This window comes from Lutra lutra, chromosome 3 (assembly GCF_902655055.1).
Source record: "Lutra lutra chromosome 3, mLutLut1.2, whole genome shotgun sequence".
NCBI classification, from domain to species: Eukaryota; Metazoa; Chordata; class Mammalia; order Carnivora; family Mustelidae; genus Lutra; species Lutra lutra.
In genome coordinates this window covers 172,328,332-172,470,217 of record NC_062280.1, presented here as the reverse complement: position 1 = coordinate 172,470,217, position 141,886 = coordinate 172,328,332, and the positions used below count along the sequence as shown (strand labels likewise).

General features: G+C 36.2%; 1 protein-coding gene across 13 annotated transcripts; it reads left to right on the top strand.

Annotated features, from left to right (window-relative positions):
* The first annotated feature begins 20,773 nt into the window (after positions 1-20,773).
* On the top strand, positions 20,774-109,141 carry RBM26 (RNA binding motif protein 26). Of its 13 annotated transcripts, none has more exons than XM_047720208.1 (22): positions 20,774-21,272; positions 51,848-51,966; positions 52,593-52,729; positions 55,620-55,708; positions 56,580-56,797; positions 58,731-58,991; positions 59,760-59,999; positions 60,420-60,590; positions 61,026-61,181; positions 67,438-67,549; positions 68,655-68,814; positions 70,852-71,016; positions 71,661-71,792; positions 73,012-73,083; positions 80,131-80,256; positions 80,581-80,655; positions 82,087-82,254; positions 83,905-84,009; positions 87,690-87,890; positions 90,590-90,676; positions 98,976-99,089; positions 106,359-109,141. In XM_047720208.1, the coding sequence occupies exons 1-22, from the start codon at positions 21,202-21,204 to the stop codon at positions 106,377-106,379; spliced, it is 3,000 nt and encodes a 999-aa protein (XP_047576164.1). In that variant the 5' UTR covers positions 20,774-21,201; the 3' UTR covers positions 106,380-109,141. The 13 variants fall into 13 exon arrangements, with proteins under 13 accessions (XP_047576164.1, XP_047576163.1, XP_047576158.1 ...); XM_047720207.1 differs by having other exon boundaries at positions 106,356-109,141; XM_047720202.1 differs by lacking the exon at positions 106,359-109,141 and adding an exon at positions 100,742-101,520 and having other exon boundaries at positions 71,670-71,792.
* Positions 109,142-141,886: the final 32,745 nt, after the last annotated feature.

Below are 141,886 nucleotides of genomic sequence, written 5' to 3'. Positions count from 1 at the left end.
CAAAAAGTGCTGCTGTATGGGCTCTCAGCCTCCCAGTTTGGAGCTGGCTAAGTCCAGTCCTCTGACTGGTGAAGCTATATAACCTCATAATAGAAATTTAACTACCACAGCTTCCAAGAATTTTGGCATTCTTTGAGGGAACCTATCCATTTCTTGTGAAGCAAGGTATGGAAACTTTAATTAAATTTATGATAATATATTTTTTGGCAATCCAAATTGTCAATACTTGTAACCAACAAACCCCCAAACTGGACATCAACAGGATACCTTACATGACAGACGCATTCCCTTGTCAAAGGTGATCGTTTTTATTCCTATTCAGTAACAATGACCTTCACACAGATAAGTGTTCTAAAAATAAAACTTAACTTTGACTTGAAATTAACAGATTTGAAATCTATTGTAATTTAGTGTATTTTTAAAAGCTCATATGTTGTTACATTACAATAATAATATTTTGTAATGTTTTCAGTTGAATTACTTATTTTTGGTAATCCTATATATTTTATGTATTCAAAACCTTATTCTTGGTAGGAATCCATAGGCTTGATCACACTGCCAAAAGGGCCCATGATATAAAAAAAAGTTAAGAACCCTGGAATTAGGAGGTATTTATTACTTATATCAATTATGTCACTAAATAGTCACTTTCACTGGCCTTTGTTTCTGTGTTCTGACTCAGATTAGTTAATTATTTCCTTAACTCATATTATCTCCTATTTTTATACCTTTAGTGAGATGTATTTTACATATTATAAAATGTATCCACTTCAGTTATACAATTCAGTGATTCAATTAGTAACCTTATTTTTTTTAAAGATGTGTTTACTTATTTTAGAGAGAGAGAGAGAGCGCGCACAAGCAGGAGGGGCAGAGGGAGGAGTGAGAATCTCAAGCGGTCTCCACGCTGAGGTTGGAGCCTCACATGGGGCTTCATCTTATGACCCTGAGATCGTGACCAGAGCCAAAACCAAAAGTTGAACACTTAACTAATTGCACCACCAAAGCACTCCTCAATTAGTAACATTACTGAGTGCTGCAATTATCACCATAAGTCAGTTTTAGAACACTTGCTACCCCAAATAAAATCAGTCTTTAATTTTTATTGGGCATATTAAAATTGTATCCTACCCTCATCATTGATTATGTTTTTTAGAGTTTAGGAATTCATCTATAATAAAAGTCCTATGATTATGCTAACGCTTAACACAGCATGAGTGGTGTGCATTTTAAAAACAAGTTTAATTTAAAAATACTCATTCTAATTGATTCAGGTAGTAGTCATCAATGGATGCTCAAACTAGTGTGTAAATGTTTGAGAAGCAACAGGATGGTTACACAATCTCAAAGTACCTTTCCAAAAGTCTTCTACTAATTCTAAGAGGTAACGTAACAATGTTATAGTGGAGAACCGTGACAGACACCACCTTCGCCAAATGATCACGGTTAAGCACAAATAGTGAGACAAGTCAGCAGCATATGCCTCCTAATGTGGTACACTGAGAACCCAGCATCCTTTCTGTGATATTCCTCTATAACTTGAATCTAACAATGAGAAAACATCAGACAAAACCCAATTTGAAGGACCATCTACAAAATAATTGTCCCGCACAATTCAAAGAGGCCAGCTTCATGGAATACAAAGAAAGTCGCAGGGCTTCCATATTGAAGGAAAGTAAAGAGTTATGACAACTGAATGTTATGCATGATCCCAAATTTCTTTTTCTGTAATTGCCTTTACTGGTCTATTAGTAAAATCCGAGTAAAGGCTGTGTAGTATATAATAGCATATCAGCAGTAATTTCCCCATTTTGAAAATTGTGCTCTTGTTACATACAAAAATGTTTCTGATTTTAGAAAATGCACACTGAAATGTAATAGCAGGAAAGAACTTATTCTTAAATGATTCAGTGTATGTGTGTGTGTGTGTGTGTGTGTGTGTGCAAGTGTGTGCGTGCACACTCATATGTAGAGAGGGAAAAAATGAAGAAGATTATGAGACAATAAAAGTTAACATTTGCGGAATCTGGGTAGAGGTTATTCTAGAATTCATTGTACTATTTTTGAAACTTCTCTGTAAGGATGACACTATGTTAAAGGAAAACAAAATAAAAAATAAGTGTACTCACTGTCCTACCAAATGCCTGAAGTTCTGACACCTCAATTTACATCACTATTGGTTGTATTTAGCTGCTGGCTAATTTTCTCCATAGATTTTTTTGGCTGTGCCCCATTTGCTTCTTTCATTTGAGTATTTGTGCTCTCTTCTTTTGTTTATTATTTCCTTAGGGCACATGTTGCTGAGTTTCAAACATATGGCCATTTTCATTTTCTGCCATTCACCTACAAAAAAAAAAAAAAAAAAGGCGAAAAAGGACCAACCATTGTGATAAACTAAAATAAACTATAGAAATGTGGAGCAGAATGAGTCATATATTTTGGGAATCTGCAACTTTGGTTAGCTACGAACTCCATTTATGACCTTGGAAAAAAGCACATCACTGCTTTGAACCCTATTCTCCCCATAATCTTTTTCAAAACAGCACTGAAAGGATTAACTGATGAATGTGCATCACGTTGACTCTTCTTGGTTTAGCTCTTAAAAGAGTTACCACAAATAAATACCACTATAAATAGCAAACTTATGAAAATCTTTTTCTTGGTATTTTGGTAGTTGTTTTAGAACTCTAAAAGCTTTTCATAATGTTCAAAGTATTACCAGCACTGGCTGGAAGTTGATTTTCTCCCTGTGGACATTGTATTATTGAATAATATTGATGAGAATAGGAATCATGCCAGGGTTTCATAGATCACGAGTATTTTGCCATTTTTGTCTTTTCATTTCTAGACTGAAAGTATCTAATTATTTTTTCTTCCAAGTTTTTACCCTCTCTACCAGGCCTGTTAATTTGCCTGCCTGGCGTCCATCCACCCTTCTTCCAGATCAAGTTTAATTTGGAGACAAAGGGCGCCTGGGTGGCTCGGTGGGTAAAGCCTCTGCCTTCGAACAGGTCATGATCTCAGGGTCCTGGGATTGAGCCCCGCATCGGGATCTCTGCTCAGCAGGGAGCCTCCTTTGCCCTCTCTCTCTGCCTGCCTCTCTACTTGTGATCTCTCTCTCTGTCAAATAGAAAAAAAAAAAACCAAACCAAAATCTTAAATAAAATGATTTGGAGACCATCCTGCTCCAACTCGGTTCATATGGTTTAGTTGGTACTGACCCAGGAGGATGAAGTCGATGGCACAGATGGGACCAATCAGAGCAGCACATACCCTGTCTACAACAATTGTAGGAATAGGCACATGATACCAAGAACCATGAGTTCTCTTAATGACGCTAAAATGAAGAAACAGGTGATCTCTTTCCACTGAGATTGCTAAACTGGGAGAATGTAAGCCCATTATTTCTAGTAGCTCTCTTGCCTCCAGGAGGGGAAAATAGGTCTAAGCCTGTTTCCAATACAGGTAAAAAGCACAGGTGAGAGATAAAGGAAATAATTTTCTAATGCTTATTTGAATGCCTAGATTGGTATGCCTGCATAGAGATAACTTAAAGTTCGCTAATGGGGGTCAATATATTCCCTGGTTTTTGTTGTCGCTGTTGTTTGGCTTAAGTTGTTGGGAGAGCTCCAACAAAATCATTTGGTACCTGTGGCGGAGACAGCTGGTTGCTTATTCAACATCCATTTTCTCCTTTATCCTTAGCAACATAATCTCAATTTTATTTAAGTTTCCAAATGCCCCAGCTTTAAAAAAAAAAAAAAAAAGTACTTTCCAACCTCCTTTGTAGACAGGTATGACTATGTAACTAAGTACTAGTCAAGATATATAGGTGAAAGTGATAGGTTGGGATTTATTAGAAGGCTCTTATTAACAGAAGGCTTGGATGAGTCCTTTCATTCCTTGCCCTTCTATTTATTCCTGCCTAAAATGGACATAGGATGGCTGCAATTCCTGTTGCCATCTTGTGACCTTGAGGATGGAAGCTATGTGTCAAGAAAAGCACTGTCAAACTATAGAAAGGCCTGGATTCCTATTGTCTTTGTGGAACTCCATGCTAGTGCGGAGAGTCAACACTCGAACTTCTTTTATGTAAAACAATAAACTCTTAGGTGTTTAAGCCATAGCAGTCAGGTTTCTATTGCTAGCAGCTGATAAAATCCCTATGTAATATAATACATCTGCAGTCAAATACTAGTGGTACTTCATGAAATGCTTAAATTGTTTTTTTGTGAATGGAAACTGAAGAGAAACAGAACATTTTTGCTTCAAGCTATCATTAATTTACCTCGTTTATGAACTTCAGGTGACAAGCAATAATTCTGGTTGCTACTACCTCAATCCTTTTTCTGATCATCTCTACACACTAAAGAAAATTCTAGATGGGTCAAATGTGGCAGTTCAGAGTCACACGAGCTTGCAGATGTTCCTAATTGTTTGCCTTGGGCTCATTTGTTCTTGGGCTCATTATTCCATTTTAAGTCATTGTCAGCTTATTACTTGGATTTCTTACATCCAACCTTTGTTACTAAACCCAATTCTCTGTACTGGCATTACAGTAATCATTCAAATATAAATCATGATCTTAAAAAAATTCCTCACAGAACAACTAAATGAACTGGAGAGTAAGCAAAATTAGGCAGAAGCTGGAGGGAGGTCAACACTTGAAGGAAAAGGCAACAGGTGAAAATATTATATGTGATTTCTATCCTGAGGGCAGGCTCCAGTAAAGGAGCTAAAATTTGAAGAGAAACCCATGGCCATTCCGGTTTCAAGAAATAAGAAACAAAGCATAGAGTTTGGGGTGACCACTATAGTCAGAATTAAAAAGGGGAAATATACAAGAGAGGTTCAGAGAGGAGAGTTCCAAATACTCTGCTCAAATTTTAGTTAAAGTCTGAACTCTAACTTGCTCAGGGCAGATTTAAAGTAACCCAGAGAACTCAAAAGATCTGAACAGAGATTTCAGCTGCTGCCTTCCGTGGGTAAGACAGTGTGAGTCCAGTGATGTTAATCACCTTTAAACAACAAGAACAAAACAAGATACCACTCTTAGTCAAGTAGGAATAGAAAGAGAACTTCAATTTGTTAAAGAACATCTACAAAAACCCTGCAACTAATGTCATACTTAATACTGAGAAAGTTGAGGTTTTCCAGATAAGATTAGGTACTGGGCAAGGATGTCTCCTGCACCACTGCTTTTTAATATCATACTGTTAAGTCCAGCTAATGCAATAAGACAAGAAAAGGAAATAAAAGTTATAAAGATTGGGAAAGAAGAAATAAAACTGTCTTTGTTCTTGATGACATGATCACCTATGTAGAAAAGCCTCCAAAATTGAAACAAACAAACAAAAAAAAACCAACAAAAACTATGGGAGAATTCTTTATAACCTGCGAGTGGGGATAGATTTTCTATAAATCAAAATCTAAAAGGCTGTAAAGAAGATTGATAAATTTGATTATGTAGATATGAAAATTTCTACGTGCTAAATATATACCATAAATCAAAAGACAACGAAGTGGCAACACAGAGCACAAAGGGCTAGTCACCCTAACAAGGAGAGACAGCAATTTAATAAGGACCAACAACCCAACAGAAAAATGAGCAAATGATTATGAACAGTAACTTCCTGAAAAAGAAATAAAAATGGCTTTGTCACTGCTGTTCAATTAACTCACTCATAGTAAGAGAAATGGTACATGTCACCTACCAGACTGGTAAAATTCTTAAGTTTGATAACATTTAGTTGACAATATTGTGATGAAACAGCTACACTGTTCCTGAAGGAATGTAAATTGGTAAAATCTTCATATATGGTAATGTGGCAACATCCATTAATATTATAAATTCATATGTCTTTTTACCTAGCATTCCCACTTTTGGGGACTTCATCCTTTAGATACACTCTTTACAAATACAACATGGTCCATGTATATAAGGTTATTATTAAAAAATTATTTGCTGGGTGCCTGGGTGGCTCAGTGGGTTAAAGCCTCTGCCTTCGGCTCAGGTCATGATCCCAGGGTCCTGGGTTCGAGCCCCACATCAGGCTCTCTGCTCAGCTGGGAGCCTGCTTCCTCCCCCCCACCCCCCGCCTGCCTCTCTGTCTACATGGGATCTCTGTCAAATAAATAAATCTTAAAAAAAAAGTACTCCTTTAAAAAAATTATTTGCAAGAGAAAAAGATCAGAAACAACTCAACAGTTAAACAAATGGGAACATGTAAATAAATTACGATATGTTCTTAAAATGTACTTGCTATTCACTATACAAATGTTTATTTTTATAAAAAGATTTTATTTATTTATTAGAGAGATGGAGAGAGAGAGCACAAGCAGGCAGAGCAGCAGTCAGAGTGAGAGGGAGAAGCAGGCTCCCTGCTGAGCAGGGAGCTCGATGCAGGGCTCGATCCCAGGACCCCAGGGATCATGACCTGAGCCGAAGGCAGCTGCTTAACTGACTGAGCCACCCAGGCGGTTCCTCCACTATACAAATGTTTAAGAAAAATGAGTAAGTTTTCCATAATAGACTTAATGGAAAGATTTCCAAGATACATTAGTGGTAAAACTAAAATACAGAATAGGATATATGATATGCTACTTATTGCATAGGAAAAGGTGGATTAGAAGGAGATTTTACATTCATGTATGCCTGTGTATTCATAAGTAAATCCTGGAAGGATACTTAAGAAAATAATGAATGGTGTTTATGTATGTGGAGGGGCTGAGAACTGAGTGAATGGGAATGTGTTTATATTTTATTACATATATAAGAATTAAACTTAAAATGTGTAATATTTTACCTATTATGTTAAATGTTTACAACCAGCAAGTTTTCATTATAGTTTGGTCCACTTTACCAGAACCAAAAATCTTGGTAAAAAAACAATTTTGGAAGCACAGGCTATGGAAAAAATAAATGGAAAGAATGAAATTTCAATTGTCTGCCATTTCTAAATAAAATTAGTGATATTGATATCTTATTTGTGAATATATTTTTAACTGAAGAACTTTTTACTAATACATTCTATTATTTATTTATTTATTTTTTTTTTTTAAAGATTATTTATTTATTTATTTGACAGAGAGAGAGATCACAAGTAGATGGAGAGGCAGGCAGAGAGAGAGAGAGAGGGAAGCAGGCTTCCCGCTGAGCAGAGAGCCCGATGTGGGACTCGATCCCAGGACCCTGAGATCATGACCTGAGCCGAAGGCAGCGGCTTAACCCACTGAGCCACCCAGGCGCCCTACATTCTATTATTTAAATAGTAACTACATATTTTTCAGAATCCAGCACCTTTTATTTATTTTTTATTGTTACGTTAGTTGTCATACAGTATGTCATTATTTTTGATGTAGTGTGCCAAGATTCATTGTTTACATATAAACAAACACCCAGTGCTCCAATACTTGCCCTCCTTAATACCCTCATGGGGCCAACCAATTCCCCCACCCCTCTCCCCTCTAAAACCCTCAGTTTGTGGGGCAAATTGGAGGGGGAGAGAATGCACGAGAGACTGTGGACTCTGAGAAACAAACTGAGAACAAAGCACCTTTTCAAAGAAAATAATCTTTAGTAGTGATTTAAAGAACAAAGCAAAAAATGTTTGAGCTCCCTCTGCCGGCTCTGTAGTAGCAAATCAGCATGTAGTTTGGTTTTATTTAGAAACAAACTGGCACACAGTTAATGCCATTAATTCATTTGCCAATATTAAAGAGAATTGTTTTAAACTATGTGTTTTCCATGCTCTTACAGATGTTAAGTTCTGCTAATGTACTACTACAATTAGCAAGTAAGATGAACATTCAATATTAATGTTGAAGTTTTATATAGTATGTGCCTGTTCCATTTAATACATCCCTTAATATTGGGTTAAGCCTCTGCCTTCGGCTCAGGTCATGATCCCAGGTCCTGGGATCGAGCACGCATCGGGCTTTCCGCTCAACAGGCAGCCTGCTACCCCCTCTCTCTCTGCCTGCCTCTCTGCCTACTTGTGATCTCTCTCTCTCTGTCAAATGAATAAATCTTAAAAAAAAAAAATCCCTAAATATGGTACCACATTAGTGGGTTGTATAGGAAAAAATTTCTACATGCACAATATGTATAGGGGTATTTTAGCTTTTTAATTCATTATGGCTTTCACATTTCAGTAATCATAAATGTTACCGTTGTGTTAGTATATTCATATTTAATTAGTTAAAAATATATGCATATTTTGAAGCTAGGGAGGAATGTAAAATATTTGCAGAGTTAAGCAATAATTCACATGACAATTTTGAGTATCTATAGTTTTTTGTCACAACAGCACAATTTATGATGTGCTTTGCAAAATTCAAGATACCTCTTCCTTTTATGTTTTCTATTTTTATTTTCCAGAACACTTATTAGTGTCTCAGTGGTGACCATCTGATCCTTCTCTTTAGCCACTAAATTCTTCAAATTTTTTTGTGTTGAACTTAATTAAACCTCTCAAAGGATGACTTTTAAAGAAGCAATTCAGGTTTTCACCTCTCTTTTATTTTTTATCAGTTCCATTTTCCTCTTGCTTGTTCTGACTGCTATTCCTCTCTCAAACTATTGGTGCTTCTCGTTTCATATGTTGCTGAATTCTGGTTGCTGAAATATTGGGAATTCCCCATGTGGTGGAAGGTCAAAGTGCTTCTAGTCAATGGTGTGCTGGAGCCCTCTGTTAGCAGCCTGTAAGAGCTCATTTACAAGAATTCTGCAAGCTGGTTGTTTGGACAACTTTTATTAAAAACTATCTAAACTTAAAATTACCTCAATTATACCTTAAAAGGCAATAAGTACTAAAAACTTATTACTTCCTAATTATTCTACCCTATTTTATTATTATTTGGGCCCCTCGGGTTATTTACATCTATTGTATCTGCATGGTGGAAATAGTGTGCAAAGATATGTTACTGTGACTCTCTTTCCAACTCTGCAATCGGCGATATGTTGATAACCTGAAATAGGCTAGTTTGGGAGCATTTATACCATGGAAATTGGCAACTGCCACAGAGTAGGACTCGATTTATTGTTTTGTTGATTATCTAGACATAAAAAAGTAATCCAGAAAGTGTTACAGATACAAGCATTTTGTAAAAATCATCTAAAACATTTTGTCAGGGGCGCCTGGGTGGCTCAGTGTTTAAGTCGCTGCCTTCGGCTCAGGTCATGATCTCAGGGTCCTGGGATCGAGCCCCACATCAGGCTCTCTGCTCTGCGGGGAGCCTGCTTCCTCCCCTCTCTCTGCCTGCCTCTCTGCCTGCTTGTGATCTCTCTCTCTCTGTCAAATAAATAAATAAAATCTTAAAAAAAAAATAAAACATTTTGTCAGAATCACTTTGTTATAGGGAATTTGTAATAAAGAGTATTGTATATTTTATTATTTGTTAAGTTGTGTTTTACATATCCTTTGTATCAGTAAAACTTAGTACATACATATGTATCCATACATTTTATTTTCTAGAAAGGCAGTTGCTAAACATTAACCAGCAGAGCCCCAGTCTCTATCCCCGAAGGTAGGATAGAAAGGCAAGCAGTCAATTCTCTGCTGATGCTCCTGGAGGAATCACTGATGTTCTACTCATGCAGCCTCAATGGTAGTGCTGTGGTTTTAAAGTAAGTCCACAAATTCTTTGAGGACTTTTTATATAAAAAGTCCACAGCACCCCCCCCACCCGGTCCCACTGGAATGTGAGCTATACTGTAACTCTTAAGAACAGAATGTGAAAGAAGTGAAAGAAGTATTAGATTTCCCCGTGATGTAGGCAAACATGGTGGGGAAGGTCTGATACCGGAAGGGGCAGGGATGGATGAAGCTCCAAGTTTCCTCCTGTTGGCCCCTCTATCTCCTGACTACTTATTCTCCAGACATGTGACTACCTGCTCTGTTTGGGATGTTCTGTAATTCCACAAGCTAAAAGGCCTCAGACTCCTTGAGGGTATGGCACAACGGGCTCTGAAATCAGGCAAATTGGCTTGAAATGTTGGCTCCCCCACCTCCCACTGTGCGATGTGCCCAAATCCCCTGAGTCCTTCCTATTAGCCTCAATCTCCTCATCTCTACATGGGGACATGAATAGTATTTACCTTATGGGATTCATGTGATGAGTAAATGCATGTCAGCTCTGAGACTTCCATGAACAAAATAGGCTATTCAAGACCCTGGATTGATGGAAAATGATGACATATTTTTTCTTTAATTTACAAGGACATAGACAATCAAATGCACCTTATGCTCCACAAAGCAATTGCCTTAAAAATATCTCTAAGCAGCATTTTTCCCCTAAAGGTCTCTGCTTAACACATTCCTGGAACTTTTCTTTTGAAGTTGCCTCCAGCATGAGTATCTTTAGTAGTGACAAATCTCTTTCCTTTGGGGATGCATTAGGACCAGAACAGCCAATCGGAGACAAGTGCAGCATTAAGGGGCATCCTTTCAGTTAAATGTGAGGGGCAATTCTGAAGTTCTAATCTGGTCCCAATACATGTGTCCCGCTCTATCAGCTGCCACAACTCCCTGTGCAAGGCACTCAGAATTCCTCAAACCTTACCATTTCCTGAACAAGCCTTTCCCTGCTCTCAGGACTCTGGAGGACTACTCCCCCTGAATAGAATGGCACAGCTTTATCTCGCTGATCCATCCAGAAATATCCTACTTAACTGGCATGCCCCAGCTCACATTCAACTCCTTTGTAAAGCTTCTTCTCTGTCAATAGGGCACATCAGCACAGTGAGAGCCCAAAAATAGGGCTCAAGGGAAGCAGCAGACAAGGTTGTGGACCAGGGGGCCAAGGGGCAAAGGTCTGAATCCTGCCTCTACAATGTGGTTACAAGCTCTGTGATTTTAGATGAGTTATTTTACTTCCCCATGAATCCGTCTCCTCCACAGTGAAATAAGATAGAGTGGTAGCTACGTCAAAAGTCTGTTTTGGAGATTAGATAAAGCACCTAGAATAGTACCCAGCAAATATTTGCCTAATAAAGTCCTAGATCTATCATTTCTTGGCAAGGTGACCCTCTGTGGGTTATTTAACCATTTTGCATCTCAATTTCTTGACTTTAAAACAAGAAAAATAATATCAATTTCATAGGATTTTTGAGGATTAAATAATGTATGTAATTTGCCTAGTACTTTATCATATGTAGAGCCTCACATATGGCAGAATATCAACAAAATGGTAGTTTAAAAAAAAGTTTGTTGCTTCTTCTGAACTCATAATGCTTTATTTATATCTTATTATATCAAATTATAATAGCCTAGATTGGGAACTCCTTGAGAGGACAGGAGATTTGTCATTATTCTTTGGATAAAGGGAAAACTGGTTCACCTGGCAACTAGGATGTGAAAAGGGAACTGAAAGTTGAAACAGAAACTACCACTAGCAAAACCATATCATCACTCACAAAATAGAAAAACTGTACAAAACCATGACACGCAAGACAAATTGTCTTCAGACTCTGCATAGCAACTCATCAGACCCATGGTAGTCTGAATAAGACCACACAGACAGACCAACCGAACAGTAACTCCACAAAAAGTCATGTGTCCTAAAGAAGTATCTTTACCGATCGTTTCTAGTTTACAAATTCAGAGCAATCTCTGCCAAGGCCATCCTATGACTACTTCCGGTTCTACAAACTCTATATAGGTATTCTTTTGTAAGTGCCACCTGTTGAAATGTTGAACTCCCCACAGTGTACATTCTCCCTCATAGCAGCCAGCTGATAAACCTGATTTGAAGAAAGGAAAGAGAAAAGAACTATCTATTATATGTTAGGCACTGGGAATAAAACAGCGAATGGAGAAAAGCTTTTGCTTTCAAGAAATGTGATCTTTTAATGTGGTGGACAACTATTAACAATACAGGGTGATATAATTATAGTAGGGATGCACACTGTGAACACTCAACCCAGTCAGAAAAGACTTCCTAGAGGAAGTGATTTTTTTAAGATAAATTCTGAAGTGTGATTAAGAGTGAAGTACAGAATAAGGCTGGGCATGGTAAATGTTCTTAACATCAGGGGTTCTTTGTGCAAAGAAGAGAATAAAGGGCAGGGTGTTTTGGAATAGAATAAAGGACAGTTAGGAATAGACTGAGGATTTTATAGGCCTAAGGCATCAAAAATATTATAATGCTTTTCCATTTTAAAGTCAAATTCAAAATAATGTTAATAACAAAATACATGCAGGAAATTCCTTCTGTCTGGTTTTTATCATGTTTGGTTGGATACTTTAAGAGAAATTCCCAAATTCTCTAAAAAATATATTTATGTTCCTGTTTTGATTTTTCTTTTTAAGATCTTATTTATTTGTCAGAGAGAGTGCATGAGAGCACAAGCAGGGGGAGTGGCAGGCAGAGGGAGAAGCAGGCTCTCTGCTGAGCAAGGAGCCCAACACGGAATTACATGAGCTGAAGGCACTTAACCAACTGAGCCACCCAGGCATCCCCTATTTTGATGTTTTCTTCAGCATATACTAGTTTGCTTATTGCTCAATACAGTACTGTTTATTTGGGGAACTACACAAATACTTCGGTAGAGTGTGCAAGGTGAGGAAGTGAGATGAATTTGGAGAGCCACACAGATACAAGTAAACCACAAGTAAAATGTGGTTAAAGAAACAGTCACTGTTGTTTAGTGATCTGAGTTCAAGTTCTACCATGCTTGAGTACTCCCTGAATGTACTTAGGCCACTCAAGGTTTTAATTTTCTCAGCTATAAAATGGGAATGGTAAATTGTGAGGATTAACATAATATCTATAAAGCACTTAGCACGGTGCTTAATACCATAAAACACACTACATTTCAATTAGATGTTATTATGAATAAATTTGTACTTCAGTCTGGTAATCGGGGAGTCAATAAAAGATTTTAAATTGTGACATGATTAGCATGGGCTTTTATGGATTTCTTTGGCTGCAGTGTGTAGCCTGGGCTAAATGATAATGAGTAGATTGTAGATGTACTTATGAGGAAGACTCAATAAGTATTAATGATTAATTGGATGGTGGTTGAAGAGATATATGCATATTATATATATATATACACATGTATACACACACACATTACATATTCATATTCGCATATGCACACACAAAGCCCCTTATATAAACTGCCGTAGATGATGACAGATAGGTATAATTCTCAGTATCCAGAGGAAAAAAATTGTGAAAACCATCTGTCAGAAACCGTAAGAGACTCTTAATCTCACAAAACAAACTGAGGGTTGTGGCGGGGGTGGAGGGAGTAGGGAGAGGGTGGTTGGGTTATGGGCACTGGGGAGGGTGTGTGTTATGGTGAGTGCTGTGAAGTGTGTAAACCTGGCGATTCATAGACCTGTACCCCTGGGGCTAATAATACATTATATGTTAATAAAAAAATAAAAATAAAATAAAACACCCATCTGTCAGGTAAATGATGTGATGTTTATGTTGTCAAAATAATTTGAAATGGAGTAAGATGAGAGTATAGAATATCAATGAAATAAGACTGATCATGAGTCGATAGTTGTTGAAACTAGATGATAGGGAAGATTATACTTTTCTGTGTTTGTGTATGTTTAAATTTTTCCAAAATAAAGAACATTTAAGAAATTATTAAGGAAGGAAGCTTGCCTGTCTTGTTTACATCTATATTTTCAGGACCTAGAGAAGTTCATAGCACACAGTAGGCTCTCAGTATATTATTTGTTGAATGAAGGAACACTGGGGAACAAGGCTTATACCCTGGGTGAGAGTCTCACAGCTTAGGCTCAGAGTAAAGGGTCTTGGGCTTCTCTTCATCTTTCATGATACAAGTAACATTCCATCAGCTACTGTAAAGATGAGTGCCTCAAAACAAAAACAAAAACATACCCAAAGAGAAAGCAAAGAAGATTGACAAACTTCACTTTGGAATTCCATGAGAAGTAGGTATTTACAGGCTTATATGCATATGATCTCTAGAGAGCCTCTGTGGGGATTCTGCCGTATTATTTCACTTCATTGCTTTTTCCCAACACGTATTTATTATGGAGCAATCTCTGTCCTTCAAGCCAAGGATCAGAAGAAAACCAGGTATACCCTTTTGTTCCTCCCCCTCTCATTGCCTGGCTAGTAAGAAGTGAGGGAGGAATGAACCATCTTTTGAAGAAAGTTCAACTCTACATTTCGTTCTTGTTTCCTTAGTAGCCTCAGGACAAAAAATATCTATTACAAAAGTAATGATGTAGAACCTTAATTAGGGTCTTTGAAATTCAAGCCCAATTTTATTGAAGGCCAGTACCTCAGCAGAGGAAAATAACCAATGACACTGAAACAACAGACATCAGCCATAATTAAATACCCACATGAGACACTCTCTAGTTTTAAAGCTGTGCTGTCCAAGAGCATAGCCATTAGCAAGGTGTAGCTACTGGGCACTTGTGATGTGGCATGCTTAAATTGAGAGAGCTACAAGGGTAAGATACACACTGGATATCAAAGACTTAGTAACCAGAAAAAAGTAAAATATCTCAATAAGTCTTATATTACACACTGAAATGACAGTATTTTAGTTACCATGGGCAAAATAAAAAATATTAAAAGTAATTTCACCTTTAACTTTGTTAAAAATATGGCCACTAGAAAATGTAAAATTACATATGTGGCTCCTATTATATTTTTATTGGACAGTGCTTTCCTCAAATGGAAGAACTTTACTCTCCTTATGTAGAATAAAAAGCTCAGTGTATTAATAGCACAACTCCTAGTCCTCTTACTCTGTACTGTTCTGCTAGGTTTTAGATCCCTTCCATTAAAGTACTGCTATAGGGAGTCATTATAATCAATTATGGGTATAAATGGAGTGCCCACTAAAGAATTGGTGATTGTCCTTCAAAATTCTTTTATTGCAACCAGAAGTACTCTGATCTTATTAAGGGGGAAATCATATGTCCTCTGATCCTAGTTTACACTACTAGCAATTGCTGAAGGGTTTTCTCTCGAATTACCTAAGGACATACCTCACCACAGCAAAGCCTTATTTCTCTTTCCAAGTTATTGGCCTCTAGTCTCAGATGAGAAAACTATATTCCCTTTATTAACATGATCTTGATTCTTCTTCTAGGGAGACAAAAATCCTCGCATTTTTATGTTAAAGGTGATTTGCCTGCTTTTTGTTTTTATTTAAAAACTCCCAAATTTAATTAAGCTTTCTAAGAAGTGTATACATTCATGTTTTTAATTCAACCTGCCACACTGAAAACCCCTCACTTGATGCACATTGTATTTTATTTTTATTATTTTTAAAAGATTTAATTTGTTTGACAGATAGTGCGTGTGAGTGCACAAGCAGGGGGAGTGGCAGAGGGAGAGGGAGAAGCTGGCTCAATCCCAGAACTCCAGGATCATGACCTGAGTCCAAGGCAGATACTTAACCAACCAGGCCATGCAGGTACCTCTGCACATTAGATTTTAAATAAAATCTTGTTTAAAAATCTTAACATGGCCCTTGTTTACCTAATTTGGCCTATAGCTATGTTTCCTCCTGACTTGACACACTCTCACCTCTCTGACTTTTAAGATCCTGGCCCTTCCTTACCTCAGGAACATCCCACAAGCTATTATGTAGGCCAGAAATGTTCTTGTCTCTATTTTGCTTCACATGGCTAACTTGTACTCGTTATTCCATTTTCTTAACCATTTAAATATCATATCCTTAGAGAAACCATGCTTTAGCATTCTAAACTGTTAAAATGGTTCATTTCCCCCTCTTTAGAATATCTAATATATTTTGTAAGTTTTTTTCCTATATGATTATTTGTTAGAAGTCTGCCTTCTTTATGAGCCTATAAGCTCCTTAGGGCAGATACCGTGTCTTTTTTGTCTACCACTGTATTCTCAGCAAGCAGTGGAGAAGAGACCTTTAGGAAACATTTGTTGAACAATGCATTGGAAAGGCCTAGTAGAATACAAGGGTTGAAAACAGGAGATAAAGAAGTAACTGAAGAAAAAAAGTACTCAAGGAGGTCACAGGGAATTCAATTCAATGAGAGGTACTAAATCAATGACAGCCAGAGAAAGTCATAGGCTTGCCAAGAAGGTATGTGTTGGGATGAGATTATATTAAATTGAGTTGGATAGGGATGGTTTCAAAGAAGCAATTGGGCCAGAAGGTATGGCTAGATTTTGTTATTAATTATGACTTTAATTTATAAAAATAGAATGAATCAGATAACTTGTGTCATTAGTTGGATTCTCTGGGGGAGATGCTGAGTTAGAAGTGCAAAAGGTTTACTGCAGACTTGCAGTAAAGCACTTGTGAAAGTGAAAGAGAGAAAGCAGGACTGGGCAGGGGGAGCTGTCAGACTGCCATGCAAGATCTCACAGAGCCTCTATCATCAACGTTGAGTATGTCCTTATACAATGCCTGACACTGTCTTTGGCTGAGGATGGGCTTGGGGAAAAGGGGCTGCCCTGAAAATAGTGTAACTTCAGCTTGAAAGCTCAGGTGAACCTAGGAGTTAACAGCTGGAGGCTGTCAGCTAACTATATGCCTTCAGTTGGGCAGCAAGCCCTTTCTTGAAGGAAGATCTGAGAAGTGCACCTGTGACTACCACGCAACCAATTAATCTATAAATTCAATAAGGGATTTTTATTTTACAAGCTCAACAATCTTGTTCTAGGAAGTATTTGGAAGAACAAAGGTTTACATTAAGTAAAATTTGAAAAAAAAAAAAAAAAAGCAAAAAGGGGGGATTTGCCCTTATAGGTATTAAGATAGACTATAAGATGTTGGTAAATAAAAACAACAGGTTTTTTTGTTTTGGTAAGTAAAAACAACAGGTTTTATTAATGACAGTTGTAGTCATAAACAGAGAGACCAACTGAAGAGTTCAGATCCAGAGACATATATAAATGGAAATAAGATATACAATAAAAGTGCCATCAAAAACCAATGAGAAAGGGATATACTGCTGTGTAGAATTTCAGAGAAAAATTGGCTTGCCATCTGGAGAAAAAATAGGCTAGCTCCCCACCTTACACCAAATAAAGGAATGTATTCCAGAGAGAATAAGGATCTAAATGTGATTCTCTGGAGAGTAATGAACTATAAAGGAAATAGAACATATAGAGTATCTTTGTGATGTAAAAATGCAGGCTGAGTTTTTAAACCAGAGCCCAAAGACACCACTGAGAGTAAGATTACAACCATCAGCTAGGAGAGAGAACTGGAAGAACCTATGAAGGAGTTAACTACACTATGGAGAATCTTCCTAGGATCAGGGCAGCTAAATAAACCATGAGGAGATACAAGTCTATTAGGAAGTATCATTATGGCTTGTCTGTCCAAAATATTTTCCCTTGCCTCTACTTCTTTCCTATTTAAAATTAAGCACATATCCTTCAGTAAACATGTCTGAGTTCCAGACACTGTGCTAAGCGTGGGAAGTACAATGATGAATAAGCTTGAGTCCTAGTCCTTAAAGAGTTCATAACCTAGTTAAGGAGACAGAGGAGAAAACTAAACAAGATGTTTTAACTCATATCCTACAGGTAGCAACCAAGAGGCAACTATCCTTGCCTAGGGCATCAGTGAGAAGCTGGTTTTTGAGCAATGAGGAAAGTCATTCCAGGCAAAAGGAACATCACTAACAAAGTCAACCGGCTTTCAAAGAGCACGGTGTATTGGAAAATGTTAACTAGGTAACCTAATACTGACATACATTCTGAAATGTTTGTTATTGAATGCAGAAAGTATTCAACAGAGGTTGTTTTAGTCATTTCTTAGCAGCAGTGATAATAACACTAGCTAATTATTACTTAAAAAAAAGATTTTATTTATTTATTTGACAGAGAGAGAGATCACAAGGAGGCATAGAGGCAGGCAGAGAGAGAGGGGGAAGCAGGCTCCCCACTGAGCAGAGAGCCTGATGCAGGGCTCAATCCCAGGATCCTGAAGCCATGACCTGAGCCGAAGGCAGAGGCTTAACTCACTGAGCTACCCAGGTGCCCCTAATTATCACTTTTGAAGGCAAAGCCAAAGATGAAGTACTGAAGTGATAAGGGATAGATGTTAATGGTTAAGAAAGAGAAGCACGCTACAAAGCACTGATTACTAAATATGGAATAATAACAAGCACTGTACAATGGATTCAGAGGAGGAAGAGGTCACTGTCAGCTTTGTTGGTCAGGGAAGATTTCATGGAAATGGCAGAGCTTCACTGAATCATTCAAAAAACTGAGAACTGATTGAATATATTGGGGCTGTGCTTGGAGCAGGAGCTTCAAAACTATAGTTACTAAGGGAGAGATAATCAGATACTTGGAAAAATAAAGCAAGAATGCTATAACAGACGCAAGCACAGGAGAAAATCTCAGAGTGACTCTTGGTTTAGAGCAGGGAGGTTAGGGATGCCTTTCTAAAGGTGAGGTTGTATACACTCAATTATGATGGATGGGTAGGATTTCATCAAGTGAAAGGGAAGAAAAAACATTCGCAATAGCCCCATTTAGTGTGGGAACACACCTCCTTCCAAGGAACATGGAATAGCTCAAGATGGCTGAAGCAAAGCTTGAAAGAGAGTGAAAGAACTTTCTAAGGCAAATAGGTAGGGGTTTGATTATGAAAGCCCTTTTATAGAATGTTGGAAAATTTTGATTTTTATCCTAAAGACAATGTGGGAGTTGATGAAAATTGTAAGCAGGGAAGTTACATGATTACATGCAAGTTTTACAATGATTGCTATTAAAGTCAATGATGATAAAGGCAACTAAAGATGAACTGATAATGGGGACAGCCAAAGAGGCAGAGATTAAAAGGCTGTTGCTATTGTTTAGGAAAAGTCAAAGAAGACTTCAAACATACAGTACCCATGGTATTAGGAGAGAGTGGGTAAGGTTTGAGCAACCAGAGAAAGAAGTGGAGGTGTTCCTTGTGGAAATGATGTAGATAAGTGTTTGGAGAAGTGGAGGATGAGTAAATCGGTTTACCTAGAGTATACAGTATTGGTAGAACGGTGGTTAGCTTTGGAAGGCAGGAGCAGAGGGACCTACATTTAAGGAACAGTTGGTGATGAAGTTGAAAACCCTCCTGGAGTCAGCCCGAGACAAGTCTCTTAAATAAACAAGCTAAACAATTAGGATTTTACTTTTCCCACAGCAACATTAAAATTAAAAAATCAGGCGTGCCTGAGTGGCTCAGTGGGTTAAAGCCTCTGCTTTCAGCTCAGGTCATGATCCCAGGGTCCTGGGATTGAGCCGGGCATCAGGCTCTCTGCTCAGTGGTGAGCCTGCTTCCCACCATCCCCCCCATTCCACACAGCCTGCCTCTCTGCTTACTTGTGACCTCTGTCAAATAAATAAATAAAATCTTAAAAAGATTAAAAAATCACTTTTATTGTCCTAAAATATACATAAAATTTACTGTTTTAATCATTTTAAGTGTACAATTGGATCGCATTAACCATGCAACCATCAACCCTGTTCCTCTCCAGAAACTTTTCAGCATCCCAAATAACTCTTTCCCCATCCTACCCCTCCTCTCCCACCACTGACACCCAACCATTCTACTTTCTGTCTCTGAGTGTGGCTACTCTAGGTACCTCATAAGTAGAATCATATGATATTTGTCCTCTTGCTTCTAACTTATTTCACTTGGCTAAATCACTTTAACCAACATCTGGGTTATTCGGTGACTGAATTCTAATTTCATTCTACTCTACATGCTGTATTTTAAAACAAATGTCTAGCTTTTTTTATTTGATAATCTTTCCCACTTATTGCTTCAGGACACTTCAATCTAGCAAATTACAAACGCAGAGTTCTTAAGGACAATTTCGTCTACCACCGCCTGCCACGAGAGCTTTTTATTGTTCTACTTATTCTAAATGTCTTTATGTTGCTATTTTCATTTCATTATAGTTTACAGGCACTAGACCTTTCGCAAAATCCCACCTAGTACCTTAACCATAGTAAATAATAGCAAATAAATTAATACAGACAGGATTCAAACTTCCCCAGAAGGGAAGTTAATTTATTTAGAACGCTGATATGAAGGGTCTTTTGACACTATTTAATTTCCTATCTGTGGCTGAATCGGCTCTAAAGGAAGAGAATTAAAAACACACTGTTCTTATTTTAGCTGGGGGAAAAGTCCGAAGTTTCAGATGGTTCGAAAACTATTTCGGAACCGTCGAGGTTATCTCACCTTTCTTTTGGGGCAGCCCTAGATCATTACCTCTCTGCGATCAAGGCGAGTAATTTTGGACAAGACACCAATCCTCTAGAAGTCTCCCAAGGGTTAGATTACACCAGCCTGTGCTTCCCAATCCTGGCCACACTACAGCGCACAGTACGGTACTGCAGGACACTGAGATAAACGGAGGAGGCAGTACAGCACACCTGGAGACCACGGGCCGCCCTTCGTCCCCAGCACAACGTGCAGACGCTCTCAAGGAGCGCTCCCGTCGGGAGGTTCGTTCCACTCATGCGCCACAGCCATCTATTACATAGGACGAACTGGGACTCCCACTGTTTCTGAAGTCAGCGGCCTCTCCCTTCTCGTAAGAAAGGAAATCTCTATTCCGTACGCGGGCCAAGGCGTAAAATAAAAACACAAAGGCCGCGAACCACGTAAATAACAAAAAAAAAAAAAAAAAAAAAAAAAAAAAAATCGAAGTACCACACTCAACCAGCGCGCTCCCCGCCGATCTTACGTCTCTTCCCAGCAGGCACCGGGAGTCACCGCGAGACTTCATCAATTCTCGCGAGATTTATCGGCAGCCATCTTCTTGGGGGTGCTAGGAGCCGGGAAGACCCCCCGAATCGTTTCCATTTAGCTGCCCTTCGTCTTCGCTTTCTTCACTTTTGCCTGTTCTGCGTTGCCAACACCACCTGAGCCCAAGGCTGAGTGAAAGCCCGGATCTAGGCGCGTGTCGCGCTCCGGGTTCAAGATTTGCTCGGGTGGAGGGAAGGGGGAGGGCCCGGGCAAACCGTTGCTGCCTCAGTCGGGGTCCGGGGACGGGGAGCTCCTGGCACCCCGTGGATTCGCGGCCTGCGACGGTACCCGCAGAGCTGTTCGCTGATCGGGGCTCGCGGGAACCTGCCACCGGCGCCTCCCACCGCGGCCCACGCGGGAGGCGCGCGGAGGAGGGGGCGGGGGCAGCGGCGGCTGTAGCGGCCGCGACCTGGGCGGGCAGAGGAGTGTGACGGGCCTCGGGGCCGCTGTGGATGGTTTCTAAAATGATCATTGAAAACTTCGAGGCACTCAAGTCCTGGCTCAGCAAGACTCTCGAGCCCATGTGAGTATCCGGGGGCTATCTCCTTGCAGGGATGAAAGTGGGAGATAGGCGGACACAGAGATATGTGCAGTTGCCCGAAGTGCCTGTGATGGAGGCCGAAGCGGTGAACATAGATCCCCGGGTTTTGTGTTTTCTCCATTTCCACCCTCGCTTACAGGTTCAGGATTCCCCAGAGAGCCTGAGCTGACCTTTATTATACCGCTGAGTTGGTCCTCCAACTGATACCTCCTTCTCTTGTTTTCCCGTTATATGTAGACCGATCCCAATCTACACACACATTTGGTGAGGGCCCCCAAATCGGTTTCTTTTCTTTTAGTGAATCCGAGCATAACCTCTTGCCCACAGACTGTTTTACCTTGTTTCTTTAAATGAAGTGAATGGCCCTTGTTAGGGACTAGGACAGTTCTAATGTAAGCCATTCACGTTTTACCTAAATATAGTCCCCGAAAGAAAGGCCACGTTTCCCATGTGCTATCTGGCTCACCCGCACCTCTCTTAACTGATTGAAGATGTAACAGGTGCTAAGCTGCCCAGTAAGATTCCCTTTTCCCACTAGAAGATTTGTTAGCTTGGGGAGGAGGAAGAAAATGTTATTTATCCATATGGTATATTTGGCACGTTTAAGTGGGATGCTGTAGATGGACTCAGTGTGTGTGTGGGGGGGGGGGGGGTTGTTCAGAATGCTGGAATGTTTTATATTGGAAAAAATAAGAGTGTTTTAAGGATTTAACTTTTAATACATACAAAATATATCGTGGGTCAGGTGCTTTATCATAATTAGTTGATTTACAATAAACAAAATGAAAGAGGGAAAATCCATTCATTTAATAAGTTTATTAAGTGCCTGCTGTATATTGCAGGAAGCCTTGGTGATAGAGCTTTTAAATTCCAAAGTTGAGAAGACAATAATAAATGAGTATTAAAGAAATAAGATAATTCCAGATTAAAATAGCAGTGACTGTTGTAAGAATAGAGGGTCATATAAAAGACTGATTAGAAGGCCTCTCACAGGAGGTAGCATTTGAGCAACACTTAAGGAGGAGAAGAAACCATCTGTGTCAAAGTCAGGAGAAAGACTGTTCCTTGTAGAAGGAACAGCAAGTGCAAAGGCCCTGTAGCAGATATGATCATGTTGTGTTCCAGGAAGAGAAGGAAGGCAACTCTGGCTGCAAGGAACATTGTGATGGGGGAGAGAATAGAATAACAGGAGGTTGGAGAATTAGTCAGGAGCACATTATTTAGGTTCTGTGAGGTCATGGTTAAGACCTAGGATCTTATTTAAAATACAGTGAGACCTTAAATAATTTAAAGCAAGCAGGGATTGATTTGATTTTAACACCGCTTGCTTTGCGGAGATTAAGGGGGCAAGAATGAAGAGACTATTCTGAAGGGCACTGTAGGCAGAAATGTAGGTCGTTTATATTAGAATGATAATGGAGACCGAACAAAATATGATTTATAAGTAGATCTGATAAAACTTGCTGTTAGGAGTGGATGTGGGAGATAAGGGGAAGGGAAATCAAGGATGATGACTAAGAAGTTAGCCTAAACAGCTGGATGGGTGATGATGGAGAAGGCTGGGGGAGAACAGGTTGAGGGGAGGAGGAAAGGTAATGGTGTTTGTTACACATTCAAGTTAGATATTTAAGAGGTGGTTGGGTTGAGTCTAGAACTCATGTAGGACTAGAGAAAGAAAGAGTCATGTAGAGAGTATTTGAAACTATGGAATTGTGGGAGATTTCCTAGTCAGAATGTTGATAGGGAGGAAACGAGGGCCCACATTTGAGGTAAATCTCAAGACTGAGATTTATGGTACTTACGATACAAATGTATGGCAAGAGAGGCGGGTTGTCAATTTGATGAGATGCTGCAGAGTGGATGAAAAAGGCAGAGGCAGATAAGTGGCCCTTAAGTTGGGATAGGTAGGAGTCATTGGTGACCTTAGCAAAATAGTTTCATTGAAGTGAGATGGTCCAGATAGAAGCCTTATTTCAGTGGATGGAGAGAGAGAGAGAGAGAGTGCAACAGTGGTTGTAGTGGTTTAGAGGATGAACTTCAGAGTCAGAATGGCTGGCTTTGAATTTTGCCTCTGCCACCTACCAGCTGTATAATATTGGGTAAATTACTTCACTCAGTGCCTCCCATTTCCTCATCTGTATGGGAAAATAATACGTGTTAATCTTTAGACACTGCCTGGTTTGTAATTAGCACTCAATAGGTATTAGATGAACAGAAAGTGTAAAAAAAGATTTTTGAGTTTAAATAGCATTCCTTTTTAAAGAAATTTTTGAGTTACAGTTGACATACAATGTTACATTAGTTTCAGGTAAGCAACATAGTGATTTAACATTTCTATATGTTATACTGTAACCTAAAAGAAGATTATAGTTACGTAGTGTATGCTTGTGACTTTTATTCAGTTTTAATAAAGTATGTTTCAGATATCTTATAGCCTACTTAGATGACTGTAGCACTGCAGTCATTACTGTTAGGATAAATAAGGCTGCTAGTACAGCCTAGACAGTGGTAGGAATTGGGATTGGTCCTTTCATAATGTACATTGCTGTGGTAAAATTGAGCCCTTATCCAAGTTCCTGTCCTTTCATTGCATTTTAGATGAGTTCTCTATGACTTTTAAAGCTGATTCCAATTGCTTAAGACTTGTGGTTTCTAGCCTTGGTTTTGTGAAACTTTAGGATGTGTTATCTAAAGGGATTTTTTTTTGCTTTACTTTAAAGGTGTAATTGCCAAATAGCACTTATTTGAAGGGAGGACATTTGAAGGCCCAAGGTTAAGATGTAACTCAAAACTTGTATGGAACTTTCTAGCTACCTGTGCTAGTAAAATATCTCATGGTTTTGGACTTCCCCTGCATTTTCAATGTTAATTCAGCAAGCATCGAGTACTTAATCTGTACTTTGCGGTGTGTTAGATACTGGGGATATTGGGAAACTACCTGAAATAACTATATTCATATTGTTTACCATTTAGCAGGGAAGACAAATGTTGAACAAGTAATTATAAGATCTTTGAGTATTGTGAAGTCCAGAGTGCTGTGAAATGTATGTTTGGAAGGTCAAAAAAGGCTTTTGCTGGCATAACATTTGATCTTAGCTTAAAAGGATGAGGATCAGTTTGCTAGGGCGAAACGGTGGGAGAGCTGTGAAAGCATTCTAGGTTTTGAAGAACAGATTTATGAAAGCCTTAAAATGAAAGAAAAAAAGTGTTTTGGAGGAAATGAAAGAAATTGAAAAAAAGAGCAAAGGGAAGAATAGCAGAGGATAGCTCCAGAGAGAGAGGAGCAGGATCATTCAGGACTTTGTTGAGTCATGTTAAGGATTTTGGATGTTAATTGAAAGATAGTGGGAAGCCAGTGAGGCGTTTTAGTGCAGGACAGTTTTCAGATGGACATGAAAACAAACAAAACCCCAGCCTGGTTGCAGTGTTTTTGGCGTGAAATAAAAGTCGGTAAATCTGCTTGTTATTTGGTTATAAGGTCTGTAGATGTGTCAGGGCTCTGAGTTTTGCGTTTTTTCCCCCCATTGAAAATGTAGGTGTTAAAATTGGCATCTTGAAATACTTCAGATTGATATTTTGTTCTCTCAAGCATTTGCTTAGTCATACTTGCTATAATAAAATGAAATTAGATGTTGGTCTTTTCTTTAACATTTATTTCTTTTTGCTAATGTGAAGTCCTGGAAAAAAATTTTAAGCTGTGTGTGTGTGTGTGTGTTCAATTTTTCTGTTTTTGTTTTCTAAATAGAGAAGGTTTCTGCTGTATTTTGAAACTTTTTATGAGTTTTTACATCACTAAATGGGTAACTTAATAAAATCATAGACTTTTTTAGCCGGAGGGAAACCTCAAAATCAAATCAAATTCAAAAAAACTCCTTAATTTTTCAGACGATGGAGAGGCAGATAGACTTAATGATGTGCCCAGATTTTGTGAGGTTAGTAGTAAAAACAGAATGCATAGTTTTGTGTTCCTGCTGCTATGTAGTGCTGGGGAGTTAATGTTGTGTAGTGGAAAGAAGCCAAGTTTTGTAACCATATAAACTAGTGTTCACATCTAAGTTCTGCCACTTAGTAATCTAGCGAAATGAACCTCCCCTTTCCTTATTGGTATAATAGGGGGAATTATACTTATTTCCTTATGCAGTTGAAAGAAACGAGACACTTTTTTTTTCAAGATTTCTAAATTAATTAGCCATGGCCTGAGATGGTCACGGTGAGGAGAGGGAGAGGGAGAAGAGAGAATATTAAGCAGATTCCCTACTGAGCTTGGAGCCCTGCCAGCTCATCTCACAACCCTGGGATCATGACCTGAGCCACCAAGAGTTGGATGCTTCTCCGATGAGCCACCCAGCAACCCCTGAGACACAATTTTTAGGAGCCTAGCCCTTCTGTCTTTCCTTAAATACTGCTTGATTAAACATAAATAGGTTACTTTTATTACGACCACTGCTGCTGCCACTACACCTGCATTTGTATGCATTGTTGATAGTTTTCTATTACTTCCAAGTTCTGAGAGGTAAGGAGACCTCCATTTTGCAAGTGAAGACAGTCTGGCACAAAGTTCAGGTACTTGTCCAGAGTCACACAGTAATTTAAACTCACGCTTTTTTGCCTCTGGAGCCATGTACTTAATTTACTGCTACACAGTATAGTGTATTCTGCTCTCTTACTGTATGCACTTTTTATCCTATTACATTTTCATAATACTAGCTACCGTTATAAAGGAGTAAAGTTCGAAAGTATTATGGTTATCAGTGCTTTACAGTTTAAGAAACTTCTTCAGAGTTTTTGTAGTCTTTCTCCCCTCACCCACACTTGTTGGCTATACCTTTCTTACCACATTAAAATTATTTTTGTTCCTGTTTTACAGGAAGAATTTGAAAGGTGATCTTTTCACTGCTGAACTTTATTCCTCTTTCCCTCCTTTGATCTTTCTCTTTTTACAGACTCCTTTTGGCATAGAAAGTCAATTTCCTAGTCCTTAAGGAAGAAAAACTCAGCAACAATAGCAGCAGAAACAAAACAAAAAAATAAAATAATACTTTTCTTCCAGTCATTTTCATGCTAGCTTTTCCTTTCACTAGTAAATCTAGAAATAGTAGTCAGTTTTTAATTTTTCCTTCCTTTGTCCCCAACCATTTAGTTTCCTATGTCATTTAGTTTCTTCCTCCTTATACACAAAATTGCTTACCTCAGTATTACCAGTGAATTTATTAAATGTAGAGATTTTATATAAATTTTATATTTTTTGTCCTATATATATAACATTAAGCAATGCTGATGCTGCCTTTTTTTTTTTTGAACTTCTATCTTAAATCCCTAATACCTTGCTTCTCTTTCTTCTCAAATCAGCTGTCCTTTTCAGTTCTTTTTCTTGCCTTTTAGTTACATTTTTTCAAGTTCTTTTTTCATGCCTTTTTTCCTCTCAATTATTTCTACTTCTGTCATCTCATTCACGTTCATTCCCATGGATAGTTTCCATTATAATCTGTTCCAGTGGTTCTTAAAACCTGTGTGTGTGTGTGTGTGTGTGTGTGTGTGTTGGAGTCTTTGAAAGTTTGATTAAAGACTTCCTTCCTTAGAATATTGCATATGCTGTATATAAATTTGCTTTGAATTTCAGAGCTTTTCCAAGAGAACCTCTAATCTCTACATCATTTTTCACATATGTATTTTCAGGCATAACCTCTCTTCAAAACCTTATTCCAGTTGCTAGCTGTATATCCACCTGGTTCTCCCATCTGAACTTCAAACTACATTTCTGAAAATAAATGTTCTCTGAATTTACTAATTTCCATTTCATTTCGTCAAATTTTCCAGGCTTGAAATTTTATTTTTTGTTTTTCCTCCCTTTATTCTTTCCCCCTTCAGTTAATCATTGGGTTCTATCTCTTTTAATAATTGTTACTAATGACATTGCTCAATAGGGGCCCTCACACTTCTTATCTAAACTTTTGCAGTTGGTTTTGTTTTTTTTTTTTCTTCCCCTTAGTTCCATCCTGGATGCTCAGTCTTGTTTATATGCTTTCATTTGATCAAAATCTTTAGCATTCCTAAATAAATTGCATACATTTTGGCTTGGGATTCAAAATGTACAATCTGCTTATCTTTCCAGTTTTATCTTTCCATTTTTTTGGTGAGTCTTAATTTCAGCAAAGCTGAACTTTTTTCTATATCACATTGTTTATACTGTCCCCTTTTCCAGACTTTTAGAGGGTAACATTCATTGAGTGCTTATCATATACTAATCATTGTGTATTCATTGAATGTGATCTAGATTCTGTTATTTCAGTTTTAAATAATGAGGAAATTAAGTCTTAGGCAGATTAAGTAATACGGTTCATTCATAGCTGATAAATAATGGAGAAATAATTCCAAACAAGATATTTTGATTTCAGAGCTTTGTTGCATGTTATGATATACTGCCTTTCTCCATTTCCTTTATATATGTTGAAATCAAAGGTGAAGGATGATTCCAGTTCTTCCAGAATGTTATGATCCATCCATCTGGAAGGAGTGACATGACTCTTTTCTCCTAGCACTAGTTTGCATCAATTATGACATCCATCATTTGCATACTTGTTTAGTAGTTAATTCTTTTTTTTTTTTTTTTTTTTTTTTAAAGATTTCATTCACCTATTTGACAGAGAGGTCACAAGCAGGCAGAGAGGCAGGCAGAGAGAGAGGAGGAAGCAGGCTCCCCGCTGAGCAGAGAGCCCCATGCTCGATCCCAGGACTCTGAGATCATGACCTGAGCCGAAGGCAGCGGCTCAACCCACTGAGCCACCCAGGCGCCCTTAGTAATTAATTCTTACTACTTTAGCTTCATTATTAGAATCTCAGGTCCTTGAAAGTGGACTCCAAATCATAAGATTTTTAACTGTCGTCCTGTCGTATACAGCACACAGCATAGTGCCTTGTGTGTCATAAATTAAATGCACTGGTTGAAATTTCTAGTTTGGGTAATCATAACCTAAGGAGAGAGAAATGTAAACTCTAAAATCTACCAAACTTCAACGAGAATTTTATTTCCGAGCAGCAGATGTGTGAGCAATTTGAAAAGTTAGTAATCTCTGGGTCTGTTTCTCTTTAGTTTTACTTTATAGCACCTTCAGATTATGTAAAGCCTAAGTGATTTTTTTTTTCTTAAGGGGGAAAGGACACTGAAAAATAATAATAACATTTACTCAAAGTATTTTTGAATTCTGTTATGTGTAAGCTGCGGGCCTCCATGGAGCTGCCCAGAAAAGAATGCTATATGATAATTCTAGTCTGATGAATTTTACAGCTGGTAGAAGAATTTTTCTAGGGGCCCCTGCGTGTCTAAGGCCTTAAGCATCTGTCTTCAGCTCAGGTGAGCCCAGCATCAGGTGCCCTGCTCAGCGGGAAGCCTGCTTCTCCCTCTCTCTCTCCCCTGCTTGTGTTTCCTCTCTCGCTATGTCTCTCTAAATAAATAAATAAAATCTTAAAAAAAAAAAAAGAATTTTTCTATACTTAATTATTGGTTAAAATATTTTTCATTATCTTCCTTATACCTTTAACTTTTGTTGAGTTGACTCTCATTACCACATTTCGCTGCTCGACCTTTTTTGGCTTTTTCATCTGAGTGCTAAGTAGTTAAAATGGATAAAGCATTTTCTGTATGTTTTAGCACATCCTTGTCTTTGGCTTACAATAGTTCTCAAATAAAATCATTTTATATGCATATAAATCAAAAGACAGAGGTACTATTATGAGCAAAATAGGAAGTCAGATATTCCGGTGTTTGGTGTCTACACATCAGGAGTGACTAATTTAGCTTGAGCTAAAAAGCTTCTAGGAATATTTTTTCCTTCCTCCTGCTTCCTTAGTCCCAGAGAAAAGAGAATGAGAGAAATAAATGGATGGTATAAGCCCTTCCTACCAAACTTAGTCACTTACTTACTCCCACTACCTTATTTCTGTGGAACAGTCCTTTTTAGTCTACAAATAGTAACTTCTCAAACAGGTGAAAGTTTATTTTTAACTTGGGGTCATATTTAATATTGTGTGTGTGTGTGTGTGTGTGTGTAATAATGGAATTCACTTGAGATCTGCTACTGAGTGATTCTTCCTGAGATATTTTACCAACACGTAAGCAGGTATGTTTATGTATTCTTTCTCCTTTGTACACAATTGGTATCATACTTGGATGTCATTCCATATAATACATAAAAGTGTTGCCTTTTTATTAAGGTTACATAGTATTTTAATGTAATAGATATACCATAATTTAATCATCTGTATTGATGAACTGGACAAAAAGTACTACAGTGTATATATTTACCACATGACACACCCATGTATACCCATCACTCTGATTCTGCTGTTAATATTTTAGTGTACTTGCCCCGTCCTTCTTTGATATATTTCATTTATTTATTTATTTATTTATTTGAAAGAGATCACAAGTAGGCGGAGAGGCAGGCAGAGAGAGAGAAGGAAGCAGGCTCCCCGTGGAGCAGAGAGCCCGATGCGGGGCTCGATCCCAGGACTCTGAGATCATGACCTGAGCCGAAGGCAGCGGCTCAACCCACTGAGCCACCCAGGCGCCCTCTTTGACGTATTTTAAAGTAAATTGCAGATGTTAGTGAACTTATTGCTAAGTACTTATGCATATCATTAGAGTTCAGTATTTATAGCTTTATTTATTTATTTAAAAACTCATTTATTTATTTATTTGACAGAGATCACAAGTAGGCAGAGAGGCAGGCAGAGAGAAGAGAGAGGAGGAAGCAGTCTCCCTGCTGAGCAGAGAGCCCCATGTGGGGCTCCATCCCAGGACCCTGGGATCATGACCTGAGCCAAAGGCAGAGGCTTAACCCCCTGGGTCACCCAAGTGCCCCAAATGCACCACTTTTTTTTTTTTTTTAAAGATTTTATTTATTTATTTGATAGGCAGAGGTCACAAGTAGGCAGAGAGGCAGGCAGAGAGGAAAGGAGGAAGCAGGCTCCCCGCTGAGCAGAGAGCCTGATGTGGGGGCTCGATCCCAGGATCCTGGGATCATGACCTGAGCCCAAGGCAGAGGCTTTAACCCACTGAGCCACCCAGGTGCCCCCCCCTTTTTAAAGATTTTATTTATTTATTTGACAGAGAGAGAGGTCATGGGCAGGCAGAGAGGCAGGCAGAGACAAGCAGAGAGAGGGGAAGAAGCAGGCTCCCTGCTGAGCAGAGAGCCTGATGCAGGGCTGGATCCCAGGACTCTGGGATCATGACCTGGGCCAAAGGCAGAGGCTTTAACCCACTGAGCCACCCAGGCGCCCCTCAGTATTTATAGTTTTAAAAGAAGTTTGATACAGTCTTTATATAATAGTGTACACAGATCTTAAAGTGTATCCTTTGATGAGTTTTGCAAATGTATACATCTTTGTAACTCAGTTCCCTGTCAAAATAAAGAACATTCCCATCATTCTGGAAAGTTTCCTCATTCCCCATCCCATGCTACCATTTACCCGTAGAAATAAGCACTGTTCTGATTTTTTGCCACTGTATATTAGTTTTGCTTGTTATGGAACTTCATTTAAATGGAATTTTAGAATAGGTGCTCCTTTGAGCAGGACTTCTTTTTACTTCTCAGAATGTTCTTGAGATTTATCCATATTGTTGCATGTATCTTAGTTTTTCCTTTTTACTGCTGAGTAGTCCATTGTCAAATGCATGCTATATAATACCTGTGCTATGTTTTTTTTAGTACAGACTAGTTAATTTAACAGAATTTTTCTTTTTTCTTTTTAATTGAAAATAATACATGTTTTATTTTTTTTATTTTTTTTATTTTTAAAGATTTTATTTATTTATTTGACAGACAGAGATCACAAGTAGGCAGAGAGGCAGGCAGAGAGAGAGGAAGGGAAGCAGGTTCCCTGCTGAGCAGAGAGCCCAATGTGGGGCTCGATCCCAGGACCCTGGGATCATGACCTGAGCCGAAGGCAGCGGCTTTAACCCACTGAGCCACCCAGGCGCCCCAATACATACTTGTTTTAATAAAAACTCATAGAGTATAGGAATATAACCCAAAAGTGAGTTTTCCTAACCCCATCCTGATATCGTATGTAAAAAGTTCAACATAATTGTATATTTATAAAAATAAACATACATATACTGTGTTTATATAGGTATATGCAATTGACCCTGAATATCACTGGTTTAAATTGCATGGGTCCAGGGTGCCTGGGTGGCTCAGTTGGTTAAGCATCTGCCTTTGGCTCAGGTCATGGTCCTGGAGTTCTGGGATCAACCCCAAGTCGGGGCTCCCTGCTCAGCAGAGAGCCTACTTCTCCTTCTGCCCCTCACCCTGCTCATGCTCTCTTTTTCTCTCTCCAAAAAAAAGAAGGAAAGAAAGAAAAAAAGATACCAATTAAATTGCATGGGTCCACTTACACATGAATGTTTTACAGTACTGTGAATATATTTTTCTACTAACTCAATATTTTCTTTCATCTAGCTTATTTTACTGTAAAAATACAGTATATGATTATATATAACGTATGAAATTTGTGTTAATTGTTTATATTGCTAAGGTTTCTGGTCGACAGTAGGTTAGTAGAATTAAGATTTGGGGGAGTCAGAAGTTATACGATTTTTGACTGTGTGGGATTGTCACCCTTAACCTTTGCATTGTTCCAGGATCAACTGTAATTTTTTTTAACATGGGCAGGATCATGTTGTTTATATGTTACTGTAAGTGATATGGGTAACAGACACTCTGCATATCCTCCCATGTGAGTATATACTTTAGTTTCCTGTTCTTCCCAGTGGTTCCATAGTATTACATTATGTGAATATATTATATAATTTATTTTAATAGTGCTTTACTTAAGACGTGGGCATTAGTTTCTAGAAAAAAAATTAGCTTATTTTCTTAATGTATTAAATACCTGCACATAGTTGCAAGAAAGAAAACTTGCCAGAAGGCTTTGAAATGAAAAGTTAAAGTCCTCTTCACACTTCTCGCCCTGGCACTTTTAGTATTAATATGTAATCTTTATACCTTTAAAATGGCTGATTCCAATTTTGAGTAGCTCTGCCATACTTTACTTAGCCATATTTTTACTTGTGATTTAGTTCATTTCCTAGGGGTTTTTTGGTTTGTTTTTTTACTTTATAAATAACTGCAATGAACATCTTGCCATTTGTAGTTTATTTTTCTCTAATTTTTCCTTCTTTCTTTCCTTTCCTTCCCTCTCCATCTCTCTCCCTTTTCTTTTCTTTTTTGTTTCTACTCCTCTTCCCACCCCCCTCCTGGTTCCCATTAGAGAGGAATTATTTTCCAGATGTCACCTAATACTGCTGTTGGAGGCCTTTTTAACATTAAAAGATGTGTTGAAAGCTCAGCCAGGTGTGCTTCTGGTGGTGATGGTTTAATAAATCCAGTAGTTCAGATTAACTTATTTTTTGAAGTCATGTACTGTGTTGTGGCAAGTCCTTTATCTAGTGTTCTTGTCTCAGAGAGCCATTTAAAAAGTGACAGAGGGAGAGATAGTGTGTCAGTATAAATTCTGGTCTGTTTTTGACTTTATAACTTTCTACATCCTGCTGTTTTGACACTCCCTGCTGCTTTGCCCACATTCTCCAATTATTAATTTTCCATTGCTTACTGGCAATTTAAAAGCTACTGTGAAAAAGCATTTCTACAAATTTAAGATTTATACAAATCTTAAAAAGTTACCAAAAGTAAAAGATACTTGATTACAATTTCTACATAAAAGCATTAAAATATTCTGTTCAGCAGATCATTTGTTGCTTTTTGTAATACAGTTTTTTTAATTGAATAAATTTGCTGAGTAACATTGTATAATTTTTAAGGTGTAGTGTGTCTCTTTAATACATTTATGTATCTTAGTATGACTGTCGATGTAGTGATATTTATCATATAATTATAGTACAGTATTATTGTCCGTGTCTGTAATACTGTGGATTAGGTCTCTGTGGCCTATTTATTACTCATTACATGTTGTGACCTTAAATACCATCATGCCTGTCTCCCCCCACCCCCGCCCCTCAGACCTGCCCACCCATCGTAGCCACCATTTTACTCTTTTTCACAGGTTTAACTTTTTTTAGATTTCACATGTAAGTGATTCATACAGTACTTATCTTTCTCTGTCTGATTTATCTTAGCATAATGCACTGAAGGTCCATCTTTTTTTTCACAAAAGTAAAGATAACTTCCTTTCTTGTGGCTGAATAATATTCTGTTGTATTTATGTACCGCATCTTTTTATTCATTTATATATCGATGGGCATTTGGGTTGTTTTTAGATCTTGGCTGTTGTGAATAATGCTGTGATAAAAATAGAAATTCATATATCTCATCAAAGTCTTGTTCTCATTTCTGTTGGGTACATACCCAGAAGAGGAATTTTGGACCGAATGCTCTTTTAAAAATTTTTTGAGGAACCTCCATGTTATTTTTTATAGTGGCTGGGCCACTTTTTTTCCCCACCAACAGTGTATTCACCAAAAGGGTTCTCTTTTCACTACCTCTTCACCAGCATCTGTTGTTTCTTGTCTTCTTGATGGTAGCTATTCTAACATGTGTGAGACAGTTTCTCCTTGTTGTGATTTGCATTTCCCAGATGATTCATGATACTTAGCATCTTTTCATGTGTGTGTTGACCATTTTGATGTTCTTTGGGGAGGTGGATATTTAGTTCTAATTTTTTTTTAAGACTTTATTTATTTGACAGATAGAGGTCACAGTAGGCAGAGAGGCAGGCAGAGAGAGAGGGAGGAGGAAGCAGGCTCCCTGCCAAGCAGAGAGCCCGATGCGGGGCTCGATCCCAGAACCCTGAGATCATGACCTAGAGCCGAAGGCAGAGGCTTAACCCACTGAGCCACCCAGGTGTCCCTAGTTCTAATTTTTTAATTGGAATGTTTGTTTTTGAGTTGATGGAGTTTTTATATCCTTTGGATATTAACCCTTCCGGTTTATGGTTTACAAAAATCTCCCTTTCTTCAGGTTATCTTTCATTTTGTTGAAGGTTTTGTTTGCTCTACAGAAGCCTGTAGTTGGATGTAGTCCCACTTGTTTATGCTTTTACTGCTTTTGCTTTTGGTGTCCGCTTCAAAAACTCATTGCGAATACATTTGTCAAGGAGTTTACCACCAATTTTCTTTAAGACCTTTGTTTCAGGTCTTAAATTTAAGTCTTTTAATCTATTTTGAGTTAGTTTTTGTATATGGTGTAAGCTTTTGGACTGGTTTTATTTTTTTGCATAAAGCTTTCCAAATTTCTCAGCATTACCTTTCCCCAATGTAAATTCTTGGCTTCTTTGTTATAAATTAATTGACCATGTTTGCATGGGTTTATTTTGGGCTCTGTTCTGTTTTATTGATCTGTGTGTCTGTTTTTATCCCAATACCACACTTAAAATTACTATATTTTGTAATATAATTTGAAATCAGGGAGTATGTTGCCTCTAGCTTTGTTCTTCTTTTATTGCTTTGGCTATTCAGGGTCTTTCCTGGTTCCACGAAAGTTTTAGAATTGTTTGTTCTATTTATCTGAAAAGTACTATTGGAATTTTGGTCAGGATTTCACTGAATCTTTAGATTGTTTTGAGCAGTGATGGACAATTTCACGATATTAATTCCTCCGCTCCATGAACATGGGATCTCTTCCCATTTGTTTGTTTGATTTCTTTCACAGTCTTGTAGTTTTTGTTTTACAGATCTTTCGCTTGCTTAAATTTATTCCTAGGCATTTTATTATTTTGGGTGCTATTGTAAAAGGGATATTTTCTTCATTTTTCAGTGTTTCATCATTAGTATAAAGAAATGCAACTGACTTCTGTATTTTGATTTTGTATTCTGCAACTTTACTGAAGTCATTGATTAGTTCCAAAAGCTTTTTGGTTGAGTTTTTTTTTTTTTTAATTAAATCATGTCATTGGGAAATAGTTTTATTTTTTACTTTCCAATTTAGATGCCGCTTATCCTTTTGCCTTGCCTAATTGCTCTAGTAAGGACTACAGTTCTGTATTGAATAGGAGAAGTGAGAGTGGGCATTGTTGCCTTATTCCTGATCTTATAAGAAAAGCTTTTAGTTTTTCTCCATTGGATATAATGTGAGCTGTGAGTTTGTCCTATATGATAGCCTTTATTGTGTTGAGGTATGGTTCTTCTCTGCTCTATCTGTTAAGGTCTTTTATTATGAAGGGATGTTGTATACTGTCAAATGTTTTTTCTGCATCTGTTGAGATGATTGTGTGATTTTTATCTTTTATTAATGTGATGTCTTCGTACATTTGTTGATTTGCATATGTTGAACCATTTTTCCATCCCAGGGATAAATTCCATTTGTTTTGACGTATAATCCCTTTAATATGTTCCTGAATTTGGTTTGCAGATACTTTGTTGGGAATATTTGCATATGTATTCATTAGGGATATTGGTGTGTAGTTTTTTTTGTGGTGTTCTTATCTGATTTTGGTGTCAGGGTAATGCTAGCCTCATAAAAGGAGTCAGGAAGTGTTCCCTCCTCGTTATTTTGGAAGAGTATGAGTATTATTTTGGAAGAGCTAATTCTTCTTTAAATGCATCAGAGACTTCTCCAGTAAAGCCATCTAGTCCTGGCATTTTCTTGTGTTGGGAGTTTTTGATTACTGATTCAACCTCTTTACTAATTATTGGTCTGTTTAAATTTTCTATTTCTTCCTGATTCATTCTTGGTAGGCTGTGTGTTTTAGGGATGTATACATTTTGTCTAGTTTATATAATACGTTGACATCTAATTATTCATAGTACTTTAAGATTTTATGCATTTCTGTAATATCTATTGTGTTGTAATGCCTTCTTTTTCATTTTTTTTAAGGTTTTATTTATTTATTCATGAGAGATGGGGGTGGGCAAAGGCAGAGGGAGAAGCAGGATCCCCGCAGAGCAGGGAACCCATTGTGGAACTTGATCCCAGGACCCTGAGATCATGACCAGAGCCAAAGGCAGCTGCTTAACAGACTGAGCCACCCAGGCGCCTTCTTCTTCATTTCTGATTTTATTTTATTTTTGAGCATTCACTTCTTTTCCTCTTAGTCTAGGTAAAGGTTTATCAGTTTTGTTTATCTTTTTAAAGAACCAGCTCTTAGTTTTGTTAATCCTTTCTGATGTTTATCTGGTCTTTATTTCATGTATTTCTACTGTAGTCATTATTAACTTTGGGCTTAATTTATTCTTTTCCTAGTTCCTTGAGTTGTAAAGTTAAGTTGTTTATATGAGGTATTCTAATTTTTTAATATATACATTTACTGCTATAAATTTTCCTCTCAGAACTGCTTTTGCTGCATCCCACAATATTTGATTTGTTATGTTTTTATTTCATTTGTTTCAAGATAATTTTTCATTCCCTATTTGGTTTCTTCTTTGACCTAGTGGTTTGGAAGTGCATTGCTTAGTTTCCACATATTTGTAGATTTTCTTACTTTCCTCTTGTTGATTTCTAGTTTCATACCATTGTGGTCAGAGAAGACAGTTGGTATGATTTTAGTTTTTTTAAATTTGCCAAGATTTGTTTTGTGGCATATCTTGTGCTCTATCTTGGAGACTGTTCTATGTGCACTTGAGAAAAATGTTTATTTTGCTGCTGTTGGATGGAATGTTCTATATGTCTGTTAAGACCATTTGTTCTGAAATGTAGTTCAATTCCAGTGTTTCCTTACTGATTTCTGCCTTGATAATCTGTCCATAACAGATGGTGGGGTATTGAAGTCCCCTACATTTACTTGTTGTATTGCTGTTTTCCCTTTAAGATCTGTTTTAGTTGCTTAATATATTTCTTTTCTTTTCTTTCTTTTTTTTTTTTTTTTAAGATTTTATTTATTTATTTGACACAGAGAGTGAGAGAGATCCTAAGTAGGCAGAGAGGCAGGCAGAGGGGGAGGGGGAAGCAGGCTCCCTGCTGAGCAGAGAGGCCATGTGGGGCTCCATCCCAGGACCCTGAGACCCTGACCTGAGCTGAAGGCAGAGGCTTAACCCACTGAGCCACCCAGGCGCCCCAGTTGTTTAATATATTTCAGTGCTCAGGATTTGGGAGTGTATACGTTTGCCATTGCTATATCTTCTTAATGGGTTGACTCCTTTATCATTATATAATGACCTTCTTGGCTCCATAGCTCAGTGGTTAGAGCACTGGTCTTGTATAATGACCTTCTTTGACTCTTGTTAACCTTTTTTGGCTTGAGGTCTATTTGTCTAATGTAATTATAACTCTGCCCACCTTTTTGTTTTTGTTTACTTCAAATATCATTTTTTGTCATTTCACTTTTGAGCCTGTGTATGTCCTTAGAATGGAAATGAGTCTCTTATAGTTTGATTTTGTTTTTTTATCCATCCAGCCACTCTGTTTTGATTGGTGAGTTCATGTTCATTTATGTTTAGGTTGATTACTGATATTTAAGGATTTACTACTGCTGTTTCATCTTTTTTTCTTCTGGTTATTTTGTTCTTTTCATTGTTTTTCCTTTTGTTTCTGTCTGTAAGTTGGTTTTCCATGGTGATTTGCTCAGTCTCCCATTTTTTTTAGTTTCAGGTCTCTGCTGTAGGTTTTTGCTTTGTGGTTACCTTGAGGTTACATAAAAAAATCTAGACAAGCAGCCATTTTCTGCTAATAAAAATTTGTGTTCATTTTCTTATAAGGATTCCATTGTTTTAATCTTCCCTTTTGTGTTTTTGATATCATAAGTTGTATCTTTTTATATTGTGATTTCATTATCAAGTTGTAGCTATATTTTTAATATGCACTTGTTTTAAAATTTTTATTTTTTTATGTTAAGTAGGCTCCATGCCTAATGTGAGGCTCAAACTCACAACCCTGAGACTAGAGTTGCAGGCTTCACCACCTGAGCCAGTCAGGTGACCCTTTAATATGCTATTTATTTATTGATTGATTTATTTAAATTTTTATTTATTTGACAGAGATCACTAGTATGCAGAGAGGCAGGCAGAGAGAGGGGGAAGCAGGTTCCCCACCAAGTAGAGAGCCCGATGCAGGGCTTGATTCCAGGACCCTGGGATCATGACCTGAGCTGAAGGCAGAGACTTTAACCCACTGAGCCACCCAGGCGCCCCTAATATGCTTTTTTAAACCTTTATGCCATAGGTAGGAATTTAATACACTGTTCTTTTTTTTTTTTTTAATTTTATTTATTTATTTGACAGAGAGAAATCACAAGTAGGCAGAGAAGCAGGCAGAGAGAGAGGAGGAAGCAGGCTCCCTGCTGAGCAGAAAGCCCGATGTGGGGCTCGAACCCAGGACCTGGGATCATGACCTGAGCCGAAGGCAGCGGCTTAACCCACTGAGCCACCCAGGCGCCCCTTAATACACTGTTCTAAAAAAGAGTTACAGTATTCTCATTCTGGACGTTCTATTTATTACCTTAATTAGAGTTTTCTGTCCTTTGGTCTTTTCACTTAAGCTTGAAGAGCTCTTTTTAGCCTTTTTTTTTTTTTTTTTTTAAGATTTATTTATTTATTTTAGAGATTGAGAGAGAGAAAGGGAGCAAGTGAGCATGGGAGAGAAAGTCTTAAGCAGACTCAATGCTGAGCATGGAGCCTGATGCAGGGCTTGATCTCAGGACCCTGAGTTTACCACCTGAGTGGAAACCAAGTGTTGGACGTTTAGCCAGCTGTGCCACCCAGGCACCGCTTAACATTTCTTATGAGCATGTCTAATGATAGTGAACTCCCTTAACTTCTGTTTGTCTGGGAGGACCTCTATGTCTCCATTGTCTCTCAAAAATAAATAAAAACAACCAGCCAAGAGTATTACACTGGCAGAGTTATTTTTGAGATACAAAGGAGACGTAGAGGTTTTCCTAATTTCAATGTTTTGAATATGTCATTCCATTCTCTCTTGACCTATAGAGTGTCTGCTGAGAAGTCCGCTGATAGCTTATGGGGGTACCTTTGTAGGTTACTGTCTTTTTTTCCTGGGCTGCTTTAAAATTCTTTATCATCGACTTTTGACAGTTTTCATATAATGTGTCTTGGAGAAGATCTTTTGTGTTGGTGTAATAAGGTGTTCTGTTAGCTTTGTGGATTTGTATATCCAATTACTTCCCTAGGTTTAGGAAGTTATCAACTATCATTTAAATATGTTCTGTGCTCCCTTCTCCCACTCTCTTTTTTTTGAGATACCCATTATTATTGTGGGGCTTGAATTCATGACCCTGAGATCAACATTGGTATGCTTTACTGACTGAGCCAGCCAACACCTAGGGTTGTTGGGTTTTTTTTCTTTGTTTGCTTTTTTTTTTTTAACTTTTTAAAGATCTTCTTTCTCCTCTTCCACCTGAATCATTTCCACATTTCTGTTCTTGAATGTGTTAATTCTCTCTTCCATAGGATCTGCTGTATTTCTAGTACATTCTAATTCATTCTTCATATATTGAGTTTTTCATCCCAGAATTTTTTTTTTTTTTTTTTTTTTAGTTTTAATCTCTCCTGCAAAATACTCCTTCTGTTTGTTAATTTTATCCCTGAGATCACTAAATTTTTTTTTGAGTTTTCTGGTTACTCATTGAATTTCTTCATAATAGCTGTTCTATATCCCAAGTTAGATCACAGTATTTCATGTCTTGGATTCAGTTACTGGAAAATTGTCATTTTTTATAGTGATGCCATATTACTGTGGTTGTTCATGGTGTTCGATGGGAAGTGCTTCAATTTCTCCATTTAAAGTAGTAAACACCTTTCTTATTTAGGTAAGGTTTTGTTTATTTTGATTCTTAACAATGCAACAGGTTTGTAATTAGGAGCCTTCATTTTGTTGCCCAGAAGGTGGCACTATAGTGCAAGCCTTTGGTTTCTCTTGCCAGAGCTGACTCACGGTTAAGGTTGTTGAGCAGGTCCATTTAAAAGAAAAAAAAAAAAGGACCAAAGGGTGGCTGCAGAGTTTGGGGAGGAGTGTATATTTAGCACTTAAGGCTTTGGGATGTTAGTGGTCTGCGGGGGATCCTCAAGTTGTGGGGAGGATACCAGAGGTCCTGGGTGGTCCTCTTATCCCCCAGGGCAGATAGCAAAAAACCCTTTCCTTCTGTTCTCTTTGCCTACTTCCTTTTCCTTCCCCTCTTCCCAGTCACTGGTCTCTGCAGAGAGAGCAACTGGTTTTGGCAGCTTCAGCATGCATGGTCGGGCAGACCCCTTGTTGTGCCTTTACCTACCACCTCCTCTGCCGGAAAGGTTGTGCTGGCTGCCTGCTGGACCAGCCACCACCTTTTCTGCTGTTGCTACAGCCTCTGTGGTCAAGTCCACTCACTTTCAGGTGTGCAGATGGATAGATCTCTCCGGTGTTTGTGTGTCCTCTGCAGAGGTGCTTCCCCCCCCCCCGCCCCCACTTCAGTTGTGGATATCTAGTTAGTTGTAAATCAGAGAGGAGAGAAAAAGGTAATGACTCATGCTGTCATGATGCTGATGTCTATAATATAATTTTAAATGTAATAAGTACTTCAAGACCTTTTGGGGGCATTTTATAAGAAATTGCCAATATGACTATTTGTATGTTTATATTTTCTTTAATGATATCTCTAGTATTTACTTTACGTTTTATAAAGTTTAATTCTTTATAATAGACAGTGAATGAGATAGGTCCCATTTTGAAAACTGTTCATACACTTGCAGTGATCATCAGTCTCTGAAGTTTTTCATGTACTCTCTCAAATTGGATTCTGTTAAACTCTGAAGCTTCTGATGACATTAAATAGCCAAAATTGGGAGAACAGTTCTGTGAGGAATTATGGCTGTTCATTTGGGTTAGGAAGAGGCTTTGTTGGCTTCAGAGTAAGATTAGATTTTACTGCCATGCAGAAGTGTTTGGACATTTTGGGGACTAGGTTGTGGTATACCGGGAAAGATACATTAAATCTGGGCTATAACTAACAGATTTTTTTTCTCTTTTTTAAAGAATGATGAGTGCGTGGAGGTTTGATTAGATTAAGCATTTTTGCAGGCAGAGAAGATTAGTTAGCTGTTCTTTCTTGTAGCTTTAAGAGCAAGTTGTGAAATGCCTGAATTTGGACTTTGGCAGGAGGTTAAGAAGAAATGGTGATGTTCTTGGGACTTGGGTATTGACAGAGATGAGATGGAAAGGCAATGAGGAAAGACCTGTCGGTATGCTAGAGACATTTTATTGACTTTATATCTGTGACAGGTCTTTGAACTTGTTGGTACACTTTAAGAATGTCATAATTGGTTTTGACCTAAAGTGAGAGCTGTTTTTTGTGAGTTTTTGTTGATAATACTCTTGGTTTAGAGTGCTCTTAAATTGTGTGACAATTTGTCGATACTTCTCAGCACATTGTAGTTGGGTCTGGGGAAAAAGGTAGACATAGTTAACTAGAATCCCTGTAGGGGAAACAGACAAGCATAGCATACCACAATAACAATTTAGTAGGACACACATGTGTACAGATCTTAAGGTCTGGCAGTTCAGGAAAAATTTATAAAATGTTTCTACTTAGTTGAATTTTGTTATTATTTATCTCTTCCAAAGGGTTAAAATTTACTCATGAGTGTTCAGAAAGGGGGATTCTGTGGCTCTTGAAAAATAGGTAGGGGGAAATTCTTTTAATTTTCAGGTTACATACCGAATTATTTTAAAGTTCAGTTAGCTAGGTTTTTTCCAAACTTCTTATTTTAGTGCTATTTCTTTTGGATAATTCTGCCTCTTCTTGGTCACAAAAAGAAAATATTTCCTGGCTTCCTTTCTCTTTTAGTAACTGGATGAACTACCTCAGCTCTGGTTTGTAAGTAGGTAGAGTGTGAATATGAGTAACTGAAGCGGTGGCCTTTGGGGGGCAGAGTCCTTTCCCAGAGAACTCAAGTCTTCTATGAATTGGAATATGAAACATGGACTAAATGTGGAGTTTTGTTGTGGGCTGCCATATCAGCATTTCACCTCCAGTCCCACTTTTCTTTTAAGAGAGAGTTCTGTGACATGATACTATAACCATACCTGTCTGTGCTCAGTTTGCCATTTGGGCTACTGTTCTTTGCAGTGAACAGCATAGAGTTTTCCAATCTTAGTTGGTCTTATCTTTGAGAAGATGAAATTGACTTTGTCTTTGAATCACATACTTAACAGATACTTTTTTTTTTTTTTAAGATTTTATTTATTTATTGGACAGAGAGAGAGGGAACACAAGCAGGGGGAGTGGCAGAGGGAGAAGCAGGCTTCCTGCAGAGCAGGGAGCTCAATGTGGAGCTCGGTCCCAGGTCCCTGGGATCATGACCTGAGCTGAAGGCAGACGCTTAACCGACTGAGCCACCCAGGCACCCTTAACAGATACTTTTATTTTATTTTTAAGATTTTATTTATTTATTTGAGAGAGAAACAGTGAGAGAGAGCATGAGAGGCAAGAAGGTCAGAGGGAGAAGCAGACTCCCTATGGAGCTGGGAGCTCGATGCGGGACTCGATCCTGGGACTCCAGGACCATGACCTGAGCCGAAGGCAGTTGCTTAACCAACTGAGCCACCCAGGTGCCCTAACAGATACTTTTAAAATGAGTTTTAAAACATTGGTTCTCAAGTGTGATGGGAGGACTCCTGAGCTTTCCTGAGACCTTTCATAGGGTCTGTGAAGTCCTCCCATTTACAACTATTTATCTGTATGAGGTCAGATTTTTTTTTTAAAGATTTTATTTATTTATTTGACAGACAGAGATCACAAGTAGGCCCAGAGGCAGGCAGAGAGAGAGGAGGAGGCAGGTTCTCTGCGAGCAGAGAGCCTGATGCGGGCCTTGATCCCAGGACCCTGAGATCATGATCTGAGCTGAAGGCAGAGGTTTTAACCCACTGAGCCACCCAGGTGCCCGGAGAGGTCAGATTTTTTAATGTATTTCAGCCAAAATATCATATCCCAACAGATTGAATATAAAAAAAGATATTAGAATTGTTCTTTTTTTTTTTTTTTTTAAAGATTTTATTTATTTGACAGAGAGAAATCACAAGTAAACAGAGAGGCAGGCAGAGAGGAGGAAGCAGGCTCCCCGCTGAGCAGAAAGCCCGATGCGGGGCTCGAACCCAGGACCTGGGATCATGACCTGAGCCGAAGGCAGCGGCTTAACCCACTGAGCCACCCAGGCGCCCCTAGAATTGTTCTTTTAAGCCAGACATTTAATGGTATTTGTAAATTGTGGAACATTGTCTGTTTTCTCACCAAATTTTTATTCTGTTGGGAAGTATTTTTTCATTAAAAAAAAAGTAGGGTATTTAGTTTCAGGGCAGGCTGTTAGTCATGGAACTCTGCCTATCCCTGCCCTTCGTAGGGATATGGCCCAAAGTGGGGAAGATGAGTCATTTTCAAGGAGCAGTGTGATGCAGGAGGAGAGAAAGACAGTTCCCTTTCCCTGGATTCACTATCAGAATGATGTAAACCTGGAACTGCTCAGGGCCATCTTTGTTGCCATGTAGAGAGGGCCTGCTTAAAATGAAATGAATTCTAAGGGAAAGCAGAATGGAAAGATGGTCCTGGTGATTATCATTGGAACCTCTGGATCCAGCTATGCCTTAAGTTAATTAAAAATTAATTTACTGAATTCCTGCTTTTGATTACCACCCACCCCAACCCAAAGGGCTACTCATGTTAAATTGTAGGTTTGTTATTTAATTTGAGTTGTTATTTTAAACTAAATAACTTAAATTTTTTCAGTTTTCCTAATATAATAAATATTGATAGATGTAGTCCTTTTAAATGAAAGCTCTTTAGAGTTCTCTGTAGTTTTTAACATGTAAATCGATCTCAAGACCAAAATGTTTGAGGACTACTGTTCTCAGGAAAAGAAGACATTGCTGCTATTTCTTGGGACTAATATATGGAATGAAAGACCTGACTGAATAGTTTTCAGTGTTGTAATTATATGTATTGTAGTAAGTGTTTGCAGTGATAAGAAGTGATTTGTATGATGCTCATGGATGGATCATGTTAAGATATGCTTATTTTGTGGTCGTGATTTTATTTTGTAGAATGAAAGGGGTGTGATAATTCTTAATGAATAACCTTTGCTGTAGCTAATTACTACATGCAAATAATCTGTTGTTGCCTCCTTATTTGAATTGAATGAAACTTTATAATAAACTATGGCAATCGAATTTTTCAGTGTTTGTATTATATTTGTTGTAATGGGATTTGAATTTTTAAAAGAATAATCCTAAGTACAGAATAATAGAACTATGACTTTGATGCAAATTAGATATTTTTCTTGAATATAAAGTGAAAATTTGGTAGGAACAGATGTGGGTGTATATCCGTGTTCTAAAGTTACTGAGTTAACATATTCAAATTTAATTTTTAATTTCCACTGCCACCTCCAGCTACACCTTCTCAAGATTACCAAAAATGGAAGCTTGGGTTAAATTCCTTAACTTATCTTCCACAGAATTTCTAAAGCCTCCAAGAAACTTGAGCAAAACAAAACAAACTTCTTTTTGAAAGAATGTACTGGAAGGCTAGCTTTTTTGTTTTCCTTGTCATTACTATTTTGAAAGTCCTAAATTAAAATTAAAAGCTAATATGAAGAGTGTGTTAGGAAGATTAATTATAATCTTTATATCTAGGAGTGATTTGATTCATGTCAGTGCTTTTGGGAAGTTTTATTTTTATTATAACATTTGATTTTCTGCACTGGTTTGGCTTCTCCAACATTCTTAGTGTATGTACATCCCTCCTCAGATACTTTAGGGAAAGAATGACCTTCCTAGATGGTTACCCCTGCGAATGTGTTTCATTATTATTACTATATCCTTAACACAAATTCAGAGATTGCTTAAATTTTACTTTTTTTTGCCTTTAAAAGCATTGATTTGAATGATTTCATAGTGATCTGCACACTTAATTTGTTAAAGCTCATTGAGCATTTGATTTTAAATCTTTAGAGGTGAGAGATTAGAAATCCAGCTGTTCATGAATACTCTGTTTTCTCCATCCCACTGGACTCCTGTGCTTCATGTATAAGTAGGCGTCCACTTCAGACCTTTTCTTTAGGGCTCCTTTGGCCTGGGCGGTTCTTTTTCCAGCTAGCCCAAAGCTTGCTTGTATTCCATTCTGATCCCTGTTTAAATGTTATTTCAAGGTTCTTCCCTGATGATCTTAAATATATTCATTCATTCTTTCTCCTCTTTCCATTTCTTTCCTCCTTCCTTCCCTTCATTCCTTTTACTCTATATTTTATCTTCATGCTTTACATTATTTTTCCTCAGTGCACTTGCACATGATAATATGTTGTATGTATCTATGTACATATTTTGTCTCCTCCACTGGAGTTTCAGCAGCCCCAGTGTAAATTCTGTGAGGACAGGAACTTAAATTATTTTTGAAGTTGAATCCTTAGGATCTAGAACAGTGCCTTACATAGTAGGTGCTTGTTAAATATTTTTGAAAGATGAAGGTAATATTTGGAAGATAACCAACTATTTTATTCTCAGTACTTACCTTCATGAAGATGAAAAAGAAAGGGTCCTTGATAAAAGTGAGCTATTGATCTAGTGGGATAGATTTGTATATATTTTCTCTGTCTTATTATTCTTTCTTAGGTATTGTGTTAGGCCCAGAGGCTACATATGTGTGTAAGAAGTTCTGTTTTTGGATTTTGGTATAAACTCTTACGTAGTACATATATAAACTCTTATATATATCTGTAGTGCCAGGTCACTTAAATTTTTTTATTGCTAATACTTACAAATTAATTGAAAAGAATACTATATTTCTTATATTTCATATATTTGCAAAATATTTCACAAACAAAATTAAACCTAAGGGTTATTCTATTTCAGGTTTGTGAGGGATTTACTATTCAACCCAGTGCTTATCTGCCAGGGGCTGTTCAGCCTATGCTTGAAATCATTCTAATGATGGAAAATGCACTTTGTTTCAGGCAGTTTATTCTGCCTTTGGGAGGCCTCTGATTATTAAAAAAGTTCATCTCTATTTTAAGCCAAAATCTGTTGCTTCTACTTACTGGCTCTAATTATATCCCATGGAGGATGTATTGAATAAGTGTAATCTTTCTTATGATAGTCCTTCAATTATTTGAAAATCTACCAAGTTCTCTCTGACATTTCAATTTTCCAGGCTAAGAATCCCTAGTAAGCTCTCTGATAATGATATCCATTTACTATTCTGGTCATTTTCTGGGAATCTGTTTGGGTTTGCTCATGTATTTGTAAAAGTGAAGTGAAAGCTGTGGCTCTCTTTAAGGCTTGGGGAGCTGCACTGCTTCCTCTTTAGTGCTGTGTTCTTTTTAAATTAACATATAATGTATTATTTGCGCCAGGGGTACAGGTCTGTGAATCATCAGTCTCACACAGTTCAGAGTACTCACCATAGCACATACCCTCCCAGTGTCCATCACCCAGCCACCCCATCCCTCTCCTCCCCCCCAGCAGCCGACAGGTGTTGGCGAGGATGGGGGGAAAAGGGAACCCCCCTCTTACATTGTTGGTGGGAATGCAAGCTGGTGCAGCCACTTCGGAAAACAGTATGGAGGTTCCTCAAAAAGTTGAAAATAGAGCTACCCTACGACCCAGCAATCACATTACTGGGCATTTACCCTGAAGATAAAAATGTAGGGATCCCAAGGGACATGTGCACCTGAATGTTTATAGCAGCATAGCAGCAGTGCCCACAATATCCAAACTATGGAAAGAACCTAGATGTCCGTCAACAGATGAATGGATAAAGAAGATGTGGTATATATATACAATGGAATACTATGCAGCCATCAAAAGAAGTGAAATCTTGCCGTTTGTGACGACGTGGATGGAACTAGAGGGTATTATGCTGAGCGAAGCAAGTCAGTCAGAGAAAAGCAATTATATGATCTCTCAAAATGAGGAATTGGAGAGGAAGGGTGGGGTTCTTGAGGGGAAGGGAGGGAAAAATGAAATAAGATGGGATTGGGATGGGAGACAAAGCATAGTACTGTTATCTTTTTTAAATTGCATCTTTATGATTTAAGTTTCCCCCCAACCATTTCACCCTTTATCTCATTTGACATACTAAAATACTTAGTTGCTCCTTCTCCAGCCCACCTTTCACAAATGCTGTTGGCAAGTCGTGTCTCATGCCTGCCTTACTCTGTAGTTAGTTTTGTGTTTTGCCCACCCAACCATCTCAATCCCCCAACACACACAGACACAGACGCAGGAGTAATTGGAGTTGGAGCACTCTGTGGTTGGTTTGATGCTTTTTTAGCAGATTATGTACTTGCTGGATTGAGAAGTCCTTATGGAATATAGAATCAGTGGGAATTCAGCCTGTTTGCTAAGATAAGGATGAAACCTGTCACTCAGTGCTCTTTGTACCTAAACATTTTCAAAATCTGTCCCTTCTCTCTGATCTGAAAGATTTCAGTTCCACTTTTCTTTCACTGTTTCTAGAATGCTAGTAACATAGTACAGGGTAGAGTCTAGCTCTGACAAGATCTGTTCATTGAGACTGCAAACTTACCAACAATGGCAACTGGTGCCATCAAGTACCACATGAACAGTCTCACTTGCCATGGAGACTTTTTTTTTTTTTAAATAACCCCTTACTATCTTAATATAATTTTCTTTTGATTAAGTAATTTAAACATTTTTACTGCATTAATTTTACATAGCATGTTGTTGGGTGTTCAGATGAAGTAGCATTGGCACTTTTAATTAAAACATGGAAAAGAGAACATGTATTTTGCCCTTTATCTTTGATTTATAACATGGCATATTATTAAACCTCTGTAGTTCAGATAGTCTTCTACTTAGCTGCAATTTACATGTATGTATCTTTTTTAAAAAAATATTGAATAGGAAATGACTATAGGATTTAAGAAAAATTGCCTCTCAAATGTAAATCTACCCATTTTGGCATTAAAGGTGTATAGACCTTGTTTCTACTATATAATTTGTAATTTAACCAATTTTAAGAAGTAATTTGCCCTTTCAGACTGTTTCAAGGATTTAGAATTTTTGTGTATAGTAGTTGATTTGCTGTAGTTGTGATTTTATTGGTTTTTTATTCAGTTCAATAGCTTCCTATAAAAGACGTTGAGCAGTGATTGTTCAGGAATGATTTTGTCTTACTGTTTTTATAAAACTGGTCTATAAACCATAATAATTACAGAAATCACAAAGGTCTTTTAATACATTTTTAAAAAAGATTTTATTTATTAGAGAGTTCAAACATTGGGGAGCGGCAGAGGGAGAGGGAGAAGCAGACTCTCTGCTGAGCAGGGAACCAACATGGGGCTCAATCCCAGGACCCTCAAGTCATGACATGAGCTGAAGGTAGACACTTAACTGACTGAGCCACCCAGGCGCGCCTGTGTTTTTAACTGCTAAAATTTTATTTGGCTCAACCTGTCCTATTTAGAAAAGTAATGGAGTGGCAATGGAATAGATTTGGTGTTTAGTTAAGAGAAATGTAAAGTCACAGTTAAGTCATTAGAAAAGTCATTTTTAAGTTGAAAATTCACCACAACAGTAAGACCAATGTTGGGTTAAACTATAGCATTTGGACTCAATGTGGAGACTGTAAATTTGTTCATTAACAGCAGTTGCAATAAAACAGTATAACACAGTGGTAGTATTATGTTTCACATTGATTTTTCAATTATTTGAATATGTTTATCTTGTTGCCTAGTTTTTAGTTGTGCTTATTCAGGTTACCTAACATGAATAGGCATTGTTTCATTATTTCTCATGCAGTATTACTGAATTGGTGGGTATGAGTATATCTGTAAATGCATCTTAAGGTTATATATATCCCATTTCTTTGGGCTTATTTCATCACCGATGTATTTCTGTACTCATTGTGATAAAACATAAAAAGTCATAAATCGTTTTGTCTATTTTTTTTAAATGTTCATTGTGTATTGAAAAAAGAATTTCAAAGAAAAAGTCCTTAAAAATCTTTCATGTACCATTAAAATGGAATTTTTTTCTTGCTTCTTGTTTGAGTAATAGCCTATTTCAAATTGTTGTAAATACATGTAAATAGATCTATGAGAAAAGTATGATTACTGACAAATTACCCTTCAACTTAATTCATTAACACAGCAGACAATTACCACCTCATGATACTTATCATCCCTGCGTCAGGAATTTGGAAGCAGGTTAGCTAAGTATTTCTGGCTCTGAATCATGAGATTGCAGTTAAGCTGTAGATCAGCTCTGCGGTCTTCTCAAGGTTCCACGGTGACTGTAGAATTCACTTCCAAGCTCATTCACATTTGGCTACTGGAAAGAGACCTCCGTGCTCTGTTGACTAGAGTCCTCATTTCATTGCCACATGGTACTCTCCATAAGGCTGCTTAACTGTCCTTGGAACATAGCAGCTGTTTTCCCTAGAAGTGATTCCAGAGTGAGAGCAAGGATGATGCCACAATACTTTGTAGTCCTAGTCTCTGAAGGTAGACACCCTCACTTCTGCTGTTCTGTTTAGAAGCAAGTCCCTAAATTGAGCCTACTCTCAAAGGGTGGGCAATCAGGCTCTGCCTTCAAAGGGAGGAGTGAAGAATTGGCAGGCGTACTTACTGACCACAGTAATGTAAATTAGGAAGTCTTAGAACATATGATAAATGCTATATTAGTTCCTTAATAGAGTAGTTGTCAATTCTGATGCTGTATTAGACTCATCTGTGTAGCCGTTATAAAACAACAAAGCAAAACACAAACGGTTTGAATTACGTCTGTTGATTCACTTGCAGTCAGGTTTTTCTATAGGTGCTTTTTACTGTGCAATCAAAGCTCTTCATTATCTTTTAAAAGATGTACTGTTTGATTCAGTGACATACGTTACTGCTGTTCTTTTGTAGAACTGTTACAGAATAGAGCTGAATACGGTATGTACAGTTCATGGCACAAACTAGGTGTTCGGAAGATATTAGTGTTGGGCTATTGCTACTATTTTATTCTTATTTAAGCTAACTTATAAAGTGATCATTAATTAAATGGGTAACAATTTTAGCTTCGTTGAAAAACAATTAATTTGGCTTTTTGTCAGGATGGGCATGGCTCAGGCATCAAAAACTTTATTGCCTCATTCTGTTCCTCCTTCAGTTAGTCCCCGCTGTTTCCCCCCATCCAAAAAAAAAAAAAAAAAACCAGTAATGTTTGTTTGTACTTCCATATATTTATTATTCAAACATAAGCCAGTCCAAATACATAGTTTTTTCTCTTCCCCCCACACAAATGGTAACATGATGACCAGTTTTCTCTACCTTGCTTTTTAAACATAACAAATTATAAGAAGAATTTCTGTGACAGGAACACGTCCTCATTCTTTTTTGTCTTTTTGCTGTATTCATTCTTTAGTGTAGATTAGTATAATTTCTTTTTCCAGTCCTCTGTAAATGGACATTTTGCACATTTCTTATTTTACAATGAATGTGCCAATGAGACTTGTGTATGTGTCACTTTGTATATGTAAGTATGTCTGTAAAGTAACTTCAGAGAAGTAGAATTGCTAGGTCATTTGACTTGGGATTGTATGCTACCATTCCTTAGGGGCTACCAGTCTCCTCATAGCAGCCACAGTGTTTGAAAACTGCTTGTATCCCCATAGTCTTACCTCCAGAATATATTTTCATACCTTTACATTTGCCAGCTATATAACTGAAAAATTGTATTTCAGTATAGCTTAAGTTTGAATTTCTCTTATGGATGAGGGTGTATTTTTACTCATTTAGACTTACTTTTCTGTTTAGCGTCTATATTATTTGTTTTCTTTCTCTTACGGTTTTGGTCTTACTGATAGAAACTACATATTAGGAGAATTCACCTTTTGGAATGGGAAGCTTTTTTTATTTGTCTTTTGACTCTTTCATTCCAAAGTTGTTGCCTTTTTTTTTTTTTTTTTTTGGTGTAATCAAATCATTCTTATAGATTTCTGTCATTACTCAGAAAATCTTCATTACTCCAAAGTTATAAAATAACTTTCTTGTTTTTTCCCCTAATACTTTAGTGGTTTCATGTTTTTCAGTTTTAGATTTATTATGGTGTATGGAATCAGTTATGGAACCAACTTAGTTTTTAAATAGATAACTATCAACTTGTCTGAATATCGTTTATTGTGTAATTCATCCCTTGTTCATTGACTTGGATGCTACCTTTATAAAATCAGAATTCATACATTTATTTATTTGGGTCTGTTTCTAAACCTGTAGTATGTTTTCAGGTTTTCTTTTAGTGCCCTCTCTGTCTGGGTTTTCTAGCTAATTCTTGGGGTGGAGGTAAGGCAAGGGCGCTTTTTGTATTTTTATTCTTTCCATGCTAATAGTTTTTGATGGTACTGTGTTATAACTTCTCTTTTTAGTAATAATAAAGCCTACTGCGTTTAATACATATATTAGTCCAAATGTGGAAGGATACAGAGTAGTGGCCATGTATGTAATAGAAAATATATTACTATAAGGGAGAACTTAACATTTCTTTATTGCCTTCCATGGGTAGCTGCTTTTTACATATATTAATCCACTTAACTGTTTATCATACAACTAAGTCTGTAACTGGAATTTTTAGAATGTGCAATTGTTTATGGCTAAATTTCCTTCAATATTGCTTTTTTTTCTTCAGTTGTGATGCAGATCCATCAGCCCTAGCAAAATATGTTCTTGCTTTGGTAAAGAAAGACAAAAGTGAGAAAGAGTTAAAGGCATTATGTATTGATCAACTGGATGTATTTCTTCAAAAAGGTAACATCTTTAGTTTAAAAATACTACTTTATTTTAATAAATCCTTTAAAACGAGATTTACCATAATATTAAAGGAACTCAATAAGAGAATAGACTCTAATTGTAACAAAGTTGAATAAACAGTATTATTACTGATTATAGCTTATTTATAATGAAAACCTTTTTCATTAATATCTTTATTCTCTTTCTTAAAGCAAGCTGGTATTTTTCCTTAAAAGATTAAGTAAATGAATGCTTGTTTATTTAAAGATCGTGTTGCTTAAGAAACTACTTGGAATGTTAGCTTGATACTGCTTCTAACTTTTTTCATTTTGCTACTGTCTAGATAATAATATTTATGTTCAGCACTCTGGGTGCAGGGTCAGAGTCTAGTAATGGCTGGAAGTGACTGGCCCAGGAGCTCTGGCCATCTTAGTTCCACTACCCTGAATTTGAATGGATTAATATTACCGTAAGATTTGTGTCATGACTCACTGGTTGGGAAGCTGTTGGTCTTAGTATATTTCCAGAGTTATAAAAGTCAGTATATACTTCATCATACTGAACTCTGATGTGTAGAAGAGGAGTATTCAATCTTAGTAAGTGTCTTTAATCTGCATTTTTTTGGTCTTGGTTTTTGTTTTTAGAGACACAGATATTTGTGGAAAAGCTTTTTGATGCTGTGAATACAAAGAGTTACCTACCTCCTCCAGAGCAGCCATCATCAGGAAGCTTAAAGGTAGAATTTTTTCAGCACCAAGAAAAAGATATTAAAAAAGAAGAGGTAAGGATTTGTGTGTTAAACCTTAGATGCTCTTTAAAAATATAAGGAATCATTAAACTGAGTTTTACTTTCTGTATTTGTGTCAAGGGTTCTCAGGATCATCCGTAGGAGCAGTCATAGCACTTAGCGCTTAGTCATACTCAAGGCTGTGACTTCTTACATCAGAATCAGCAAAAAGAAAAAGTAGGTGTTGCACAGTCTGGGGGAAAACACGTAAGCTTCCAGAGACTTCTAGGAGAGTCACAAAGGATGCACGTAACAAGTAGTTTCAACACATTTGAACAAGGGAAGCTCATTAGAGACTCAGTGTCCAGGGTTTTTATTTGCGGCTGGTCACACAGATGCACCTTCTGCCTACTATGTACTAAAATTGCGATTTCCCGGAGGAAAGCATGTGTTCAGCTTACAGCCATATCAGTGACACAAAACAATTCAGGCATATGGTGAGCTATTATTGTCAGGGAATGATGGGAACCCTCCAGAAATCAAAGTTCACAGATACCAGCCTAGAGCCTACCTTATAAGAAGCAGGCCTTTCTAAAGATCATAGTCTCAGGCTTGCTTTTTAACTGTTTTCTGCATAGTATCTTCTATCTGTGGACTTTCATTATCTGTGTTCTGTGAAAATAATTAGATTAACACTAGACTAATTTGCTCTGTCCTGCCTGCATTTTGTAGGGACTGTTTTTAAGGTAGTCATGTATAAAGACCTTCCCAGGGCAGTGGGCATGACTTCATCCTTTAAGAGATTTTGAAGAGTTTACCTTTTATACAAGATTGCCGTTCTTGCTTAATAATCATAAAAATTCAGATCTTCTCAATTTGATGTTTAAAGATTGTAAATTCGAGCAAAACTAATTGATAGTTAAGCTGATATATTTCTGCAGTTAGTCTTGCTTTAGGTCAAATAAATCTTGGTTAAATTTTTGCTTTATCAGTCAGTGCTTTATGAGCTTAGAAATGTTACTTTTCCAAGCCTTAGTCTGCTTAGCTGTGAAATGGAAATATATAGGGTTTTTTTGAGGAATAATAAAATGTTGTCTCTAAAGCACTTGGCGTAGTGTGTAGCACATAGTATATTCTCAATAAATGGCAGTTCCTATTATTGTTGAGAGATTGTTGGTGTGATGGAAGATGTGATTGGGTTTTCCCCCCTCATACTCTTTTTTTTCTTTACAGATTATGTAAGTAATGTTTATTATGTAATAATATAAATATATGTATAACTTTACATAGTAATTCTCAAATATATTTTTATTTCTGTATCTGAACATATTTACACACATGTACATGTATATAGTTACACAGATGTGCACATAAAACACCTCTTACTTCTCTGTGTAAGGGAAAACCAGAAATAATTTTGTGCATATTTCATACCTAACAGTAGGGGTTCTGTTCTGTTAATAAGGAAGAAAGGAAGAGTGGCTGTGGTGCTGGCACACTGCTTATACCACTTAGAGATGCACAATAATATATTTAAGTTTTGCTCACCAATGGAAGTTTGGTGGGTTAGTTCTAGATTTTTGCTGTTTCAAATCATATTTTAATTCTTAGATAATCTTAAGCAGTCTTCTCTTGATTTGAGAAGCAGTAAGAAGTCTATCCCCAAAATGAGTTAGTGGCAAAAACCTTAGTCCTACGTCTATTGACATAATAATATTTCTCCACAGTTTTCTTGACCAATTGTGAAGGATATTTATCCCTGATCTTTCAGAACTGTCAAAATGTCAGATGACAACCTGGATTTAAAATACCGTGGGTATAGTAAAAGTTCCCAGTTGAGCATGTACTGTGGAATATGATGATCTCTCAACATAAATTACTCGCGAGTGTGTGTTGAAGCAAGTAGAAGGGAAAAGGTGCATTGTACCCTGTTTTTTTTTTTTTTTTTGGGTGGGAAAGGGTCGAAATGGGTGGGAAAAGGAGAATGAAAGTATTTATAAGAACAAAAAGACTGTTAAAAAAAAAAGAAAGAAGGCTTTTAAGCAGTGCTTCTCAGAGTTTGGCTTATTGATAGGATTTCCATTTAATTTATCACCCAACATTGGACACTTCTGACAGTAAGAGGCTTTTACCCGGAGGGGTATTGGAACAGCTGGCATAAAGTGGGACACTGTTATATTATCCTGCAGACTGCCTGCATGAGATTGTCTTAGAGTTCTTATTAAAAGTGCAAAATCTTGAGTCCTGTCGTATTTACAGAAGCCACATGTTCAGTATTTCCTGTATTTGTTTATCCTCTAAATCTTTTTTTTTTTCTAGTAACACCTGTTAATGTCCTATATAATCAGTGTTCTGGACAGTATAGCATGGAAAATTCTGGCCTCAGAAAAGTAGCACTGATAAAGGGAATATTTTCCAGGGCTGCTTTCTATTAATAATATAATATGAATGGAGGCCCCTTGTAGGAAAGAGGAATATATAGCTGCCATACTGTTGAGAACTGGAGAGCTGTTTGATCTTACGTATCATTTTCTCTTATATCTCTTTTTCTGACTTTGTTAGTTCTAATGCATTCTGCTATATTTCCTAATGTGTTTGGTGCCAGGCCAAATTTGTGGAACCAAAACAAGAGTGTGTGTTGAAATTTCGAAAGAATTAAAATTGACTTTCTACTAATAATGTTAAAATGAGGACATTGGCCTAAGTGTTTTCCCACCACTATTACCTAAGATAAACATTTCTGAGTTTCTTTAGCATTCACTTTAACTTTCAGCAAGCCTTTCTTCTGTGGTTAAATTAAGTGATTGTACTTAGAAATTTTTTTTAATGCTTTTAGAAAAGAATAATTTCATGTCTGTATTTTCATGTCAATTAAATCATTGAAATAGTAATATGGCAAGGAATAATTTGCTAAACTTAATGCATATTTTTCTTTGTATATCAGATCACAAAGGAGGAAGAGCGAGAGAAGAAGTTTTCCAGAAGGCTAAATCATAGTCCTCCCCAGTCAAGTTCCCGATACAGAGAAAATAGGTGATTGATTGATTGAACCATGTTCAGTGTTTAGACATTGGATATCTTTTATATGAATGCTTAGACTTGATTATCTTTCACCTAGGGGCAAGTAATATCTACTCTTCTGTTGGTCTAGGAAAGTGTAACTTAGTTCCTTTCTTAAAAGAATATCTATGTCAGATTCGTAGGTTCTGGAAGTGAGATCTGGAATAGTGCTTAAAAAAATTATTATGGTATTTATTTCTAACTTCAAATTCCAGTGAAATCTTTTTTTTTTTTTCCCCTCAAGATTTTATTTATTTATTTGACAGAGATCACAAGTAGGCAGAGGGGCAGGCAGAGAGATAGGAGGAAGCGGGCTCCCTGCTGAGCAGAGAGCGTGATGCAGGGCTTGATCTCAGGACCCTGAGATCATGACCTGAGCTGAAGGCAGAGGCTTTAACCCACTGAGCCATCCAGGCACCCCTCCAGTGAAATCTTAATGTGAGAACTTTTTTGCATGAAGTTTCCCTTTAGTGTGAATAAATTATTTTTCCCATTAAGATTTCAGAAGCATTTAGTGTGGGCAATAGGTGGGCCACATGCCTTTAAGTATGAGGTTATGTGTGTACAGGACACCGTGTGCTAGGAGATGGCATGTACTGATCCTAAATGTATAGATGTCTTTGTGTATAAGGGTAAAGATTGAGACTTTGACAGTTTTTTCCCTTTAAAGGGGTTTTAGAGTTCTTGAGCAGATCATGTTCAGTTTTTCAATTTGAGTTTCCTAAATATGTGGTGGAATAAAGAATCATGATGTTTACAGGAATTAAATGTGACTTTTGCATTTAATGAGTTTTTTCTGTATCCACTTAATTATTTTCCTAAAAGTGATCATTTATTTCTTTAGAAGTCGTGATGAGAGGAAAAAAGATGATCGTTCTCGCAAAAGAGATTATGATCGAAACCCTCCTCGAAGAGATTCATATAGAGACCGGTACAATAGAAGACGAGGCCGAAGTCGCAGTTATAGCAGGAGTCGGAGTCGAAGTTGGAGTAAAGAGAGGCTTCGTGACCGGGATAGGGATAGAAGCAGGACTAGAAGCAGAAGCAGAACACGAAGCCGGGGTAAATAATCCACATATATGTGTGTTCTGATTAGCATTCTTCTTTTGTGAATAAGCTATATTTGAGGATTTTAAAAATGGCTTTAATTTTTGTCAGCGTTGTCTTCATTTTTCTATTGTGATGTATTTTGTGGTCTAAGTGAACGTTTTTTAAAAAAAATTCCTTTAAAAATTTTATTTAATGCTAATTAAAACCACAGTGAATCACCACTGCATGCCGATTATAATGACTAAAAGTAAAAAGGCTGACTTTATCTAATACTGGTAAGGATAGAGGTAAACTGAAATTCTCTGGAAAACACTTTCACAGTATCTTAAATTTAAATCTACACCTACCACGTGACCCAACCATCCCAACTCCAACCTATTTATTTAAGAGAAACAAAAGTGTATTTCCACACAAAGACTGTACGCAAATGATCATGGTACCTTCCTTTGAAATAGACAGAAACTAGAAACAACCCAGATGTCATGTGAGTGGATAAACTGATGATCCATACAGTGGAAGAAAAGAATGGAACTTTTGGTATATGTCACAAAAGGATGAATCTCAAAATAATAATGCTGAGTGAAAGAAGCCAGACAAAAAAGAATATACATACATATAAAGTTTTAGAAAATACAAACTAATCTCTGGTGACAGGAAACAAATCATTGGTTGCCTGGGATGGAGTAAAGGGTGGAGAATTATCAAGGAGTGCAAGGATATTTTGGGGGGTGATGAATATCTATGTATATAATTTTGGTTATGTTTGGTTTCACATGTATATACACAGATAAAATTCATTGTATAAATATGTTCAGTTTATTATATAAGAGTTTTATTTTAAAATCAGGAAAACAGTTAAAATTCTCATTTCAGGTGAATATATTTGCAAGAGCATGTCATTTCCAACATTTTATTTTCCAGTGTGTGTTATTGAAAGGAAGATACTGGAGGCAATAAAACAACTAAAACACTTTCAAGTAAAATACCTTTACTCAAACTTAGATTTTTGCTACTCTTTTAGCCTTTACTGTACAGTCAACTTTAGTCTTTGGGAAATAATATTTATGGCCTTTGTATATGCTTTATACTTTTACTGTTGCCCTGGCGTTTTCCCTTTCTGTGATCTAGGTATACTAGGTCTTTTCTGCACATTGCTTCACTTAACTAATCTCCTTAATTCCTTTTCTCTCTCCTTGGGACCATATATAGCCCAGTTAATGTTTTGTTTTGTTTTGTTTTGTTTTAAAGATTTTATTTATTTATTTGACAGACAGATCACAAGTAGGCAGAGAGGCAGGCAGAGAGAGAGAGGGGGAAGCAGACTTCCCGCTCAGCAGAGAGCCCGATGCGGGGCTCGATCCCAGGACCCTGGGATCATGACCCGAGCTGAAGGCAGAGGCTTTAACCCACTGAGCCACCCAGGTGCCCCCCAGTTAATGTTTTTTTTCATGTTTAGTGTGAACTCCTTTTTCTTTCTCTTGGCTCATCTGTTTCCATCTTCAATAAATAGTTTTTCACTACTAATATTATAAATAGTGTATACTATTTATTTAAAAACCCATGCTGGGATCTTTAGGTGAATTACAACTCAAATGTTCGTCACAGAAAAAATAACAGTACTTTATTGTATATTTTGTTTTGTGGGCTGAAGTTACGCATACTAAGATTGCACTGAAGAGAATAAAAAATCTCTTTTCTATAAACAGCACTCCAAGGAGAAAAAGCTCATTAAGTACAGCAAATTTTGTGTGATTTTATACTTCAGGTCATACTGAAAAAAAATTAGCTTATCTTGGAACATTGTGTATTTGTTTAGTAGTTTTTAAAGAAAAGGAGGCTTGTGTACAATGTGAACGTTTTCTCTGTGTTTAGCAAAAATACCACTATTTTGTGTATCTGTGACTTTTTTAATATAGTTTTATAAGTTATTTATATTTTGTTGCAGAAAGGGATCTAGTAAAACCTAAATATGACCTGGATAGAACAGATCCACTAGAAAACAATTATACTCCTGTCTCTTCGGTACCAAATATTTCATCTGGTCACTACCCTGTACCTACTTTGAGCAGCACTATTACAGTAATTGCTCCTACCCATCATGGTAATAACACTACCGAAAGTTGGTCTGAATTTCATGAAGACCAAGTGGACCATAACTCCTATGTAAGACCACCAATGCCAAAGAAAAGGTGTAGAGACTATGATGGTAAGTCTTTACTGTTTTCTGAAGTACTGAACTAGCATTTCCAGTTGACTAAATTCTGTAAGTTTAGGTTGCACAGTTATTCATGGACAGCCCAGTTAATGGTGGTAAGTTAGTCTTAGGCACTTCTTGAATTCTTCAGTATTATTTAAACCTCTATTAGTCACTACTGACTATTGTATATCAGTCTAAAGACAGTGCTTCTTTACACATAAGTCTTAATATATTTTTGGAGTTTATCAAACAAGAGTAGTATCTACTGAGTTGTTATCTGGGAATCTGCTACTGAAACATTCTTGACAAAACTCACTTCTTTAGAAATAAATAGTTATTGGCATGTAATTAGAACCTAGAAATGTGAATATCACCTATAAGAATTTTATAAATGAAGACTCTCAAAGTTTTACTGTAAAAACTTTGTAAATTGTACTAAAGTTATAGTTGCATTATTCTCAGAGTTTTAAGTGAAATTTAAATAAAGGAAATGAAAAATAAAGGAATTTCTCTAATGACAAAGTATATAAAAGTTTTATGCCCGCTTGCTAGCTAGGTATACTCATTTTAATTTGTGGATATATTTTTTAATGTGTTTGTTAGCTATATTTACATCATAAGTATTTTATGTTACTGGAAATTAGCTCTTGTGTTATGGTTAGTTATACTGGCCCAATATTAAAAATACTCTTCTTTTTTAAATATCTTACCTTTGTTAACTTACAGAAAATTTATTTATCTGACACTTTCCATGTTTCTAATTATTCTTGCTTACAGAAAAGGGTTTCTGTATGAGAGGAGACATGTGCCCTTTTGACCATGGAAGTGACCCTGTAGTTGTAGAAGATGTGAATCTTCCTGGCATGCTGCCTTTCCCAGCACAGCCGCCAGTTGTTGAAGGACCACCTCCTCCTGGACTTCCCCCACCTCCACCAATTCTTACGCCTCCACCTGTGAACCTGAGACCCCCAGTGCCTCCGCCAGGCCCATTACCACCCAGCCTACCACCTGTCACAGGTAAGTAAATATATTTGTTTGCCAGTACTCATTATCTGTCCATTCATAGCCTTTTTAGAAGTTAATAGTTTGATGCTTGCTTTTGTTAAAAATACCTGAAATAATCCTAAAGATGCCTCCTAGAAACCAAGGGCAAGATACTCTTATTTAGAATATACCCACACTTTGCAGGTGTCGCCAAACCTATGGTTTACTGTGGTTTGGAGGGGCCCTGACTTAGCACATCCCCGACGAATCCCAGCTCTCAGTAGTTCTTTATAGCTTAAGACAAACCTGTTTTGGAATACAGTAAAAGGATATTTTACCCTAGAAAACTAATATAGTTATAAGAATTTGAGTTTATAGATACTATAATTTTGCTGATAAATGAGAATATCATGTTTGGATATACAATAACTTATTTTATTTGTTTGCTTTCAGATGATATTTCTTATTCTTTGGTTTTGACAGGACCACCACCTCCACTTCCTCCTTTGCAGCCATCTGGCATGGATGCTCCCCCAAACTCTGCAACCAGTTCTGTTCCTACTGTAGTAACAACTGGCATTCATCACCAGCCTCCTCCTGCTCCACCCTCTCTTTTTACTGCAGGTGCAGTTTTGCCCCTCTTTATATTCATAATGTAGTGAGGGTTTAGAGCAGAGTTTTAGATAAGGAATTTAAAAATGTCTAGAGAGTGACTAGCTCTATTAGGTTTATTTTTTTTAGTAAAATCATATAGAATAAAGTGTAGGCATGGGGGATGTATATTAAATATAAGTCCCTTAGATTTTTAAAAGACTAAGTTTTATGTATGTGTATATCTGTATATATAATATAATTACGTGTATTATATATACATATATATTTAAAATTTCTTTTACTGTTATATTTTCTATTTAACTTTTTATTTTTATAAAACTAAATTTTCCTTTTAATACATGTAGCATGTTAGCTCTGTATTAGTAATGTTATATAATTTACTTTTTCTTTTATCAATATTCAAAAATTACCAAGTGGTGTTTTATAATTGTTTTTTAATTACAGTTTTTGTATTACCAGATACATATGACACAGATGGCTACAATCCTGAAGCCCCAAGCATAACAAACACTTCCAGACCTATGTATAGACACAGAGTGCACGCACAAAGGCCTAACTTGATAGGACTAACATCAGGGGATATGGATTTGCCACCCAGAGGTACTATGATTAATCTTTTCTTCTTATTTTCATATCAGGAGTGGCAAACATTTATAAAGAATGTGGTCCTGCATTTATTGGGGTTGAATAAGGGATGGTGATTAAGTTTATTCCTCTGATCCTTTGGTCTTTCTTAAGAGAAAAGGTAATGTGTAGTTTTCTATTTGTGTTACTGATGACACTTTATTCTATCACTGGAGGGGAAAGGAATTTCCTGAAAGTTCATACTTTCTTTTTTTTTTTTAAAGGAGAATAAATCTTTAAAAAAATTCTTTAAGACTGTATTTATTTGAGGGGCGCCTGGGTGGCTCAGTGGGTTAAGCTGCTGCCTTCGGCTCCGGTCATGATCTCAGGGTCCTGGGATCGAGTCCCACATCAGGCTCTCTGCTCAGCAGGAAGCCTGCTTCCCTCTCTCTCTCTCTCTGCCTGCCTCTCCGTCTACTTGTGATCTCTCTCTGTCAAATAAATAAATAAAATCTTTAAAAAAAAAATTTATTTGAGAGAGTGAGCGTGCACGTGCGCGAGCGTGCACGTGCGCGCGCGCGCGCGCATGAGAGAGAGAGAGAGAGAGCGCGCGCGCGCGCGCGCACAAGCTGGGGGGAGGATGAGGCAGAGGCAGAGGGAGAAACAGATTCCCCACTGTGCAGGGAGCCTGACTCAGAGCTCAGTCCCAGGGCCCTGTGATCATGACCTGAGCCGAAGGCAGATGCTTAACCGACTGAGCCAACCAGGTGCCCCCAAAATACATATATATATATATTTTTTAAAGATTTTATTTATTTGTTTGACAGAGAGAGAGAGAGAGATCACAAGTGGGCAGAGAGGCAGGCAGAGAGAGAGAGGGAAGCAGGCTCTCCGCTGAGCAGAGAGCCCGATTCGGGGCTCGATCCCAGGACCCTGAGATCATGACCTGAGCCGAAGGCAGAGGCTTAACCCACTGAGCCACCCAGGCGCCCCAAAATACATATATTTTAAGGTAGTTTTTTGGGGGGTTATTTTTACCAAAATACATATTTTTTAAGGTAGTTTTTTGGGGGGTTATTTTTTATCATTTGCAGTCTTTCTTTTAAAGATTTATTTTATTTATTTAAGGGGGGAGGGGCAGAGAGGGAGAGAGCGAATATTAAGCAGACTCCATGCCCATCATGGAGCTTTATATGGGGCTTGATATCACAACCCTGAGATCACGACCTGAGCTTAAATCAAGAGAAATGGAGAGTCAGACATTTAACTGCGCCACTCAGGCACCTCTGTTATTTGTAGTCTTGCGCTCTTGAAAGTAATGATTTAGGTGTGCTAGGTAGGTCAGTCAGTTAAGCATCTGCTTTTGGCTGGGATGGTGATCTCAGGGGCCTTCGGATTGAGAAATGCTTTAGTTCCTGAAGATTTTTTTTGTAGATTGGATAATGAAATAAGTTTTACAAGCTTCTACAAACTTGTGCTTGATACATATTTTACATAGAAGAATTTGTTACTGGTTTGATCATAATATTTTAATCAAAAGGAATTATGTTTTAGGAAGTGACTTATCAGGTTTTAAAATTTTTTTAGAGGGGACAGACTTTTTGATAAAATTTCTAAATGAGAAAAGAAGGTAAGAGTTTAGATGAGGAAGTCACAAGCAGGGGCCGCAAAACTGCTCTGCTAGAAGTACAAACTGATAGGTTTAGAGGAAGGGAGAAAGGTCACATTAATTTGAAAGAGGGAGCGTTGGCTACAGATACAGGAAGTGAGGGATTGTCATCCACAATGGAAAATGTATGTAGGCCAATAAAATATATTTTTTTCCCTAACTACCTCAACTAACTTTTAAATCCTATTTTCTTTGTAGTCTTGACTTATTTTTTTTTTCTAGTAACCAAAAAAAAAAAAAAAAAAGAAAAAGATTTCATGATTGATGCCTCATCAATCATGAATAAAACTGCAACTTGTTGAATGGTAGTGCCTAATGTGGTTTAGTAAACTTGTGAATACTTACACTTTGCATTTTTTTATTTGTTCATCGAAATGATCAAATTCTGCATCTAACTTGAGTGTTCAGGGGACTTTTTGCTACAGAGGTATAAGGAACATTATAATTTATAACCAATTTAATTTATATCATCTTTGATTTTACAGGAAAGCATTTCACATGGATGTCACTTTTCCCTCACACTTTTTAAATTCTCATTGAGGAATTCTAATAGCTATCATTAACAACAACAGAAGAAAATTTTTTTTGAGTTTTATATAAGGGATAAGATTGTTTATAAATGAAAATTATAAGCCACTTAAGATTGTGGCTTTTCATCTCAAGTCTCTCCTGCCTAGTTCAGAGAAAACCCCATTCTTCTTTGGTCATTGCTTAGCACCTTTCTTTTTATCATACCTATAGTCTTTGCTTTTACCGGAACCTCCTACATTAAGTCATCTCTTTCTTACCTTGCTGCTTAGGTGTGGCAAAAATATATGCTACTACAGATCAATATTAGACTCATTCCAATGCCAGGCAAACTTTTTTGATGGTGGTCAAGAAAAGGAAGAGGGATCATGTTCTTTATATAAATCTCTTACCATGTAGAAATTGCAGTTTGGTAATTTCAGCTCCACATGTGTAGTTACAAGTTATGGGAAGTGGCCTCATTGAGAGAGCAATGTCTAGTATGTATGGTTAGAAATTTGAATGCCTTTTCCTATAGATTCATTGTATATAGTGATTATTTTTGTACTGCTCTTCATATATATCACATAGTATTTTTGTCATGTGGTTTAGGAATATATTCTCCACTAATAACATTGTTTTTATGTACCACAGAACTGATTTAGCACCCCCATTTTAATTGAGTAGTACCTATATTTTTATTTCCTCATCTTTTCTCATTCTTCCTCCCCCCCTGCAAAATGTTTTCATCTTTTGCCCATTTGGTTTGAAACTTATTTTCTTGGATGGTGACAGATATATAACTAAAAGTTTTTATATTATTTATTACATAATTAGTGTACATTTCTTACTATCTATAGATGATGGACTTAATTTAAATTTGTTATAGGCTATTATGCGATAATTATATTATTCCATACTTTAAACTTGATGGGGAATCATCATCATTAAACAAAAGAAAAAATTTAGGCCCATTGATACCTTAGAATTACTAAGAAAAATGCCTGAGAGGCTCTGAGAATTATTCTTTCCAGATTTCTAAGGAGGTAGAGAATTTGATAGATGTTCCTTGACTGGATAAAGGTAGGAGTAAGGGCTAAGTGGTTTTCCATTTGCTGTCAACAAAACCAGGGCTAAAAATTTTAAGCATAAAAACAATTTATTAAAAGGATAATGTGGGGGAAAACTCAGTATATATAACTAATAGACTCATTTGCTAATTGAATACCAAGAGGAACTTATTTCCATTTTTAATACTCCTTAAATAAGTTACAATGAAAGACAGTCTGAGTCAGAGAATATAGATGAATTGGAACAAACACATCACAATGACTAGGGGAGAATATATCACTGCCTTTCTTAGTGAACCTTCAGATAAAGAACATATTAAAGTAAAAAAGAATATTTGATAACTCAAAAACTTTAAGAAAGTCAGTGAACCGGGTTGGGAGGCAAGAGTAAGGCCACAAATCCTGTTGCAGAACTGGTCTTGCGAAGGTGCCACTGAGCAAAGAAGCTGCCAGCTTGCACTGTGAATATCACCAGTGTTAGATAGTGGATGTTTCCACCTGATCTGCTGTGGAAACATAGGATGATTTAGCCAGAGAAAGGGGGTAGGTAAAGCAATTACATTCCATAATACTTTTGAGAAACTGAAAACTTAATGACTGGAACTGAGGGAGTGAGATATGTGGAGGGAGGTATGAGACCAGTTAAGGGCATTTAAAGAATTCTAGAAAAAGAGATGACAGTATAATAGCTGGGGTAGGGTACTACCAGTGGAAAATGAAAGATTTCAATTTAGTGGAATTGACGACATTATTGGATTGCGGGACTTAGAATGGGTGAAATGGAGAGCATGAAATTGAAGACATCCGATTTCTGCTCTGGATAATTGGGCAGCTGCTAATATCATTGAGAGGAAGAACAGATTTGGTAGGAAAATAAATTTAGTTTTGGAAGTGTTTAATTTGTTGTGTCCTGGGGCGTTTGAAGAGAAATGTCCAGTTGGAAGTAAGATCTGGACGTCAGGTCTCTTAAGAGAGATGGTTTAGAAAATACAGATTTTTTAATCATGAGCATGTAAAACAGTGGTTCTCAATCTTTTCTTCTGTGCCATTAGTAATTATGGGAGGTATAGGAAGATGGAATGAGGCATATCCAAATCTGCAAGCCTGACTGATAAGGGTTCTGAAAACTCTTCTCATATTCTTCCCTTTGAGAATCACTAAAAATGATGAATGAAGCCATGGTAATAGATGTCTTAAGGTGATTGTGTAGAGCGAGATTGGAAAGTGCAAGTAAGTAACCTTGGAGAACACCAGTATTTGAAGCTGTGGGCAGAGAAGGGGGAGCTTAAGTAGGGCACTGAGAAAATGAAGTCAGGAAGGCACAAAAGCAGGGAGTGAGGAGTCCTGAAAAATCCAAAGAAGATAGGAAAAGAAGTGATCAACAGCATTTAATGATAAGAGGTCAAGTAAGAGAAGGACTGGGATATATTTATAAGCTTAAGCAACAAGTTAGGACATCAGCAAATTTAGGATGAGAAAGTTAAGTGCAGTAATGAGAGCGGCTGCCAGTTTTTGGAGGATTAGTGAATGGGTGGCAGGGAAGCAGGTTAGCAAGTGTAACATTTCTTAGGAAATAGCTGTGCATGTGGGGAGCAAAGGATGGTGGTACCTGGAGGGGAAGTAGTTTTATGAGATTTCATTTAAAAATGGGGTAATTTGAGCTTGCTAAATGTTGATGGGAAGTTCCAGTTTAGAGGAAGAGGTTGAAGATGAAGGAAAACAGCAGAGCTCTGGGACACTGATTTTACTGATCTTTATATGGGACGAATTACTGGAAGGAACTCCAGGAGCAGAAATTCAGTTAGTACATTAGACTTGGTGATAAGTAATGCAAGTTTGGACCAGGGTTGTTTCGGTGAGAAATGAGAGGAAATCTATGCAAGGTGAATTGAAGGGATGTGGGCAGACTCAGAAATCAAATAGTAGTTTCATTAATAGAAATGCTTAAGAAAGACTTAATAGTACATTTGATATGAAGATAATTTGTACTTTGTATGTACTCTGAGTTTTGAGAAACCTGTAGGATTTTGAGAACTAGATGGCCAGAGAAAACTGACAAGTTAGAAATTGAGAACTGACTTCTGGACAAGAGTTCATGTGTGGTGGAGAGATTGATATGATCTCCTGCATGGAGATCAGAGTTGTACCTTCCATGAGAGGTTGTGCTGGAACACCTTAGGTTATTTTGGTTAGTTATGTGTTTAGAAATATTAAGAACAGGAGGTATGCAATCAATTTATCCATCTTTAAAAAGAATTTTAAAATTATATTTTTCTATGTGGATTAAGGTTTGCATGTTTTAAGCTTTAGTGTTGTTTCAGAATAACAGGTTAAATGTACCTGTTTGTCACATTCCAACTAAGTAAATGTCAAGTGTTGGAAGTAGCAGATGTGTACAGCTCTTTTACACTGCATTTCAATCTTGAATACCTTTTTAAATCAAGTGTGCTTTCAATCTTGAATACCTTTCTAAATCAAGTGTGCTTTGTGTTACTGTGTTGATATTTAAATAGGCAACTTCAATCACAACTGTATCAATTCTTTTTTTTTAAGTTATCAGTTCTTGAAGGTCATTGGGTTGATGTTAAATTTTGAATAAATTTAAATTTGAATAAATGTTAAATTCAGGTCGTGCATTTGATTTCAAAACTATGAACTCGAAGCCTTAAATAAATCAGAAACTTAAATTTCTGATTTATTTGTACATTTATTTACGGGGAGGGTGATGGCCAATGAAAACAGTGACATTGATTTTACCTTTACTGTTCCCTTCCCCCCCACCGCTACCTTCAAAAGAAGTGGCCTGTAGAGTAATATTGTAATTTGACATGTAAGAATTACTGAGTCTTCTTTAGTTAGATATGAAGTAAATTCAGAATAAGTTTAAATCCTTTAGGTTATTATATTTGAATCTGCATTTATTTCTGTTTCTTCTAAAAATGTGTATTTGGACAAGAAGCCAGAACTTTGTTTTCAGTATGCATGTAAGGAAGTATCTGTGATAAACAGAAAATATTAATCTGTGCTCTCTTTTCTTTTCAAATAGAAAAACCTCCTAATAAAAGCAGTATGAGGATAGTAGTGGATTCAGAATCAAGGAAAAGAACCATTGGTTCCGGGGAGCCTGGAGCTCCTACAAAGAAGACCTGGTTTGATAAGTAAGCTGGCAGGATTGAGAAATTTTAATGTATAGTGATTTTTAGGATACTGGAATATTATTTGGCAGTATAGTATTCTCTTTCAAAATGAGCTTTATATAATTCTTTTCTATAAGCAGTCTCACACTATAGTGTACATTGATTTCTAAATATTTGTAAGTTAATAGGTACTTGGAGGGTATTTTCATACAGAAGTGTTGTCGTAGTCAAGGACACAATTTTTCCTCTTCCTTCCTTTCCCCACCTCCAGAAAAAAACACTGCTTAACTTAGAGATGTCAGTGAAAACTACCTATATAAAGGATAGTCATGAGACCACTATTAGAGAAGGAAGTTGGGTCAGGTTTGGGAAGAGGCTTTAGCATGTAGGCAAGTCCTATTAAGAGCTGGAAAGTGATCTTTTGGGGAGCTGGGGAGGCTGGATAGTCATTAAAGTTGTCAGGGAAGGGCTTCAGAGAAAGAGGATCATTGAAAGAACCAGAATGTTGGGGTGCATGTGAAGATTCTCTTATAACATTTGTAAGTTAAAGGAGAGAGGATCACACTTTCAGAGCTTTAACAAAATTTAGTAATGGGTACTATCTAGTTCTGGCTCTGCCTATAATTCTGTGATGTAAGGAAAGTGTGTAACCTCTCTGGGCCACAGTTTTGGCCTTTTTTCAAGTGCCAAATGTATGGTTTACAGTTTTGACATTTTTTTTTTTTAAGGTGGAAAGTGGTTGAGATGGTTATACCTTGTTTTTAATCAGTGTTTTAGAATAGGATACATTTCAGTAAGCTAGCTTTTGCAGAAGTGCAACAAAAATTGTATAAGCAAATTTACTGAAAGAGCACTGGACCTTTCCTGCTTAAGTGGGCGTGGATTCAAAGTGGGACATAATAAATGGCATAGGAGAACCCTTCTCAGTTAGCTACTGTGAAAGATATGTACAGTAGTAATTAGGAAATTTCAGTTTTTGGAAGAAAATTTCAATTTTCTTTATCAATCAGTAATTTCAGTTTTGAAAAAACAGTAGAACTTAAATTGTAAAACCTTATTAATCTCTGCTTGATAGGGGGCAGGATTTATAAATAAATATATTAATCAACTTGATTTTTTGTTACAGGCCAAATTTTAATAGAACAAACAGCCCAGGCTTCCAGAAGAAGGTTCAGTTTGGAAATGAAAACACCAAACTTGAACTTAGAAAAGTTCCTCCAGAATTAAATAATATCAGCAAACTTAATGAACATTTTAGTCGATTTGGAACCTTGGTTAACTTACAGGTAAGAGCTATGCAGTAATTCTGTGGTCTTTGCTTAATTATTTAGGGAGGGATTTTAATGTAGTAAGAAAAATACTTTTATAAAGGAATATGGAAAATTTGGTGACATTCTAAATTTGGAAAATTGGAATGATATGAAACTATATTTTTAAAACAATGTGTGATTTTGAGTAAGTTTTTTGCTCTCAGAAGGCAAGGAGTTTGGATTGATCATATTATATACTTTCTACCTAATAGAAGTTATTACAAATTATAGCAAACTTTAATCAGAGTAGAAAAATCTAATCTTTTAAAATTATTTTTTAGTTTTTAAAAAGACTTTATTTATTTGACACAGAGAGAGTACAAGCAGGGAGAGGGAGAAGCAGGCTCCCACTGAGAGGAGATACCACCGTGGGGCTCGATCCCAGGATGCTGGCTGGGATCATGACCTGAGCCAAAGGCAGATGCTTAATCCACTGAGGCACCCAGGTGCCCAGGAATATCTAATCTTTAATAGGGTTCATTTCCTCAGTTTCTCTGAAGCATTACAACAGAATGCTTCAGTCAGGATGTTTCTGCTGCTCGTATATCGGGAAGCACTTAAACGATAACCTTTGGGGGGCCCAAATATCAGCTAATTAAGGAATACTTAATTAGTTTAAATATTTACTTTTCTTCTATCACTTTTGAACATCCTTAAGGATTAAGTATCAGTGTAATTTGTATATGACTTCACCTAAAATTAGACCTCGGGTTGGGTATTTGTAATTTGTGAGATTATTTAGTATTGAGTTAACATTATATATGTCAAAAATACTGTAATAATGTTGGGCTTTTTTTCCAGTATGTATGGTGTTCTTTTCAACTAAAATAATTACTTCCCATAACCTGTTAAAAATAACTTTTAGAGAGTACAACTGAAGTCGATTATTTGGAAAATTTTGCTTTTTTGACATTTAAAAGATAATATAGGGGCACCTGGGTGGCTCAGTGGGTTAAAGTCTCTGCCTTCGGCTCAGGTCATGATCCCAGGGCTCTGGGATCGAGCTCCGTCCGCATCAGCCTCCCTGCTCGGGAGAGCCTGCTTCCCCACCCCGCCGCCTCTGCCTGCTTCTCCGCCTACTTGTGATCTCTGTCAGATAAATAAATAAAATCTTTAAAAATAAATAAATAAATAATAATATAAAAAGAACATGAAAAAATGGATGCTTGCTTGGTGTGGGGCAATAGAAGTTTTTTTTTTTTTTCCCCCTAGAGATTTTATTTATTTGACAGAGAGAGATCACAAGTAGGCAGAGAGACAGGCAGAGAGAGAGAGAGAGAGAGGAGGAAGCAGGCTCCCTGCCTAGCAGAGAGCCCGATGCGGGACTCGATCCCAGGACCCCGAGATCATGACCTGAGCTGAAGGCAGAGGCTTAACCCACTGAGCCACCCAGGCGCCCCGGGGCAATAGAAGTTTATATAGAATTTAAAGGAAATGTTTCCACCTTAACTCTTTGTGTACTTCTCATTCCTTTCCCCATATATCCCCATAATCCTATTATTGTTAAAAATATATCATATATTATTCTAGGTTTTTTGTATTTATCTATCTATCTATCAGTTAGCACACGCAAAAGATATATATATGTTAAAAAATATGCGGGCCCATGGTATACATATTACTCCACAGTTACGTAATCTTGAGTATCTTTGAGTATCTTTTTATAGCAATTCAATTTTATCTACCACATTTAGATGTAGACACAAAAAAGTTTTCAGAATATTCTTTTCCTCTTGCAATTTAAGTGCCCTGGTAAAATTAATTTAGGGAAATTTTCAAAACTGAGGAGCAAAACATGGTATCTCACTACTGTATCAGTTTGCATTTTTTATACAGTCCTTAGTTAACATTTCTTTGGGAGTGAAAGTAAACTGTGGTAAATAATCTAGGTGTAAGAAAGGGTAAAGATAGAATACTTCCTGGAAGAACCAGAATTTCATCTCTTGAGGAATTTTATTGGATGAAACAATGGATTCTTTTGGAATTCACTGGTCTTAATATTTTAAATCTTAGGTTGCTTATAATGGTGATCCTGAAGGTGCCCTTATCCAATTTGCAACATATGAAGAAGCAAAGAAAGCTATATCAAGTACAGAAGCGGTACTAAACAATCGCTTTATTAAGGTTTATTGGCACAGAGAAGGAAGTACCCAGCAGTTACAAACTACTTCTCCAAAGGTAAGAGAGAGATTTGTGTGAAACTCAATGCTTTTCTCAGAAAGCTCTTAGCATACAGTGTTTAAGAGCAGGAGTACTGCAGTCAGGTAGACTTAAATTCAGATTCCGGCTCTACCTCCGAAACGTGAAGACCGAAGGAACTTATTTAATGTCCCTAACCTGTTCTCTTTATTGTGAAGTTAGTCCCTAGTTTAGAGAATCATTGGATGATAAGATAAAAAGCATATAGAAAAGTCCCTAGTAGATAGGAGATAGTATGTGGTAGCTTATACATATTCCAGAAATGCATACTGTGTGTTCGTTTTGGAAATCCTTCCCTTCCTCTCTCCCTCCCACCTTCCCTCTTTTCTCTTTTTCAGTCACTGAATCAGTCACTAATGATAGATCAGTTGCTTACAGGAGGATTTTATAGCAGTTTGTTTCTCGATTGAATTTTCTCCTGTTCATTATTTCCTTTATAAATAAGTTAATTTATGCAAAGAAAAACATCTATATATGTGTGTGAAGGAATTTGGAAGACAGGTTTTGATTATAAGCTGCACTTTTAAAACTGTCTGCATGGGCAATGTAATAACAAATAACAGAGGTTATGTGACATGTTCATGAGCTGATCCTCTTGTTTAACATTTTTTTCTTGTTCTGAGGTAATGCAGCCCTTAGTCCAGCAGCCCATTTTGCCTGTTGTGAAGCAGTCAGTCAAAGAGCGATTGGGTCCGGTACCTTCAAATACTATTGAACCAGCAGAAGCACAGAGTGCCAGTTCAGACCTTCCTCAGGTAAATGAAAAGTCTTATTGTGTGTGTCTCATAACAGGTTCTCAGCAAATTAGTGTCCTTTGTGATTCGAATTATAGTTAATTGTGTATATCTTATACAGAAATACAGTCTGTACGTATATGAACTCCGCCTGTAAATTTTCTTTTTACCACTAGCATAAGATTTTCACATTCTGTTTTTCCTATAGTATTTGAATTTTAAATTCTTCTCTCTAGTTAATACTTGAGTTCCCTTTCACTTTGTGAAGGAATTAATTTTAAGCAAAACTGCCTGAAAAATGAAGTTCAGTATATTAAATCTTATTTTTCCCATCATCTTTTACTTGACTAGATTTCTATTCCAGAGAAGATGATACAATAGACTGCACCAAAAGCTTTTGCGAAGGGAATGCTTAAGCCATCAGGTTTTAGCATGCTTGATGATACTGTTTCAAGTTACTTACATAGTTCTCAGAACTTTGCATCACTCATTCCTGAGTTTCAGATTCTCTTCTCCACATGTCATTCCCTTCCCACTGCCTTCCACGCTTGAGTGGCAGTTTCTCGTTTCTGCACCCTCCGTCTTTGAAACTTAGCTTTCTTTTTCTCTAGATATTTTGGCATTTGTTGTTCAATGTAAGCATTAGGATGTAGTTAGGATGCTATTTTATTAAAATAGTCTTCTAGGTAATTCCTGAAGAGTCAGATAATGAGATTATACGGAAACATGCAGAACGGAAATTGATAAATTTTCACTTACTAAAAAAACCCCCAGGGATAATAATTCCCCATCCTGTTACCTCAAATCATCACCAGATACAGTGTATTTGGCTATAGAAACATACTTTAGGAAAGAATGGCTTTTATTTTTAAGCTCAAGAAGCAGGCAGATATTTTAGTTACTCAAATCTAATATTTACAGTGTTCACACTTTCTGCACACTTGTCAACATAGGATTCTAAGAATTTATGATTCTGTATCAGTGGAGGGACTTTAATAAATACCTAGTTGAAACCTTACTTTACATCATGATTTTTTTATGAGTGCATAATACTGCGTACTATTTGTTTTTCCACACACATTTTCTTTCTGTCTCTGTCTTTGAAAAAGGCCCAAGTTTGTGTGATTAACATCAGTATACTTAACAAGTTAGTATATATTAGTAGAATCAGAATGTTCAAAATCCCAACAGACCTGTGTGTTTGGGGAAACACTGAATATGTCCATTTTAATTTTTTTAGAATGTAACTAAGTTATCTGTGAAGGACAGGTTGGGTTTTGTATCAAAGCCATCTGTTTCAGCAACTGAAAAGGTAAGAAGAATAATAGCATGATCTGTTTGTCTTGGCTTCATAAATGTTTTCAGGTGGCATCTTAATTTTTTAATTTTTTTCATAGATCTAAACTCTTGCTTCTTAATAGTATCTGTATCTCTTATTCCTACCTTTTTGCTTTCCATCTGCTGAAAAAGAAAAAAATTTGCCTACTTTTTTTTTTTTTTTTACTTTTTGCATCAGCATTTTAATATTTGCCTCTCACTGTGTGTCCCATGTGCTTCCTTCTTTTCATTTTCTCATTTTATTACTATATTTTCTTTAGCGACATTGTGCATTTTAATTTGAAAACTCTGGCAGCCTAATGGAAAAGGCCACAAATTAGGAATTTTACCTGAGTTTGAGTTCTGGCTCTTCACTTACTAACCGCATGATACTGGGCAGTGCTCTTAACCTTTCCGATTCCTTTTCCTTGTTGGAGAAATGATTGTAAATTTGTGTTGCTCACAGAGTTTTGTGAGGATAAATAAAATGATTCATTTAAAAGTATATTTTAAATTGGAAAGGGTGATGTAAATGTAAATTTGTTATTTATTACTAACAGCTATTGTACATAGCCTGACAATTGTCATTTGTCATTTCTTTTTTTAAACAATGGGGTAATTACTGATTAAATGGACCTATCTCATAGTTTTGTGTAGGTGTGTTATTTATTTTTTCCATTTAGGTATGAGTGAATGCTCTGGTCTTTAGTCTTATTTGATATATGGAATCACAGAATAGGATTAGATCATTTTTCTCATTTCTGTGTCCTCACCTTAGAAGGAAGGTAAGGCCCAGTGGATAAACTAGGAATTACTGAGTCAGGACTGGAATGTGGGTCTCCTCTATTTTATATCCATGGCTCTTTCCATTATTAAGATTATGTAGAAAGTTGACTCTATATGTTAAATAGAGAATCCCATGAAAGGGCTAACCTCTCTTTGCTGGTTCTTCAGTATATTCTCTTCTTTATTTGCCATGTTAAACTAAGGCATTTCGAGAAATTTGAATTTGAATCTCATTCTCTATTTCAGATTTTCGTCTTGGGCACCTCAACATTACTTCAGGCATAATGTACTTAAAAAATGATGATTTCCCTCCTAAATTAACCTTTCCTCCTCACTCCAACTCTGGAAGTTATACCACCATTTTCCAAGTTGTGCAGTCTAAAAACCTGAGAGTCATTCACTTGTGTTTGTCATCCACTTCTTTTTCTCCACCACCTTCAGTTTCTTGGCCTCTGGATGTGGTGTCCTAGCCGTATGCTCCTGTAGTTTATACTACCACCACTGTACTCCCAGACTTATTTTAATGTTAACTTCTTACAGAAGTTAAGAACTTCATTTCCCCAGCTACATAACTGCTTGATTCATAGCATATCATATCTCAGTTATTTGGGGCTTATGTCTCTGTGTTAGATCTTCTTTTTAACTTAGCAAGCCTTTTTCTGCTCATTATTTCTCACTCTTTCCTGCCTTTTTTCTTTTTCTTTTTTTGGTGGTGATTTTCCTGGAGTACATTTTCCTCTAAGTGAATTCTAGTCATTCTTTTAAAGATTTGAAAAAATCTCTTTACCCTATTCTATAAAATCTTTAATTTTTTCCCCCATATGATGCCTCCCTTTTTTCCCCCCCTGTATTTGTCTATATCTTAGTCCATGCTACTGACTTTAGCAGTATCTAAATATTTACTTCGATTAGGTTTATCCATCTTGATAGTAAGTAACTAAGGAATAAAGAAAATAAGTCTGTTACACTTTGTTTAGTAATGACCAATTCTGGAGAGTTCTGAAAACTTTATACTTAGCATCTGTTTATGTCAAGATTTAGACCCTGAAATTTATAGCTTTTACAGAACTTGTATGTTTGCTTCTGTTTTTTTTTTTTAATGTGTTTTATATAGCTTTAGGATAAAAGAGATACAGATTTGGAATTGATAGTGTACATTTAGTAATAGAGTTACCATTAACTGAAACATCACTAATGATAATATTTTTATGAAGAAATACTGTAAATACTCTAAAGAATCTTTTAAGGAAGATTTTAAGGAAAGCAGTTATTTAGAAGTTTGTAACTTTCAGTCATCTTCAGTGAACTTCTTTATAGAATAGCGTTTTGTTTTTGTTTATTCTTGGTTGTTCCCGTTCCCCAAGTCTGTAGGGGTTTTTGATGAAGAATCCTTAGAGCTTAGTGATTCAGAGAAGTCTTAGGAAGGATAGAAGAATGTTTCCCATCATCAAATTGAAGGCTGGGAAATACTTAAAACTAGTACCTATACAGTGTCTTCTGTCGTTACGAAAGCAAGTAAGTATACAAATATAAAAAATTTCCGCTTCCTCTGAACAACACTGAGTAAACCCTTCAGTGATTCTTTATTCTAAAAGTCCATTTTTATGTTGAGAGAGAAAACTTAAAACCTAATTTATACACTGAAATCTTAAGATACTGGAATAGCTGTTAAATAGTATGATTTGGAAAGAGTGATCAGTGAAATGACGTTTGAGTACTTCTCAAGATAGAGTGATTTATTAAGAATAAAGGTGGCATCTGTCTGTACTGCCTTGATTAGTCTACAGAAAGACTTAAGACTGTCCAAATTATCTCCCTAAGACCCTTCTTAACTAAGAAAGTAAAATGATTAATTACATGAATATTTAAGGTTTGTGTATCATTATCAGTTTCAGGTGTAGGATGTTATTGTTCCTTAGCAGCTTAGCAATAGTTTCTTTCTCTCCCCCCCCCCGACCTTTTTTAAATCTAAAAATATGTATCTTTGTCTCTTTGCAATATGATATGTTAACATATGCACCATGGACTTTTAAAAGGGAAATTGTGTGGTATACTGAAGGAACATTTTGAGTCATTTGGAGACTTCAGCTGTTGAGTTAACAGCTGACATTAGGTATGATCCTGAACAAAGCTTACTCTCTCAGTTTCCTTAACTAAAAAATGCAGCCATCTAAGTAACTCTCTGATGTTTTAATTTTCATTTGTTTTGTAATTTTGCTACTTTAAATATAACAGTTAAGGAATTTCTTGAGTTTCTTTTCGTAACTGTTATTGAATACTTTTGATTTTTTTTTAAGATTTTATTTATTTGACAGAAAGTGAGATAGTAAGAGAGGGAACACAAGCAGGGGGAGTGGGAGAGGGAGAAGCAGGGAGCTTCTGGCTCTCTGCTGAGCAGGGAGCCTGATGCAGGGCTCGATCCCATAACTCTGGGATCACGACCTGAGCCGAAGGCAGATGCTCCAATGGCTGAGCCACCCAGGTGCCCCTGATTTTTTTTTTTAAATGCATTGATCTCTCTCAGGATTATTACCTGGATTATTTAGTCAGAATTATTACCAAGATTTTTTTTTTTAAAGATTTTATTTATTTATTTGACAGAGAGAGATCACAAGTAGAGAGGCAGGCAGAGAGAGAGAGAGAGAGGAAAGCAGGCTCCCCGATGAGCAGGGAGCTCGATGTAGAACTCGATCCCAGGACCCTGAGATCATGACCTGAGCCGAAGGCAGCGGCTTAACCCACTGAGCCACCCAGGCGCCCCTGTTTTTCTTTTTATTTACAAGAATTAATAGTAGTTACGTCTGATAATAATTTACATAGGAAATAAGATAAAGAGGTGTTAATGGATTGTAACTTGTCTTGTTAAGAAATTGACTTTTGTCTTGGAAAGTGAGAGGTAGTAGTGGTATGTACATTTTAATAACAAAGCATATATGATACTTTTCAGCTCACTTTTTGAATTCAACAAACCTTTGACACCAAACCTAACAAGTATATTAAGATCAGGGATAATTATAAGCAATAGCTCATGAATGTATACCTAAAAATCCTAAGCTAAATATTAGCAAGTTCTCAGTGATAAGAAGAAAGAAAATAGGTGCTGGCCAGGTAGAATTTATTCCAGAAATGCAAGATTGAGTTAACATTTGAAAATCCACTTAACTTACCACATTAACAGAAAAAGGGGGAGAAAAGTGGGAAGAACCTCCTATGATTATATCAGTAGAAAAAGCATATGATGAAATTTATTACTTAGTCACAAAAAACAGCACACAAAATAAGAATAGAAACTTCCTTAATTTGATAAAGTTTTTCTTCATAAAACCTCTAGAGCTAAAATACTGAATAGTGGAATATTGAATGATTTTCTTCTTGAGATCAGGAACAAGATCTCTTCTTGAAATCATCACTTTTTTAAGTGTAGGGCCTAACCAGTATAGTAAGGCAAGAAAATGAAATAAATGGTGAAAAGATGGCAAAAGAAGAAACAAAACTATATTTACTCGCAGATGACATCATATATGTGAAAAATCCAAAGGAATTCACCAACCTTTGGAATTAATAGGTGAATTCAGTAAGGTCAATATATATAAAAAAAAAAAAAATACAGTGCAGGCAGAAACCCATTTGGAAAATAGAGAAGGTGTGATTGTTTGAAAAGCCACCACCTGTGCTTTAACTTTGTTCTCAGGAGTTGTAGCACCTTCTATTCTTTTGGATTTGTCATGTCCTTCCACTGGTTTCATTCTTAACAGATTTTCTTCTCTTTTATCACAACTCCATCTTTGTCTATTGAAAATACAGATATCCCTTGCTATTCATACTCTTACTGTCTAAACTCTAGAACCAAATAGATTCAAATACTGAGCAGTTTTTGTGATCATATAGTTCATTGTTTATAAGACATTTTATTTTCACCTTTCAACACCTCTGAATTAGGCTACATCTTATTTGTGTTTGAGGCTATAATTGGTAACATTTTTGTCTTTAGTAGGGTACATTGTGATAATGTGTTTCATAGTGAAGTCTTGAACTCCGTGAAATATGCCAACTAATGTTCTGTGTAGAGAGAATAGAAGGCAGTTCCTAGATAAAACAAGGAGGTGAGATGCTTTTAGGAGTAAAGGAGTCTTCTCATTCTTGTCATATAGTTTTATTCACTTCAAATCAGTATTCCTTAGTCTGGTATCAGATGTTAACAAGTATACTTTGAAAAGGAGTGTTCCCTTCTCACTGACATTGGAGAAATGCCAAATTAAACAAGTTACATGGGTTTCTTTACTTCAGGCCTTCTCACAGCTTTTATGGTAAAATGCATCTTGAAACTAGAAAGTAGGTTTGTATTATTTCCAACTTATTTGAGTATAAAAATCTTGTTGGTCACAACTTTTCAACTCTTTATGGCGCACTCTGAAGGAAACAGTTTATGAGACACTCAGACTGTCTTTAGCACATTATCTTGTGTTTCTCTATAAAGTTATTCTGTCATCCTTGTATGATCGTGCAGTTTAGCATCACGTGGTATGGTAAGGTAGTTTAGAAGAAATTTTTTTTCTGATATTACAGAGAATGGTGACTGAAGTTAGACTGCAAAGTAAATATGTATTTACTCCATATATTACCGAAGGCAACCGTTTCATTAATTTTAGTGATATCTGAGTATTATTTTTCGTTATTGAAGAAAATTATCAGTCAGATTTGATACACCTCAAGTATTATAAAGAACCTTTATTTTTAAACATCAGTTTTATTGTGTAGAACCAGTATAATTAATAGTATTCTAGGTTTTTATGTTACTTGGAGGCTAAAACATTCTTGAATACTTAGACTAGTGATGAATTGTCTAATCTTTGTGATGTTTACTAATCTAACTTCATGAAAGCACATTAGAAAATAGTGTCTGGTACTTCTCTGATAGGCCCAGATGTTTATATTTTAGTAGCTAAAAGGTTGGGCTTTTTCTCACTGATAATCTTCTGTTTGTGTAGTTCTTTTAACCTATTTTAAGAAGGGAACTCCCTTAACACTTTGGAAACTGTGTTTTTTTTTCCTCTGGAAAGTTACATTGTTCACACATATGGTTCCATGTTTAGTTTTTATAACATTCATAGATTACTCTTAAGGGATCTCTAGACTCCTTTCTTAAAAACTGGTAACTGGCCACACCCTGGAACCTACAGCTTCCTGCTTTTGAAGAACGAAAAAGGTGGCCTATACACTTTTATTTTCATGAATGACCCTTGTGTAGATTGTACACTTCAATCTATCATCATTTCAGTTTAATTTAGTGCAAAACTATTCATTGAGTGTTTACTACATGCCCTGGCACTGTTCTAGGCACTGAAGATAGAGCGGTGAATGAAGCAAAAAAAAGCTGTACCCTCATGGAATGAATTGTTGAGTTTGTAAGGACATTAGATGCCATCAACTTAAACATTCTCATTTTATAGATGAACAAACTGAGGCCCAAAGAAGATGCTTGAAGTTACCCAGAGTCACATAATCAGTTGGTAACAAGGTTTAGGTACTAGAAGAAGTGCAAAGAGGAGAAAGACGTGGTTTTGGTGGTTTTACTGAAGAGACGGACACATAAATTAATACATCATTAGGTCATTTTAGTTAGGTGTTTGAATAGCCGTAGGAATAAAATTTCATGGAAGGATCTGGGTAGAAGAAATAAATAATTAGGGGTTTGTGGAGGTCTTGACCATTTGGTGCTGAACTTGAGCTAGGTTTAAGGGAATAGGGTCACTTAAAACAGAGGGATCAATGCATCAAAAGGAATGGAGAAAGAAAGCAGTTTCTTAAGTTCTCAACAAAGGTTAATTTCAGAACTATAAATCGTGAATGATCATGTTAAATTGAGGGACAGTATCCAGTTTCCTCCTGTGTCATGCTCTTGTGTACAGTGTTTGCTCTAGTCACTAGGGATATTAAGTAAATGTTTTTAGCAACTAATATTTTCACAGTGATAGAGTAATTGCAGTGTTTTTTTCTTGATTTTCAGTTTTTGTATGTTCTTTTTTTTCTATAGGTATATGCTGTTTAGTTTTTTTAATTTTATAGTTTATGCCTCAGTCATACCCTTTCAAATCACTAAATGTGGTTTAGTTGATAATGTTACAATTATTTAAATAATACATTTATTTCAGTGTACTGATTTTTGACAAAAGTGTTTTAAAATTGGGTTTTGTAGAAAAGACAGGTATCATGAATGCTTAATACATTTTTTAATAAATTGAATTTGTATTGGTAGGTGTTGTCTACATCTACTGGCCTAACTAAAACAGTATATAATCCAGCTGCTTTGAAGGCTGCGCAGAAAACCTTACTCGTTTCCACCTCTGCAGTTGATAATAATGAAGCACAGAAAAAAAAACAGGTAAATACAGATAATAGTGTCCAAAATGTGCACGTAGGAAAGCTTTTCTGCATATATGTGTTTTTTCAAGACTTATCACAAGACAGAACTAAAAAGTGTATGTTGGCTGCCACTGAACTTCTCTGTTTTTCATAGTGTAATAATAGGTATTAATTTTGGTTTGAAGGATTCTCTTGAAACTTACATACGTATTTAACTTGTAAGCTTTACATTTAATTGTTGCCAAACTGCTGCATCTACAACCATTTCTTTCCTCTGGAATATCTGTTTATCAGAAAAATACACAGTAAATATTCTAGTGATATTCTTGGTCTCTTTCACTAGGAGGCACTGAAACTTCAGCAAGATGTAAGGAAAAGGAAACAAGAAATTTTAGAAAAGCACATTGAAACACAGAAGGTAAAATATTAGACTTGGCAAAATATATTTATGTTCTTTTAATTTTAAGTAAATTTAATTTGACACTATATAGCTAATCCTAAGAAATATATTTCACATAATTGGGAAGGGTAAAACTGAAATATTTGTCTGTGATAAGGTATATATATCAGTTGATTAATGTATTGAGGATGAAGAGCATTAAATGGTGAACTGGGATTTGGAGTGATTTCAGGGAGCTCGGGTGGTCAACTTGAAGTGAAAATGAGTGTTTATCAAGATATGTTGCTGCATAGTAGTTTGTCTACTGATAGTGAATTAGAACCTTTTTCTCAGGTTTTTTTTCTGTTGAGATATGTATCTTTCTTTAATTGGCTTGGAATCCTCTAGTTTTGTGTCGTCCAGTATGGTAGGTAGTAGCTTCATCCAACTTTTGAGTACTTGAGAAAAGTCTTGTCTAAATTGTTATGAGCTCTGTGGATATAAAATGCATACTAGATTTCAAAGATGTAATATGAAGGAAAAAAGTAAAACATCTCAGTAAATTTTTTTGAAATATAGCATTTTGATATATTGAGTTAAACAGTATTTATAGCATTTTGATATATTGAGTTAAACACAGTATTAACTTTACTGGTTTGGGTTTTTTAAAGTCTTTTTAATGTGGCTGCTAGAAAAATGTAAAATTGCATGGTTTGCAGTATTTTGTACAGGGTTGCTCTGTGACATTTAATTAGTGTCAGTTTTTGATTATGTCTAGTAATAAAAGTTACGACATTTCAAAATATTGAAAATGCAGAAACTTCTTACATTTTCACTTATAATTTCTAATTTAAATTTGGATATACTTGGTAAAGAGAAATTACAGTACTTTACAAACTGAAACCAGCTTGACTGAGAAAACCTGTAATATGTGGTATCTTCTACCCCATATTGCCTTGTTTATCTTTTGATTCCTGTCCATGTTGGGGATATCAGTCTTACGTTAGCCAGTTATTGTTCCCTGTGACAAAGAAAGTAAGTAATTTTTTAAGATTTCATTATGTGAAGGGAGCCATAAAACTTCCTCTGGTTCTTTCTGGGCTGCAGACTACATTTGGAGTAGGAATACTTAGGGCCGCTAATATCCATAAGGATTGGAAAGTAAAATTACTGATATTACTTTAAATTGACCACTTTTCGGTGGTCAGATTGAATTTCGTATGTTTGTGCTTTGAACTTATATTCCGAGAGACCAGTGATAACGTGTAATTCTTTACAAAGTGTGCCAAGATTAAGACTTGCGATAGCACCACCAAAATCTGTTATTCTGCTTAGAAGTTGTAAGCCTTGCCATAAATATATAAACTAAAACTAGTAGTTATTTATTTTTATATTTATTTTGCTGTGTTTGCTTTGTTAATAGTATGAGGAATACGTATCTTAATTTTTTCTTTTTTAAAAATTTGGCAGATGTTAATTTCAAAACTGGAGAAAAACAAATCAATGAAGTCTGAAGATAAAGCAGAAATAATGAAAACTTTAGAGGTTTTGACAAAAAATATTACCAAATTGAAAGATGAAGTCAAAGCTGTTTCTCCTGGACGCTGTCTTCCAAAAAGTATAAAAACCAAGACTCAGGTATTTTACTTTGTGTTGTTCTTCATTATACTACTTACTAAAAACCATTTAAATGTTACACTGCTTTAAGATTATTTTCCTTTTAGGTAATATCTTTTGCTTAAAATCTGACTATTCTTTGCTAACATTTTTTCCCTCCTTCATTAATTAATAGTAAATATGTATAGATAAGCAAACTCTATTAATCTTTTAAATCCTGTCTCTATTAATTTTTTAAATTCTTTAGATTACAGTTGTAAAGTCAGTAATTAGGAGAATAGTTACGGATAATCTTTAAAAGATAACTTGAGGACAAAGTGATACAAGTACTTGAGGGAAGAATTTGAACTTTATTTTATTTTATAAGGAGTTCATAGTACAAAAGGTTAATAAACAGAGGTAACATTCCGGATGCACCTGGGTATCGCAGTTGGTTAAGCATCTGCCTTTGGCTCAGGTCATGATCTCTGGGTCCTGGAATCAAGTTCCATGTCTGGCTCCCTACTCAGTGGGGAGTCTTGCTTCTCTTTCTGTCTCTACTCCTCTGCTTGTTCGTTCTCTCTCTTTCTCTGAAATGAGTAAATAAGATCTTAAAAAAAAAATAACATTCCAGTAGCCTTATATTGAATTGATTAAAAGGGGGGAAATTCAAGTACATCAATCTGTTGGATGTGAATAAGTGAGGAAGATAATTTCATGTGATAGTAAGTGATTTTTAAAAATCTCCAGTTATACAATATTTATACTTGGTGTTGTGTGTATGTACGTATATGTGTAAAATCATGAATTCATATTGATATTTCTGATTCCAGTACCACAGGATGCTGCTTTTCCTCCTCTTATTCCATATTTTATCTCCTGTTGCCATAATGACAGCTTGCTTCCCACTAACATCAGTACAGTACTCATTTTCACAGTCATTTAATACATTCCACATAGTTCCTGAATTGCTGTAACAATAGCACTTCCGACCATTAAGTAAAAGATTCAAAATGTATTTGCATTTTTTATAAGCTCACAATATATTCAACTAAGAGTATAGGGTTAGAACTGTGGCCTATGATTACTTTTTTTCCCCTTTTGTGTGATTATGCCATCAATTTAATGAAGTTAAATGTATGTCTATTTGTAGTCAATTTTGGATTCCCCTCCATTTCATTCTTGCTGACTTTATTTTTTAATAAAACATAAACATGATTTGAAAGTTAAATTATATTAAAAAAGTATATATAGAATGCCTTTTCCCTTTGATCCCTGCCACTCTATCCCCATTCTTCTCTCCCTCTTGGTATGTGTGTATGTATTCTTTCCTATGTAAAAGCATACTATATATTGCTCATTAACATCTTGTTTTTTGTTTTTGTTTTTTTCTTTTCACAGTTATTTCCTGAAAATTACTTCATGTATCAGCCCATAGAAATCTCACTCTGGCTTCTGTATGGAAAATGAACTGTAGGGAAATGAATGGAAGTAGGAACAAGTTAGGAAGCTATTGTAGTAGTGTAGCCCAGAAGTGATTGATGGCTTGGACTAGGGTGGTAGGACTGGAGATACAGAAGGAATGTATGGATTAAATGGGAATCTATAAAAGCTCTTTGGAAAAAAAAAAAAAAAGTTTTTTGTAAATGCAGGATATTTTTGTCACTTAAATTATTAATTACCATTTTCTAGATGCAGAAAGAATTGCTTGATACAGAACTGGATTTATATAAGAAGATGCAAGCTGGAGAAGAAGTCACTGAACTTAGGAGAAAGTATACAGAATTACAGCTGGAAGTATGTTTCACCACAACTACATAGTATGCCAAAGAGGAGCAGATGTAGTCATGGTGGCCAATTTGAAAATATATCCCCCTCATTCTAGTCTATAATTGTTGGTAGTCTGTGACATATATACTGGGATTTGATATAGGAAAGAGAGAAGAAATTAGCAAATTTTTCAGAACTGGTAGAGAAAATCTTTACTTAATGAGGGGTGGCAGCAGTTCTACCTGTACACCTAAGTCCTTCCACTTCTAGTGAGTTCGGTTCTTTTCCTAATTTTAGTCTCTCCTTCTCCCTGGGACCAAGATCTATTAAAGCCTTTTCAGTTATTACAAAGATAGATATTCTGTGTATATACAGACATATTATCTTGAGTTGCTGTGAGGATTAGACTTTAGTGGAGAACTGTATTAAAAGCATGCTTACTTAAGTTTTGCCTATAGATGGTGCTGTGGATGTTTATAAAAGAAAATAAACTTCTAATTTAGCTATATAATTGTATAAGAAAAATTTAGTGAAATTGATCATTATAATGAGCATTTGTAACATTTAGCAAAAAAGTGTTTAAAAATCAGAATTACATTTTGAAGTACACAGATGTTAATGTCATTAATGCAGTTGGTACTTGGGTACATTTATGATTGATGCCACAATTAAAATTTTTTATATTTTAAATTATTTTGCCTTCATCTGAGAATTATGCTTTTTTTGCCCAAATTTGTTAGCGCCTTGATGATTTTTTTTCTAATAGGACATATTCTGAATTTAGTACTGGCATCCAGGTATTAAAGACTTAACATTTAGTAGCCAAACCACTGTGCTGTCTTAAGGCTCCATCTTGCCTGTCATAGAAACAGGATGGTCTCTCAACCTACATACATTTTGCATTCTCTGGAAACTTGATAGGGTTGCCTTTGTGTTCTGGCCAAGGTAACAGGTTTTGAAAAAGATAGATTTCTTTCAGTTAATATAGAAATTGTTTTTTCTTTATTATGGAGATTACTTGCCTATGTTGGTGGCACTTTATTTTATTTTTTATTTATTTTTTTAAATTTCAGTGTTCCAGAATTCATTATTTGTTGGTGATACTTTAAAAAACAGGTTATTTTTTAAATTTTGGCTCAGAAATTTTAGTAAATAAATAGTGGTTCTACCAGTAATCTTTATTAGTCCATGCTTTGTTTCTTTATCATAATAAAACTAAATGCTGAATGGCATTTTCTGGTTTACTTGTATGATGGCTAGACTTCAGTTTGTAGTTACCGTTGGAATATGCAGTAATGTATTATTTCCCAGAGTGTGTCACTGACCATACCAATTCCATTTTTTGTTAACATATTAGTGCAAAAAGCTTTTGAGGCCAAATAAACTTGGAAAAGTTTATATTAAACATGCTTGTTGCCATAGGGTTTCTTTAGAGATTTTTGGTTCGTGAATCCCTAAATATACATATTCAGTATTGCTCAGATTTGTTCATAAATCCTCTTTTTCAGGGAATATTTTGAGATAGTGTTGCTCAGAGCATAAGTCTGTATATGCTGCTCCATTATGAACATTAATCCTTGACCTGTGAAGTTTATTATTTGGGTTTTAGATAATTATTTTAGCAAATGTTAAGATGAACTGTCTTGAGGGCGCCTGGGTGGCTCAGTGGGTTAAGCCGCTGCCTTCGACTCAGGTCATGATCCCAGGTCCTGGGTTCGAGCCCCACATCGGGCTTTCTGTTCAGCAGGGAGCCTGCTTCCTCCTCTCTGCCTGCCTCTCTGCTTACTTGTGATTTCTCTCTGTCAAATAAATAAATAAAATCTTTAAAAAAAAAAAAAAAAGAACTGTCTTGAGATGAACAAACAAATATTTATACTTAAAGAGATTTGCCAGTGGTGCCTACTTGACATTTCTACTTGGATACTTCACATCCTCAGACTCAACCTGTTCAAAATTGAATTTGTCTTGCCCCTAAATTCCATCTATACAGTTACCCAAACCAGAAATCTGGGAATCTTCATTGATTCCTCCCTTTCCTTCATTGTCCATATCAATTAATTATCAAGTTTTATACATATTACCTCCAAATGTATCTTAAAATATATTTACCTCTATGCCACCACTGTAGACGAAGCTTCCATCTTGTTGTTGGAGCTATTTTAGTAGCCTACTGACTGGTTTCCCAGCTTGTTCTTACTTTTTTCTACTCTGTTCTTAAAACTAGTCAGAATAACATGTTAAATACCAATTTGATGGTATCACTCTGCTTTTGTGTTTAAAATGTTTTAACTGATTTTCTTGGCTCTTGGGATAAAATTAAAAATCCTTAATTGTTGTCCTTAAAATTTTTCGTGATCTGGTTCTGCCTATCTCTCTAGCTTCATTTTTTCATCCCATGTAGTCCAGTTGCACTGCATTTCCTGTATTCTTGGATGTACCATGTTTCTTTCAAATTTGATTGCTTTGTTCATGCTGTAGCCCCCACTCCACACCCTTATGTTTTTTGTTCTTTGTGTCTTCTTTGATTCACTGAACACATTAAATATCTAGTCTTTCAGCTCCTGTTGTAAGTGCTAGGGATCAAGTAGAAAATAAAACAAGTAAATATCCTCACGGAGCTTTCATTCTAGTATCTTACTCATTGCCAGTCTTTAATGTTCTGTTCAAGTCTTTAAAGCATTTCCTTACTCTTTGCTTTACTTCTCATTAGTACTACTAAGTAACTTGGTTGCTAAAGGTCTCTTACCCCTCTAGGATTTGAGTTTCAGAAAGGAAAGGACTTTCATATAGGAAGTACTTGTTAAATATTTGTGCAGTGAAGGAATAGTATACTATTCATATAGAAAAATGTGGTGGAATATAAGTTATTGTGCTACATTGGTTGTAAAGTGTTGTTAGTATAAGTGACTAAAATGATGAATTTGAGATAATTATACCTACTAAAGTCAACAGGCAAACAAATACACTACTTAGAAGTTTTAAGTGGAAAAATAAATTTATGTGCTGCATTGGTTGTAAAGTGATGTTAGTATAAGTGACTAAAATGATGAATTTGAGATAATTATACCTACTGTAGTCAACAGGCAAACATATACACTACTTAGAAGTTTTAAGTGGAAAAATAAATTTATTGTATATTATGTATGTATTAAACTGCTGAAGTAACATTTTAACATTGTGTATTATTTGGAAATCAAGAATTGTTGGTCTTTTTATGATACAGTCTGATATCTTGGAAAGTAGGAACTTAGTAGAAAAAGGCACATTTAATAATTTCAAAACATTGTTTAAATTAATGTTATTTTGTTTTCTAATTGTATCGGCTACCTAAAATGCTTTCACTTTAAAAACTAAAACTCTCAGGGGCACCTGGGTGGCTCAGTGGGCTAAGCCTCTGCCTTCGGCTCAGGTCATGATCTCAGGGTCCTGGGATCCAGCCCCATGTTGGGCTCTCTGCTCAGAGGGGAGCCTGCTTCCACCCCCCACCCCCTGCCTGCCTCTCTGCCTCTCTGTCAAATAAATAAATAAAATCTTTTTTAAAAAAACCAAAAACTAAAACCCTACCTTAAATTATGAGATACTTTCATAGGCCAGTATTTGAATATGATGTCAAATTGTATAAAAGATTGACTATTCTCACAGAATATATGTAACACGGCCTATGTTAGAAATTGTGATGTTTAACTTGTGTGTCTGATCTCTTCAAGGCTGCAAAACGAGGGATCCTTTCATCTGGTCGGGGTAGAGGAATTCACTCAAGAGGTCGAGGTGCAGCTCATGGCCGAGGCAGGGGTCGAGGTCGAGGTCGAGGTGTGCCTGGTCATGCTGTGGTGGATCATCGTCCCAGGGCATTGGAGATTTCTGCGTTTACAGAGAGTGATAGAGAAGATCTTCTTCCTCATTTTGCGGTACTTTCTTACTGTCCAACAGAACATGTACTGATAATCATTGTTGGGGATAATGGATATTGAAGGGGAAATTATGAAAATATGAGTAATTTAAACCCTTTAATCTGACCAAAGGGTTTGATTAATCCATAATAGTCTTTTGCTAATTATTTAAAAAATAAACCGAGGGATTTTTTGTTTGTTTAATTACTGTCTGGAAGACAGGTTGCTATTCTTAACAGTAGGCCTTCAGATATTGTGAAATGAATGATTTAAATTTTGCTGTTTCAGAGGGGGATGTCCTACAGTTTAGTTTCATTTGATATATACATGGAACAGAAAATTTAACACATTGCAAAGGCCACCTAGATACTCTAAAATTAAGATGGAATTTTATGTCTTAATACCATATTCTTGATCTAGCTGACCTTCGAAATGAAATAAGACAAAATTTTGATATGTGCCCTTGAGGTTGGCTCTATTCACTGGCAGGATGCAATTAAAGGGAATGAGTCTAATGTAGACCTATGAGAAAGGAGAATGAGATTCTAGTCCTGGCTAACCCATTATTTTATTTGGACTTCCTGGGATCCATTGGGCTTGTGTGTAGAATAGAAATTATATTTGCCTAAAGGCCTTTTCAACTTAAATATTGTGATTCTTAGTGGTATCCCAAAGGTTAGTTACTAAGCATCCGCCTTGCCTTCAGGACTATAGTAACTGCTCTGGGGATACAAAAGAAATAACCAGTTCTTCACCTTCAAAGATTTTATATATATTGTTTTAACACAAGGCAGTTAAAGTAAGCAGCTGCAAACATAATTTACCACACCATCAAGTTAAATTTATTAAAAACTGTAAGTACTTGAGTAACTCAGAAAAGTATCTTTCACATAGGCATATGATGGAAAAAGAACAGTATAGGAGAATTTCATAAGGTAGGAAAACTGGAGCTTAGATCTTGAACGATCTGTAAGCTTATAGATAGGTACACAAAAGATTGAATCTTTTGGAAATTCCGATTTAGATGTTTGACAGTCATATTCTAGGCTGTAAATAGAAGTTACAAAGGTGAAACTATATTTTGTCAGGACATAGGGAATTATTGAAAGAAATGGAAAACATTAAAGAAGTAACTAAAATGATTAATATTTAAGGATGAGGAGTCTGGAAAGTCTTATGCTTGATGGTTTCAGAGGGAGAAAGAAAGGGATCAGAGAACTAGAAAGGATCTTAGAGATAATTTAACCCAATTTTTGCCTGTTACTCGCCCCAGCTTCTCCCACCCCTTTCACAAAGGAAAGGAGATTCAGATAATTAAGTGTTTTGCATGCAGTTATATAGTTAATCAAGAAACTAGCAAAGAATATGCTAAAATAATCCAGATAAACCAGTGAGTTTGTTATGCATGTATTTTAGTGACAACTAGGATGGATTTTGGTTTTATAAATATTCAAAGCCTCTAAGTGGAGATTCTTGTGTGTATTTAGAGATTTGAACTCCTTTCAAAGTTAGTAGTGGTAATGCACATTTAAAAATAGTCTTTAAGAATGGTGCATGTTTAAAATTTAGTTTTCTGTCTCAACCTGGGATTTGAACATGTGACAAGTAACAGAAGAAAAGAAAACTGCATTAATATAGGACCATTAACTGTTACAGATTGTGATTAACAACATGCTTTCATTAATTTATCCACCTAAACCAGTAGTAGTATTAATAATAAAAATAATAGCTAAAAGTTTTAGAGCATTTATTTTGTGGCAGGTATTATACTGAGTGTCTTACGTAATTCATTATATTATGCGTTATCTCAACAACTCTGAGGTACGTACCCACTTTAGAGATGAAGAAGATGAACCATGAAGAGATTAAGTAACTTGTTCAAATTCAAACAGCTAGTAACTGACAGAGCTGAAAGGAGCTGATTGATGCTAGAATATTGTTATCTTTACAGAAATTTTCGATTTCTGTAAAAAAATTTCTGGGGTGTGTGTGTGTGTGTGTGTATTTAATGAGATTATAGTTATTTTGTTTTGGGGTAGGAAAGAAGGCAGGTATTAGTAATGATAAAGGATTAGAATTTTATATGATAAAGGTTGCTGTCTAAAGGAAATATGATAAAAAAAATCCTTCTACATAGAGAAAAAATAAAATCCAACAAAATAAAAGCAAGCATAATTTATTTAGTTTTTTTTTAGAGTGTGCTGTGTAGAGGAGTATGTAATAGGAGTGAAAGCAAGGTCAGTTCGGATGTTAAATCAAAAGACCTAGACTCTCCTGCTATTTAACTTAAATAAATTTGGGAAAATTATTTAAATTCTCTGAATCTTCTTTTTGGCACCTTCTTTAAATTGGGAATGACACAAAAAACTCATAGAATATCCTGAGGATTAAATACTCGGTTTCAGAAAGAATTTAGCATATTCTAGGATTACGAAGGTCAGTAAGGAAGCCCAATTGTGACTATTATTTCATTTTTTTAAGGAATAGTTGATTCAAACGTAAGTTTCCCTAATTCTAAAAAGTATAGAATTGTAAATAGGACCATTCTTTATCTTATAATATCAAGTACTAAAATGAATTATTCATCATTTTTTTCTGTTAATCACCATGAATTGTTATATATTCTGGGTTACATTTATTGGTAATTTTAAAAGCCATTAGGATTTTGGATGTTTCAAAATATTTATTTGGAGGAAATACTTCTTTTTAATTTAAAGCAATATGGTGAAATTGAAGATTGTCAGATTGATGACTCTTCACTTCATGCAGTAATTACATTCAAGACAAGAGCAGAAGCTGAAGCAGTAAGTATTAGAAATAATCTGATTTATTGAAAATTCAGATTTAAATGTTTTGTAAATATTGCTTTTAAGTCTTAATATAAAGAAAATTTTTTTTACTTACTAAATAACTACAGTTTGACAGTAGATAGATTATAAGAAGTAATTCATGGCCACAAAGAATGTCCTAAAGGAGTTAGGCAATTCTGTTTATAACATGATATAATTAGAATAGTCACCAAGATGAATAGTAAGTTGTATTGTCTTGAGACACTAGCAGTTCTCCTTTCTTTCTCTTTCATAGGGGATAGGGCCACCCAACTTTCCATTATCCTTTTTCTCAGCTGGCCTAGAACAAAGTCTGCTTTGGCAGAAAGAGTCATGAGAGATAAGGTAGAAGCTAAGATAAATCGTGATGTCAGATCTTCTAAAGCATCCCTTATCTGCTGCTTCCTAGTCCCAGTACGCTGAACTTTAACGTGTCCCTAGCTCAGCATCCCCAACTAAGCCTCTATAACTTTCTGCCCAGGCATGATACATTGCTGTAGCTTTTAGGGTCCTTTTATTATGGTTGTCTTAAACCATGCATCTTGAATTGTCTTTATAAAGGATGAGTATATGCAACCTTGTCTTCCATCGGGGTTTAAAAGATTTAAAAAAAAAGGAAAATGGGTATAAAGTATAGGAGATTGATAGGAATATTTTTAGCCCTGTGGGTTCTTTCTTCAGGATTGTAGAGAAATAGATGTACCATCTTGTCCTTGGAAAAATGCAATAAGAGTTCCAAACAGTTAACCTAATGTGAATGAAAGAGTAGTATAGTTTTCAGAAGTTTTTAAGTGGATTGTGGTCTAAATTAAAGTTTTTAAAAACTTTGTAAATTGATGTGTCTTCTTTGTAGTGAATATTCCCTGACAACACAATGGTACCTTACTAGGGACCTAGCCTGGTAGGAGTTGGGCTTTGGAGCATTGTAACCAGTAAAAGACTGTGGATCTGAAAAGTCTCAGTGAAGTGCTCAGCTGGGGCCTTGTAATAACTAGTGTCAAGATTAGTGGTGTAGGAGGTGGATAGTTTTATGGAATAGGAGTTCCTGATCCTAGAGTTTTGTTTTTTTAAAATCTACTTTTGGGTAATGTTTCACTTAAAGATCTTTTTTCAGAGTAAAAAATGTTATTGATGAGAGTTTAAAACTTTTATAAACTTGTATGTGTACACGTTATATTAAGAAATAGATCTTTGATCAAGTTTTCTCTCAAAGGTATTATTGAGTATAAGTTGAAAAATAAGCTTCTTTTTGTTAGGTAGCTTGAGTAAGTCTCTTTATGTTCTATTTTCTAGGCACTAGTCCTAAAACAGTGGTAGTTGTCATTATATAAATGATTATAAGTTTGTTAAAACTTCTTGTTTATATGGCTAAGGGAAAAAAACTTTTTACCTTTGAAATAATTTTTGAAAGTTTGGCTCTTGGAAAATTTATTGACATACAGCCTCTTTCTTGGGTATTGCTTTTTCCACCTCAGATATGTATACTTATATGTACATACTATATATATGTGTACATATTTATATATAAAAATATATTTTATATGTACATATATATATATAAATACATGTATATTTATACAATGCATATGTTTTCCAAATGAATAGCAATCAATTCAAAAGACTAGGGATTGATGTATGACAAACACTGAATTTTATGGGGGTTGAAGAAGTGACAAAATAAGTTAGATCCAATAAGAATTATCTTTTCAGAGTAAATACCATTTTAGTTGGAATTACTTAATAGCCTGAAAGGAAGAACTACCATTGCTATGATAAACATTTGAATTAAGTTATAGAAGTTGTTGATCCAAAGCCAAATAAGCCAAAACAATTCTTAAAATTTTGTAACTTTCTGTTGTAGAAAACAATAGAAAATTAAGTTGAAGCTTATCTTCTCCAAACAGAATATAGGCTAAGGCAGTGGTTTTCCAAACGTCTAGATTTGGGGGACCATTGAAGTTTGGGAATTTAAAAAAATTAGTGTGTTTGATATAGAGGCGCCAGTTTTTAATTTTGTTAAGGATGAATGCTTATAAAATATAAAACAAATTTCTTGTACCATCATCATCATTTTGTAAAATAAAATTTTGACACCAAAAATGTAAGAGGTTATAAACTCAAGGTAAATGATAGGCCTTCCCAGGAAAAGAAGATTATCCACCTTTTTTGATGTTTATTTCCAAATATTTCTTTGTTTTTATTTTCTGAACCATTGTCCTAGATGAGTGAATGAATGTCTCTGTATTTTCTGTAATCAGTAAATGGTATAGTATTTCATAGTGAAAGTACAAAATAAGGTACTTCAGACATTCATATATGACTGAAAAGTGAGAAGTTTTCCCCATATAGATGTACCAAATTTAATCAACCATGCTGATGGCCTTTACATTGTTTTTGTTCTTTTACAGTGCAGCAGTGAACATTCTTGGAGCATATTTCTCTGTGTACATATGTGAATATGAATATAGATATATTCTTGATACAATATAACTGGATGAAATGATATGTGCACTTAAATTTTTGATGGATAGTTCTAAGATTGCTTCCTTCATTCCCCTTCATATAGGTTGTACCACATTTCCTTGCCCACCAAAGATGTATGAGAGTGCCTTTTCCCCCACACACTTGCCATAGTGTATACTCTGCGTAGTGGTTTGCTCATATAATATACATGAGTACATGAGCCACAGAATGGTATCAGTTTTATTTTGGTAAAATAGCAACTCACTTCAGTTTTAATACACTTTTATGATTAAAATTGAACGTTTTCACATTTGTTTAAATGCTCTTTATTTCTGTTTCTGTCAACTGTTAATGTCATTTGTTTACTCTCTTGCTGAGTTCTATTATTTTTTTTTCAATTTTTTCCCTAGAAAATTAGCTCATAATTTCTAAACATTTCAATGAAAATTCTTATGACTTTTATTTGGCATAAGGTGTGAAATAGAGAGCCTACTTGATTTTACTGAGTAAAAGCTAGTTTACCAAACTTAGGCGAACTACCCTTAGTGTGTAAAAATTTTCCATGTTTATTGGATCATGTTCGGGATTCATTCTCTTCTATTGATCAGTTTTCTTTTCATGTGCCTCTTCTGCACTGCTTTAATTAAGCTAAACTTTATATTTTAATAGTTTGTCAGGGTTGTTGTTTGGATTCCCTCTTATTGTGCTCACCTATTAACTCATTTTAAGCATCTTCCTCATAGATTTTACATGTTTATTTTTTATATAAGCTTACCAGGTTCTAAAAAGATAGAATAATATATGGGAGATTGAACATCTTCGTGATACAAATACTCCTCTATAACATCATTATATTTCAATCCTTTATTCTCTAACAGCATTTAGAGGTTTTCTTTATATAGATTTTATTTATATATGTAAAATCGATATAGGTAATATACATATGCTGCAGATTTCATAATATATAAGTATATAATATAGTAACATATAGTATTTAATGTGAAATACATATAACATGCGTATAATTTTTTACATAAATAAATATATTAGTTTTCCCCGAGTCATTTAACTTCTAGTTATTTTAAATGAGGTCTTCTTTATGTAGAAAAATCAATCGTCTGTTCTTATTAGATATGTAGCTGCCATCTTACCAAATTATCTTTTGATAGTTTTTCAGTTTTGTTGTCCTTGGTTTTTCAGGTAACCATATCCATCTTTAATGTTTATAACTTCTTACTTTCTGTTACTTATTGGTACCTTTAGAAAAATATTAAAAAACAGTAATAGTAATTGTGTCTCCACTCATGACATTCCATTCATTGGGTTGCTCATGAAATGAATGAAAACATTTCTAATAATTTTAGTATTATATATGATGCTAGCTTTTTAGATTAAGATAGAATACAAATGATTCCTGTTTTTTGGAAGCTGTAGTGATTTTGGGTTTTGATCAGAGAGAGATGTTATCGTAATTTTTGTGTATTTATAGAAATACGAGGGTTCCCCCCCTCATCTATTTATATTGTTTCCTGAGATTGACTAACCATTTGCTTCTGGTACAGATCCCCATGGTACTGTATTTTTCTTCGATAAATCACTGAAGTCTGAAGTCTTCCTTTTTTAAAAAAATTTTTATTTATTTTTACTTCTAAAAGACTTTATTGAAATATAATTGATAGGCATGTTATATTAGTTTCAGGGGTACAGCATAGTGATTTGGCAATTCTCTTACTCATTTCTCACCATGATAAGTGTAGTCACCATCTGTCACCATATAACATTATTACAATATTACTGATTATATTTCCTATATTATACTCTTGATCCATGTGACTTATTTTTTAACCAAAGGTTGTACCTCTTAATCCTCTGTAGATAATTTTGCCCATTCCCCTATCCATCTCCCCTCTGGCAACCACCAGTCTGTTCTCTGTATTTAAGAGTGTTTGCTTTGTTTTTTATATCCTGCATATAAGTGAAATCATATGGTATTTGTCTTTCTCTGACTTACTTCACTTAGCATAATAACCCTCCAGATTCATCATGTTGTCGCGGATGATAAGGTTTTATTCTTGTATTTATTTGTAGTTTTAATTCAGTCTTCAGAAGTAAGATTTGTTTGTAGACTGGAGGGGTGTTACTTACATCAGGTATCAATACTACTTGGCTTTATAAAAAGTCACTGAAAAGTTTTCCATCTTTCTTTGTGCTGAGTTAATTTTAAGTAGCATTGGAGATACATTTTCTTAAATGTTTAATAGAGTTTATCTGTGAATATATCAGCTTCTACTGATTTAGATCCATGTATCTTTTTTTTTTTTTAAGATTTTATTTATTTATTTGACAGAGAGAGATCACAAGTAGACAGAGAGGCAGGCAGAGAGAGAGAGAGAGAGAGAGAGGGAAGCAGGCTCCCTGCTGAGCAGAGAGCCCGATGCGGGACTTGATCCCAGGACCCTGAGATCATGACCTGAGCCGAAGGCAGCGGCTTAACCCACTGAGCCACCCAGGCGCCCCTAGATCCATGTATCTTTTTAAAACCTTTTTCTTTTCTGTAGAAAAGATTTATTTATTGCTTTTTTAAAAAGATTTAATTTATTTATCAGAAGGGGAGAGGGAGAGTGAGCACAAGCAGGGGGAGCAGCAGGCCCTGGGAGAAGTAGGCTCTGCGCAGAGCAAGGAGCCCAGTGGATGCGGGACTTGGTCTCAGGACCCTGGGATCATGACCTGAGCTGAAGGCAGATACTCAACCAACTGAGACACCCAGGAGTCCCTATATATATATATTTTTTTCTTTTTTGGCTTTATTTTGGTACTTTGGTGTGTGTGGGTTTTTTTACGGTTTTTTTTTTTTTTAATTTATTTATTTGACAGACAGAGATCACAAGTAGACAGAGAGGCAGGCAGAGAGAGAGGAAGGGAAGCAGGCTTCCTGCTGAGCAGAGAGCCTGATGTGGGGCTCGATCCCAGGACTCCGGGATCATGACCTGAGCCGAAGGCAGAGGCATTAACCCACTGAGCCACCCAGGCACCCCTACTTTGGTGGTTTTTCATTGAAATTATCAACTATTTTCATTAAGATGAGCAAATTTAATTTTATCTTCTGGAGTTATTTTCCCCACTTTTCTTTATTTTGTTTATTTTTACAGTTAGCCCCACTTCCACCTTTATAATCACTACCACCTTGCTCAAATAAGCATCCTGTAGAATACATTTAAACATGATGTTTTTGTTAACGTTTTGTAAGTAGTTACAAAGTTCATTTTTAAATGTACATTTTAATAAAATGGTTACAGAACTCTTGAAGTGACTGCCACGGTATTGAAAAGCATTGACCTAGTTGATATTATACTATTAAGTAATAGTAAGACAGTGTGATACTGGACTTGGCCAAAATATTCCAGGGAGCATAAGGACAAAATAATGTCAGAATAACTAAGAATATTCTGAAAAAGATGAAGAGTGATACCAAATTCATTGTGAAATAATTAATATAGTAATGGTATGGATAGACAGATAATAAAATAGTTCAGAAAAAGACCTGAATGTATGAAAGAATTGTAGAGGATTACAAGGAGATATTTTATTTAAATCAGGAAATTTAAATTTACTGAGTAATCTGAAAATAATGTTACGACATTTGGCTATTAGGAAAAAATTATACATCATGCCTTTATTTTTGGTATCAAAATAAAGGTGCATAAAAGTTTTTTCTTTTTTCTGTACATATGACTAGTAAAAAGCTGGGGATTCCTAAAAGTAATTTTAGTGTGGAGGGGGCTTTTTAAAGGACTGGCACAATCTGGAAGCCATAAAGGTAAACACGGATAAATTACAGTACATGAAAATTTAAACTTACTTATTTAAGTTTATGACAAAAAGAACAGCAGCAGCCCCTTTCCCTTTAGTAAAAACATACATTGTAATTGTAAAATCAAGATCCAGTTGAGAAAAGAATATTTTGCCAAACAAATAGGACAAAGTTCCATTCAAGAAATTAGTTTAAATATGGTGTAGGTGTGTGTGTATGTAAGTAGCCATTCAAGAAAAGTGAAATATCTATTGTTATGGCTATGGAAAGGGTCTGTGAAATAATTGAATTAATAATATAAGAATGAGGTGTGAGACCAGTAAAGTATGTTCCCATGTACATATCCTATATATGTATATACATGAACACTCTTCATAAGTGCATAGGACTTTTTTTAGTGGGTTGCAGGACTTTTTTCCAAACTCTTCATAGAATATCTCTTCAGGATAGGACAGTCATGGATTATGATATTTTACATTATGTAACCAGAAATTTTGGAATTTTTAAAAAAATAAAATGGGTAGATTATAGAATTTTTTAAACATTAAAGATTTTATGTTACAAATTACTTAAATTTATATATTTAAAAAGGAAGAACTCAGTTATCTCAAATTTATATAGCCAAAAAGTCAAATATTTCTAATGGCCAATGTTGATAAAATGTTAAATATACCTAGCTTTGAAATCATCCTATAAAATGTTAAAAACTTTAGAGGGTTGTAGACTCACCTTATAAATTTGAAGATATATGTGCTAAATACAGAGAATTACAGTATTAGGTCATCAGAAATGTTAAGAACTTATAGAACTTAAGAACTTAGAGAAAATTTTTGGCCTTTTTTAACTGGATGAAAAGATGAGCTTTATGAGTAGACATTTTGCATGACACTATTGGAATTTCTTATAGTAATATATTTTTATGTAATAGTTTTAGCTTTAAAAAATTACAAGTCGTTTCTAAACTTAAATATCATATATAAATACTTAAAAATTTTTTTAATTTTATGACATTGTGGTGAGGCCATGGACTAAAAACCCTGAGCTGCATTTTGTAATAGGTATGAAATCTCTTAAATTTATAATAGATTTACATGTGCAGATTTAAAATTTATACCTGGAGACTTAAATATCACACAACTCATGGTTAGGTGTTGTTGAACATGTAATTGTTTCTGGATTTCACATTATACTATGAGGTTGTGCTATAAATCTTTCATGACTGAGTTATTCTGGTATGTTGCTAACATTCATTTATATTTGTTCATGTTATTTTAATTTGCACATTTCCTAATCACTTAATTTAGCAGATACTAAGTTTGACTTTTACCTTACATAGTTCTGAAAGCTTTGTAGGAAATACTTTAGTTTCAGTAGAAACATTCAGGGTTTTTTTTCTTCATGGAGATACTTAGGTTTCGTAAGAGTGATACATGTAGAGCATCATATTTAAAGATAATGTGATACCTTATTGATGTAATTTTAAAATAATGTGATACTTTACGCATGCAGAAGTATTCTTATATCTGTTAAAGGTTTCTAGTTTGTAGTTACTATATATGTCATTCATAAATTAACAAGAATTAAAATACAGTAAAGTACGTTTAGCCTGCTGATCCTAATTTGGACTTCAGTTCAGAACCTACAGCCAGGATCTTGAAATGTCTTGAGATTGTTGCCTTTAATAGCCATTATCATTGTATTGTAAACATGTAGACATAGTTATAGTCAGATACTGGCCATTTGTAGAATAGCTCTGCTCAATCATGAGAAAGTGTTCTCATTTTCTTTTTAAAGTTATTTCCAAAAACAAAGCTGATTTTAGAAGTAAATAACCATAAAAAGTAAATTATAAATTATAATAATAAACAGTAAATGGAGAAATAACCACAGAGTTAATGGATAGGTATCTTCTCTTTTGTTTTACTAATTTAAATATTAGATACTATAACATTGTTTAGAAATTATTAATATTCTGCATTCTAATGTTCTTAATTATTTTAGGCTGCAGTTCATGGAGCTCGTTTCAAAGGGCAGGATCTAAAACTGGCATGGAATAAACCAATAACTAATATTTCAGCTGTTGAAACAGAAGAAGTTGAACCTGATGAAGAGGAAGTATGTTTTTTTTTTTTTTAATTTGTGTTGGATCTTAAATGTTCACATTTTTATATGAAATATGATTTTATGGCTGTGATTTTAACATAAAATTTTATTCCTGAGCCATATTCCAGGCAGGGGATGTCAGATAAATGCAGACCAGCTTTAAATTTTCTGGGTTAATGAGAACTATGGATTACTAATCCAAAAAAAGAAAGAAAAAAAGAAAATCATATATATACTCAGTTTTCATTTACTCTTAGGACACAATAATTATTCTTTAGATTTTTATCCACAGGAAATCTTGTAATATTTTAAGTTTTAGAGTATATCTCCTACTTATTTGCTTTATTTAACATTTCAGGTTTCCTTTATTTTAATTCATACCGTTTTAGTTCATTAGAGTGAATGCCTTCTATATGGTAGATACTGTGATAGGCACAAAAATGAATAAGACACGGTCCCTATCATCAAGGAGCTTTAATCGGGAAAGGGGGGTGGTGACAGACACATAAGAAACTAATTATAATGAAAGGCAGAGTGATACACTCAATAAGAGATCTGAACAATACGCTGTGGGAACCCTGGGGAAGGAGTGATTATTTCTGACCAAAAGAGTCTTGAAGATGGTGGTGACAGTAGAGCTGAACCCTAAGTGATAAAAAAAGCTTTCCATAACCAAGAGCTGTGACTGGGAATAGAGTTGAGAGAGGCATTTTAGGTGTGGAAGGGGAATAGGTGTTGAACAGTCCATTTTTCTTGGGTACAGCAATTAGTATGATGGCTGAGAGGTGTGAACATAAAGAACAATGAAGTGGGAGAGCCCTTTGAAATCATAAACATAAACATAACTCTATTTTATTTGATCATGAAATAAGCTATAGGAAAAAGTTGAGGTTAATAAAGGTAAGGTGGGGAAACAATGATTCCATGTTTTACCTTTGTTAGATTTTCTTAATGGCACTTCATTTTGTTTGAAGAGCATTCGAGGCTGTTATACATATCCATAGTCAAATGCAAGAATAAAATGTGTATTTTGAAACTCATATACATGATTTGTCATTTTATATTTTAGATTATACCTTTGTCCTTCCATGAGTTTGAATTGAATGGGGAGAAAAGCAGGAGAGCTCCTGGTATTAGGTATTTTGAAAAGTTTGAAAAGCAGTCTGAGAAGCTTTTATGAAGGGAATGGGGAAAAGCAAAGAATGCTATAAAAGAAATGTTTGTTTCATATAGCAGAAAAAAATATAAATCTATAAATCTTGATAGATGTTTCTACAAGTTATTGGTTGATTTAGTGTCCAGGGTTAGACAGGGTAAGTCAGAGAACATTTATTGATGTTTTCTTTTTTTAAAAAACTAAAGGTATTGAGCACTGTTTTGTAGGTGTAGAAGATGGCATAATTTGATCAAGTGAGGCAGGAGAAATGGCATGTAAAAGGCTTACTTGGATATTTTTTTAGTGCCTGTTCAATATAAACCATAGAATAGATATTGTAGAGAAACCATTGAGTGGATAAAGGTTGCTTTTCTTTGTTCTTGAAAATTGTAGCTATAGAAATACCTTTTGTATTCGCCTCTTTTGAGAGAAATCAGTATTTAAAAGTGTTACCTTTTTTCTTTTCTTTTTTTTTTGGGTAAATTCCTAAATGCATTTTAACCTAAAGTTTCAGGAAGAGTCTTTGGTGGATGACTCATTACTTCAAGATGATGATGAAGAAGAAGAGGACAATGAATCTCGTTCTTGGAGAAGATGATTTGACTGATCATTGATCTGCATATGCTAGAACTCTACCTGTGTTTCATTAGTATTATCTAATGTACTTTTACATATTTGTAAAAACAATTTTTTTGGTAAAATGTGATGAAGATGGATTTCACAAATAGAAGAGAAGAAAACTACCTTCTGATCCTGTATTTTGAAAGATTGATGTTTGCATTTTATTTCAGTAAACAATTGCTAAAGACATCACACTAGAAACATATGCAATGTTTTTATTACATACTTCTACTGAACATTACGGAATTCTTTGGGTTCTTTGTAATTTAATGAATAGGTCTAAAACCTTACGACCAATACTTGTTATAACTTAGAGGATTTTGTTTTACTCCAAATAAGGAATGAATTTGCATTTAAAATCTTAATGAATGTTTTCAAAAATGAATAGATAACATAGTACTCTAACTAAAGTCTCCAAGTTATGTATTCATAATATTACATAGTAGTATGCTTAGGCTTTACTATGTATTAGCCTTTTGTTGGACTTGTGTATGTATTTTACCATATGGGTTTTAATGATAACGGTGTATGACTGCTTTGCATATGAGTCCTTATGCATTCAGATGTTAAAAATAAAGTGGAATGGTCTCTTGAAAAGAAAAGAAAAAAAAAAAAAAAACAATGACAGAAAACCCCCACAAAGACCAAGACAATGTTCCTTGATTTTAAAAAAGAAAAAAGAAAAAAAAAAGGAAAGAAAAGAAAAAAAAAATTAAAATAAATAGACCATTCCAGATGGTGATCTACCCTTCCCCCCAATTATCACAAAAGGAGCTATAATCACTAATTTATTAATAATGGTTACTGGTACCTTTACAATAATGTACAATCCAATGTAAAAAATTTATACCACTTCAGTTTGGTTTGATCCTATAAATTTTCAACAGATGTCTTAAAATTTAAAAGCAGGCTGATTAGTTTGGAACCAGACTTCAAGTAGAGCTAACATTTGGTGAATAAGAAAACATCACATTACATTTTGGATGTATGAAAGAAAACTTGACCATTTGAAGATGTATGAATAAAGAAATGTACTATAGATACTACTTTAGGAAAACACTGTTTGGTAAGTGTTCCAGTCTGATATTTTAAGTGTGCATTTCCTATACTTGTATAAAAATCTTTGACATTTGCAACAGTATTGTGACTTTTAAGTGGATTTCTCTGGCAAATGAACATGATCGTTGAAAGTTGATACAGCAGTTTCAGGAAATAAATGCATTCTTTGTAGAATGAGGGGGTGGGAGATTACATATTTACCTTTCAAAATTTATCATTTCATTTGCAAGTGTTTCTTCCCCTCCTGAGATTATAGTGATTATATTCAGTGTCACATTAAAAAAAAATCAACTTTCTTCCCGTACTGGGCTCCTCACAGTCACAAACTGTAATTCCAACACCATAATCCTCTGTCAGTGGGATAACTAATGGATGCCGTTCCTCTTTTGTTTTTTTCCTCCCACACTTAGGGTTAAAGTTGTATATATGTTCTTGATGGTAATACTATTTCATAGGAATGTTTTGGCTTACATTTGGTACATGTCTTAATATTTAAAGTTTCAAAATCGATTTCTTTTGTCAAAATAGTGACTTTACTCAAAAACTTCTTTACTTAGATCTGTGATATATTTTTATGTAGTCTTTGTATGTTGACTATGTGCTATTCTGATTCATTAGGTAAGTTTGTTTTCTTTTCTTTTTAGTAGTCGTGAAAGGTGCCAAATTGGCAGAGGCTCACGTTTCTTCTCTTTACACCAAACAGGTATTATAAAGAAAGAAAATCTTTCAAAGGCCAGTTAAATCTCCATGCTGATTTTTGGCTTTATAATTTGACTAGTAAATTTTAGCCTGATTTTTAGAAATTATTATAAAATTCCCTTATAATGTAACTGAAATTACCTACTTATTTAAATCCATAAATAGCTTATCAGTTTCCCTAGTCTTAAATTCTCTAGTAACCTAAAATTAAAATGTTTTAAGCCATGTTGCTTTGAATGAATCAGAAAACAAGTGTGTTTCACTTTCGTTCCAAAGAATGAGCAGTAAATATTACATTCATTAGGTTCACATTTACATTTTCATTATCATTAAGATGATTTTAACTATAAATATTAGTACTTAATTGCTACTGGATTTTTGAAATTAATGAATATGCTTATAAATACTATGCATGTACTTTCATGTGTTCTGATTTTAAACTCTAGGTACCTTTGAAGTAGTTGCTAATTCCCATTTTACAGATAAGGAAACTTAGGCTAATAGAGATGGAGTGACTTCCCAAAGTCACAGCTAATGAGTGAAAGGACTAGATTTGAATGCAGGCATTCTGATTTGGGTGCCAACTTTTTTTTTTTTTTTTTTTAACTCTACATTTCTACTCCTTCCTAAATATTGATTGAGCATGAGATTGTGTTTGCAGTAAATATGGTAGTTCTTGCACAAAATTGGTAGACGACTTGGTCATTAGCCAGTTCGTACCTTTACCCTCCCTTCTAATACAGCACTTTGTTCATATCTCTGTTATAGTACTTATGTTGTAATATAATTTATCTGGTTTATATGTCTGTCTTCCCCACTAAATTACAAGCTCCTCTAGGAAGGGGACCATGTCTTATTCATCTTTTTATCTCTAGTGATTATCACAAAGCCTGGCTCATAATGGGCACTCAGATGTTTGTTGGGTGAATTAGTGATGAATGCATATTTAAATCTCCAATAATGGAGTGACAATTACCTCCCTTGTTAATTCTTATCAATTTTCTAAATCTCTCCTGAAGGTCTTCTCAGTTATTGAGACCATTTTGCTAAACAGTTGAACAGTTATGTATTGCAGAAGTGGGTTAAAAATACTGATGGAGGAATATACATATAGTCTTAATGGAATTTCCACAACAGTTAAGACATTAATAATTTTGGAGTATTAAATGTTGTAGTCTGTTTCAGGAGTAAACTAGCCTTTGGTTTCTGTCTGTGTGTAAGAATAGAATGCCAAGAGCCACCAATCTAGTCCATCCCACTAATTGTTTATATCCAAAGATGACCTAGCGTGGAGGTACCAGATAAGAGTTAAGCGATTTAGCTTTTGGTTCCAGCTCTGCAACTGACTCTTTGGCCTTAGACAAGTCTCTCAACTTATCCAGGGGTGTTTCCTTGTCTGTAAAATGAAAGGGCTTGGACTAGATGATCTTAAGGTCCCTTTCATACTGTAGTTTCCTTGGTGTAGTATATTTAATATAAAACACTTTTTAATGTATCTGTGCCAGTTCCCCCTACCTGTTGATGGTATTGTTGTTTCTGTCATCTTATCAATGGAAACAACTTAGATTTGGTTATGATAGTCTGAATAAATGTGTCTCAGTACAGTTTTGTATATAGTGTTCCCAAATGCTTGCTTTTGCTGGCACAAAATTCATTTAACTTCTAAAGTATAGCTCAGCTTCCCTATTCACTAGACTCGGTAGACTTCTGCTTACAACTTTCCTTTTGCTTCTAAACTCGAAGTCTAAAACTCTTTCTGTTAACGATATGCTACCTAAAATTTGAAACATATATTTAACTCTCTAATTCTCCCAACAAGTTCTTTGCTTTAGTACAGATCTGGGCTGAGTTTGAAGTGAAAAAAGGATTCAGAACAGTGTAGGTAGCTGCTACTTAACCCAAAAAAAAAAAAAAAAAAGAGAGAGAGAAATTATATATTACTGGTTAAAAGATTGATTAGGATTACCTCAAGGGATGGTTAAGTTGTCATTTTATATATTTCACTCAATATTTTATGTCTTAAGCAGTGTTGTTTAAATGTTATTGAATAATTGTGAGATTTTAAAAAATTAATTTTAGTATTTAATTGATGCCCAACTATTTAATGAAATCATGTTGCAGGAATGGGAGAGTATTACATAGCTCTTGTTTTATTGTAATACAATCAAGTGTATCAACCAATAGTTTACCATAAAGACAAAACTTCAGTGGTTTAGGCTGATTACCTACAGAAAAGTATGGCTGAGCTTAATTGTAGGAAATTTCCTGTGACTAGAACTGTTTTATGGGGACTGTATTTCCAATCTTCAACTTGGGACACTAATCATTGGCTCTAAGGGTTACATAAGAAAGCAAAACATTTGCTTGTTTGGTATGTTGAAATATCAGTGGTTATTTTAGAGTGTTATACAAACTTTACCAATCTATATTTTCTTTTTTTCTTCCCCTTACACATAAAGTGAACCAGTTGTAGAAAATTAGTTTTAGTCGTCCTAGAATTTGTAGAAATATTTACAAGCTTTTTTTCTTACCTTACACAAAAATCTTTGAATCTTTTAAAACAAAAATGTCCTGTGTGGAATTCTAGTTATTAGTTCACTTTTTGGTCTTTTCTCTCAGGGCTTTTATTCTTCTAAAACCCTATAAATAAAAACAAAAATTTAGGATTAAGTCATCAGTGAATGATGTTTGTAAGGCAGAGAGAAAATTTTGTTTTCCCAAATCTCAGGAACTACCCTGTTCTTGTTAACTTCTTGAACTGGCTAGTTGCTCTCAGGTATGTATACAGGCTTTTAGAGGAGAGTAGCATTTTTTTTTTGTTGTTATTTTCTCTCTCTCTCTCTCTGATCATTATATACTTATCAGATGACAAGAGATTATCTTCAAATTAGCTACCTAAAAGTTCTGAGAAAAAAAGAAATCTTGGTGAAATGACTGTCATTCTCACTATTTTCTAATGAAAACATCATACTTGGTTAGTAGAAAAATTCTGAGTTTGGTAAATAACTTTCTTGCAGTTTATCAGTAATATGTATTCATTACATAGTGTATCGAAAGCACTTATTTGTTTTACTTTTTTTGGTATCAATTTATTATTGTTCCTGATTCCTCCCTCCCTATTACTTTATTTCATCCATCCACTAACTTCCCATCATCCATTTAGTCTCCCTTTGTATATGAAGCACTGTCTCATTCTGATGTGTCCCTTTTTATTTTTGGTTGTTTAATCATTGTGCTTAGTACAGAATTTTATGTCCTGTAGTGTAATTAAAGAATGAAAGGGTTATCATACAGAGTTTAAGGAAATTAGATACACCTCACAATTACTTTGAAATCATTGGGAAATTTAAGAAAATTGTTCTTTTATTTTTACATACTCTATCTTGGAATTTGTTTGTGATTTCTTAAAGTTACTTTGCCTACCCACACTTCTTTAACAGTTGACTATCTTGTCAGTTACTGCACTTCCTGAGCAGAAGTTATAGATCATGGCTGTGTTGTAGCGCTGTGATCTTTGGCTTAATGTTTTAAGGAGGAAGCATGATGCAGAGAGGTTTTGTTAAAATCTTTAACCCAAAGCTGATTTTTTGTGAAATTTGTCTGCAACTTTGATTTTGATTCCTTTCTCAAATAGATTTTTTCTTAATGTTTAGAAAAGTTGGAGATCAATTTATGGTGTGATTCGGTTTTTAGATTTATTTACAATTTTCAAAGTTTTTTTTAATAGTCTTCTCTTTTTCCAGCAGAGAGAGATCATCATTGCCTGAATTTAGCTTTGTGACTACAACAGCAAGACCTGTTCCTGTCTGGAGACGACTGTTATAATATCATCCTATCATTTTATGTTTGCTCTTTATCAATTTGAATAGATGTTTACATGTACTATAATTCGCATTTTGTCTTTTTGCAGTTCTCTAATTGCTACATCTGAGTCCAGAAGTATGTCTGAGTGTGTGCTTTGTCTGACTTTGCTCTTAAACGTCTTCTCCCCTTACTTTATAGCCATTTAATTTTTAAACACTAAGAAGGAAAAAGACCTCTTGGCTTCCTAATATGAGATAAGTTCAGTCTCAGCCAAGTTGAAAATTGTGTCTAGGAAATCTATAAAGCCATGATATTGTGTTCATTAACATGAACAATTTAGAATGAAGAAAATGATTAAAAAGTTAAGCATCGGTCTGTTTTTAATTTTTCCGGGTTTTAGGATGCATTTCTGGGGTTAGGATAGTCACTTAAATAATTTTGAACAGATGCTAAAATACTTTTTTATACACTGTAATAACTTGCCTATTTCTTCTAAATATACTTAACTGAAATTGTTGCCAAGGCCACTTACCCAAATAATTTTTTTAAAAAGTTTCTTAGCTCTTCAAAGCCAACAAGGAGAATAATTTTCTTTTCAAGTAATACAGGATGATCTGTGGATTATAAATATTGAGAAATATCTATTAAATGTCTAATTTACACAGTTTTTTCATATTTTCCTCACTTGCAATCAAGACATCAAAGACAATCTTAAAAGCAAGAGGAAATTGTGTTGTGTGTCTAACGTTGTTTAAAAGGTGTATGTTCATAATATTTATTTATAAGCAATATGGGTTAGAATTATTTATAAAGAGTGTGATTAAATCTGATCCTAAATATTCACCCCAAATACCTTTTTTTATAATGAGCATCATATAAAGCTTTCAGAAAATTAATTTGAGTATTCCTTCATAGATTCCCATGAGGCATTTGAGAAGTTGGAAAGTTATACTTTATTAGAAAAGCCCAATTATACTTGACTCTTTTCACCCTTGTTTTTTTAGTTTCTTTAAGCCATGCTCATATTTTCATTTTTTTTTTTGCGCAGTTGACTGTTCTGCAAACACTTTTTTCTTGAGTGTGCAGTGCATTTGTCTTCATGAAAAATAAAAAGAATGAACACATCAATCATAATGTAAATTATTTTGATCCACATTAATTGATAATTGCTTTGTTAATACTAGGTTTGTGTTTAAAGGCAAAGTACATATATTTCGGAAGGTCTTCTAATATAATTATGACCTAGTAGCATACAGGACATTTTTAAAATTAGATTTTTGTTTTAGTTCATATTTGCAAACTAGCTTATAGCCACAAGGAGTTCAGAGATACTTTCCCAAGTTAGTTCAGTATTTTTTCTTTTCAAGGAAAGAAGATTCTCTTCCCTGATGGTAGTGACTTACTTGCTAGGTTAGAAACCCAAAGAACATAGACTGAATGAAGAGAGACCATACTTGTTAACAGTTTTGATTGGTTCTTGGATGTGGACCATATACCAGCACCCTCAACATTACTTTGTCATCTTTCTTTTTCTTTCCCTTGCTTTTAAATTAAAAGACAAAATAAAGCAAAGCAAAATTAAACATGCCATTGGGAATCAGAAGTCGAGATGATTTGACTCTCAGCAAGATCATTGTACTTTTTGAAAATTTCTATGAGAGCCAATAGGTCAGTTACATATTTAAATTCCTATGTGTTTATTAATTAAAGATAAGGATTTTCATTATTTTGTTTTCCTTAATAGGATTCTCATGGAGCTATGTGTAGATAACTGTACAGAATCACTTTTGTGTAATTGAATGAAGTGGTTTACCTCTGCATGATTGCATTATGGAAGCCTTTTATATATCTTTATATTTTTCAATATACTTAGATTTTACACTATTAGCAGTTCTAGTCATGCTATATTTGTTTTTTTTAAATAGAGTTTATAAATATTTATGCTCAAAATACAGATCAACTGAATATTTTTGGTCTTGTTTACAAGATAAATAATACTTTAAAGTGATGCAGCCCCTCAAGTGTCTTAGGAAAAAGTTATTGGTGCTAAAAAACCTTTCAATATCATTTTTGGACCTGTTATCTAGACTTCGCTAGGCTTTAATGTATGATCACTTGTGACTTACTCTAATCTAGCAGCATAAAGTGGCCTGTGGTAAGTCAGGTAAAGAGCCCAGCCTGTTAGAATTTAAAAATATGATACAGAATTACAGTACACTTATTTGTGCCCAGCTTCCAAAAAAAGTAAGTAGTTTCTTCAGTTTGTCATTAGCTCTTTTGATAAGAAGAACTTTAATCTGGCTAGAATTAAAAAAAAAAAAAAGATACATTCAGCATGGCTCAGTTATCCCAAATTTCAAGTGGAAAACTTTTCTAGTCCTAAAAATATGTTGTAATCCTGCTCTGCTTCAAATTCCCATCTGTCTTTAACTGAACAGGAGGCGGCAGGGTAATTCTTACATAATAATAGAACATTTGATGAGTTGTAAAGGGATGCATTATTTACATTATACAAGTGTTGCGTTGATGTGTAGATTGTTTTCTACATCTAGAAGACTTCATTCCAGCACCTTAGTGAATGTTCTTAAGATACAGTTTTGAAGTATCAACAAAGCATTCATAGATGTTTACTTTTGATTCTCAGAATCCTGAATCTGTTTTGGATGTGGTATTACTTCAGAACATGTTATCTGGCACAAGATTTCCTTTAATAAATGGCTTAGTTTTACTCAATTTCTGTGGATTGTTGAACCTAAAAACACCAAAGGAGTCTTTTCTGGTCTGGAGACTGGATTGTTCCAGTTTTTAATACCTGTGCCCATAAGTATCCCATTTCACGAATGTGTGTTGGCATGGGGAAAAAATTCCCTGCTCTTTGAGTGGAGCGAAAGTAATTGGTTAAGCTGTAGCAGCTTTTTTTGGGGTTTATTTTTCAAAGTGATAATAAAACTTGAAAAAGGTAAAACTTGAACTAGAAAACTACTCTTGTATGCTTAGAATGTTTATAGTATTACATGTTTATGTGGGGTTGTCAACATTTTTATTATTTATAGTTGAATTATGTTGTTTTGTTTGTTAAATATCCATAATGTTTATTATTTTTATATTTTGAAAAATTTTTAAATAAAATAGTCTTACTAAAAACAGTTGTTAACTTTTTAAAATTGTCCTGCATCTTGCATCAGTTATATTAGCATAGAATAGAAGGAAGAATTTGCAGCCCTCAGGTATTTCACAGTTGGGAATTTTGAAAATACTTATATATGTGTGTATATATATACACACACACTCACACACACACATATACATACACACATATACGTACAAGTGGCTCCACATTGCCTCTTCTCCTCTGTACCCTCCATTCCTGCTTTAAATTGTTCTAAGTCACCTTTGGTACCAATTTGTTATTGGCCTAGTGACTCATTTTCTAACACACATACAGATCCTCCATACCCTCCTTCAAGTCCTTAATTCCTGCCTCTCTACTGCTAGAATTTATCTCTCTATTCTATTCGGGGGCCAGAAAGTTTCTCCTTATCATGAGTAATAAATTTAACTACTGTGTGTCAAAGAAAGACTGACATATATTCTGAAATGAAATTCTGTAAAGTGCTTATGCTGTCAGCCTCCAAAGCCATTGAAAGTTTCTAGAACTTCCCTCTAATTTTCAGTTTTCATCTCAGTGTTTTCCTGATTTGACCTGCTTTTCCAGCATTCAGCATGCTCATTTCATATTCAGTTTCACAGATTGATAAATATTGCAATTTTTTTTTTGTTTTCATTGCAGATATACCTTCTGTCATCTATAATGTGGGTTAAGTAAGCTTGGTAATAACCTGTCTTCCGCTTGTGACACTGCTTCTACAAGAAAATACATTATCATCTCAAAAGTGCACAAGTCTTGATACAAATCTAGTTAAAGCTGCTTATGAAATAGTGGAGGTTTTTGGTTAATGATGTACTGGGTAAAATTATTTTTAATCTTTTTTTTTTTTTAAGATTTTATTTATTTATTTGACAGACAGAGATCACAAGTAGGCAGAGAGGCAGGCAGAGAGAGAGGAAGGGAAGCAGGCTCCCTGCTGAGCAGAGAGCCCGATGCAGGACTCGATCCCAGGACCCTGAGATCATGACCTGAGCCGAAGGCAGCGGCTTAACCCACTGAGCCACCCAGGCGCCCTGGGTAAAATTATTTTTAAAACATACTTCACATATCCAGCCCTGTGGATATTTGTGGATTGAGCACATTATCAACCTTCACTTAACTTGAAAAAAATATTTCTGCATAAAGTATGAATGACTTTGGTCTTTAAAAATTTTTTTTTTAAATCACATGTAATATCTTACTATATAGAAAGCTAGAAGTTAAAAAGCCGGATAGAAAGCCTGTTTTTTATAAATGATCACAGAACATTTAAAAATGGGGTTATATAATGTATACCGTTTAGTGGTCTTTTTTCATTTATTTATTTATCATACCATTTTTTAAAGCCCCTCTAGTTGTAGATGAATCATAATGTATTGAATCCTTATTTTGGGTGTGTAGGGCCTGTCTGTCCTTTTTTTTATTTTAATATACATGATGCTGTACCCTTGAATATCTTTGATTATTCCTGCAAGATATATTCTCAAAACTACTGGGTTAAAGTATACTTGTTTTTAAAACTCACGTTATGTTTTCAGTTTGATCTTTTACAGAGCAGAGATGTATAAACGTGTAGGTACTTCCACAGTTTAGCTTTGGAGAGCAGCATAAATTCAGTTTTTTGCATGTGTTAAAACCAAATTTATATTCATATTTTAACAGGAACCAAATTATGCTTGATAGAGTAGTTCAGCTCTGATGCAGTAGTGACACTATTAGTATTTTCCACAGTATGTTGCTGCTAGGATTTTGTATACCATACCAAAGTCTTTTTATAGTCTCATATCTAGTCTGTATTGAAAAGACAAATAATCTTTACATTTATTAAATAAGATAAAACAAATGGCAGAATCAGGACTGGAATTTCCATTTCTCAATATCACAAGCACTAGAAGAATACACAAAGACCACATAATTTATAGCAATGACAAGCTCCCCATATTTTTTTTTTTAATTTCAACTCCAAACTGCTTTTCTTCAGGAAAACAATTTGTTTTCCCCATGAAATTCATGAACATTTGTTTCTGAAACACAAAGCATGAAATGGACTAAAGGAAATTATATAGAAATGGGAAGACAATGGGTTCCATAGATTTTCCTTCTATGTCCTAAACAAAAAAATAAAAAAAATTGAAAAGATAATCTATTTTCTTGGGAAGAATAAAATCCCTTGCAAACCATGAACATTTTCCTGAGCTATTTCTGTGATGGTGATGTTTTATCTAATATTTATCTAATCCACTACATTGTATGACATTAATTCCAGTATCTGAGGGTTTGCAGTGTTGTGTTTTCTTGCCAGTCTTTGATTCACCTTCTTAAAACCTAGAATGTGTTACTGAAGTATGGAACAATACACTTTGTTTAGTGCTATGAGAATCATGATTCTGATTATATAAAATGAGTATGCAATGTATTGGAGGATTTTGAATTTAGGAAATGGAGTTAACGAAAAGACTAATGACTTCAAGGAGGATAGAGTGCAAGTTAAACGCAAAGTAAGCTTTTAAAATCTCCCACATTTTTGAAACACTTAATGTTAAAATGTTACTTATTCCAAAGATCTCATTTAAATAAAAAATTTCAGGGTTGTTACCATACCATTTTTAGAAGTAATATCTATGACGTAAGACTTAATGATCATCACTTTTTATTAGAAGTTGATGTTAGGAAGAAATACTGAGAGATGTCTGCAATTTTGGAGTTAGAAATGGATAGCAGTCAAATTTGTACTAAGTTTAATGCAGCATTTAGTTTTTGTGTGATAAGTCTAGTAGGTAATATGCCAACTTCACATTTTATTTTTTTATCAAGTTAATATTCAGTTAGCAGAAATTAAAGAATGATAGAAGATCTCTGGCACTTAGCATTTGTCATGTCTGAATGAGGTAAGAATTTAAACATCAAACAGGTAACTCTTAAAAATATTGAGTATTGATTTGATTGTTAGCCACGATAGCCCTCACATATGCCATATTTGTAATAATAAATGGATGAAAACTACATACGTTGAGAACGAAATAGCATCCTAACCAATGATTCTATGGTTAACCTAGAGTAGGTTTTTAAATTTTGTTTTATCAAGATACCCAGTGAAAAAGAGGAGAGAATCCTCAAATTGGGACTACTCACAGAATAGAGCCTTCTAAGGTGCTGGAGATGGGGAGACTAGATTTAGTCCTGCATTTGTGGAAGTTCTAATTGAAAGAAAGCAGCTTACAAGCAAGAATGCATTTGTATTTTAGGTTTTTTCCCAAGCCGATGAGCTTTATTGAGCATCATATATATATATATTGCTCAGTTTATAAAATTTATTAAAAGTACATATCCAGGGCACCTGAGTGGCTCAGTCAGGTAAGTGTCTGACTCTTGATCTTAGCTCAGGTCTTGATTGCAGGGGTGTGAGTTATATAAAATACAAAAATGTGTATTAAAAACATGTACCCAGGAATACATTTATACAGTGTCCCTCCTCTGTTCCTCATGGGGAAACACTCAATATAGGGGTGATTGCAGCCTGAGTTCCAAGGTATCCTTCCAAAAAAAGACCCACCCTTTTTCTCTGCCACAAGAGCACCTCAGCATAACTTATATTAATTACCACATAAAGCATAAGCCACACCATTCAGACCTAATGTTCAACCAAGTTCAATTTCCTAAGATTTTCACTGTGCTACATACTTACGTAACCTATGTGTGACTGCTCTTGCCCAGTTGGACCTGGGAATTTTCCAAAAGATGAACAGTTAGGGCCTTTCTGTGTGCAATTCTAGCTATGGCTTACTACGAATCATAAACATATAAGAATAAATTTTTTTTCTATATACTAGCATCGAACAGGTGGGAGACTGAAATTTAAAGTGCAATGCTAGTTACAACCAAACCGGGAAAAAAAAAAAATGATATACCTAAAAGAAAATCTAACCATGTACAGGACTTGTATGCTAAAAACTACAAAATGCCAATAACCAAGGAAGACATAAATAAATGGAGAGCTGGAGTTCATGGATTGGAAAACCCAACATAATATGTTCATTCTCCAAATTCACACACAGGTTTAATATAATACCAAAATCCCAGTAAGTTTTTTATAGGTAAGATTATCTTAAAGTTTATATGGAAAGGTGAAAGAGAATACAATTTTAAGAGAAATGGAATATATTGTGTCTTCACGGGAGGATAAGCACATCGATCAGTGAAACAGAATAGAGACCTAAAGATGCACAAAAATACGCCCGACTGATTTTTGACAGGGTACAAAAACAATTGAATGTAGGAAATAAAATCTTCAAATGATCCTGGAACACATGACAGCCATTGGCAAAAACGAATACTCCTCTCCCTGACCTAAGAATCACCCCTCATTCAACAATTAACTCAAAATGAATCAAGGATTTAAATATAAAACAATAAAATTTGTAGGAAAAAGAAAAATCTGTGTGATCTAGGACTAAGCAAAAGTTCTTAGACTTGACACTAAAAGTATGGTCCCATACAACATGACAAATGGGACTTCATCAAAATTTAAAACTTGCTGTGTGAAAGAATTTGTTATAATAACATAAGCTACACATGGAAGAAATTTGCAAACCACATGGCGTGTCAGCACTGGTATCTAGAATATATAATTCCTTAAAAGCTCAACAATAAAATGCAAACAATCCAGCTAGTACATGGGCTAAAGACATTTCACCAAAGAGACTATTCAGGTGGCAGATAAACACATGAAAAGGTAGTCGACATCCTCTGCCATTAGGGAAGTGGAAATTAAAACCACTGTAAGATGTTCTTACCTGCTGTCAGAATGGCCAAAGAAAAAGGGACAGAATCAAATGCTGGCAAGGATACACAGAAACCGGATCACTCATTAAGGCACTTGTGTGGCTCAGTAGCTTAAGTGTGCACTCTTGTTTTCAGCTCAAGTTGTGATTCAGGGTCCAGAGATCAAGCTTTACACAGGGCTTAGTTCTGGGCAGCAGCCTGCTTAAAATTCTCTCCTGCTTTTGTCCCCTTACCTCTCTTAAAAAAAAAAAAAGAAACTGGATCACTCATAGATAGCTAGTGGGAATGTTAAATTGTATAGTCAGTCTGGGAAACAGTGTGGCAGTTTCTTAAAATAGCTAAACCAACCATCATATCAACCAAAGTTAAACTCCTGGGCATTTAACTTATTTTCACACAAATACTTATATATAAATGTTCACAATAATAAACCACTGGAAACAATCTAACATGTCTTTGAATATGTGAAAGATTGATTTGATACATTCATTCCATGAAGTACTACTCAGCATTTAAAACAACAACAAACAAAAACCACATTATTGATATGTGCCACACCTTGTATGAATTTCCAGAGACTATGCTGAGTGGAAATTAAAAAAAAAAAAAAAAAAGCCAATCCCAAAAGACTACTTACTGTGTGATTCCATTCATATAATATTCTTGAAGTGACAAAAAGTTGCTAGGTGTTATGGAAGTGGTGGGTGTGAATGTAAAAGGACAACATGAGAGATCTTAAGGTAATGGGAATGTTCTGTGTCTTGACTAGATGGTTGTTAACATTGTACTACAGTTTTTGCAAGATATTACCGTTGGAGGGAACTTGGTAAAGGATACACGAGATCTTTATTTCTTACAACTGCTTATGAATTTAAGTTATCTCAAAAAGCTTAATTTGGGAAAAAAGTAAAGGCACACTAATACCCAGTTCCATCTTAAGGCACAATCTGGAGAAATGCCTTGGAAGGATGCATGCTACTCATAAAGAATGAAACCCTTGAGGTATATAAAAGGAATCGAGTTCACATGCTTGGGAATTTCTGGAAGTACTGCACACTTACTTCTCCCACTGGTTACATACCCAGTGCCAGTAAATTAAGTAGTCCTGCATACATGGTGACTCATTTATTCTTCCCATCAGTACTGCTGCCTGAAAGAGACTTCATGCTGAGAAATGGCAGAGCTCACCTATGAAAAGGTGGGTGAGGATTAAAACAACCGATGCTTACTTATTTTTCCCTGCCCTTTTTACCATAGTTCAGGGGAGGGTGGGTGGTGTGTGTGAAATCATCCAAAAGGGAAAACATAGAACAAAAGCAAAAATATAAATTAAATGCTCTAAAGGAAAAAAAAAAAAGTTTTATGGAAGTATAAAGCAAATGAACCTGACCTATGATGTCAGGAAAGTCTTCCCACGAAAAGTGATCTTTTAGTTGAGGTCTGAAAGCTGAGCAGGATCTTACTAGAGGGAGAGCATATTCTTGAGGAATAAACCATTTTGTGCGAAAATACCATAAAAGGACCAAATATGGTATATTTGAGGGCAGAAGGAAGCCCAGTGTGACTGCAATGCAGTGATAAAAATTTGAGAATGATTTAGTGCAGAAATACTAATCTATGGGTGAGAATGAGATTCCTAGAGATCGCATATAGATTGAGGAAGTCTACATTTAATCCAGATAATGTAGGCAGATTCTGTAAAGGAGAATTAGAAAGGACAGCCAAAGGAGTAGGAACAAAACCAGGAATGGTAGTTACGAATAGCCCCCCAACCCCGTGCCCTCTGCCAAAAAAATGTTTAGGAAGGAGGTGGTGATAAAGTGTCAAATGTTAAAAGGCAAAGTAAGATGAAATGTGAAAAATGTCCATTGGATTTGGGGATAACGAAGTCATTGACTCTGGAATATGCTTTTGTCTTTTTGTTGTTTTGTTTTGCTTAGTTTTTAATGATGGATATGGGAGACAAAATGGATAGGCTAAAGAGCAAAAGGAAGGTGAGGATGTAAAAACAGAGTACAGGCAGGTTCTTTGAGATTTTTAAGGGTAGGAGTGAGAGATCAGTAGTTTGCAAGGCAAGTAGGATAAAGGGAGGCCAGAAAATCATGTTTAATCTTCACAGAAAAGTCCTAATAAGAAGGTAAAAAGATTTAAATGATAGTTTAAGGTGCCAAAACACAGGGAATGAGAAAAAATCCAAAACACATTTAGGACTGCCTTTAGAAGGTAATAGAGAGGGGCACCTGGGTGGCTCAGTGGGTTGAGCCTCTGCCTTCAGCTCAGGTCATGATCTCTGGATCCTAGGATCGAGCCCCGCATCGGGCTCTTTGCTCGGCGGAGAGCCTGCTTCCCTCTCTCTCTCTGCCTGCCTCTCTGCCTACTTGTGATCTCTGTCTGTCAAATAAATAAATAAAAATCTTAAAAAAAAAAAAGGTAATAGAGAAAAGTAAGGAGAGGAGGAAAATGTCATGTTTTTAGAAAGTTTGGTGGTAGAATTCAAAGGGTTCCCATTAGATGACTTCAGTTTTCTTTGCAGGTACTTGGGAATATCATTTGCTTCATGGCCTCCACCCTATAATGGTAAATAACATTCTCACCCCACTTTTATCATTTTTCCCAGTTACCCCTGAGCATTCCCTAAATAGTCTTAACTAGTCCCCTGTCATTCTTCTGTCATCCAGACTCAACTGGACCTTTCCCCACAGCCTCTACTGCTAATCTCTGTGGCCTCTGTTACAACACTGCTTTACTGGATACACCCACACTTCACAGTGCCCTTCTCCCTTACCAGTACCACACCTTCAGGGCAGCAAAGCTGCACTGCAGTCTGAGGAAGTCCATGATCCTTCTTCAAATCTATCAATCTTTGCTCCTGGGACCCAATGCATAACATCTTTTAACACAGCTCCTTTTATTTCTTGCCTTCTCAAGCCAGTGAGTAAACAAATATCTTGCCATCCCTTTTATAATCTTTTTCTGCTCTATCTACTCTTTTTTTTTTTTTAAGATTTTATTTATTTGTTTGACAGACACAGCAAACAGCGAAAGAGGGAACACAAGGAGGGGGAGTGGGAGAGGGAGAAGCAGGCTTCCCACTGAGCAAGGAGCCTGATGCAGGGCTTAATCCCGGCACCCTGGGATCATGACATGAGCTGAAGGCAGCTGCTTAATGGCTGAGCCACCCAGGCGCCCCTCTATGTACTCTCCTGATATTTAGAAGGAAGAAATTCCTGTAAACATCAATTTATGAAAAAAAGGAGTGGCTAGGAGCATGAAGCACTTGGGATGTAATTGGTTTTAAAAGAAATAGAAACTAGGATAGGAGGAGTCTGGAAAGAAGGTTCAGAGCATGGTAAGATCTTTGAACTTCATCCTGAGGTGTTGCAGTGGGGGGGGGCACTGAACATTTTGAAAGTTTAGGAGAAAGAAGGGGATGGAGTAGAAGGAAGAGATGAGGGCAGGGAAATGTGAAGTGGTTATTTTTGCAGTGATGAGGTGGATATACTGGAGGCAGGGAGGACATTGAATATAACAAAGGCAGAGACTCCAGGTTTCTAAGCTGAGCAATAAAGGTGATGGTCGTGTCGTACCCTGAGTTGGGCCAATGGGATTGGGAGCAAGTTTGTACGACAAGAAGGGGAGTTGAATTCATGTGTGACATGTTGAGCTTCAGGGCCTTGAGGGATATCAAAATGGAAATACCCTCTAGGCAGATGTCTGCTATCTGAAGTGTAGGAGAGGAGTCTGGGATGTAGATACAAGTCGAAGAACCATATACACTACCTGAGTGAGATTCTCAGTGAGGACAGGTAGCATGCACAGTGGTAAAACTAAAGTTGGTAAACCCCAATATTTGTAAAGGATAGAGGAGAGGGTACCCCTGAAGTAGATGAAAAAGAGTAGCTAGAAAAAAAAAAAAAGACCTAACTGAAAGGATGTCACAAAAGCCAGTGAAGGAGAGAACATCACAAATGGGGGCTTGATTAAGAAGTCAGTAAGATCAAGATGGAAAGAACCTGTGGAATGGCAAATTCAAAAGTGCATAGGCAGTTTCATGGAAGGAGAAGTCAGACTGGTGTTTGGTGGAGACTGAATGTGGGAAATTCAAAGCAGAAGGCAAAATGTAGTATGGTTAGCTTGAAGACATTGCTGGGTAAAGGAAAGGAAAGGTCTATATTTTATAAGCTGAAGGAAAAGAATCGACGGGAAGGAGGAGATTAAGAATGTAAGAGAAGTTGTTCATAACTGATAGATATTTCAGGGTGCACCGTGGAAAGGGAGGACAGAATGAGTTTTGTGAACAGTGATAGAGTATGCAGGAACATGGCCGCCACAGTCTGATCATTTGAGGACTGCCCAAATGTGATGTGACCAACAGAAATGCATGGAACTTGTGGACTTTTAAGTCAGTTTTAATAGAAAGTTCTTTTGCTCAGAACTCAGGGCAGCTGTGCCATGCCAGGGTATGAGGATGGCTGTTTTCATCCAATCCCTAGAAATCTTAACACAACTAAATATAGTAATTTCTACTTACAAAACCTAAGTAACTTGCTCATAATAAGCGCCCAAATGTTTGTAAAATAAGTGGATTATGTTGCCCTCGATTTTTCTGGGGGAAGGGAGAAAAAATTATAAAAAAGGGTGCAGGAAGGGGAGAATCCCAGGGAAGAAAGGTACAATAACAAAACCTAGTACTAGAGTAAAAACACCCGGTATAAGAAAAATATGTTTGTTTATGCTTGCTGCAAGTAAAACAAAAATGTTCTTTTTTCCTCTGAGGTATTTGTTTCTTTCAATGACCTATATCTTGGTGTCAGGGTAAAGAAAATCAGAGTTGGTACTTTGGTTCTTGCTTCTACTTCCTAAAGACAACCAGCATAAGATGGCTGGAGTAGGGAGATGGAGCACCTGGGTTTAAAGAAACTGTGTGACCTCAAGCAAACAATTTACAATGTTAATCTCAGTCCTCTCCTATGTATAATGGAAGTAAAAATAGCACCGTCTCACTATTGAGAAAATCTGATGAAATTATGTGGATTAAGGATTTTCTTGCGATATGGTAATGGCTCAATGGGTTCATAATTACTCAAAAGTCTCAGGAAATGGAAACTATTTCCTGTGGGTTACATATCTTAGGAAAAAGGAAAGGCCCAGATAGTGTTAAGGAAAATGGATGCAGTGTAGTTCCATCATCCACTCCCAGTGCCTTATTCAGAAATATGAATTGGATTTACCCTCAGACCTGATCTGCTTTAGATATGAGAATCCTGGGGAAGGCTCATCATTTCCCCTTCTCCACTCTACCTGCTTCTAATATACTCTGAAACCCTAATCTAAGGAGGTATGTCAGCTGTGGAATAGTCAGAGTTGAGCTCTTTGTGTTGCAGAGAACTCTGGCTACTTCCTACCAGTTCAATGTCTTGGGGAAAACTGGTTTCAGAGGCGTATATGGCCTGGAATTCCAGAATTATTCAAGGTTGAAGATAATCACTCTGTGCTTCTTTTCCATAATCTCTCAGCCTTCTCTGTGTCTCTACTCCATTCTGCTCTCTCTACTAGATCGAAACTCTTTTCTGTACTTTCCAGTACACACTCTGGGAAGATTTTCTAATTAGCTAAATAAATGCACTCTGCTGTCCTATATTATTCAGCTATTGCAAATAAAACAGCAGCAGCAGCAACAACAAAAGCAAACCCACAGACGTGAAAGGAAATATAAAAAAAATCCCAGTGGCTTACAATAAGCCTTTGTTCTTCTGCATGTGCACAGGTTGATGGTGATTCTGCTTATCTAGAACTGGGGTCAACTGGGAAGGTTTGCTTGAGGCTGTGGGTTGACATTAGCTCATGTCATGTATGTATGTTCATTCATACGTATATGAACATATGTTCATTCTGGGGGCGAGGCTGAAGCCCTAGCTGAAGCTAGGCTAAGAAGCAGCTTCCTGGGCATTCTCTTCTCATGTTGGATAATTGAACAATTCATGCCTCTTGAGACCTCAGTCTGTCACATTGTCACATCTACCCATATTTCATCAGCTTAAGCAAGGCACATAGTCAAAGCCATCAATATGGTAGTAAATATACTTTTCTTACTCTAATAAAGCAATGCCACATGGGAAAGAGCATGGGTGTAGAATTCTAAAACAGGAAGTTATGAAGAATTATAAACAACGATTCAAACTTTGTCCCAGACAACTATAATCTATGTGTGCATCAGGTGGCCACTCTCATCAAATCTTTGGCTGTACTTAACAAAAGGCTGCTGAGTAGAACAGCCCACAGTGGAAACAATGGGTCAATGGGTGCGACCCACATGACTCATATCTAGTATGTGAACACTAGGAAAGGTGTCAGTCGCATGAGAGAATATAGAGAATAGAGGGGAATGGATAGCCCTCATTCATAACGTTTTACCATGAATATGTTTCAAAAGCAAGGTTAGTTGAGTCTGGAGGTACATTTCTTGAAGTGGATGAGTTATGATTCAAAAGAAATGTAGTTAGGAACCCTCAAATATTTGAGTCTTAATACAAAAACTACAGGCAGTCTTTGCTCTAGACTACCCCAAGGTACATGAATTTCACTTACCATAGTTTACTTAAATAACAGCAGTCCCACAACACTGTGATTCAAAATCAGTTAACCACAGTATATCAACTGTGAGTGCTTAAAGTATAAACTTCAACGCTAGCTCTTAAATCCGCAAATCACTGTGTGAATAAGAGATGTGCATCATGATCAGTGAACAATCACATTGCTTCTTTCAAACTCTGTCTGTGATTGGTCACTATGCATCTTTTATTCAGTTCACACACGTATAGCAAAGCATGTCATTGTGTTGCCTTCTTGTCTCCCAGTGATAAGTTCATGTAGCAGTTTATAAAAATGGGTAATCGAGTATTAGTTACACCAGCTTAAAACTGATGGAGATGGTCATTCTTTCAAGAGCAAAGAATAGAAGGGAACAGAGAGCCGTCAGGGAAGTGGGACTAACTCACAGTTGCTGCTTAGATTTCTAAGGGGATCACACAGCTGATTCTGAAAGTGACAAAAGATGCTGGAAGGATGCATATGAGACCTGAAGTGGGAGCATCTCTTCTCCCTTTCTTCCTGTGGTAGTCTCCCAATAGCTCCTCCCATGGCAGTTAGTCTAGGAAATGCAGTTTGCAGATATACAATCAAAGCCGGAGGTAGGAGGGTTGGACTGGGTCTGAAAAGCGCTAGGTAAGTACCGCAATAGCAGCCATCACTATTTCTCCTAGGGATTGTTGCAAAAATTAAATTGCTAATGCTTTGCTTTGATACGTCAGGTCTCTGAAGAGGCATGTCTATGGGGCCACTGTCATAAGTCTGCTACCCTTGTAATTCATGCCTTGAAATAAATGGAAACAGGTTGCCCAAATATCAACCAGAGGTCAATTACAACCACTTTTTCTTGGTCCGCAAAAATAAGACATCCCCCCACCCCCATTATAATTGTTATTTGCTAATAGTTTATTTCATTTCTCCTAAAATGGCTAACCTTTGTGTGATTCCGTGTCTAAGAACTTAGCTTTTCTTCTTTTATCTATTCTCAGGCTGTGGGGTTGCTTTTTCTTTACTCTATTTCTTATTTACCTCTCTGCTTCTGGTAATGAGGTATCCTGGGTGTTGATTCTTTGAGGGTATTTTTCAGTTTGCTACTCAAAGAAAAAGAGGCTAAGGATTCTGAGATTTTAATTTATTTCAACTTTCTTGGTTTCTTTCTTATACTCCTCCTGGCCTATTGGGAAGAAACAAGTCCACCCCTTGGAGAATTTGAAACTTATGCTCTGGAAAAGAAAACAATGGCTTGTATGTACTGCTTAATATTTCCTTTTTTTGTTTTTACATACACTCTTTTACACATAATAAGCATTTATGTATGATAAGGATAGACAACTACAGTATTTGAGTTGTTTAAAAAAATACTATTATGAAGTTCTGGGGTCCTGTCTAACACTCACTTATGCTGGTGGCAGTGGCACCTGGGTGGAAGAGAATAATGTGAATATGCAGAGACAGTTTAAAAATTAATTGGACAACCAACTGAAAAACTAATATAGATGATAAGGCCTGCTTATATTCTAACTTCCATAGCTATTTTTTCAAATATGTCTTTGATACCCTAAGAAGCTATGAGAAAGACACCAGTTAAACTGACCAGTGCTGCTTTTTTGTTGAATTTTTTTGTGTTTACTATTTTTTATGGCAAACTTTTAGAGGCACTTCACTTTTTTTTTTTTTTCTTGGCACTTCACTTTTGATTACAAAATAATTTATAGTGTGTTTATTCTAGTGACATGGATTAAGCTGTTACCAGTTTTGAAAAACTATGCCTCCATGGCTTTAAGGGAAGATCGGATTGGTATGAAAAACCAGTTGAGGTCTTTATGCCCAGTGACACCATTGGTTGAGAAATACTAAGTGAAGGTTCTAAACCATTATGTATAATGTATAATCTAATGTATAACACACATGCACATATAATAAACAAAACTAACATTTTCTATGAAGTAGTCATTCCTATTGATCAACTATAGACATAAGAAGTGTATTGTATTGGAAAGAGTCTTAGGTGATAAGGTTTGGTTCAGCCTCTACTACTAATTAGCTCTGTGGCCTAGGCAAAGTCATTTAACCTCTCTAGGACTCACTTTGCTTATCTGTAATAAGAGAGAATAGACCAAGAGGGACAAGCAGGATTCATCTTGACCACCAACTCCAGAGAGCAGTCTGTTTGTTAAGTGCTGAGTTGAGAATTCTAAGGCTGAGTCTGGGCTTAATGAGAAGGAGTACCATGATCGATTAGTGCTGTCTGCTATGGGTGCAGGAGGTGGAGTGCGGCACTGAGAGTGCCATATATTAACTGTCTCTCTAGACTAGATTACCTCCAAGGCCGGTTGTACTATTCCATATAATTCAAGTTATTCATCACGTAAATTTAGGTTTATAAACATAAAACAAAGTGGGAAAACAAACCTCGAGATTCCCTGGTCTAAATATGGATTTTGGAAAAATACACTTTCTCCTTTTGGAAATAAGAATAAAAAAGGAAGTTTCTGCCAGAACTTTTTGAAAGAGTTTTAAAATAATGTAAATTTATCTCCCTTCACTCTTCCATTCTCTCATGAAATATTTATTAAGTACCAACTTTGAAATTGACACAGTGCTGCATGTTGAATATTTGCTGAATTGAATTGAAATGGGGGATAGAAAGATGAATAGGCACAGCCCTTCCTCTTGTGGAGTTCATGGCCCAGTGGAGAAGGCACATATCTTAGTAGATAATTCCAGTACAACATGTTAAATGCTATAATGGTCTTATGAAGCTCAAAAATTGAAATGACTAACTTTGTCTCAAGGAGTTGCTGCAGGTTCTATAGAGATGATATCTGAGCTGAGTGTTAACTGATGAATGAAAATTTGTCTGGTGGAGAAGAAGAGCTTAGGTATGTTGGCATTTTTGAAAAAGAGTTTCTCCCCACAAATTATTTACATTTTTCAGGTTGTTTTGGTTAAGGTAGAGTCTAAAAAATTGAAATATAATTGTTAATAAGGATTCTGATGTTTGTTTAAGAAACTTTAGTCAAATGATGCAGGCCTGGAAATGTAATTTGAACTGCCTGAGAGAGGAGGGATGAGTCATTCAGATAGAAGTTTAAATATCTCTGGATGATAACACCAGGAAACAGCTTGGAAGCAGAGAGGACAGAACTATACCGATCAAAACTGGAGACTCAGAGAGAATGGAAGCAGGCACACTGGCTGGGAAGGGGGCAGGGGATTGGAGGGGTTCATGAGGGAATTTGTGTAAGGGTTTGGGAAGGGGTGGCCTGAAATCAGGGGCCTCCCAGGAAAGGACCTCGCTTCTCTAGGAAAATGAGGATGGAAATGGTACCTTATGCTAGAGAATAGCAGCAAGGTAACATATGAAGTTATGAGAATGATCATCAAGGGTCAGGTGAACTGAGGAGTCAGTTGCCAGAAGAAAAGTTATGTGGAGCCAGGGGAAGATAAGCTGACTGTGCGATAGTGGGTGAAGATTTCATTTTTAATATTATAAACTACACCCCACGCCAAAATAGAAAAAAAAAATACTCTATATACCATAATTGTTTCTGGGGAAAAGTGGGGGAAAGTCTCAGATGAGAAACCTTCTTGAAGGGAAGAGATTCAGATCTCAACTCCTTGTCCTTAGGAGCTATTGAAAACTTGGGGAGAAGCGAGTGTGCACTAGAGGACAGGCTTCCTGACATAAACTTGAATGTTGTTTGGAGGTTGCTGATGTTCTGAGTTGTGACTGTGTCGGCATGCCTGGTAGATAGAGTTAGGAGTTGGATTTGCTGCTGCTGCTTCTTCTTTTTTTTTTTTTTTTAAAGATTTTATTTATTTATTAGAGATCACAAGCAGGCAGAGAGGCAGGCAAAGAGAAAGGAGGAAGCAGGCTCCCTGAGGAGCAGAGAGCCCGATGAGGGGCTCGATCCCAGGACCCTGAGATCATGACCTGAGCCAAAGGCAGAGGCTTTAACCCACTGAGCCACCCAGGCGCCCCTGGATTTGCTTCTTAAGCTGTGCGTTCCTATTTCGGCAACAGGTGAGCCTCCCTAGTGTCATGATTGACTTACAGTGATGTCTAAGCCCTCACCTGTATAAGACTGGCTATGAGGAAGAGCAGCCTCCATTTACCCACTGAAAAAGCACTTTTATAGGCCAAACAGCAGGACTTTTGTTGTTCTAAAAGGATAGCCAGTATGTTAGATGAATAAAAATGTGGCTCATGTTGTGAATGACGTAGAGTGGGTCCTGTGTCTGCCACATACGACTGGGATTTGTGGGAATATATATGTAACTTTAGTTACATGGCACACTTTGGGGGAAGCCACTCAACGAACTGATCATTTTCTAGTGCATTCAATGAACTCATTAAGCAGCCTGCATCAGAGTTGGAGGTGATGCCTACCACTGCTTTCTACTCATGGTGAGGCATAATAAATACTATTGGCTGACAGAGATAGGGGAAATCCATTCAGGTTTCAATTTAAGCACACTATTTTCTGGCTGAGAATTGTGTCTGTGGCATGTATATTTAATTTTGGTCAACTTCTTTTCTTGCTAATTTTTTTGTGATCTAAAAGAAAATTTCACGGAGCATAGTGAGATTTCCTTACTATGTAAAAAGTGCTTTGTTCTTCTTTAGAAAGCTATTAGGCAGGTTTCTGCTAAAGCTATATATTCATTAAAATATACATGCAGAGGCAATGACCCAGCATCCCACTCCTAAGTATATACTCCATGGAAACGAAAATATATATGCACCAAAGTAAATGTACAGGAATGCTCATAGCAACAAACCCGTGTTTATCAATAGTAGAATATTCTGTACGTACCATGGAATATTATACAATGAAAAAGTGTAAACTAAACACAACAACACAGATATGCCCCAAACATAATATTGAGTAAAGAAATCAGATATTCCCACCTTTCCAAAAAAAGAAGTCAGACCAGAAGAACAGATTTTGTATGACTTGATTTGTATCAATTTCAAAAACAGGCAAAAGAAATTTGTGCTGATAGAATTCAAAAGAGTGTCTACATTTGAAGGGCTAATGAACGAGAAGGGACATATCATTCTGCAGTTCTATTTCTTGATTTTGATGGTGGTTAAACAGGTGTATTTACTTTGTAAAATGTCGATATATATACTTATGATTTGTGTACTTTTTTGCAACTATATTTTTATATCCATAAAAAATTTTAAGAGGTTTGTTTAGTAATAAATGTTCTATTTATATTATTCTAGTCTTGTAAAGATAGGTTTAATTATTTCTTACTTCTTAGCATATTAAGGTCAAGTCTTTGTTACAAGAATTGGTATTTTTATTCTATTGTTTTTGTTAAATACATATGTGTAAGAGCTAATATTTTCTGAATTTTATGACATTCTCTACAGTAGTTAATCTTGTGGTAAACAATGCTGAATTTTAAGAATTTTAAGAATTTTAATTCTAAGATAACAAATTGTATCAAAGTTTCTTACAGAGTGGAAGATTTTCTTCCACTAATAGCATTGATTGGGACAAATCATGTTTTCAATTTGTGTATTTATTTTCTTCAGTATGAGTATTATGTAGCTCATTTAAACATGATTTGCCTTTGTTGCCATCTTTACTTTCTGTGTTTCTTCCTACTGTATGGCATTGTTTGGTATCCTCCCTTTTTATGAAGAGAATTTCAGATCATATTTTCCCTTTCTGTATGTATTTATCCACAAAGTACATACGTATGGGCTTTTTCTGTCTTGTCTTATATCATTGATGTCTTCCCAGAAAGCTCTCTGTGTGTGTGTGTGTGCACGCGTGTGTGTATGTGTGTGTGTGTGTGTGTGTGTGTATAGTGATAATAGAGAAACTGTCGTCAGAAGTTGAAAGAAACTGAGGACAATAGTTCACATCCCGGATTTCAGACAGGAGGTTCTACCTTCTGAGAAATTTAGTGTTGTAAAACATTCTCTTAGGAACTTACAGAGACGATAAAATTACCAGACCTTCGTGAAGCAAATGAGATAACAAGCTCTAATGTTTTTCAACCCTTTCGGCTTGATAGAATCATTGACTGTTAGTACTGGCTGGGCAGAATGCAGACAGCCTGCAGCTTCATGGAAATGTCACTCAGAGTCTCCCAGTGCTGGTGATTGTGCTTCATGGCTCTAGGCTTGAAGGAGACACAACCCTGAACCTCCAGCTCTCTGCAGAGAGACAGTAGAAGGTGAACTGCCTGGGCCACCTGCCTTGCTGGACATGGGTGCCCTTTAAGAAGAAAGCTGCGATGTCTAGGATTTCCTTCCATTATGCTCCACTTTTAAATTTTTAAACTTTGCTGCAGTCCTCAGGGCTGTGGTATAAGAACAGAGCTTTCCAATCTTATCTATTTTCCAGTGTAGGATAAACATGTTGGGTTTAGTTAAATTATGAATGCTGATAATATTCATTTGGTACAATTTATATTCTTCTTTTATCTTTTTATTTTTGACAGTTTAGGCTGGGGCATAAAGCATAATTATATTCTTGGCATCCTCCCTTAGAAGTTTTAAATCAGTTCATGAGGCTTTCAGCTAGGCTGCTGTCATTTATCCATCAGCATTCAGTCCACTTAATCCCGGTCTCTCAGCTGAGCAGCCCTAGCCCCTGTTGTGAGTGATTGGCCTGCTCCAGTGCTCCCAGCTTCTCCTGTCACATCGCATTTGCATAAAAGAGGACAGATAACCAAATTTGAGCACACAAATGAAAATGCTAAGCGCTAAACCTGTCACAGTTGTTGTTCAACTAATTGTGAAAAATTTGATTTGCTCGCCTTTCACTGTTTGTCATGTGGACCCCCTTCTCAAATGTGTCTTGGCTTCTGCCTCTGTGTACGGAGCTTTTAAACTCTTGAGCACAAGCAGCCCACCCTGGGGATTACTTACCTCTCCTACCAGCTTTTAATGTTGGCTCATCTTCTTGACTAAATTAGGCCACCATGGCAAACAAACACATAATTAAAAACCCAGGAAAGACAACTGCAGTTGCACTTCTTAAATCGATTTTTACAATGCTGGTGTATGCCTCTGTATGCTCTTCCATTTGATAATTTTATTTCTTTATATAACCTCTGGTAGAAAATTGAGGATGGGTGCTGTAGCCAGCCTTGTTATTTGGAAACCTATGTGTTTCTTACTTTCTGTTTCTCAAATAACAGAAATTGTATAATGGGTCTTAAAAAGCACATTTCTATTCCCTAATACTTTACCTGACATGCCAGTATACATTTTTAATCAAGGTTTCAAATGATTCCATTTGAAATAGTATTAGAAACAATGGATAAAATTCCTTTGCCTTACAACACTCAATCACAGGAGCTCTGTTTAAATGGTATGCGATATGGGTGTTTTGAAAATATGTATGTGTATTATGTATAGTCTGGTTCGGTGTTCATTACGCAGAGGCTTTAACTAGTCTCTTTGTCTAGGCGTTCAGTTGATGATTTCTTGGTGCCCATGAAAACAATACGTATGGTGTGGCTACAAAGTGAAAAAACTTGTTTTCCAGGAGTCACATGAGAAAATGTCTCTTTTCTTAAGAATAAGACCACTGATTGTTTTACTGTGTTAACTTGTCCCTAGTATTTTAGGTATGTAGTCTCCAAGCCACAACAAAGATGGCATTAACTAAAGTTGAAACCTTTTAAAGTTGAATACAGCTTAAATTACCTTTGAGAATTGGAGGGTTAGAGTCTTGAAATTGTGTTGAAATGAAATGTGACATTACAGTGACAGTTTGCGGTTTGCAAAAGTTGGATGTAACATTATGTATTACAGTATTCCTTTGAGATTTATTTTTAGTAGGTCATAAGACATGGACTAATTGAAGAAATATTTGAATATATATAATTTTATACAGTCCTATCCTAAAGAAAACAGCGTCGTTCTCTTTGTCATAACCCCCTTAAGATGCTGAGGGTTTAAATCTAACTTGAAAATTTGAAGGTACACTAATCTCTTTACAATGTTTAATCACATTTTAGTTCAAAGAAATTAGGTTATGGTATGAAATGCTCACTACTTTAAAACATACATGATAAATTTAAGGGTTTAACTTTTGTTTTTGACAGAGCTGGAGGAATAATTTTATTCCTATTACATTTTGTTTATACTTCACAATTTTTATGTCATTGTAGTTTCTTTTGTGGGTGAAGTATCTGTGAAACTGTATGTATAAATTTCAACTAGATGTGGCTAGTTACATATGAACAGTATTATGAGATTTCAGTGTCTCCAAACAAAAAAGCCAGAAAGGACCACAGAATTAATTTAACCCTCCAGAAAGGATTGAATGAAACCTTTACCAGAGAGATCTCTTATTATGACAGTTAGTACAGACACTTATGTGGATTAGGAAGATAATAAATTAATAAATATACTCCATTGTCTACTTTCATTCTACTTCCAGGTTGTGCTAATTTCTCTTTAGTAATATTTCTTAGTCTTTATCCACATATATTTCATTTTTGCATTCATTTAATTACAGACCTTATAATTATGCAGGCGGCATTAACACTGTGGTTGTTAATTGTCTGGGCCTTAGAGCCAGACTACATTGGTTGGAAACCTATCTCATGCCCTCAGTACTGTGTGACCTGGAGTATAACTGATTGTTACCTCCAGACTTCTCTTTTACATAACAGAGATTATAATAACACCTTCCTCATAGAGAAGTTATTAGATTTATATGAGTTCATGCATGTGATGCTTTTAGATCAGAATAACTCAAGAATGGTAGCTATTATTACAGTGCATACAAGATTAATGTTTTTCTTTTTGCTTTTGACCTATTTTAAATAATTTCCTAAGATTTCTAAGCAATCACATTTAGCATTTTAATGGCTTTTTTAATATACATAGTTTACTCAATATTTCCCCAACTATTGGATATTCATATTATTAGTAGTTTTTAAAAAATACATTAACACAGCTATGTGTATCTCTGTTCATTCAGGCTCTTCTCCCTCCAGCACCCCACATTTTGTATTATTCCTCTGATTCAAGTTTCCAGAGGTTGAGATTCTGTTTCATAAGGCATGAAAATTTTAATGGATATTGAATTATATTGCAAAATCCTCATCCAAAAAGTCTGAACACTTTAAAATGTTAAGTTTGATCTCGACCCTCACTTGTGTTGGTCTTACTAGTATTTCCTGCCTGTGTGTGCTCATCATTTCCAAGTCCTGTCCGAGGTCAAGGACTCCCCAAACTTTTGCTGTGGTCTTCTCTTGCAGCTCGATGCTTGTCGCCCACTTCTTACTCATTTCACACTAGAATAACTCTTCTTAATGATTGTTTTTCTTATGACCGTTAGAATCTTTCTTCTGTGGCTTCTACTTCTTTTTGAATCAAGTTAGAAGTTTTTATTAATTAAAATAAACTGCTAGACCAATTGTCATCTACTAAGCCTACGATTTCTATTTTATTTTACTAGGAGGCTGTGCAGCTTAGTTTCAAGAATGCAGGCTTCGAGTCAGACAGATCCGGTTTGAATCATGATGCTATTACTTAGGAGTTGAATAGCCTCAGGTAATTTCTGTGAACTTCAATTCCTCTAAGAACAACCACACCAAACTCGAATGGTCACTGTGACATACATGAGGTGTGTGAAATCTTGGCTGGCTTTAGATACTCAATAATTACTAGTTAATTTACTTTTCCGGTCACTACTCTGTTCCTACTTTTGCTCTTTTTTTCAAACTATTTCCTGCAAATATTTTTCCTCTTTTATTTCCAAACCATTGCAAACACAGAGATTCCTTTTCTCTCTCCGAATTTCCATATTTTTTTTCCTTTGAAATCATTTTTGCTCATTTCTTTATATTGGATCTAGTTGCTTCAACAACTACTCTTATTGGGGATTTGAAGAGGTCTCAAATGGATGCTTTTGCACGCAAAACTTTTTGTTTTAATATTAAACTTCAACTGGGATAAAATGCTGAGGAGATCTGTGAATTAATATAAAAATAAAAGTTATCAGTTGGGTGGGGAATGGGGAAAAGAGGAGAGAAGACGTTTATGGAACGATTTTTCTTCCTCTGTAATAAAACCATTTTGGTTCCTGCATGGCTCAAAGATATCCTCCTGGTGTTGGTACTCGCAGAACTTGGAGTAAAAGAGACATGGTGGCCAATAACTCTTTGGCTAATTATGTGTACAAAGTGCTTTTTCATCTTGCCCTTTTTAAAATTTTAATTGTGAGGTGCCTGGGTGGCTCAGTGGGTTAAAGCCTCTGCCTTCAGCTCAGGTCATGATCCCAGGGTCCTGGGATTGAGCTGTGCATCGAGCTCCTTGCTCAGCAGGAAGCCTGCTTCTGCCTCTCCCACTTCCCCTGCTTGTGGTCCCTCTCTTGCTGTGTCTCTGAAAACAAATAAATTAAGTCTTTAGAAAAATAAACAAAATATTAATTGTATAGAAACACTTCTCTGACCTTAGGAAATTCACAAGTTGGAAAAATAAACAAAACATATTTTTACAAATCATAGACAAAGATTATGAAATAATGCCATCAGCATGACATGGCATAGACCATGGTTCTCAAACTCAAGTGGTAAGGAAACTGAAGAGTGTATGTAGTCCCTAAGAGTATTAAAGTTTAACCTAAATGATGGCAACAACACAATGTTGACTTAACAAAATACATCTGAGTGTTGTTCTGTGGAATGCTGCTTTTTGACTCCTTGTACACAGATTATGTTATATTTACAGAGCCAACCATGGTTCAGGAAGAGTTTATGGAGGCATTGGTTTTAGGTTTTAAATGACAAGTGGGATTTGAAGATGGGAGTTTAAATCCAGCTAGGCAGGGACAGTACATCAATGGAGAAAGGCAGAGAAAGAGAAAGTACATGATCTCTCCTAAAATCAGCGAGTGCTTTGATTTTATTTGGGAGGGAATCATGCCCATGATAAAAGTTCCACCCATGAAAAGGAGGTAGTGTTCATACTATGTGTAATGGTAAGTTATAGAAGGGTCTTCTCCCCTTTCCTGGAGGTTAACCTAACAAAAGTAAGGTGTGGGTTGGTTGTGCAGGTGGCATGCTGAAATCCAGAGATAGAAAAGCCTGGAGAAAAGGAGATCAGTTAGAAGATGGTTTCAGTGGTCCTGGTGTAAAGTACTGGGTATCATGGTGGTAAAGAATGGAAAGGGAGGGGCATGCAAAACAAAGATTTCATAAAAAGAATTAAATAGGCCTGGGACCAGATAAAATTTAAAGCCAGGAAAGATGAAGAAATCAAAATTCATTGACAATTCAAACTTGGGCAGAATATTAACTAAAATAATGAAACTGAGAGAGCTAGCTTGGGCAGAAATGCTGCATGCAATTCTGAATCTGTGAAGTTAGATATTCCAGTGATGTGATGGCTATGTAGCTGGCTGGATGATTGAGATTGGAGACGCAGATTTGGAGATCAAATTCAAAAGTTACATCGAAGGAGGAAATAGAAATAATGAACAAGAGTCAGGGGATATAACTCGTTTTAGTAGTCTGACAGTGAAAGAAAAAAAGAAAAAAAGCGAACTAGGGAGATAGCTTGAGCAAGCAGGAGAATTAGAAGAAGGTTATTATATTTCAAGAAAAGAGAGGAAAACCGAAAGGAGTCAGTAAAACAGGGGCACCTCTTTATTTTTATTTTTTAAAGATTTAATTTATATATTTGACAGAGAGAGAGACACAGCAAGAGAGGAACCACAAGTATGAGCAGTGGGAGAGGCAGAAGCAGGTTTCCTGCTGAGCAGGAAGCTCTGTGCGGCGCTCTGTGCAGGGCTCCGTGCAGGGCTATCCCAAGACTCTGGGATCATGACCTAAGCTGAAGGCAGACGCTTTACTGACTGAGCCACCCAGAGGTGCTCCAGGAGCACCTCTTTCCTATGGGAAGGTAATTGTTGTTGGTTGTTCCCTTTCCCGATGCAAATCACATAATCATATTGACTACAGTCCAAATCCCACATATCCTTGGATCTGAGAACTAGGTTCCTTTTTTGCTGCTTTGTGGACAACAAAGAGAGGGAACCCCCTTTATCTCGCACGAGGTAAGATCAGAGCTTAGAGTGGGAAAAGAAACTACCATAAATCCACGAAATTTTGAGTGAATTAAAAATGTTTTACCAGCATTCTTTTGCCCTCAGCATCTGGTTTGGAATTTTGTTAAGTGTTTTATTGGATTTTTTAATGTAATGATAGCTTTTCATTAAGAGTTTTGAAAATTGTAACAGCCAAGACCCAGTCACTGCACAAATGATTATTATACTCATCCACAACTGTGGTGGGCATTAGCACTCCTCCGCTCCACTGTCTGGTTCTCCTTTACCCTCCAGCAGATGGGTGGGTTGCTTTTCTCCACCTGCTGCCCTGAGAACAGGTATGCTATGCAGGTTGCTTTGGCCAAGGAGTGTGAGTGGAAGTAGTGTCAGTTGGGCTCAGCTACCCAGCCTGCTCATCTCACTCACTGCCATCAGCCAGGGACATGCATGTTGGTGTGGAGATGCCTTATGGCTAAAGCAGGTGAGAATGAAGGCAGCCCATGGAAATGAGCTACCCTGGAGTGTTGTCCGTTGTCTGTTGTCTGGGAGAGTAAGAGAGAAACCTTTGTTGGACTTTTTTTTTTTTTTAACCACAGCAAAATGAGTTGAAAAAAAATTAACAAAAAAGCAGTTGTAGGATGCCTAAAAGGTCTCTCTTCAGTTACCTAAAAATTTTACAGTGGTTCAATGCATGAGTCCTTATACTTTGTCAGTCGTATAGTTTTACAATCATAATATTCATGTGTACAAAAGAGAGTAATAACAGCTGACATTTAATAAAGTTTTGCTGGGGTACCTGGATGGCTCAGTCAGTTAAGCATCTTCCTTTGGCTCAGGTCATGATCTGAGGGTCCTGGTGGGATTGAGCCCCACTGTCTGTCCGTCAGGCTCCCTGCTAAGTGGGGAGCCTGTTTCTCCTCCTGCCCCTCTCTCCCCCACCCCCCCTCTCATGCATGCTCTGTCTCTTGCTTTCTCTCTCTCTTAAATAAGTAAAATCTTTTAAAAAAGAATAATAAGTTTTGTTGGGTGCCACTGCCTGTTCTGAAACCGTGTAAGCTCTGTGCATCTCTGTTTAGCCCTTTCGGCAACCCTAACAGGAGACTGCTATTAAAAGGCCATTTACAGATGAGGAAACTAAAGATAGAGAGGATTTTTAACTTGCCCAAGGTGGGTTCAAGGTTGAAACCCAAGTCTCTCTAATTTTAGATCCTGTGTGCTTAGCTGCTGCGAAATGGCCCTTGGCTGTCTCCAGGAAAGGTGAGCCATAATTTATGCTCTGAATGTCTGAGTGTCATGGGTCCTGTTGTTTCTCAGTGTAAAACCTGGATTTCTCTTCTATTATAACTATATGCATCAGATTTTCAAACTTGAGATCCTTTCTGCTATGGATTATATTGATTAGCAAATCATTGAACTGAAAGACAAAATCCAGATCATTTTGAAAAATAGAGAAGTTTGTGAACATAAGAACTCTTGAATAGCCCATGGGTGGGAATCAGGCACTGCTTAGAGTGGTGTACAGTGGAAACTTGAAAAGCTATTTAATTGATCACTTGATTCTATATGTACAGGGATGGAAAACAAAAAACAAATACTATGTATATTGACCCCCTCCCCCCAAAAGGACAATACTAGGTATGAGGATTCAAAGAATAAGCATAGTACCTTAAGGAGCTCATGATCTAGTGACTACATGAAACCAATAATAATAGCGGTAACCTCTAATATCTCTGGCAATTTAAAAATGAGCTAGTAAACTAAAAAACAGAAATTGTTCACTTAAAAAATATGTTCTTGGAATTTCACATACATTTCCCACTTAATGTTCAAATTAATCTTATGTAATTGTTTTCTGTGTTTTAAAATAGATAAAATATCAGCTTCAGAGAGGTCAGTTAAATTACCTGAAGCACTGTAGGTGGTGGATGATACCCAATTTTGTTAGACATCAAGGCCTAATCCTTTCTTTACTAATATTTCTAAAAGTGTGTTAGATCTTTCGTAGCGGTACATTACCGATTTTAATGCAGTACATAAATACCGTGTTGTAAGAGTTATGGTTTGTATAGTTTCTACTTCCCACTTACAATAGTAATATGTGGTTTTATTTTATTTTATTTTTAAGATTTTATTTATTTACTTGACAGAGAGAGAGAGAGAGAGAGATCACAAGTAGGCAGAGAGGCAGGCAGAGAGAGAAGGGGAAGAAGGCTCCCCGCTGAGCAGAGAGCCCCATGCAGGGCTCGATTCCAGGACCCTGAGATCATGACCTGAGCCGAAGGCAGAGGCTCAACCCACTGAGCCACCCAGGCACCCTTAAATTGATTTAAATAAAAATAGTATTCAGGTATGCAAAAATTGTGAACATGGCAGTCAAGGGCTTAGGTGTGGAAAGCAGTCTTCTAGGCCACACTCTACCCATAGCTGTCGAAAGGCTGAGGGCTGAGACTAGGCCACACTGTTGTAAGAAACAACTCCTAAATCCAAGAGTTCGAGAAAAATGGTTCATTTATTTATAGCTCACATAATATATCTAATATGACAGGAAGTGACAGTGGTGGGGCGAGAGGTGTTTCTATTCCATACAGTCACTCAGGAAACTAGACTGACAGAGATCCCACTACTTTATGTCACTCTACTGGAGACTGGAGGATTAAGGGGAACCAGATCCATGAAAGGTTAAAGAGTTTGGACCTTATCCTGAGGGCAAGAGGGATTAGTGCCTTTAATGCTTTTCGTTCTGTTCATTGCAAACAAGAGAGTGTCATGGCCTAAGAAGATAATACAGTATGTTGCCTCAAGACCCATCACTAAGATTTTTGTGATTCAAACCTAATATATGAAAATCCAGGCTTATACTGCAAATAAACACGGGGACTGTTCAAATTGCAAAGGTGTTCTTCGCTTAAATAAAGGATTAATTGCAGGTTGCTCTTTAAGTGTAAATATCCCTTAATATGTACTGTTTGAAATATTGAAATGAATATTTATTTACTGTGGAAACTCAACTTTTTAGAAGCTCTTCTGTAGTGGGGACTTCCACCTGTTCCACAATGAAGGTAACAGTGTAGCTTTAAAATGTGAATGTTATTGCCATTAACGTTAGCAGCAGAATGGATTTTCTTTCCCCATGTGAATGCAATGGAAGCAAGTGTAATTTAGATTCTAGGCATTGTAACAAATATAAATTTGGTAGGCAGGGACATTTCTTTGGTGATTATTTGAGCTGCCAAACTCTTGGTTTATGTTTCTGTAATAGCCCTTACCATATTTTGCTACCTGGCTTACATGGCTGTCTTCTTCACCAGCTCCTCGACGGCAGGAGTCCTTAACTTTGTCTCTCCAGCACCTGAACAGGTCCTAGCTCTTAGTAGGTGCTCAGAAAGTGTTTGCTGAGTGACTAAATAAGCACCTTGCATTTTTCAAACCAGGTTCTGATGTGGAACGCTTTCCCAGCATGTTTCACCTTTGCCAACCAGGACTTTCTTTTTAATTCATCAGTACTTACCTCTTTTGGGATTGCACCTTTGCTAGAGAGAGCAACTACATCTTTAAGTAATCCAAGACAAATAAGAAGTACACTTCAAGAGAGCTGGTGCATCCTTAAATTGTTGATTCCTGTGACTGAGTGAGAAAAATGAGTCTATCTGTGCAGTCAAGAAATAAATTCTAGGCAACCTTAGCATAGTTGTCTAGTTTTGAGACATTAAGACCAATTTATCAGCCATTATACTCTAGTTAAGCACTAATCAAGTTTATGTTTCCCCTCCAAGCTAAGTAACAGAGAACTCTGATTGCAGGGGGACACTAAAGCCATCTATTACACAGCCTTGAAATGCTTGTGACTTTAATTTCTACAAAGAGCATATGCTTATTGTGTTTAAATGTCAGTTTCACAAAACCATACATCTCAAGTGGCACAATCAAGTAATTGGAAAATAATCTGCAAAAAATTGAGTTCTCACTTTATCACCTCCCACTTTGCCTGCATTTTTTTCCTCCTTTAGGTAAATTTCTATTCTGTCTCTTTATATCCTGAAGTGCATGCATTGATGACAGCCTCCAAAGTCTCTACCACTCATGCTGTTGAAGAGCTCTAGTTCCTAGATGATCTCCATTCCTTCTATTCAAGCTTAAGCATCATTTGTTATCCCTGAAATTTATGTGACAAGCCAGAATCGTGGCCATGTATGCATTTGCTTCTGAGAGTGCAAAACTTTCAAAGCAAAGAAGTGAAAATCAGAGGCACTCAGGGCTCAGGTTAGCACTTGAGCTCAGTAATAAGGGACCGGCCAGTAATTAAATCACCTCAGAATAATGAAATGATTGTACACAGTATGGAGGGAACCCCATCATTAGATTGCCTACCATAGCCAAAAGAAAGGAAGACCTGGGCTTTGAGAGAAGCGTTGACATGCAGACGTTTTCTTTTGATACTTCTAATAAATGATACTGTTCAGGGGCATTTAAATCAGGACATCTTTGTTTAGATGAATTACAACATTGGGGCCACAATTTATACTTTGTGTACTTTAGGTTTAAGAGCACCTAGTTCTAAGGACGAATTTTTTGGAGTTCTTTGTTAATCAGAAAGGCTCTATGTAAACCAGAAGGAATTTCCTGGGGTGGAGCTAGGGATGGGGACCAGACATTGTCTGAGCCTCAGCTCATAGTTCCAGTTTAGAAAGCAACACTTAAAGCTATTTAGATGGAGGGGAGTGAATAGGGATGAAGAGACCAATTAACCAATTTTTCTTGGCCTTTCCTCACACATAGACACATTCTGTACAACACCCCAGTTTTGATGTATTATTTTAATTAATCCCAGTCTTTTGATTCCTACAGAAAGAAGGTTAGCAAATGTAACAATGCTCGGGAGTTTCTTTATCGTAAAAGACACATAATTTCAAGCATTTAATAAGGTAGATTTATTCTGGGTAGTTTAGCTTGCACATTCACTCAAACAGCCCTCCCCAAAGACAACATTAAAAATGTGATTAGTTAGCTGCCATCAATAACACAAAATAGGAAAATGCTCTCTGAAGGGACAGCTTTGTGGAGGGCACTGCACAGTGTGTAGTAAAAATATATGGCCTAATAAGTTTACATTTGCAGGCTCATTTGTTAAAACTCTTGAATTTCTAATTTGTGTCGGAAAGATAAATGGATGGAGCCACAGTAAAGTGTGAGATTAATACTGATGGATGGGGATTCAGTTTTTTGCTGGCCTCTTAGTTCCACACAACCCAGTAGGCAGTTTATAGGAAAGCCAAATGTAAATAAAAAGAAGGACATTATTTACTCTGGTGAGACCAATTGCCAGTTATTTTGTTCCTTTCACCCCTACAGTTAAGGAAATTTCTATAATTTAATTATTATACTTCAGTAATCAAAAGGCCTACAGTTTGTAATTTGATGTTTTTAAGGTTGGTCCCCAGAAGCTCTATTACGTGAGGGGCAATTAGGGATTGTCTTTCTTATTGTATTTCAATAAAATATTTCCTCAGTCAGACTGTCCTTGGGAAAAAAAATTCTGGGTACAACATTCAAAGAAGACATGGGTTCTGAGGAAAGGCAGGAAAAATAGTGGCTAAATCATAATCAAGAATTTAAGAAAACAAAATGAGATTCTATAGCGAAGGAAGTTGATAGTAGAAGGTAAATTTAGTGCCTCTCTTTGCCATCTTAAACCCCCTTTCCAGGGCACAACACTCAAGGCTTTAAGCAGCCTCCTGGCCAGGAGTGTTCTAATGCCTCCGGAATTTCCTGCCTCTGTGTCAGAGATGACCTTCCGGGCACATAGGGCAGCAATGTTCGGCAGCAGAGAGAGGGACTCAATATCCAGAACAGCTTGACAAAAGCCTCTCTAAAACCAAAAGATGAATGCTCAACACATTTGTAAACTTGACTCTTTTGACAAGCTGGACATATGTCTACTTATGAAACCTGTTGTAAATATTATGTCAGTCTATCAACAGGTCTGCTTGGGAGGTGGAAGTCTGCCCCCTTCCCTCCATTGCTCTTCTCTTTCTCTCTCTTCCTCCTTCTCTTCTCTGTCTCTCACCCTCTCTGCCCCTCCTCTCTACCAGGACTTTGTTACACACTTGAATCTTCAGGAGATAATCCTCAATCTTCCCTGAATTTCTCACTGATTCCACTTGTCTCAGCAAGCCTCACGAGTTAGTGTGGCATAGGGGAAAGAGCGTTCGCCAAAGGGAACAGAAAAATCTCTAAGGTGGCTCTGGCTTCACGGCTTAAAAGCTGTGTGATGGGCAAGTCACTCAGCTTCTCAGAGATGCATTTTCCTCATCTCTAGGATGGGGACAATATTTATTGTAAGAGCTATGTATGTTGTAAATATAACGGTGCTTTAGAAAGTAGTTTAATTCTGAATAATAGAGCTGAAAAAAATCTTAAAAATATTAAAAATTGTAAAGGCAAAATTTTTGAAAAAACAATGTTTTGATTGACTGCGTGGCCATATCTGTAGGTGTTGAAGGTACCCATAGAGCACCTCCATCAACCTGGTGCCTAGGGTCAGTGTTAACAGGTGTCAGCTGACTCAGAAGGGCTGCGTGGGGGATTCTGGTGCAGGGCAGGTGCTCCCATTACTTATCTGCAATGTAAGAAGCCCAGGTTATAACTGTGGTGTGCATTGGCCTCAGGCCAGTGGCCTGCAGGTCTGGACTGCCTCTCCTGAGCCCCAGTAGCAACTTTAAGCCTGCGGGTCTCTGGAGAAATTTCTGAATAAACTACATCTGTCCATCTGGCACTGTGCAGCTCAGTTCTTCAAGGAACCATCTCTAACTGGCAGTTCAGCTAAGGCTAATTCTAGTGCTGATTGGTTTTGTGTTCTCTGGTTAGATCAGTCCTGGGAATGTGGCCTTGTCTGGAGATCTGCTGCTCTTCCCATCTGCGTAGAAATTAGCAGGTGGTATTTATCAGCTCAGAAGTCAGCATTTATCCAGCACTTACTATGCTTTTAAAAAGGCTCCCCTTTCATAGGAATGCAAGAAAATGGTCTTCACTTAAGTTGAAGAGGTGACCTGAGTCAGGTGTTTGGCTTCTGTGGTGCAGTGCAAAGGAAGGGAGGCCTTATCAGGACATAAAATCACACACCGGATTTGGTGAAAGGGCAAAAAAATCCAAATACATTGAAGTTTTTTAAAGAGGAGACATCAGTCCTAAAAAATGAAGCAATATATAGAATGAAGATGAGAGGCTTCTGAAAGTTTCCTTTGGTGAATATTATTTGTAGGAGACTTGAGGTTGCAGATTACTTTAGGAAATTCTCGGGATAGATTTAGCATGCACTGAAGACCCCCTTGCTTAGGGCAGAATTAGAGGGAGCATAAAATACTGAGGAGAGGTATTTTCTCCTTTTATAGGCATTTGATCTAAGGCCCTATGGGAATCTATGCTGGTGAGTGAATCCTCCTTTCAACTCTAAAATGGAGATAAGAGCCTTTTCAGGGTCTTCTTAGGTGAATTTTTGGTAAAACATGAAGGAGCAGATTAATTTTGAAACTTATAGGACTATATTCTCTTACTTAGAAATTCTGAATGGTTCTTTATTGCCTACAAGAGAAAAAGCCAAGGTTTTTAGCTCAGCATACTAGACCCTTTCTAATTTATTCCTGAAACTTGTCTTTTCAGCCCCATCCCTTACCTTTGCTACAGTGCATTCTGGTCTCAGCTATAGGGAACCCACTTATAGTTCCTGAAAACACTGTGCTTGCAGGCGATGCCTTTGTATTCAGATGCTGTCTCTTGGACTAGAATGTTGTCTTAGCTTCTGCTGATGGTCTTCCTCCCCTAACTTTCAAGGCCAAGCTTACATGTTGCCTCAAATGGATGCAGGAAGCACCTTCCTTCCCTTGGCTCCCTCCTTCATGCTTTCTTCTCTCAACCATTATCTGCAGTTGTCCCTTTGGCTTTTGTTTCTGTGCATAAACTGTGACCCCTTTAAAGAGGGAAACCTGTGCTATTGTCCCCAGACATAGTGTAAGGACAAAGGCACAAGGAGTCCAAAGGAAAGACATTGTTCCCAATTAGTGCCTTGGTGTTTTTGTGACAAGAAGGCCACTGCCAGAAGTCAGTCACTTGAGTGTCATGGCTAAACACAATTTACAGATACTTTAAAAAATTTTTAAATTTTTTTTCAGTGTTCCAAGATTCATTGTTTATGCACCACACCCAGTGCTCCATGAAATATGTGCCCTCCATAATACCCACCTCCAGGCTCACCCAACCCCCCCACCCTGCTCCTCTCCATCTCCCAATGTCTTCCGTATGATTCCTGATGCTCCACAAGTAAGTGAAACCATATGATAATTGACCCTCTCTGCTTGACTTATTTCACTCAACATAATTTCCTCCAGTCCCATCCTTTCTGATGGAGGCATAATACTCCATTGTATATATGGACCATATCTTCTTTATCCATTCGTCTGTTGAAGGACATCTTGGTTCATTCCACAGTTTGGCGACTGTGGCCATTGCTGCTATGAACATTGGGGTATAGCTGGCCCTTTTTATCACTACATCTGTATCTTTGGGGTAAATACCCCATAGTGCAATTGCGGGGTCATAGATACTTTTTAAAGTGTGTGTGTTTGGGGTAGGTTGGGCAGGAGGTTGGCTCATCCAGAAAGCAAAGGCAAGTTTAAATGCTTGGGATGAGTGTTTGGCGTGGAAGTCTGGTATAATATTTCCCATCACTATTCTGAAAGGTTTATATTTTTTGAGAACTTTTAGACTCATTAATGAACACGTTTGTGGCCCTTTGCTCTTTAATGTGATAAAAAGGAATATAGCTCTTCAGGTGACAGCTCTCAGTCTGTTGATAGGTCGTCAGAGACTATATAATGTTGATTTTCAAAAGCACAATGTAAATGAATGTTCTTTATTTGGA

Excerpts from the sequence above, each read along its gene's own strand:
- RBM26 (XM_047720201.1), top strand. The coding sequence starts at position 21,202 with ATGGTTTCTAAAATGATCATTGAAAACTTCGAGGCACTCAAGTCCTGG. Across the intron at positions 58,992-59,759 it reads AAGGTGTAGAGACTATGATG|AAAAGGGTTTCTGTATGAGA; the intron begins GTAAGTCTTTAC and ends TCTTGCTTACAG. Across the intron at positions 87,891-90,589 it reads ATCTTCTTCCTCATTTTGCG|CAATATGGTGAAATTGAAGA; the intron begins GTACTTTCTTAC and ends TTTAATTTAAAG.